This window comes from Nannobrachium achirus (genome assembly GCF_963921795.1).
Source record: "Nannobrachium achirus genome assembly, chromosome: 22".
Lineage (NCBI taxonomy): Eukaryota > Metazoa > Chordata > Actinopteri > Myctophiformes > Myctophidae > Nannobrachium > Nannobrachium achirus.
This window is the reverse complement of record NC_137829.1, coordinates 22,635,636-22,779,814: the sequence shown is the minus strand read 5'-3', so window position 1 is coordinate 22,779,814 and position 144,179 is coordinate 22,635,636. Positions and strand designations below refer to the sequence as shown.

At 41.1% G+C, this 144,179-nt stretch overlaps 9 protein-coding genes across 9 annotated transcripts in view; 2 read left to right on the top strand and 7 right to left on the bottom strand.

Annotated features, from left to right (window-relative positions):
• LOC308307337 (disco-interacting protein 2 homolog A-like) overlaps nt 1–1,512 on the top strand; it is a gene marked incomplete at its 5' end in the record, with an annotated part of 135,222 nt that extends 133,710 nt beyond the window's left edge. The window contains 2 exon segments of the mRNA XM_080752543.1: nt 567–690; nt 1,205–1,512. Of these exon segments, the coding sequence (XP_080608669.1) occupies nt 567–690; nt 1,205–1,457 (377 nt within the window). The 3' untranslated portion in view covers nt 1,458–1,512.
• Nucleotides 1,513–6,538: 5,026 nt separating this feature from the next.
• LOC308307499 (sacsin-like) lies at nt 6,539–17,572 on the bottom strand (the record flags this gene model as incomplete). The annotated part of the gene is made up of 3 exons (XM_080752765.1): nt 6,539–7,114; nt 7,241–9,607; nt 9,914–17,572. The coding sequence occupies 3 exons, from the start codon at nt 17,570–17,572 to the stop codon at nt 6,539–6,541; spliced, it is 10,602 nt and encodes a 3,533-aa protein (XP_080608891.1).
• A 432-nt stretch (nt 17,573–18,004) lies between these two features.
• On the bottom strand, nt 18,005–26,178 carry LOC308307498 (sacsin-like; the record flags this gene model as incomplete). Its single annotated transcript, XM_080752764.1, has 5 exons — nt 18,005–19,440; nt 22,748–22,894; nt 23,026–23,137; nt 23,556–23,643; nt 26,159–26,178. The coding sequence occupies 5 exons, from the start codon at nt 26,176–26,178 to the stop codon at nt 18,005–18,007; spliced, it is 1,803 nt and encodes a 600-aa protein (XP_080608890.1).
• A 5,184-nt stretch (nt 26,179–31,362) lies between these two features.
• On the bottom strand, nt 31,363–55,801 carry LOC308307497 (sacsin-like; the record flags this gene model as incomplete). The annotated part of the gene is made up of 8 exons (XM_080752763.1): nt 55,757–55,801; nt 51,998–52,022; nt 50,692–50,779; nt 50,027–50,138; nt 49,739–49,885; nt 43,410–44,838; nt 43,095–43,183; nt 31,363–42,326 (listed from the first exon to the last, which is right to left on the bottom strand). Exons 2-8 carry the CDS (start codon nt 52,015–52,017, stop codon nt 31,363–31,365), a joined length of 12,849 nt encoding a protein of 4,282 aa, XP_080608889.1. The 5' UTR covers nt 52,018–52,022; nt 55,757–55,801.
• Nucleotides 55,802–63,051: 7,250 nt separating this feature from the next.
• LOC308307496 (sacsin-like) lies at nt 63,052–73,962 on the bottom strand. The gene has a single exon (XM_080752762.1). The coding sequence runs from the start codon at nt 73,946–73,948 to the stop codon at nt 63,143–63,145; it is 10,806 nt and encodes a 3,601-aa protein (XP_080608888.1). The 5' UTR covers nt 73,949–73,962; the 3' UTR covers nt 63,052–63,142.
• Nucleotides 73,963–75,200: 1,238 nt separating this feature from the next.
• On the bottom strand, nt 75,201–88,810 carry LOC308307495 (sacsin-like; the record flags this gene model as incomplete). Its single annotated transcript, XM_080752761.1, has 8 exons — nt 88,764–88,810; nt 86,553–86,577; nt 85,234–85,321; nt 84,490–84,601; nt 84,202–84,348; nt 76,472–77,900; nt 76,157–76,245; nt 75,201–75,292 (listed from the first exon to the last, which is right to left on the bottom strand). The coding sequence occupies exons 2-8, from the start codon at nt 86,570–86,572 to the stop codon at nt 75,201–75,203; spliced, it is 1,977 nt and encodes a 658-aa protein (XP_080608887.1). The 5' UTR covers nt 86,573–86,577; nt 88,764–88,810.
• A 3,222-nt stretch (nt 88,811–92,032) lies between these two features.
• On the bottom strand, nt 92,033–96,849 carry prmt2 (protein arginine methyltransferase 2; the record flags this gene model as incomplete). Its single annotated transcript, XM_080752760.1, has 9 exons — nt 92,033–92,124; nt 92,506–92,675; nt 93,355–93,491; nt 93,609–93,738; nt 94,315–94,490; nt 94,974–95,138; nt 95,407–95,568; nt 95,948–96,139; nt 96,748–96,849. 9 exons carry the CDS (start codon nt 96,847–96,849, stop codon nt 92,033–92,035), a joined length of 1,326 nt encoding a protein of 441 aa, XP_080608886.1.
• Nucleotides 96,850–98,364: 1,515 nt separating this feature from the next.
• ercc1 (excision repair cross-complementation group 1) lies at nt 98,365–103,379 on the bottom strand. Its single transcript, XM_080752664.1, has 9 exons — nt 103,239–103,379; nt 102,284–102,694; nt 102,005–102,108; nt 101,343–101,442; nt 100,960–101,036; nt 100,467–100,566; nt 100,150–100,221; nt 99,929–99,997; nt 98,365–99,083 (listed from the first exon to the last, which is right to left on the bottom strand). Exons 1-9 carry the CDS (start codon nt 103,299–103,301, stop codon nt 99,021–99,023), a joined length of 1,059 nt encoding a protein of 352 aa, XP_080608790.1. The 5' UTR covers nt 103,302–103,379; the 3' UTR covers nt 98,365–99,020.
• Nucleotides 103,380–104,261: 882 nt separating this feature from the next.
• On the top strand, nt 104,262–114,875 carry sona (SON DNA and RNA binding protein a). Its single transcript, XM_080752547.1, has 9 exons — nt 104,262–104,374; nt 105,854–105,917; nt 106,327–106,534; nt 107,232–107,308; nt 107,392–109,311; nt 110,974–111,355; nt 112,915–113,429; nt 113,623–114,143; nt 114,504–114,875. The coding sequence occupies exons 2-9, from the start codon at nt 105,890–105,892 to the stop codon at nt 114,576–114,578; spliced, it is 3,726 nt and encodes a 1,241-aa protein (XP_080608673.1). The 5' UTR covers nt 104,262–104,374; nt 105,854–105,889; the 3' UTR covers nt 114,579–114,875.
• The last annotated feature ends 29,304 nt before the right edge of the window (nt 114,876–144,179 follow it).

Sequence of the window (144,179 nt, the reverse complement as noted above, 5' to 3'; positions counted from 1 at the left end):
TGGGCATGGTTCCAAAAACAAGAACTGTCAATCATAGCGACTTCTGGCCAATCACAGCGGGGTTTGCCTAGAACTGAGGTGGGATCCATAATAATGCGTCAAAGACCCCCAAATTAATGTTTTTTGGCCACGGATCCCTATCTGAAAATATTATTGCCAGAGACCCCCCGATTTGAGTTGTTAAAATGTTTCAGAAATATTCCAAAATCATCAAATGTTTTCATGAAAATAGATATTTATGGTTAATCCCCAGACCCCACTTTGAGAACCACTGTGCTTTAAGGGAAATATATCAGTATCATCACCAACCCGCAACATCTATATCGCACAGAATGACACAACACTTTTAGACCACATAAGATAACATCACACGTCTGTCAGATATCTGTTTGATTCCATAAAAATAACACAAAGCCAGTGTGGGTGTTTTTTTAATCCTTTATTTAACCATGCTAAGTTACGTGTGTGTGTGTGTGTGTGTGTGTGTGTGTGTGTGTGTGTGTGTGTGTGTGTGTGTGTGTGTGTGTGTGTGTGTGTGTGTGTGTGTGTGTGTGTGTGCGTTGCAGAACGTCATGATGCCTTGTATGTGGTGGGCTCCCTAGACGAGACCCTGGAGCTCAGAGGAATGAGGTATCATCCCATTGACATTGAGACCTCTGTCATCCGCTCCCACAAGAGCATAGCTGAATGGTAAGGTCTGAATTCATCTCATGTGCCATACCATTGCTCAGGTGTGCCACCTCTTTGGTAACTTTTGCCATACTGTACACCCTTTGCATATTCAACAACCATCAAAACATAGTGACTAATACTGAAATTGTAATTAAAAAAAGACAACCATGTAACATATGTTAATAATAAAAGCAGAATAAGCTAATCGTTTTAGTCCAAGTAATATTACCCTTAAATTATAGCTGAATGAAATAAATCCTAGAACCTGAACAAAAATAAGTTTTACTCTTATGTACCTGTATAAAAGACGTAACAATAAAGTACAACCTTGAACCCTGATAAGAATTGTATTTCAATGTCAGAGCTTGCTGCCACCTACAGTATTTAAATAAAGCTGCAAAATGTCAGACATGCATGCAGAGCATTGCCATGCTGTTCTAAAATTCCTCTTCTTTCTTTCTCCATCCCTTCCCCTTCTGTGTTCTACCTTGATACCCCCCCTTTCCTCTTTCCCATCTCCCCCTGGGTCCAGTGCTGTGTTCACGTGGACCAACCTGCTGGTGGTGGTGGTGGAGCTGGAGGGCTCAGAGCAGGAGGCTCTGGACCTGGTGTCCCTGGTCACCAACGTGGTGCTGGAGGAGCATTACCTCATCGTGGGGGTGGTGGTGGTGGTCGACCCCGGCGTCATCCCCATCAACTCGCGGGGCGAGAAGCAACGCATGCACCTGAGGGACGGCTTCTTGGCCGACCAGCTGGATCCCATCTACGTGGCTTATAACATGTGAGGGCTGGGGGCGGGGAATCTTGCATCGGCAGAAGATGGGACATGAATAATGGGGCTTATAGCTTATGATGACCTAAGTAGAGCCCAACGCCAGGCGTGTATCGGGAGAGGAGGATGCAAGCGTGAGGCTTGTGTGAGGCAGATAACCAGAGGCAATCATCCAGTATGTGACCCATAAAACATGAAAAGGTGAATCAGGACAATGACAAGAAAGCGGCACATGGATGGAAGGTTAAAGAGTGTCATCTCACCTATATCTGACTTTTGAAACAGACCATGCTTACAGTATGGTGGGTTTTGTATGAATAGCAGATTGTATGTTTAACTTTGATCCCAGGGCGGCTGTTGATAGCCAAGCAGATGGTTATAGTACAATAATACTCTGTGCCATTACCATTTCTTTTGTAAAACTATGAATGTCAGTTACGTTTGCCATACTGTACACTTGTGCCATTGCACACCGTTGCACACATTACAAATACCCAGGCTCAAATGGCCTCACATGTTTAACATTTCACGTTTGCATAGCCTTGTTGCTTTGCGTTCTGGTTAGTGTGCTATTCTGAATCTTGGAAATATATAACATGTTACAGTATATGACATACATATATGTCCGAAATGTTACCCACATTCTCGTTTTAACTCCAGAGTCATGTTCTTAAATAATCAGGAAATGTTACCCACATTCTTTGTGTTTTAACTACAGCCATGTTCTTAGATTTTCAGACGTTTTGGTGCTGCTGGTTGCAGCAAATCATTCCTGTGGTTGTACGTTGTAGTGTCATTTAGAAAGATGATTGTGGTTCCACCCATAACCCCTTAGTCTCTTCTTCTCATAGTATGTGACATGTGTCATGTAGCATTTTATCAGAACAAATACGCAATATGAGTGACATGACACGTTGCTTTGAGTGACCACTGACAGGCCATGTTCATGTGATCGTTTGAACACGAGACGGAGAGCCCAATCATTCATGCATTAACTTAGCCAAATGTCTTGAATTGAATTAAGCCTTAAGTATTTAACAGATGCCTGTTCCGCTCCCAGCTTACATCAACTTGATTTACCTAAAGTTCTCAGCTGTTTGGAAATGAATGGAGAGAGGAGAGTATTTTTTTTAACCAAGATGGCTATACTTGATATGAACAACCATAACAAACCCAAATAATTATTTAGTTATGTGAATGATTGTTAAAGGCCCACTTCACCTCTGGGACAACCCTATCTTATTTTATTCTTGTTTGGGACACGATCAACACAAGTTATTTTTTGTGTTCAATCTGTGTTTTTAGATATTTTAGTATTTCAGCATGTACTAGTGATGCATTTTGCATCATCAGTGATGCATCATATGATGCAAAATGCATCACTAGTACATGCTGAAATACTAAAATATCTCAAAAAGCAGATTGAACACAAAAAACAATTCAGGATTGTGTTGATCGTGTCCCAAACAACAATAAAATAAGATAGGGTTGTCTCAGAGGTGAAGTGGCCCTTTAAGAATGTTACATCTTCTTCACAAACTGACAGAAAAGGTGGGTTCCATGCAGATTAAATGAGTGTTTGCAAATGTCTTGAGTTGCATGTACTGTACAAGGCGCTTTGCTTAACCAGTAAAGTCTGGCACGTTAACCTGTTTAAATGAACACTCCAGATTTTACTGTGTACCCTCTCCCCCTTCCTCCTATGTTAAAGATCACAGTATGGTCCTTCCTTTTATATGTGCACACCACTTTGGAAACAGGCAGCTAGCCTGCTGTAAGTATGTACAGGTTTTGTGTAAGTTATTAATAGATGGTGGACACGTGACGGGTTCATCAGAAGATATAAAGTAGGACAAATGAACCCCTCCCCTTACTAACTAGAATTTGGAAGAGTTCCTCGTTCAAGGAGACGATGGAGGAACAAGAAACATGAGCCCTGTTAACATTTTGTATTGTACAAACACTGGGAACAGGCCACTTCCAAAATGAGACAAAGCACACAGACCCTTAACACAAGGAGAAGACTGTTCTATCCTGGTGACTGTTGAGATCTCACCTCCTTCACAGCATTCTTGTTTAACATAATATGGAAGGATACACTTGTCTGATATACAATTAGCGGTCATTATTTTCATAACATGATTTCTTAATAAATAAAAAAAGACAATGCTTTTAACTTGAACGTGTTGGTCTCCACTGCAGGTAGCCTATGGAGTAATGCTTATTAGTTATTGGCTGTGTTTTGGATCAATTAAACTGCAGTCTAAGACGGTTAAGCTGTGGGTATGGGAGTTAAGATAATGACCTTGTGTTTCACATCAGAGGCTATGATGTCTTAAGTGTCTAATACAGTCTATCCAAACAGAGCTCTTAAGTTCACGCTTAAGTTCATTTAATGATGTGTAATATAAAGGGGTTAAAGCACCAAAGAAATCCCAAGACTGAAATGTATTTTCAGACCAAGTCCCAATATAGTCCAGTCATTATATGAAAAAACCTAAAACAAATTGCAATAGTAGCAAACAACTGATTCTGTATCCTCATTATGTCCTTAGTGAGGGAAAAAAAGTCCCAAGGAATCCCATCGGGGCAAAGTTTTGAAAACGACCTACCTACCTTCACTTACTACTGTATACACTACACTATAAAGGAAAATATGACTCCCAAAAAATCTGCTCTAAGTGGGATGTGAGGGGTCAAACTAGGGGTTTTTAATTATTCTGAATCCATTGCAAGCATTTATTTTGCATGAAAAACATTCCTTGGGCTAAAAACGGACCCCAAAAGACTGAAAATTGATGACTCATCACTAAACCATCGTTTTGAGTGGCCATTTCTTGCCCAAGGAATGTTTTTCGTGCAAAACAAATGCTTGCAATGGATTCAGAATAATTAAAAACCCCTAGTTTGACCCCTCACATCCCACTTAAAGCAGATTTTTTGGGAGTCATTTTTTCCTTTATAGTGTAGTCGTGTATAGTAAGTGAAGGTAGGTAGGTCGTTTTCAAAACTTTGCCCTGATGGGATTCCTTGGGACTTTTTTTTCTCTCACTAAGGACATATTGAGGATACAAAATCAGTTGAGTTTGCTACTATTGCAATTTGTTTTAGGTTTAGTCTAATTTTGGCCTAAAATTACTGGACTAATATGTGATTTTGCAGCGCACACCAATATTTGGGGTCTTTCCCTGAAGTTCAGAACAGCCTTCACTGAATGTGAAGTTCTGTTGCATTTAGGGTTACCAACCGTCCCGTAAAATACGGGATCGTCCCTTTTTTGGAAACTAAAAGACGTGTCCCGTATTGAACTGAAACGGGACGCTCTTTGTCCCGTATTTTAAGGTTGGGGGATAAATATGAATGACGGGATGATTTAATTGAGAAATGACAGCGATTCTGCCTGTCAGAGAGCTTCCACTTCTCCTCTGAGACGACAAGTGCTGCATCCCATTGCTGTGAGAGGCGCTGCGCTGTTTGTAAGCAGCTGATTGGCTTATTAACACAGTGTTGCTAAGACACAGTCTCCGCCCCCTACACACTCCCTTCCCAAGCATGGGCTGTAGGTTCACTCCACAAGTTGCCTGCGAGAGACGATACGAGTGTGTGCGAGCGACCATACGACAGTGCTCGGCTCAGAACATTGTTTAATGTCTTAAAAAAAAACGTGTGCCAGAAGATTGTGTACAAACATATTAGACATGAATCTATGATAGGTGATAGGCTAAACAAAAAGGTGAAAAAGCAGGCAAGCAACAGAAAATAAGCCATGGATATTGTATTCCTGGGAACACTACAGTAATCTTGTCTGCCAACTAAAGCGACCCCAGACAGGCTGGTATGTGAAATAAGCATGCGTTGATTTTGTTTTTAAAACCTAATGGTTATTGCTGTATGCCAATATGATTAAACTAGTGTTGGGTAACCAGAGAGTGGGCACATTAGGACCAGGTAGACCTAGGCGATATGTTTTGGAAAATTGAGAGAAATACAATATAGGACTACACTACATGATTTTAAGGTAATAGGTTAGCTGGCCCAAAGACACCCGAATTAATATTGTGAGAGGAAAAATATGATTTAATAGAGGAAAATACCCGTTTTAGCCAATTTATAACCAAAAATATCCGATTTTTCGCCCCAAAGACACCCGAATTAATATTGTGAAAGGAAAAATATGATTTAATATAGGAAAATACCCGTTTTAGCCAACTTTATAAACGAAGATATCCGATTTTTCGGCGCCGCCTTCGGCGGCGCATGTCTCCTTAGAAAGTGTCCCGTATTTGAAACTCTGGGAGTTGGCAACCCTAGTTGCATTATATGCTAGTCTTGCCAATTCAAATATTCATATCTTGAAATTATAACTGCTTTTTAGTTTGGAGATCACTTGACTAGCGTTTTTACGACTTTCATTCACGCTGCGGCCATTGCTACACCTCCGCCTCATTTATCAATTTTTTGGCGGATCTGCACTGATCTCAGAAATAGCCCCTATGGAATCCTCAAGACTGAAATCAGTCCCCAGGACAGAGAACTTTAACCCCTGAATATACAGTAAAGGTTTGTGACAGTAGGTAAACAAAGACATGATTCCAGACAGGCACAGTATTCTATTCTACTATTATTCAGTGTAGGGGCCACTGAAAAGGGATTATACACAGCATCCTCCAGTCTCCACACCATGTAGTATTACTGAAGACAACTTAAATGAGTAGTTCACCCCCAAAATGACCTTTTCTGTTGATTACTCACGCCATGGAGACTTGAGTTAAATAATATTTTTTGTTTTATGTTCCTAATAAGACAAATGTATTAATTGTGACAAATACAAAACTTTTTTTAATTGAACTTTAGTCTCCATGGTGTGAGTAATAAATAGGAAAAAAAAGTCATTTTGGGGTGAACTACTCCTTTAAGTGCAACCTTCTGGCCTTACATTCTGATACTAAAGAAATCACAGCTCTGAAAATGAAAAAGACAAAGTATATGGGTGGTTTACATTTATTCTGTTAAATTCCAGTATTACCATCCCCAAATAACAAATTATCAAGCAGAAAATGTATGAACTTTAACAGTATCTTCATAAACACGTGCTTAATTGACATATGCCTCTATTTTGCAGAGAATATCTGATGCCAGCTCCAGTGCTCGAGTTTCATTCTCTGGTTTGAACTGCCCATTGGGAATGAGGGGAGGAGGGTGACAGTTTGGATACTGAGTCTTCTTGGCGTCGACTCCCAGTAACTGTAGTTCTTCTACAGCCCGGGGAAAATGAATGAACTGATCTCTGTAGCGGGATATTCTTTCTGCGAGTTGTGTAATGGAGCAGTTGTTGACCTGTTGACCTGTTCTTTTGTACTCTGCAGCAATGAGAGCCTTTTCCACAGCTTGATGGACCTTGAACAGACACCACTCCGTGCTCCCACCGCCAGTGTCTTTGTGAGCGGCTGTGAGGTCACAGCGAGCCTGTCTACACCAGCGCTGGGCCTCCTCTTGGTTTGGTCTTGGGACATTTTCATGATGTGTCCAAAAGTTATAACTGCATGAATGGCAGTCTCTAAAGAAACTCTCCCGACCACATCTGTGGCGCAAGGCTTCCTGATCCCACTGCTCATAGAAGTCTCTGTAATTAGTGTTCCACCTTTGAACAGAGTCTCCGTCATTTGTGTTCTGCCGTGGATGGAAGTCTCTGTCATTTGGGTTCTGCCATGGATGGGAGTCTCTGTAATTTGAGTTCTGCCGTGGATGAGTCTCTCTGTAATTTTTGTTCTGCCGTGTATGAGAAGAGTTTGACATTTTACCTGGTGTCAGCTCATCGATTCTGTTCAGCAAGTACTTGAATGCTTCATTGGTCAGCTGATCGTCTTTTGGGTTTTTGTCCGGATGCCATCTCAGGTACAGCCGTTTGATGGCCTTTCGCCTGTCCTCCTCAGAAAGAGTCCAGATCTTTGCCAAACATTCATCAATTTCCTTTTTGGCCTCCTCAATAGTTGTGGGTGACGACCTTGTGGATGATGCTTGAGAAGTATGTGGCACAGAGTGCGCCAATGGCTCTAGTTTCATGCAAGTTGGCTTCCTCTCCTCTTTTGGCTTCTTCTCTCGTTTAAACTGATATAGATCGAGGGAGCCGACTTCGATGACCTCATCTTTACCAATTAGTATTTTGTATCTGTGAGAATATAATTGTTGTCCAGCAGGCTCTGGCAGCATTTCAACAATAACTGCGTAAATGTATTCCTCGTCTGAAGCAGAGTCAGTATAGCCAACATATTCCCCTTCTTCAAAGTTATTGATGACGTTCATATCTAAGGAATCATGCCATTCCTCAGGAATAGCTGTCCCAGGGGCAGGTGGATCAAGAATGAAGTTCTGAGTTTCAACACTGTCATGAATTTCGTTCTTAGCCAATGTTTTCTGAACCTCCTGCAGTGTGTCACACATAAGTAGCTGTCCAAGAACTGGTAGGTGGACAGAGGCAATTTTATTATCCAAGAGAGCATTGATCTCTTTAGTCAGTGTCATGTTGACTTCATTTATCACTTTTAGATCCATGGTGTCACTGTGTTTCAAGTAGAAAATGCAACCTTGTTGTCCCTTTTCGACATTGACATCCGTTTCAGCCTTGGTGTCATTTAGTGGTTGTTGATCAAACCAAAGCTCTGTTTCGATGCTTTTGCAGCAGACCATCTGAATGCTGCCAAACATCTGCTTACACATGTTGGTTGCAACTTCTTGTGTAATTTCCCTTGATTTCCCTCTAATGAGGCAGATAAGTCCATGTCTGAAGTGTATTGAGGAGAGATGCCTCTCAAACCATCCACTAAAGTTGCAGTTGGCTCCATACTCACAAGCCTGCATGTGTGAATCCACCACCTTCTCCATAGTATACTGAGAGAGCATTTTGGGCTGACTATCCTTTGGTAGCAACTGCAGCAGTCGATGATGTTCATACATATCACTGCCCAAAGAGAGATTTTTGAGGAGGTGTATTTTTTTCTCCAGTGCTCTTTCTAATCTGTTTGCCTGGAACACGGTGTCATTGAAATAGAGTGTGTTTGATGGATACAACCTACCATCTTTAGAAGGAAGGTGTAAAACCTTTGGTAGTTTAAGGGCTGATGTGCTCCCTTGATTTTGGATTAGCTGAAACAGTTCCTTCACGGCATGTTCGGTAGTTATCCACTGATTTGCATTTAGAGTGCTTTTATCGCAGGTCTCAGAGTAAATTGCTCCAAGGACATTGCAATACTGCACTGCTGTTGGCTCCTCATTAACACCAATTTTTTTGAAGAACTTTGCATACATGATATCGTCCCCAGGAATTTTGTACAAATAGGGCCTGTACGCCAAGTCATTGGGGAGCCTTAGAGAGGTTTCTTCACTTTTCACCAATCTTTTGTCATTTTCAACCAGCACAACAGGGAGGCCAGTCAGTGAATGGGTATTAAAATTGTTTGTTTGCATATAGTCATATGAAATGCGAAACACTACAGCACGAGTTCTTATCAAGTCAGTAGTTTGACATGGTGCCTGACAGATGTTGCTGATGTTTGTGGCGACACACGGGCCAGGTGGCCATTCAAGGGCCCCAGCATGCTTCACCATTTGCAATATGTTATTCTTTGACCAGTAGCCTGGTAAAGCCATTATTGGCATTGAAGTCCAAATCAGACGTTGATCCCTGAATCCTTCACTTTCAATCAAAGATCCTCTGATCGCAACAGTAGTCCTCTCGGCTGCAAATGGTTTATGGTAGTCACATAGATCTTTCTTAATTGTTACAGGAAAGATGAATTTGATGTCAGCAATTCTCTCCATGAACCTTTGGTTTTCCTTTTGTTTTTCATCTTGTGTCCAGGCTGGTTCCAGCAGTTGTGTCACTGTTTCCAACAGTTTTGATGACTTCCGTTTCAGCTCCTTGAGTTCAAATTGTTCTTTTGCCTCTTGTTCTATCTGGTGTGCAAAATGTATCATCTCTTCCTTTGACACGACATGTTTCATTCCAAGTGCTTTGAGCAGATCTTTCACTTGTGACTGCTGGTTTGTGTCAAACTCTTTCCAAAAGCTCTCAGGTACAAATTTGTCTTGAGGCATCATCATCTTATACAGCTCAACACTGTCATCAAAGTAAGAGGATGCCTTCTCCAATGTCCCATGGGCACTCTGAATCAATTTCACATCCTTCAGTGAAGAGATTATTTTGTCCTCGTGTTCATTGTTATTGTACAAATTTTGTACTAACAACAATAATTTGACACAGTTAATAATCTGTCTTTCTGTGAGATTGTGTAGGATGGGCAAGATGAACTTCATGAAGAACTCCAAATCAGACAGTATTTCAATGTTCACGAGTTCGGATAGTGACGCATTCACAAAACTGTGCTTGAGAAAAATTGTGTTTCTGTGATACAGCGGTAAGAGATCTGAAAATCCTGGCACTGGGATTAAGGTCAAGTTGAGGATGGATACTTGCCCAAGATGACCTATCTGCACACGCTCCTCATGTATGGTTTCAAATAACGGCAAGGATGTGAGCTTTCTCTTATAATCCCGTTTGGTTTTGGATGTGGTTATTCCAGATTGTAAAAAACGTTGAAGTTCTGTTAACTCAACACTGGAAAGATGGCGAAACTCTGAATGATTGAGTTTGTAGACTTTATCTAATACAGCATGTCTGTCATGTGGATTCATGAGTTCAGGCTGAAAAAGTGACTGTAACTGTTTGCTCACCTCTGTGTAGAATGGCCAATTAAGCTCTGTGAAGCCAAGTTTAAACAGAATGCTTGATATGTCCTCTTCTCTGTCAAAATGAATCACACTTGGCATGTCTTTCATTGTTTGGAGAAAGGGTCTGTTGTTTAACCTTGGACATACAACATGCAAAATACAACAGTCATAAAACATCTCCTTGACAGAACGCAGTGTTATATGTTGCTCACTTCCATCTAGTGGTGATGATGTGATTTGGCTTGTGAAGAATCTCCAAAGTTCTTTCAGCCACTTCTGAATTGCCTCATTTGGGACATGGAGGTTACAGATTGGATCAATTTCACAATCTTGAAGGAGATGCTGAAGTAAAGGTTTTATATACTTCACTGATGTGGGAATTGTCAAACTGTGAAGAAAGCCACCATCTTCTAGAATCTTGTTCGTATTGATGTTATAATCTGCAAAATCTGCCTCGTATCCAAAGAACAGATCATCATAGCTTGATATCAGCTTGGGAGATGTACAATTGAACACCCTCAGAACTTTATCTTTTGTGAGAAGAAGCGGAAGTCCACCGATTGAAGTGCAATTCTCTTCGTTGACATCTGTCAAGCAGAAGTTTAACAGCTCGGAGCATCTTTTTTCATCTCTAATCAGAGTGTGGGAGATAGGTAAAGGTAAGCCACTGTTAGTTTGGTTTTCATCATTCAGTGGTTTCTCTCTAAGGAACCTTTGCACAGTTGAAGGACTGACTGAGTTCAATTCAATGTCAGCAGTATTGAAGCCTTGCCAAATTGCTGACATTTTTCTGGAATAAGGAACTAACTTCATTCCAAGATCCTCCAAAATGGAACTCATGTGGGTGCTCTTTGGGTTTATCAAGTAAGGTGCATCAGTCAGTTCTGTCTTTGTGACAGTACACCAGTCAAAAGTGAACTCTGTAATTGACTGAGATCCAACTTTACGTTTTGAGTGCCGCAACAATGGAATGACATCAAGCGCTTTCTCATGTATTGATCGATACACCTCTTGTACCATATCATGCCAATCCTGGGAAATGTCCTTAGAGACCGTTGGGAAAAAACACAAGTAAGACCTATCAAGCGCTGTTGATGAATACTCATCACATTTGGAAGAGACTTTCATATTAGCAATGCTACGACAGAGGTAGTGAATCAAATCTGCATACAACGGAGCTATAACGTCCTGTTTTAAAGACTCATTCCAATTAGTTTTCAGACTTTGGCCATCTACTTTCCAAAGGCCCCTCCTGGAGGCATCAACTTCAAAGTTTCCATTGACATGTATTGGAAGTCCAGTTTTGCCTGGCAGAGGAAGTGAACAAAAGACTCCTCCATCGAAGTCTCCCGTTCTGACTGGCTTAGAATGCACACATGCAGCTAGTGCTGCTTGGGGTATAATGTCTGAATGTTTCCTCTCTTCTCCAGTGCTGCTTTTGAAGGAGCCAAACTGCTCTGCAATGAACCATTTACTCCTCCTTTTGTCACTGGCTGAAATGTTGACGTCATAAAGAGTTTTGCATGGTGTTGCCGTTTCATCAGATTGCAGTGCCGTGCATAGATGCTTTTGAAAAGAACATCTTTCTTTATTGCTCTGCTCTGAGAGATGTTTTTCAACTGTGAAGGTTGTGCAGAGGTCTTGCGAGTGTTCGTTTATTTCATGGAATTGTATTTTGCGGATGTTTTTCAGAAACAGGATCAACCCTTCAGGATCTTCAGACAGGGCTTTGGACAACTCAATCATATCCTGATCAGTCACTCCCTGGTTCGATATTTTTGAGTTATTTGCCATGACACCTGTTCTAAGAGGCAGTCTGAACATAGTGCCATCTCCAAGTGGAAATTTGTCTGGAAGAAATGACTTGTAGACATCATCATACATCTCCTTAAAAACCTTTGCTAATTTGTAACCACATCCAGCAGATGGTTTTCCTGACGAGCCTTCAGTGTATTTTTGATTTGGATCAGAAATGCAGAGAACTTTATCCCCAGTCATGATTGAAGGGCAATCAGTCAAATGGTAAACAGAGTTGAATCCAAGACCATATTTTCCAGTTTTCCCGGGAATGTCATGTTTCCCACCTTCTCCTAGCTGTTGAATGCCTTTCAGATCTGCATCAGAAAACACCTTGTTGTTGTATACACATAGTGCCGGGCCCTGTAGCTGGTTCCATTTCTTCCCAAACGTTTTCTTTGTGCCATGCTGCCTTTTGTCCCAAACAAAATGGATTTCTGTTGCCTCTGCATCATCTGCATTTTGGATGAGCTCTTTCAGGATATCCTTCTTGGCTGGATACGCTGAAATGATGTTTTTAATTCGGACTGTCAGTTGCTCTTGCTGTTCAAACTCAAAAGCAAAGGGTGAGTTCTCCACTAAATGATCTTGCAGAGTTTGATGCCTGGTTGTCTTAATTCCAAAATAGCGAGCCATGACACGTGGGATATTCTCATGGCACAAAGTGACTGCTGAATTGACTGGCATCCATGGGCTGTCATTGAAATATAGTTTGCTTGCAGGTTGTAAAACACCATGTTTATTAGGCATGAAGCAGTCACTTAGATTCTTCTCCTTAGCTTCAAACAATCCAGTGTTTATTGTTAGGCAAATTTTGAGATCGGATTTTGGAAGGGGTTTGGATCCATGGAGAGTATGCAGTGTCTCGAGTACAGTGAGACACTGATCAACTGTGAATTTCTTTTCAACACCCACACATTCCCACAGTGTTGTGAAGCCACTGAAGACTGTTGGAAGCATATGGAGATAAGGTTTTGCCTCAAATTCTGCATTTTCAGCCACAGATTTGACATGCTCAAACTTGTCCCCAATAAGAATAAATGGGAAGGAATGTGCAGTCTCTGAAATGAGTTTGGAATCCCCCAAATTGTAGAGCCACTGATCCAGAAACCTGTAGCATTCATACGCTATTTTGTGAAGTGTAGACTTGGAATTGTCAAAGAATTTTGTTTTCTTACAAGCTTCTTGCAGCTGTTGAAGTACCGTCTCAGGTCTCATGTCACAACTTTGACGAATTCCCAGAAGTTTGAGGACGGGATCAGCACTGTGCAGGTTCAAATTTGTATGATCGACCACAGGATGTATCATGCTTACAAGGTAGTGGCATTGGTCACTAAAAACATCAACAGGCTTCCAAAGTTTCACCATTTGGTCTTTTTTACTGTTTGGAGGAAATGCTGGAATAAATGCTGTATTCCTTAGTAGATCCCAGATGGGAGAGCCTTCATCTTTATGGGAACTCCTCAGAACATCAAGGATGCACCTCAGATGTCCATAGGCATTGCTTTTGTCTTTGCCCCAAACACTGGTGATTTTGTCAGCTCTGTCTAGGATGTCTTCCAATGGGATTTGGTGATTAAGCATTCCCAATTCCAGGAGCCGCTGAATCCTTTTGGGGGAACAAAAGTCACTTTCATTTCCTCCAAGCAAGCGTCCTTCCTTATTATCAAACAGGCAGGCTACTTTCCCAGATGGATTCACTAGCTTCTTGATATACTGGAGTTGTCCACTCTGTGTAGGAATGCATGGGAAACACTTAAGTAGATTGTCAATTGGCTCACTGTTGAGGTCAATAGCATGTAGCACAAGTGCATTTCTACTCTCAGGGTCCATGGTACTCAGGTTGCTAAAAACCACTTCCTTGTAAAACGTTTCCCAGTTCCACATTCTGCTTTGTAGAGCCTTTTCCAAGCCAGCATGTCTGAAGCTGTTTCTCACCCAGAGTGGAAGAGGAACAACATGGTTAGGTGCCTTTACATAGCTCTGACATACCTTCATAGCAAGCCTGCCAATTCTTTTGTCCTCTTCAATGCTTTGGTGTAAAAATATAGCCTCGTCAATTGAGCACCAATGTTTACCATCATTGAAGAGCTGAAGGGGCTTGCTGGAGTACTGGATGATAGCAGAGTAAAGGGCATCTACCAGAGGCTTGAAAGTATCACTCACTTTCTCACTGTCAGGCCAAAAGGTGTGATAACGGTAACTTTGCAGCTCCTCATTTTCCGCCATACTCTTCAGGGTTAAAAGTACTGTGATATATGCCGTAGCTGTAGGATCCTTAAGAAGAGCTTGGTTCCAGTGATGTTTTACTCCAGTCTCCCATAAACCTTTGCGATTGGAAGTCACAGCAAATGCTCCATTTATATTCACTGGAAGGCCAGTATGAATGGAAAGAGGGAGGGAGCAAAATGCCTGTCCAACTAGATCAGTCTGTGATGGGATCCATTTCTTTGTTTTTGGATCATTGTGCAAGGGTACAGCGATTCCCCCGACAGGCAAAGAGAATTTGGCTTTCTTGTCATCTTTAAGGGCCATTTGTAAGGACTGCTCTGTCCCGAAGCAATTGTACAGAAGCCAGGCCTGGACATTAGAGCCATCACAATGTTGGGTTATTTCGTCAATGCTGACTGTGCAGCAATCAATTACTTCTTTACTTTTTTCATCAAGTTTCAGTTTGCTCTCAGCTTCATGCTGCTTTAATGTATGGGTTTCATCGGGAATTGGCATCTTATTCAAAACCTTTTTGGAAACCGTGAAAATTGTTTTGATATCATCCTCTGTTGGAGGGGTTGGAGCATTGTCTGCAATAGTTTGTAATGATATGGTGCTGAGGTTCTTCAGAAACAGCAGGTGATTTTGCGAGTCCCTGGCTAGGTGTTGCTGGAAGGTGACAATACTTTGTTTGTCATACACCTTTTTAGAGATATCAGAAGTGAGAGCCTCTTCAAGTGTGCGGAAAGGTAGTTTGATCAGAGTACCTGGGTATGGATTAGTAGTATTTTCTTTGGAGAAATTGCAATCGAAAACGCGTTCATACGGTCTGAACTGACCAGAAAACCAATGCAAGAGTCCCTGTTTAGAGAGGTCCAGCTTGATTCCAGGATTTGTTTTGTTTTTGATATGCTTCTTCAGGTGGTTGACATTTGGATCAAGCATGAGAAGATGGTTGCCACTAAGGATAGAGGGAACATCCGTCACGTGATATACAGTGTTAAATCCAAGTCCAAACTTCCCAATTTTCTCAACCATGTTGGCCTTTGAGGCTGCTCCTACCCTGACAATGTTTCCCCAGTCATCTTCTGAGAATAGCTCATTATTGTATGCCCAAAGACATGGTCCTTGGCAAACAGACATGCCAGGGTCGATCAGACTTTCGGGAGGAGCATTGTGCACTCTGAAATCCACCATGAACTTGCAGTCTTTTGCACGGGCATCCTCAGCATTTTGTATGAGCTCTTTGAAAATGTCACTTTCTTCATCATATTCATGAAGAATGTTCTTAATTCTTGTGGTTATGGGTTCATGCTGCCCACATTGTTCTATTCCCACTTGTTCTGGACCAAGAATGAGGGTACTCAGAAGTGGGACCTTCAGCCACTCAGCAGTTGCTTTTGGTATCTCCTCATGGATCACATAAAATTCTTCTTCATTCTTGTTAAGCGACTGCAATCCTTCTCTGCTTATGTCACAGAAGACTGTTTTTGACATTGGTTTGAGGGTAAATCGGTCACTCTCTGCCCCAACGGGCACTGGGATATCACCACTAACAAACGTCTTCTCTCTCCATGCCCAGTTAAGAATAGATATTGAGACGTTGAGCTCAGATTTACTTGCAAACTTATCTTTCCTTCCATCAATGCTTTGCTGGATATCATTAAGTATACCCATTATTTCCTCATCTGAAAGGCATGTCCTTAGTCCAAACTTGCTCAACAATCTCTTATATGGTAGAAATTCTTCTGGCACCTTCTTAATGTAAGAGCTCAGATCTAGATTAGATGGGTAGTCAAGAACAAGATCCTTAGGGGAAACAAACTTGTTGTGGGTCCATAGCCAACATTTGTCATCTTTCATCACTTTTTGGAATGCAGAAATGTGATCTTGCATGTGTTTATAAATGCTGTGCAGCTTCCTCTTGAAGTTGGTATCTGTGTCAGGAGTCTTCATTGTCTGTGTCATGGATCTCAATGCTGACAAATTAGCTTTCACCTTCTCTGGAGGGGGTACGCATTTGAGACCAAGTTTGGTTCCAACATTCTCACAGAGCTCTCCTGTCAGAGGCATTACATGACCAACAATGTCCTCATACATTGAATGCCTCACTTCATTTGGGCAGAAGAGGCCTTTTCCTTTGCCCTTACTTAATTTATTCTCATCACCTGGTTTAACACATGGGATCCATTTTAACACAGAGAGACGTTCAAGCTGCTCTTTTGAGAAACTGGCCAGCAAATCATTGGTATTCAGCAGTTTTAAAAGCGTCTCAGACTTTTGAACAGCCTCCTTTTCAGAGTGTGAATGCAATTTTTCAATCTGTGTGGCAGCTTGCAACAAGAGGTTTGGAGTGACATCAGTCATTTTAGTCAGCAATCCAAGATCTTTTAAGCTCCCAAGCATCTGTGGGGTCTGTGTATAAACAGAGGGAGGAAAGAAATCTGATCCAAAAAGAACTTTGAATTCTTTAATTCTTGGATCAAAGAAGCTTGAGGTGCTTTTCAGCTCTCCGTTCATTTCAATGAAGTTCAACACACTCAATCGCTTTTTCAAAGCATCATTCTGAGAGAAAAGAATGTTGCCATGTTTTAGAATCCAAGTCATGATTTTCACTAAGTCTTCTTTCCTCAGATTCCTCCTTTCAATTCCATCAATTAGGAGGCCAGTTGCTTCAGCTGTATCCAAGAGTACCGTGTTGAGCAGTTGAAGTAGTCTGCGATCAGCCTCAGTAGCACACTGCACAACTGTATCAGGCATAGGGAGTTCAGTTGGTATTTTTGGACTTGAACTTAAAAGTACAGCTTTCTTTGACTGGATGGCAACACATGTTCCATCCATGGTTTGGAAAAGAGGCAACTTTGACATGACATTTCTCTCGGTCTCTGAAAGAGAATCCAAACCAGAGAGATAATCTTTAAGTTCTTCCCTTTCTCTGTGTGAGAAGGTCTTGATTTTGTTGATGACATGCTGACAATCTAAGTTCACAAAAAGTCTCATGACACTCCTTGGAGATGGGTTCAACACATAAGTGTCAAGGTCCTCGTGCTTCAGCCAGTCATTGTCCTCCACAACTGTTCCGCCAACCTTTTTCACAATTTGAACAATTTGCTCTGGCAAGCTGGTTTGTTTGGTTTTCTGAAAAATTTGAGTTGAGTTCTGTTGTAATCCTGCAACTAGAACAGCATGCTGGCTGTCATCTCTGGATTTTATGGGTATTAATGGCATACCAGTGAAACGACTTAGATCACGGACATGAGTGTTGAGGAACATCCAGAATTCTTGGAGCCATCCTAAGGGTGGATGCTGGCTATTGCTAATCTCCCAGGTATCGTGCTTTGCGTCTGTCTGTACCCAATCCTTTGGCAAATACCTCTTTGCATATTCAGCCATATTATCTGCATTGATGTTGAATATCTTGAACAGATCTGGAAAAAGTAGATACATAAATACATTACTACTACATACTGTACAATATATTTATATAGTGCGTGAGTGTGTGTGTGTGTGTGTGTGTGTGTGTGTGTGTGTGTGTGTGTGTGTGTGTTGTGTGTTGTAAATATAAATATATGGAATAATATTTAATTGTACAAAATAACATCCTTACGTTTTGTGGCTAGGTCTCTAAGGTGAGCAAGGCAAGGTCTCCTCAGATCACTGGGAACAAAGAGATTTTTGCAGCCTGGCAGCAGGGTTCTGTAGAGCAAGAATTCATAATGATTTTAAAAAAGCGTTCTACTAACTGACTAATGTATTATATTGCATTTTTAAATTAACTTGGTGAATTGTTTATAGTCTAGCATTGTACATCATTTAAAAAATGACTTACCTTGGAAATTCATTGCCATCTATGAAAGCAATGTCCTCTTCGTTATCTGTGAAAGATCTGAAAGTCCCATCACTGAGTGGAAGGATCTGAAGGCCCTGAAGTTCTCTGTACTGTCCATCACTCAAAATGTATTCCAGAAGCAAGAGCTTGTCCTCTTTGGAGATTTGATCCATACTATTTCTGTGGAGAACCGCCCGTAGGAATGATGGTGTCACATGCCTCAAGGGAATATGGAGTTGATAGACATCTTTGATAGCTCTTGCAACACAGTCTGGTAATGTGACAAGATTTTCTCCGTAAGAAACCAGAATCCTCTTAATGGCGGACACTATTTCAGTGCTTGTTGAATGACTGCAGGGGAGCAAAGCTTCTGAAAAAGTGACAAACTTTCTTTCATCTGCTGCAAGAGAGAGGACAGCTACATTCTGCCTGAATAGATGTTGAAGGACATCCAATGCAATTTCGTGCCATTTGTCTTTGTGCTGCATCTGGCCGACGTCTGGCCAAAGATCATATACAGAGGACACAGCGAGTGCCTTGTCTTTGGATAGTTTGACAGCATCTTGGAGGATCCTGAGGTATGCATGTGGGAGAACATCTTTTACCAGCAATTCATTCCACTGAGCAGCTTCATCATACTTCTGGTCTTCCTCCTGCCACTTGATGTGCCTTCTGTTGTCTGTGAGGCCAAAGCATGCGTTCACATAAACTGGGAGTCCAGTCTTGTTGGCTTCATTGTTAGGTAGGGGCAGAAAGCAGCTCAGCCTACTGTCAGTAGAGGGGCTCTGCTGACCACAAAGAAATGCCAAGTCAACTTGAGGACGAAAGCACAACTTTTTTGCTAATGTATCAAGCTTGGCAATGTGGCCTTCTTTCATGCAACAAGACGTGATGAGCCACTTCTTTGTCTCTTTGCGGTCTTCTGAAGAAAAGCTTATGTATTTGAAGCTTGTTGAGCTCTGGATGGCTAAATCATCTGACTCCAAAACAACATCTGTGGCGTGCGAGCAGGTCACTCTAACTTTGATTTTAACAGAGTTGTCTGGCTTGACATGGATCAAGGACACAGATGTAACATTTCTCAGAAAGAGTGGGCTCAAGTCTGCATCTGAAAGGAAGCTGTCAAAAAGCTGAGCGACTCTATTGGTGTCGTACACATTATCAGAAATCTCTGATGATTCATTGCGCAAGGGGAATCTGAAAAGTGTCCCATTAAAGTGCTGGTCTGCTGTGATAATGTTTTCCCATGTCTGCTTGCTAACAAGAGGAATGATGTCTTGAAGGGGGTGGAATTGGTCACGTAAGGTCCTTAATGTTTCCTGGTCTTCTGCATCAGTCAAAGACCATCGAATGCCTCCACTTTCTTTTCCAAGTAGCTTCTCTTGGGGGTCTAGCAAGCCGATGTGTCCTGCACTGAATATACATGGAACATCTGGAAACACATAAATAAGGTATGCTAAATCTAAAAGATATTGACAAAGATATATATTTTGATATTGCATCATTTTAGCAGAATGTTGTAATAAAAGGTATCCGTCACCTTTTTTCATTTAAAAGGAAACTACAGATACAGTATATGAGTATCATGGCTGCAACATTATTGGGACCAAATTATTTTACTGCGCTGTTTTCAATCTTAACACTTATGTTGCAATGATTTTTTCTCTTCAATGTCTCGCGTTGCCATGGTTACCATAGACTTCCATGTAATTGTGCAATTGTGTAAAAAGTGCACGCCCATGCCTAGATGATGCACCACGTGTGTAGATGCCGTTCACAGCTTTCAAACAAAAAAATCCGCTTGGAAATCCGTTCAGGCATTCATGATTTATGGGCCATTATGTATTCTTCAGATATAAACAAACATGGCTGCCATGTTTGAAAGAATGGGTTGGTATGGGGGTTAAACATGCCATTTTGACAATTTTTGGAGGGACGCTACCCACACGTTTGGTTGTGTTGCACATTCCACGAATGCCAGATCCTTACAAGCTGTACCTTGTTGTAAAGGTGACAAATCAACGACAACAATGATATCAAACACAATACCATTTGGCATAATTAAGGATGAGCAACACAGCCAAACGTGTGGGTAGTGTACCTCCAAAAGAAAATGGCCTGGCAGGCCTGGAATACTAAAGCAATAAGCCACAAGCTGCGAGTGGTTACCGGGGTAGTATACACCGGCTGAGAGGCGTTGGGAAACACGAGGCGCAGCCGAGTGTTTCCAACCCTCTCAGCCGGTGTATACTCCCCCGGTAACCACAAGCCTCGCGTGGCTTATTGCTTTTCTAGACATGTACCAATTAAAACTGTTCTATTTCACTAATAATACACTATAAGCAGTGTTGGGAAAGTTCACTTTAAAAACGAACTAGTTCAAGTTCAAGTTCAGAACTTCTAAAAGGAACTAGTTCATTTCTAGTTCATGATTCTATATTTTGAACTAAAGTTCATGGTTCCCCAAAATGAACTAACTTAGTTCTTTTTCGTTCTTTTTTTAACCATAATTCTTCAAACAAAAAAATATATATATTTATGTATTTTTTTTATTTATGTTTTTTTTTTTTTTACCTTACCATTTATTGTGTAGCAATCTATACAATAGGCCTAAGGCTATGTCTAAAACACTGGCCTACACACGACGTCTTGAAGAAATATGAATTAAATAAAGTAAGACATGAACACAATAATATTAGGCTTGCCATTCAGGTTGACAAATAAAGTTGCCCCTTTGAGAAGTGGAACTTACAAGTCATTTAAAATAAGGTGGAGAGAATCTACTGAGTAGGCCCTACCTGCACTACTACAGTGGTTCTCAACCTTTTCAGGATGCAACCCCCAAAATAATCATATGAACTGGGGACCCCCCACCCTGACAAGCACTTGGAATTATAGGAGTTGGCATTACATTAGTTTGACTGTTTGATTGTGAAAATAGCCGATCTACATGCTTGTGAACATGTGCTTTAGAAATGTGCAGATGCCACACCTATACTGTATGTTGATCTGTTTATTGTTGAGTGAGAAAACAATGTTAACATTAAGCTTAACAACTGGGGAGTCAGGGACCCCCCAAAAAATAAAATTGGGGATCCCCCTAGGGGTCCCAACCCACAGGTTGAGAACCACTGCACTATAACACGGAATTATTTGACATCTTGGTTACAGATTTAACAGTTGACACACGTGCACAAGACAGAGAAAACGAGCGTTTGTAACAGCTGCTATTAATGTTGAGCTGTTAATTGCCTGTGGTCAAATCTGTGTCAAATGCGCATTTTCAATGAGGCGATCGAGTCGATCGTTATGCCTGGCAGTGTTACCGTGCGTGCAGTCTGTCATCTGATCCAAGAAAGTTGGAGCACCCAGCACCCTAACAACATCGCGGATTTCAGGAACAGAGGTAGAAGTAGGCTAGACTATATTATAAGATGTACTGTATGATGATCAGTTATTATTCCAGTGAGTGATCTAAATCCTGTTTTAACAGCTTCACTTAGAGACGGCAGATTCTCCCTCTCTCCCTCACTGCTCAGAGTGCAGACTGAACTGAAGTGTTGTGTGTAGAAAGGGGAGGGGGGATGGGGAGCTTAGGGGCAGCGCTATACTAGTCCGTAAGACAGTGTTCCACCGAGAGAATACACTTCAGCTCAGTGAATGGGCACACAGTGCGTGCTATTGGAGCATGTGAATGAAAAGAGAGAGGAGAGGACAGACGACCGCGGAGGCGCGGACCGCCGCATGAACGGCCGACGAACGCCGACGAACGTCGTTCACGGGCGTCAGAATGACCGCGTTCGACAAGATCTTTCATCAAGCGAAAACAATTACGTTCAGTTCACGTTCGCCCAAAATATGAACGTGTTCATGAACGATCGTTCTTTGAACGCGTTCGGGTACAACACTGACTATAAGGTCTGCTCTGCAAGAAAGTAATTCCCGGCCAGGCAGCAGAAACGACACAGGTGCAGATAATTGGTGCACTGTGGAACACTGTGGAAAGAAATAACGCACCTGGGTTTGATATAAACTGATTCAAGGTGTGTGAGCAACCAGCCAATCAGAATCAAGGAATGGAACTAGCCGTGTTCTTTTGGTGTTTGCCTGTGTTGCTCATTCCATGAATGCCAGATCCTTGGTCGGCGCTACCCAAACGTTTGGCTGTGTAGCTCATGCCTCGAATGCCCGATGCTTACAAGCTGTACCTCGTTGTAAAGGTGACAAATCAACGATAGAAATGATATAAAACACAATAAAATTTGGTATTATTAAAGGGGAGATACAATGGACCAAAGTCAAGTTTCCTTTCTTTTTGTGCTGAGTTATATATATAAATTACAACTTAAACCACCTTTAAAGTTGTTTTCAAACTAAATGGTAAATGGTGCATTTATATAGCACTTTTATCCAAGGCGCTTTACATAGATTGTGCATTACATTCACCCATTCACACTCACATTCATACACCGGTGGCGGAGGAAACCATGCAAGGCACCAACATACTCACCGGGGGCAATTAGGGGTTCAGAGTCTTGCTCAAGGACCCTTCGACATTAACTCAGGGGGAGCCCGGATTCGAACTGGGAACCCTTCGGCAACCCTTAGTGCTCTAATAACGGTTTCTCTACCCCTGAGCTATGCCGCCCCATACAGATGAGTCATGTTTTGCGACTATCTAGTTTTGAAGTGTGATTTGGAGGTTGCAGGGCCATGTACTCGGAGGAGCATTGTTTTACCTGTTATGTGATAAACAGAGTTGAAGCCGATCCCAAACCTCCCAACTTTGTTTGGATCGTTGCGCTTGACACTCCTTCCTGTATTCTGAATGCCTTCCCAGTCTTCAGCAGCGAATACAGCATTGTTGTAGGCATAGAGAGCAGGGCCTTCAAGAAATTTAGATAACAAGTTATCACTTATGGTTAATTTCTAGCTGATATTTTTTGGATAACTAACAAAAATGACAAAGCTTTGACATGTTTGACAATAAAAATAACTCTCAGAAAGCCACACATACCTTGGTATTTCCCCAGGTCATCAGTCCAAAGGGTCTCTGTACCGTAGCTCCTCTCATCATGGATGAAAATAACTTCAGATGCTTTAGCATCATCAGCATTTTGGATCAGCTCCTGTTCAGACCATTGCAAATGACATGATGTACCATTGAGTGACCATTCACAGTAAACACTGATATTTGGTACTTTCTGACGATGGGTAGTAGGGCAGTCAATATCTCAAACAATGTTATTTAATGTTTTGCTGTGTTGTACTGAGATGACCAATACTAAAACTTAGAATGGCCAGATAAAGATACAACACAAAATACACTAGTCATTTAAAAACATGTAATTCGTAAGTATTTTAGATCAGAGGTTCGGTCCGCTACGCAGCCATCACACCTACGTCACACCGCTGATCCGACTGTTATGTCTGACCGATTTCTTTATTATTGTGTCTAAGTCACAGTTTGTTTATGGTTATGTCTGAGTCAGAGTGACGTCATGGCAGCATAGTAATACAGCTGTAGCAGAATGTGACCGGTCCCACCTTCAAAATTTGTCCACCATCAGGATATCTGCGTAGAATATCTTTCAGGTAGTCAATGAATGGAGGAGCTGTTGCACCAAATGAATTTCTAAACAGAGAACAGATTACACATTAAAATGAAAAACAATGCAGTGTATATGTCACATCGTTACATTGAGCTTAATTTATTTCAAATAAACCAATCTAATGGAGCTTCAATGACAGATCTACAGTAAATTAGCATTCAGAATGATATAAATATATAGGCAAGACATTACTATTGCAAATGACTATTATTACTGCTAGAAATTACTGATAATTATTCAAATAACAACACTTTTGGAGTCATCTAACTATTAATTTAGCAAACAGCATGCTGACATCACTGATACTTAACAGTGTGGCCACCATGGTAACAGCCGCATGCTGAAACAATGCCAAAATTTGGAGATGTCCGCTGTCTGTGTGCATGCTGATTGCTCATTGATAATACAGTGTCGCCACCATGGCTCTGTCTGCAAGCTGACGTCATACTCTGACGTCATAGTACTGACATCACAGACTGATACAACGGGTATTGCACAACTGGACATCAACAGAGTCTGCGGAAAGAAACTCGCCTGGGCTGATGGTTTATGCCTTTTGATTGATTGATTGATTAGGTATTGGATAGGAAAAGTACAGTTTCATGATGACACTGATACAACGTCAACTAATGCTTATTTGTTATTTTCCATTGAGATCCTTAATATCCTTATATACCCCTGTAAACTATGCCTAAACGGTTAAAACAAATACCAAACGGTTAAAACCAAAACAAAATAAAAAAAATAAAAATCTCTGAGAGTTTCTTTCCGGCGACTTTACCGGTTACTCTTCCTACTACTACTTTCGGTGTGATCGTAAAATGCATGTTTGACCCCCAGAACAACTCCATCTTTCAAACATGGCAGCCATGTTTGTTTACATAATATGAAGAACACATTATGCCTTCCATCTCCTGAATGCCTGAACGGATTTCCAAGCAGATTTCTTTGTTTGAAAGCACCCTATTTCTTTTTATAAGCCTTTGGTGGCAGAGAAAAAGGTAAGATTTTTAAAGCTGGCACTGTATGGGTTAAATGGTTAATTTGTTTAGTGGATCATCTGCCTATTGCTTAATTATGCTTAAGACTCCAGACATGATGCAAAGTTTGTCAGCTGATGCTTAGATATAGCCGCAAATTGCAACACTAGATTTTATTTTAATCGGATGAATCTAGTTGCAAAACCTCCCATAGGCAGCCAATGCATCAAAACAGTTTTTTTGCTCCGATTGTATTAAACAACGTCAAAACGAATATTGCGGCTCTATGGAAAGCTTGCATAATCCTCTTTCTATCTGCAAAGTGTTTGTTTCAGAAAAATCCACCGTAAAACATGTTATGATTTATTTTCTGTCAAGAAATCCGAGCAGACATGGTTTATTTTGTGTTGAACTTCGGAAGCGCTCGTCTTCTATAACGCAACGTCCCGCTGCCTCCGGCATTATGTGACATTTAGAACCAGCTGGTACACAGGACCGCTGAATGACTTCCCACAAGCGCTTCCAAACTCCAGCACTTGAAAACATTTTTATTGGTCCCCTCATTGATTACGGAGTCCTTGTCTGGTATCGCGACGCCCCAGCTGCCTTAAAGTTAAAGCTCCAAACAGCCCAGAACAAACTAATTAGGGTTGTGCTTGGTCTTCCACCTCTGACCCACCTTACCGATCATCACCACGAAAGCGTGGGGTGGATCAAAGTAGCTGACAGAGTACAGCATCTTGCGATGGGCCTGGTGTACAAGATTCACTACACCTCCAAGATACCCATGTACCTGGCAAACTACTTCTTAAAGGTCAAGGATGTTCACGATCACAACACCAGAGGCAGCTCCACTAATCATCATCAACGTAGATTTAACACTAAACAAGGCGCTAACTCGTTCTCCTGCTATACCATCAACATGTGGAACGCCCTTCCACAAGCCTTAAAGGAGAGCAAATCCCTAGCCTCCTTCAAAATTGGTATGAAAAGTCACCTTCAGACAGCTGCTACCCGTGACTTGTAAATAGACTAAGCCCCCATGCCCTCCCCCCCCTTTTTTCTTTCTTTTCTGCCTTTGTATTTGATGTTATGCTTTTGAAACTGATATTATCCTAGATAAAGTATGTTCTATCCGTCTGTCTTTCAATGTTATATGAGATACTTAAAGTGTGGTTCCTGTGTAAATAAGCCTCGGCTTTCTAGGATCTCCTTTTAGTTGACCTTGTACCAGTGATTTGTACTGTCATGAAACTGTACTTTTTTTTTTCTATTGCAAACTTCTAATAAATTCTTCAATCAAAAAAACTCCAAGCTTTCCATACAGCCCCAATATTGGTGAGTTTGACGCCGTTTAATACAATCAGATAGCAAAAAACTGTTTTGATGCATTGGCTGCCTATGGGAGGTATTGCAACCCTAGATTCATCCGATTAAAATAAAATCTAGTGTTGCAATTTGCAGCTAGCTTAGATAGCATACACCTTACTTTATTTGCTGCTATATATCATCCATAAACACATGTAATGCTTCTGAAGATAAAAAGAACAATACTCACCGAGTTTTACTTCCGTTCATCCTTCCTGGATAGGATCATGAAACAAAAACACAACTTATTATTACCTATTCCTTGTAACTTAACTCAGCCTACATTACGCTAATAAACTTTCTTTCATTATTATTTTTATGAGATTTCATCTCAAGTTTCGTTTTTTTTTTATCAACTTGAACAGTAAAGGGGCAATGCCATAGTCACACAGAAATCGCCAATCCATTTGCAGGTTCTCAGCCGAACATCAACTCTTAATTCTAGTTTACAGCTCTCTGCCCAAACACTAAATTTACGCAGGCACATGTTGTGTTACAGGTACTCACATCATAACATAGTTTCAGACTGTCAAACATAACATGTGGCCAAAGAGAGAGGTCAGGGAACTAACTAGACGCAGCCTCACGCAGGTAGGCTCTGGGCTTGGGAAAACAGGTCACACAGCTGGTGACAAGGAGGTAACAATTACAAGGCGGGGACTAGAGAGACAGGACCAATAGCCTTGAGTTGGAAGCGCGGAAGTTCGATGGAATCAGAGTAGCTCTGGATGGAATGCATTGAAGTCAATTAAGCCAGCTGGACCAGCTATATGGTTTTGATTGTCTACCAAAAGCAGTGTAATTGAAAAAATAAAAGGTGAGGTGAAAAAAATAAGATTTGAACCTGAAAGTCTCGAATTTTGATGTTGAACTTTGAAAAATACCAAAATGAAGTCAAAAATAAATTCAGTTATGAACAAACAGTTGCCTATTTGAATGTTTGCGACCAGATACTTGGTGCAGGACAACATAAGTAGACATATCAAAAATGCAGTTTTTTTATGTGCACAAAATAATAATTGTTGTATGTCCTCCTCCTATCAAGTAGGCCTAAATAAATACATGTAAAGGCAGGCCTAGCCTATTCCAAATGTACCCCAAAAATGTATTACATTTTTTTATATAGGCTAGTACAGTCTCAAACTATTTTCATATTTCTGCTTAAACTGCTGACACAAGATTATCTCAAACAGATATTATCTAATCAAATAAGGGTACATTATGATCAGTCATGAGTCAGGTTGCAGTCATCATATCGCACTCTGTGTTTTAAAGAAAAGGAACATGTTTATAGTTAATCAAGAAACAGAACTTAACACGTGTTGCAACAGCACAATGAAACGAAACTTAAGTAGGCCTAATGTTGATTCATTGTGGTTTAGATGCATAATTTTAGGTATCTGTATCGTTTCTTATGAAATTCCCTAGATAAAGTGGTTCTTGTGCATTCGAACAGCATTCCATTATGCACGACTTGCTTGCACCGTTATTCCGCCACTAGATGATGCTGTATCCTTTAAAAAGACTGCTGCACGAATATATGTAGAGGGGCAGGTTTGCAGGGAAAGAACTGATGCTGTAGTAGCCATCCCTGAATCACTGTACCGTGATATTTATTTCTAGGCTACTTCTGTGAACATTCACATTCAAACTGCATGTTGTGAATGGTACAACCCTTATTATACAACCCGTATTTTCGTTTGGATTTACTAGGCCTAGCCTAGGCTGCTCAAATCGTAGCAGCATAATACAGACAAGACAATAGTTGGTCGTAAGTGTAACATAAGTAGAATATGCTAAAATGCATTTATTTTGAATAGCATATTGACTTTGATAAAGTGATTGAAGGGTACAATTTAATTGAACACTTATTTTAATTTAAACTGCATGAATTTGGTAGAAATGCCTACTGTATCACTCTGGGGTTACTCTGGTTATGAAATAAATGAGCCTAGACACATTCATACAGACAGTATCTTATCTGATATGCACCACTCCATAAGGTCACTGATAACACACATTACTTGATGTTATAAATATGGACTCATAGACTGTTTCACATTATAATCAAAACATTTGAGTACATATGGAGGAATGCAGGTATAGGACTCAAATGGTAAATATTAATTACTATGAATTGGAGTGAAAATAATTTGTCTCAAAACCACTAACACATGGCAGCTTTTTAGAATGTAGATTTTTTTAATATATATATTTTTTTTCTTTGGGTGGGGTGTGGTGGTGGTGGGGGGGGGGGGGGGGGAGTAGTAGACTACTACTTGGCAGGACGTAAAGAGATGGTCAAAGGGCCAGGTGTGGCCCCTGAGCCACATGTTGCCCATGTGTGGGCCCTGGAATCTGAACTTGACCCTGATAAAATCTATATTTTTCTATGTAAGAGCCTACTGCCACCTATTTGAATGAAGCTGCAAAATGTCAGACATGCATTGGTTTGATCAACCTACGGCAGACAGTGCAGAGCATCGCCATCCTGTTCTAAACTTCCTCTTCTTTCTCCATCCCTTCCCCTTCTGTGTTCTACCTTGATACCCCCCCTTTCCTCTTCCCCCTCCCCTCATGTGTCCCCCCATCTCCCCCTGGGTCCAGTGCTGTGTTCACGTGGACCAACCTGCTGGTGGTGGTGGTGGAGCTGGAGGGCTCAGAGCAGGAGGCTCTGGACCTGGTGTCCCTGGTCACCAACGTGGTGCTGGAGGAGCATTACCTCATCGTGGGGGTGGTCGTGGTGGTCATCCCCATCAACTCGCGGGGCGAGAATCAACGCATGCACCTGAGGGACGGCTTCCTGGCCGACCAGCTGGATCGTGGCTTATAACATTTGAGGACTGGGGCTTACACTACGGTGGGTTTTGTATGAAGAACAGATTGTATAACTTTGAAACCAGGAAGGCTGATAGCCAAGCTGATGGTTATAGTACAGGGGTAGGCAACCTTAGGCACGGGTGCCAACATTGGCACAGGGGATTGTGATCACTGGCACACTGGCAGAGGTGTGAGAGAGGATTTATATTTTAAAATCAAATATTGTTTTAAATGTGTTCAATTGAATGAAGTCGCCTAATTTGCAGTAAATTACATCCTTCACATAATTCTACATCCATTCAAATCTGAACTTTGACTGGGGAGGGAGTCAGGGAGATAGGTGGGTTTATGTGAAGGATGTAATTTACTGCAATTTAGGCGACTTCATTCAATTGAACACATTTAAAACATTATTTGATTTTAAAATATAAATCCTCTCTCTCACACCTCTGCCAGTGTGCCAGTGATCACCCTCCCCTGTGCCATAGCTCCTTTAAGTCTGGCACGTTAACCTGTTTAAATGAACACTCCATATTTTATGTGTACCTTCTCCCCCTCCTCATATGTTAAGTATGTTAAAGATCACAGTATGGTCCTTCCTTTTATATGTGCACACCACTTTGGAAACAGGCAGCTTTAGCCTACTCTAAGTGTGTACATGTTTTGTTTAAGTTGTTAATAGTGGACATGTGAGGCAGGTTCATCAGAAGATATACAGTAGGACAAAGACTGAATAAGGTTAATATGAACCCCTCCCCTTACTAACTAGACTTTGGAAGAGTTACTCATGGAGACGATGGAGGAGCAAGAAACATTATGAGCCCTGTAAACATTTTGTATTGTACAAACACTGGGAACAGGCCAGTTCCAAAATGAGACAAAGCTCACACACGCCCCTAAAACAAGAAGACTTATATTCTGGTGACTGTTGAGATCTCACCTTCTTCACAGCATTTTTGTTTAACACATGGAATGATACACTTGTCTGATACTGTATATGATTAGCTGTCTTTCTTAGATTAAATTATTTCTTAATGAATAAATAAAAAATACAATGCTTTTAACTTGGAACTGTTGGTCTCCACTGCAAGTCGTCTATGGAGTAGTTTATTAGTTAATGCCTGTGTTTTGCATGAATTGAACTTCACTGTCTACACATCAGTTAAGCTGTCTGTATGTGAGCTAAGATAATGACCTGACGCTAAGGTGGGGTGGGAAATGTGGTCTATTGTTTTCTATTGTTTTACTGGCCCAAAATATTGTCTATTCATTCATCAAACCACCTGCTGACCAGCTGTCAGGCAGGTGTATGTGAAAATGCTCAATGCTGACAGCTGGTCAGCAGGTGGTTTCATGGATTTATGCATACTAGACCGGTAATAGTTAGATGGACAATATTTTTGCGCAAAAAAAAAAAAAAACACATTTCACACTTCAGCCAACAAAGGTCCTTGCTGACAGACAATAATGTCTATTCAAACAGACCTCTAATTAATACACACTTATGTTTCTTTAATGACGTGTAATATACATTACATCAGATTTAGGTGTTTGTTTTTGATTGTTTGTTTTAATTCATAATATTTAACTCTATTTGTATTTGTTCTTTTGTGACTATAACAAATTGGAGACGTGATTTCAGGCAGGCACAGTATTCTATTCTACAGTAAGTATTCATAGTGGGTGCAGCCCTTGAAAGGTCATTCATATACTGCTTCCTCCATACTGTTCGTATTATACAAATTACTGAAGAAAGAACATTTTACATTTTTAAAGTGCAACTTTACTAATGACTAACCATGTCACCCTCTGCTCTTATGTTCTGATACACAAGAAATCAGAACTCATCACAACAAAATAAAACAGACAAAAGATATACGTAGATGGTTTAAATTTATTTAGTAAAATTCCATCAAAACTTGCATGCAAAGCATGCAATTTTATGTCATGTTCTCAATGGTAAATGTTTTCATATTCATCTTAAAGAAAAATCTAAATTATTTGTCCTTCTAAGTATTTATTTTGTTTACAAAGTGATCACAATATGTATGGTTGACAACTATTTTAACAGTATCTTCTTAAAGGGATCCCTGGCTAATATGACAAATATGCCTTAATACATTATAATTGTCCTCTATAACTAAAATGTAAAATTAAAAACACCTTAAATATTTTATTTCTTCTAGAAATAGCGAATCTTTCATCAATAGGGGAGATGCCCGTCGCAAGTTGATGATGTCATAAAACCAAGTGTGATCTTTCCCTATGTAATTTATAGAATGCATGTGCAAAAACAACAAAACGTAATACTTCCTATGGTTAATATGAGCATCAAATCAATATTTCAAATGTTTGTCTTTTTTTCTATTTGCACATGCATGCCATGAATTCCATAGGGATAGACAGATCACACATTTATGACATCATCAACTTGCGACAGGCATTTCCCCTATTGAGTGAAAGATTAGCTATTTCTAGAAGAAATAACATATTTAAGGTGTTAAGGCATATTTGTCATATTAGCCAGGGATCCTTTTAAACTCAACTAACACGTTAGCCTGCCACTTTGAATTCTTAATTGACATATGCCTCTATTTTGCAGAGAATATCTGATGCCAGCTCCAGTGCTCGAGTTTCATTCTCTGGTTTGAACTGCCCATTGGGAATGAGGGGAGGAGGGTGACAACTTGGATACTGAGTCTTCTTGGCATCGACTCCCAGTAACTGTAGTTCTTTTACAACCTGGGGAAATGTAATGAACTGAGCTCTGTAGCGGGATATTCTTTCCGCAAGTTGTGTAACGGAGGAGTTTTTGTTGACCTGTTGACCTGTTCTTTTGTACTCTGCAGCAATGAGAGCCTTTTCCACAGCTTGATGGACTTTGAACAGACACCACTCCGTGCTCCCACCGCCAGTGTCTTTGTGAGCGGCTGTGAGGTCACAGCGAGCCTGTCTACACCAGCGCTGAGCCTCCTCTCTGTTTGGTCTTGGGACATTGTCATGATGTGTCCAAAAGTTATAATTGAATGAATGGTAGTCTCTATTGAACCTCTCTCGACCACGTCTGTGGCGCCTGGCTTCCTGATTCCACTGCTCATAGAAGTCTCTGAAATTTGTGTTCTGCCGTGTATGAGAAGAGTTTGACGTTTTGCCTGTCATCAGCTCATCAATTCTGTTCTGCAAGTACTTGAATGCTTCAGTGGCAAGCTGTTCATAGTCTGGGTTTTTGTCCGGATGCCATTTCAGGTACATACGTTTAATGGCCTTTCCCCTGTCCTCCTCAGAAAGAGTCCAGATCTCTGCCAAACATTCATCAATTTCCTTTTTGGCTTCTTCAAGTGTTGTGGGCACCGGCCTTGTATATGAGCTACTTGAAGATGATGGTTGTGAAGTATGTGGCACGGAGTGCACTTGCCCTAATGGCTCTAGTTCCATGCAAGTTGACTGCTTCTCCTGTTTTGGCTTCTTCACTCGTTTAAACTGATATAAATCGAGGGAGCCGACTTCAATAACCTCATCTTTCCCAATCTGTATTTTGTATCTGCGTGAATATTGTCCATCAGCAGGCCCTGGCAGCTGTTTGACAATAACGGCATAAATGAACTCTGCAGCAGAGTCAGTATAGCCAACATATTCCCCTTCTTCAAAGTTATTGATGAAGCTCATATCTAGGGAATCCTTCCATTCGTCAGGGATAGCTGTCCCAGGGGTGGGTGGACAGAAAAGGCGGTTCTGAGTTTCAGCACTGTCACGAATTCCGTTCTCAGACAGTATTTTCTGAACCTCCTGCATTGAGTCACACATAAGTAGCTGTCCAAGAACTGGTAGGTGGAATGAGGGAAGGTTATTATCTAATAGAGCATTGATCTCTTTAGTCAGTGTCAGGTTGACTTTATTAATCACTTTATGAGCCATACTGTCACTGTGTTTCAAGTAGAAAATGCAACCTTGTTGTTTCTTTTCGACATTGACGTCTGTTTCAGCCTTGGTGTCATTTAGAGGTTGTTGATCAAACCAAAGCTCTGTTTCAAGGCTTTTGCAGCAGACCATCCAAATGCTGCCAAACATCTGCTGACACATGTTAGTTGCATCTTCTTGTGTAATTTTCCCCCCTGACTGCGCTCTGATGAGGCAGATAAGTCCATGTCTGAAGTGTATTGAGGAGAGATGCCTCTCAAACAATCCACTAAAATAACAGCTGGCTCCATACTCGCAAAGTGGCATGTGTGAATCCACCACCTTCTCTTCAGTATATCGAGAGAGCATTTTGGGCTGATTATCCCTTGGTAGCAACTGCAACAGTTGTTGAAGTTCATAAGTACCACATTGGTCAGTAATATTGAGGTTTTCGAGGAGGTGTATATGGTTCACCAATGCTCTTTCTAATCTGTTTGCCTGGAACACTGTGTCATTGAAATAGAGCATGTTTGAGGGGTACAACTTGCCATCTTTTGAAGGAAGGTGTAAAACCTTTGGTAGTTTAAGGACTGATTGGCTCCCTTGATTTTGAATTAGCTGAAACAGTCGCTTCACTGCATGTTTGGTAGCTATTAGCTGGTTTCCATTGAGAGTTTGTTTATCACAGGACTCAGTGTAAATTGCTTCAAGGACATTGCAATACTGCAGTGCTGTTGGCTCCTCATTAACACCAATCTTTTTGAAGAACTCTGCATAGCAGACGTCCTTCCCAGGAATTTTGTACAAATAGGGCCTGAATTCCAGTTCATTGAGGAGTCCAAGAGAGGTCTCTTCAGTTTTCACCAGTTTTGAGTCGTTTTCAACCAGCACAACAGGGAGGCCAGTCAGTGAATCGCTATCAAAATTATTTGTTTGTAGATAGGCATATGAAAGACGAAACACTTCAGCACGTGTTTTTATCAAGTCATTAGTTTGGCATGGTACTTGGCAGATGTTGCTGATGTTTGTGGTGACGAATGGGCCAGGTGGCTTTTCAAGGGCTCCATGAGTCACCATTAGCATTTTTTCCTTCTTTGACCAGTAGCCTGGTAAATCTATTATTGGCATTGAAGTCCAAATCAGATGTTGATCTCTGTTCACTTCATCACTTTCAATTAAAGATCCTCTGATTGCAACAGCAGTCCTCGCAGCTGCAAGTGGCTGATGATAGGCACACAGTTCTTTACCAGTTGCTTTAGGAAAAATGAATTTGATGTCAGCAATTTTCTCCATCAACTGCTTTTTTTGTTCCTCATTTTTGCTCTCTTGTGTCAAGGCTGTTTGCAACAGTTTTAATGACTTCCGTTTCAGCTCCTTAAGTTCAAATTGGCCCTTTGCCTCCCTTTCTATTTTGTATGCAAAATCGATTATCTCCTCCTTTGACACAACATGATTCATTCCCAGTGCTTTGAGCAGTGCTTTCACTTGTAACTGCTGGGTTTCATTGAACTCTTTCCAAAAGCTCTGAGGTACAAATTTGTCTTGAGGCAACATCAACTTGTACATCTCCACACTTTCATCAAAGTAGTAGGACGCTTTCTCAAAGTTCCCATGTGCACTCTGAATCAATTTCACATCCTTCATTGAAGAGATTATCTTGTCCTGATGCTCATTATATTTGTGATCATGTTGTACAGATAACAACATTTTGAAACAGTGAAGAATCTGTCTCTCTGTGAGCTTGTGTAGAACAGGCAAGATGAACTTCATAAAGAAGTCCAAGTCAGATAGGATTTGGATGTTCAACTCGTTAGACAGCGGCTTATTCTCAAGATTGTACTTGAGAAAAACAGTATTTCTGTGATGCTGCATGAGCAGAGCTGGGAATTCTTCTATTGAGATTAAGATCATGTTGAGGATGAATACCTGTCCAAGATTTTCAAGCGGCACTCGCTCACCATGTATGGTTTCAAATAACGGCAAGGATGTGAGCTTTCTCTGATAATCCTGTTTGTTTTTGGCCGATGATACTCCAGATTGTAAAAAACATTGAAGTTTTCTTAACTCGTTGTCAGAAAGGTGGCAAAACTCACAGTGATTGAGTTTGTAGACTTCATTTAATACAGCATTTGTGTCATTTGTATTCATGAGTTCAGGGTATAAAAGGGAACGTATCTGTGTGCCCATCTCAGAGTAGAATGACCAATTAAGTTTTGTGTAGCCAAGTTTAAAGAGAACACTTGATATGTCCCCTTCTGAGCCATAATTAATCACTCTTGGCATGTCTTTCATTGTTTGAAGAAAGGGTCTGTTGTTTAACCTTGGACACACAACAGGTATTATACAACAGTCACAGAACAGCTCCTTGACAGCACTCATTGTCATTTGTTGTTTAGTTCCCCCATCTTGTGATGTTGTTGATGTGAGTTGGCTTGTGAAGAATCTCCAAAGTTCTTTCAGCCACTTCTGTATTTCCTTATTTGGGACATGGAGGTTACAGCTTGGATCAACTGCAGAGTCTTGCAGGAACCTCTGAAGTAAAGGTTTTACATACCTCACTGACATGGGAATGGTCAGATCTTGGAGGAAGCTGCCATGTTGTAGAATCTTCTGGTGGTCCATATTAATACGATAATGTGCAAAATCTGGCTCAAACCCAGAGAACAAGCCATCATATCTTGTCATCAGCTTGGGAGAGTTATAGTTGAACACTCTTAGGACTTTATCTTTTGTGAGAAGAAGTGGAAGCCCGTTGATTGAACGACAGTTGTCTTTGTTGATATCTTTCAAGCAGAACTGTAACAGCATGGAGCATCTGATGTCATGTCTAATCAGAGTGTGTGAGATAGGTAAAGGTAAACCACTCTCAGTTTGGTTCGGGTCATTGAGTGGTTTTTCTCTAAGGAAATTCCGCACTGTTGAAGGACTGACTGCATTCAATTCAACTTCAGCAGTTTTGAAACATTCCCAAATTGCTGACATTTTTGTGGTAAAAGGCACTAACTTCATTCCAAGATCCTCTAAAATGGGATTCATATCGGTGCTATGTGGGTTTATCAAGTGAGGTGCATTAGTCAGTTCTGTCTTTCTGACAGTACACCAGTCAAAAGTAATCTCTGTAACTGGCCGATGTTCAATTTTCTTTACTGAGCTTCGTACCACTGGAATAACATCAAGTGCTTTCTCATTTATTGATCGATACACCTCTTGTACCATACCATGCCAATCTTGAGCGATGTCTTTTGAGACAGTTGGAAAAAAACACAAGTAGGAGCTATCAAGAACTGTCCATGGAAACGCATCAATTGCGGAACACACTTTCACTTTTTTAATGCAACCACGGAGGTAATGAATTAGTTCTGCATACAACGGAGCTATGACGTCTTGTTTTAAAGACTCGTTCCAATTTGTTTTCAGACTTTGGCCATCTGCTTTCCAAAGGTCCCTCCTGGAGGAATCAACTTCAAAGTTTCCATTGACATGTATTGGAAGTCCAGTTTTGCCTGGCAGAGGAAGTGAACAAAAGACTCCTCCATTTAAGTCTCCCATTGTGACTGGCTTAGGATGCAGACGTGCAGCTAGTGCTGCTTGGGGTATAATGTCTGAATGTTTCCTCTCTTTCCCAATGCTGCTTTTGAAGGAGCCAAACTGATCTGCAATTACCCATTTACTTTGTAGTTGATCATTGGTTGAAATGCTGACACCATATATTGCTTTGTATGGTGTTACTTGTTTAGCAGATTGCAGTGCCGTGCATAGATGCCTTTGAAAAGAACATCTTTCTTCATTGCTCTTCTCTGAGAGATGTTTTTCAATTGAGAAGGTTGTGCGGAGATCTTGCGAGCCTTCGTTAATTTCATGGAATTGTATTTTGCGGATGTTTTTCAGAAACAGGATCAACCCTTCAGGATCTTCAGACAGGGCTTTGGACAACTCAATCATATCCTGATCAGTCACTCCCTGGTTCGATATTTTGGAGTTGTTTGCCAAGACACCTGTTCTAAGAGGCAGTCTGAACATGGTGCCATCTCCAAGTGGAAATTTGTCTGGAAGAAATGACTTGTAGACATCATCATACATCTCCTTAAAAACCTTTGCTAGTTTGTAACCACATCCAGCAGGTTGTTTTCCTGACGCAACTTCAATGTATTTCTGATTTGGATCAGAAATGCAGAGAACTTCATCCCCAGTCATGATTGAAGGGCAATCAGTCAAATGGTAAACAGAGTTGAATCCAAGACCGTATTTTCCTGTTTTCCCTTGAATGTCATGTTTCCCACCTTCTCCTAGCTGTTGAATGCCTTTCAGATCTGCATCAGAAAACACCTTGTTGTTGTATACACATAGTGCCGGGCCCTGTAGCTGGTTCCATTTCTTCCCAAACGTTTTCTTTGTGCCATGCAGCCTTTTGTCCCAGACAAAATGGATTTCTGTTGCCTCTGCATCATCTGCATTTTGGATGAGCTCTTTCAGGATATCCTTCTTGGCTGGATACGCTGAAATTATGTTTTTAATTCGGACTGTCAGTTGCTCTTGCTGTTCAAACTGAAAAGCAAAGGGTGAGATGTTCTCCACTAAAGAGTTTTGCAGAGTTTGATGCCTGGTTGTCTCAATTCCAAAGTAACGAGCCATGACACGTGGGATATTCTCATGGCACAAAGTGACTGCTGCAGTGACTGGCATCCAGGGGCTGTCATTGAAATATAGTTTGCTTGCCGGTTGTAAAACACCATGTTCATTAGGTATGAGGCAGTCACTTAGATTTTTCTCTTTGGCTTCATACAATCCTCTGTTTAATATGGTTAGGCATATTTTGAGGTCAGATTTTGGAAGGGGGCTGGATCCATGGAGAGTATGCAGTGTCTTGAGTACAGTGAGACACTGATCAACTGTGAATTTCTTTTCAACACCCACACATTCCCACAGTGTTGTGAAGCCACGGAAGACTGTTGGAAGCACATGGAGGTATGGTTTTGCTTCAAATTCTGCATTTTCAACCACAGTTTTCACATGCTCAAACTTGTCCCCGAGAAGAATAAATGGGAAGGAATGTGCAGTCTCTGAAATGAGTTTGGAATCCCCCAAATTGTAGAGACACCGATCCAGAAACCTGTAGCATTCATAAGCTATTTTGTGAAGTGTAGACTTGGAATTGTTGAAGGATTTTGTTTCCTTAAAAGCTTCTTGCAGCTGTTGAAGTACCGTCTCAGGTCTCATGTCACAACTTTGACGAATTCCCAGAGTTTTGAGGACGGGATCAGCACTGTGCAGGTTCAGATTTGTATGATCAACCACAGGATGTATCATGCTTACAAGGTAGCGGCATTGGTCACTAAAAACATCAACAGGCTTCCAAAGTTTCACCATTTGGTCTTTTTCACTGTTTGGAGGAAATGCTGGAATAAATGCTGTATTCCTTATTCGATCCCAGTAGGGAGAGCCCTCCTCTTCATAGGAACTCCTCAGAACTTCAAGGATGCACCTCAGATGTCCATAGGCTTTGCTTTTGTCTTTGCTCCAAACACTGGTGATTCTGTCAGCTCTGTCTAAGATATCTTCCATTGGGAGTTGGTCATTAAGCATTCCCAATTCTAGGAGCCGCTGAATTCTTTTGGGGGAACAAAAGTCACTTTCAGTCCCTCCAAGCAAGCGTCCTTCGTTATTATCAAACAGGCAGGCTACTTTCCCTGATGGATTCACAAGCTTCCTGATATACTGGAGTTGTCCACTCTGTGTGGGAATGCATGGAAAACACTTAAGTAGATTGTCAATTGGCCCACTGTTGAGGTCAATAGCATGCAGTACAAGAGCATTTCTACTCTCAGGGTCCATGGTACTCAGGTTGCTAAACACCACTTCATTGTAAAACTTTTCCCAGTTCCACATTCTGCTCTGTAGAGCCTTTTCCAAGCCTGCATGTCTGAAGCTTTTTCTCACCCACAGTGGAAGAGGAACCACATGGTTAGGTGCCTTTACATACCTCTGACACACTTTCATTGCAAGCCCGCCAATCTGTTTGTCCTCTTCGATGCTTTGGTGTAAAAATATAGCCTTGTCGATTGAGCACCAATGTTTACCATCATTGAAGAGCTCAATGGGTTTGCTGGAGTACTGGATGATAGCAGAGTAAAAGGCATCTACCAGAGGCTTGAACGTTTCACTCACTTTCTCCATGTCAGGCCAAAAGGTGTGATAACAGTAACTTTCCAGCTCCTCTTTTTCAGCCATACTCTTCAGGGTTAAAAGTACTGTGATATATGCCGTGGCTGTAGGATCCTTAAGAAGAGCTTGGTTCCAGTCATGTTTTACTCCAGTCCCCCATAAACCTTTGCGATTTGAAGTCACAGCAAATGCTCCATTTATATTCACTGGAAGTCCAGTGTGAATGGAAAGAGGGAGGAAGCAAAATGCCTGTCCAACTAGATCAGTCTGTGATGTGACCCATTTCTTGGTTTTTGGGTCATTGTGCAAGGGTACTGCGATTCCCCCGACAGGCAAAGAGAATTTGGCTTTCTTGTCGTCTTTAAGGGCCAATTGTAAGGACTGCTCTGTCCCGAAGCAATTGTACAGAAGCCAAGACTGGACATTAGAGCCATTGCGAGTTTGCGTTATTTCGGAAATGCTGACTGTGCAGCAGTCAATTACTTCTTTACATTTTTCATCAAGTTTCATCAGTTTTGTCTCAGCTTCACGCTGTTTTAATGTATGGATTCCATCTGGAATTGCCATGTTTTTCAATACTTGTTTTGAAACTGTGAAAATGGTTTTGATATGGTCATCTGTTGGAGGAGTTGGAGCATTGTCTGCAATGTTTTGTAGAGATATGGTGCTGATGTTCTTCAGAAACAGCAGGTGAGTTTGTGAGTTGTTAGCTAAGTGCTGCTGGAAGGTGACAATATTGTGTTTGTCATACACCTTTGTACAGATTTCAGATGTGTGAGCCTCCTCACGTGTCCGGAAAGGTAATTTGATCAGAGTACCTGGATAGAGAGTAGGAGTATTTGCTTTGGAGAAATTGCAATCAAAAATGCATTCATATGGTCTGAATTGACCAGAAAACCAATGCAAGAGTCGCTGTTTAGAGAGGTCCAGCTTGATTCCAGGATTTGTTTTGCTTCTGATATGTTTCTTCAGGTGGTTGACATTTGGATCAAGCATGAGAAGATGGTTGCCACTAAGGATGGAGGGGACGTCCGTCACGTGATATACAGTGTTAAATCCAAGTCCAAACTTCCCAATTTTCTCAACCATGTTGGCCTTTGAGGCAGCTCCTACCCTGACAATGTTTCCCCAGTCACCTTCTGAGAATAGCTCATTATTGTATGCCCAAAGACATGGTCCTTGGCAAAGAGACATGCCAGGGTCAATCAGACTTTCAGGAGGGGCATTATGCACTCTGAAATCCACCATGAATTTGCAGTCTTTTGCACGAGCATCCTCAGCATTTTGTATAAGCTCTTTGAAAATGTCATTTTCTTCATCATATTCATTGAGAATGTTCTTAATCCTTGTGGTTATGGGTTCATGCTGCCCACATTGTTCTATTCCAACTTGTTCTGGACTGAGGATCCGGGTGCTCAGAAGTGGAACCTTCAGCCATTCCGCAATTGCTTTTGGTATCTGCTCATGGATCACATAGAATTCTTCTTCATCCTTGTTAAGTGCCTCCAATCCCTCTCTGCTTATGTCACAGAAGACTGTTGTTGACAGTGGTTTGAGGGTACATCGGTTAGCCTCTGCCCCAACGGGCACCGGGATATCACCACTAACACACTTCTTCTCTCTCCATGCCCAGTTAAGAATAGATATTGAGACATTCAGCTCAGATGCACTTGCAAACTTATCTTTCCTACCATCAATGCTTTGCTGGATATCATTAAGTATACGCATTATTTCCTCATCTGTAAGGCATGGCCTTAGTCCAAACTTGCTCAACAATCTCTCATATGGTAGAAATTCTTCTGGCACCTTCTTAATGTAAGAGCTCAGATTTAGACTAGATGGGTAGTCAAGAACAAGATCCTGAGGGGAAACAAACTGATTGTGGGTCCATAGCCAACATTCATCATATGTCATCACTTTCTGGAATGCAGAAATGTGATCTTGCATGTGTTTGTAAATGCTGTGCACTTTCCTCTTGAAGTTGGTATCTGTGTCAGGAGTCTTCATTGTCTGTGTCATGGATCTCAATGCTGACAAATTAGCTTTCACCTTCGCAGGAGGAGGTACGCATTTGAGACCAAGTTTGGTTCCAACATTCTCACAGAGCTCTCCTGTCAGAGGCATTACATGACCAACAATGTCCTCATACATTGAATGCCTCACTTCATTTGGGCAGAAGAGGCCTTTTCCTTTGCCCTTACTTAATGTATTCTCATCACCTGGTTTAACACATGGGATCCATTTTAACACAGAGAGACGCTGAAGCTGCTCTTTTGAGAAACTGGCCAACAAATCATTGGTATTCAGCAGTTTTAAAAGCGTCTCAGACTTTTGAACAGCCTCCTTTTCAGAGTGTGAATGCAATTTTTCAATCTGTGTTGCAGCTTGCAACAAGAGGTTTGGAGTGACATCAGTCGTTTTAGTCAGCAATCCAAGATCTTTTAAGCTCCCAAGCATCTGTGGGTTCTGTGTATAAACAGATGGAGGAAAGAAATCTGATCCAAAAAGAACTTTGAATTCTTTAATTCTTGGATCAAAGAAGCTTGAGGTACTTTTCAGCTCTCCGTTCATTTCAATGAAGTTCAACACTCTCAATCGCTTTTTCAAAGCATCATTCTGAGAGAAAAGGATGTTGCCATGTTTTAGAATCCAAGTCATGATTTTCATTACATTTTCTTTGCCAAAATTCCTCCTTTCAATTCCATCAATTAGGAGGCCAGCTGCTTCAGCTGTATCCAAAAGTACAATGTAAAGAAGTCGAAGTAGTCTGCGATCAGCCTCCGTAGCACACTGTACAACTGTATCAGGCATAGGGAGTTCAGTTGGTATTTTTGGACTTGAACTTAAAAGTAAGGCTTTCTTTGACTGGACAGCAACACATGTTCCATCCATGGTTTGGAAAAGAGGCAACTTTGACAGGACATTTTTCTCAGTCTCTGAAAGAGAATCCAAACCGGAGAGATAATCTTTAAGTTCTTCCCTTTCTCTGTGAGAGAGGTTCTTGATTTCATTGATGACATGCTGACAATCTAAGTTCACAAACAGTCTCATGACACTCCTTGGAGATGGGTTCAACACATAAGTGTCAAGGTCCTCGTGCTTCAGCCAGTCATTGTCCTCCACAACTGTTCCGCCAACCTTTTTCACAATTTGAACAATTTGGTCTGGCAAGCTGGTTTGTTTGGTCTTTTGGAAAATTAGGGTTGAGTTCTTTTGTAATCTTGCGAGTTGTACAGAATTCTTGACATCATCTATGTGTTTGATGGGAATTAATGGCATGCCATTGAAATGGCTTAGATCTCTGAAGTGAGCATTGAGAAACTTCCAGAATTCTTGGAACCACCCTGAGGGTGGATGCTCGCTATTGCCAAACTCCCAGGTAACATGCTTTGCCATTGTCTGTTTCCAATCCTTTGGCAAATACCTCTTTGCATATTCAGCCACATCACTTGCATTGATGTTGAATATCTTGAACAAACCTGGAATGAATGAATGAATGAATGAATCAATTGGTCAATTAGTGAGAGTGTGTGTGTGTGTGTGTGTGTGTGTGTGTGTGTGTGTGTGTGTGTGTGTGTGTGTGTGTGTGTGTGTGTGTGTGTGTGTGTGTGTGTGTGTGTGTGCGTGTGTGCGTGCGTGCGTGCGTGCGTGCGTGTACGGTATGTATGTGTGTTTTAGTTTTTCAACTATAATTATATTTAGGCCAGTCAATCTAAGCTAAAAAAGGGCCTGACCCAAAAGAAATTGCAATAGTAATCATTCAGTTTTTTTTTATGATCCTTAGGGTCATACAAAAAACACGTTAAAGGGTTCCCATTATATTCTTAGTGGATCAAGATAAATTCAGGTCAAGTTTGGGTCCCTTCACTTACTATACAGGAAACATTCCTCTGGCTAAAAACAGACCCACAAAACTATGGTTTAGTGATCATTACTTTTCTTGGTGCATCTCAGTTTTGTGTGGTACATTTTTTTGTACTACTTAGACCCCTCACATGCTACTTAAAGATGTGTTTATGTCTTTTTTAAGTGAAGGGACCCAAACTTGAACCCCCTAATTCACCTTGATCCACTAAGAATATAATGGAAAACCTTTAACATGTTTTTTGGATGACCATAAGGATTATAAAAAACCTTGAACCATTACTATTACAATTTCTTTTGGGTCAAACCTCAGATTGACTGGCCTAATTGTACAGTAATGGAATAATTATTATATCATTGCATTGTACAAAATACTTTCTTACGTTTTGTAGCTAGGTCTTTCAGGTGGGCTAGGCAAGGTGTACTCAGATCACTTGGAATGAAGAGATTTTTGCAGCCTGGCAGCAGGACTCTGTTGTGTAGAGCAAAAGACTTAATGAGAACAATGACAATACAAAGTGCTCTAATAGAGCTGGGAATGATATGCTGTATTATATTGCACTTTCAATTAATTCAGCAAGTAAAGTATGTGTAGTTTATAGTCTATATAGCAATACACCATGATTGTTTAATAATAATAACAATAACAATAATAAGAATAAGGGTAATAATAAGGGTAACAATAATACTGCACTTACCTTTGGAATTCATTGCTATCAATGAAAGCAATGTCCTCTTCTTTATCTGAGAAAGATCTGAATGTCCCATCACTGAGTGGAAGGAGCTGAAGGCCCTGAAGTTCTCTGTACTGTCCATCACTCAAAATGTATTCCAGAAGCAAGAGCTTGTCCTCTTTGGAGATTTGATGCAAACTATTTCTGCGGAGAACTGACCGTAGGAATGAAGGTGTCACATGCCTCAAGGGAATATGGTGTGGATTGGCATCCTTGATAGCTCTTGCAACACTGTCTGGTAATGTGACAAGATTTTCTCCGTAAGAAACCAGGATCCTCTTAATGGCGGTCACTATTTCAGTGCTGGTTGAATGATTGCAGGGAAGCAAAGCTTCTGAAAGAGTGACAAACCTTTCATCTGCTGCAAGAGAGAGAACAGCTACATTCTGCCTAAATAGGCGCTGAAGGACATCCAGTGCAATTTCGTGCCATTTGTCTTTGTGCTGCATCTGGCCGACGTCGGGCCAAAGATCATATACAGAGGACGCAGGGAGTTCCTTGTCTTCAGATAGTTTGACTGCATCTTGGAGGATCCTGAGGTATGCATGTGGGAGAACATCTTTTACCAGCAATTCATTCCACTGAGCAGCTTCATCATACTTCTGGTCTTCCTCCTGCCACTTGATATGTCTTCTGTTGTCTGTGAGGCCAAAGCATGCGTTCACATAAACTGGGAGTCCAGTCTTGTTGGCTTCGTTGTTAGGTAGGGGCAGAAAGCAGCTCAGCCTACTGTCAGTAGAGGGGCCCTGCTGCCCACAAAGAAATGCCAAGTCAACTTGAGGACGAAAGCACAACTTTTTTGCTAATGTATCAAGCTTTGCTATGTGACCTTCTTTCATGCAACAAGATGTGATGAGCCACTTCTTTGTCTCTTTGCGGTCTTCTGAAGAAAAGCTTATGGATTTGAAGCTTGTTGAGCCCTGGATGGCTAAATCATCTGACTCCAAAACAACATCTGTGGCGTGCGAGCAGGTGACTTGAACTTTGATGTTAACAGAGTTGTCTGGCTTGACATGGATCAAGGACACAGATGTAACATTTCTCAGAAAGAGTGGGCTCAAGTCTGCATCTGAAAGGAAGCTGTCAAAAAGCTGAGCGACTCTGTTGGTGTCGTACACATTATCAGAAATCTCTGATGCTTCATTGCGCAAAGGGAATCTGAAAAGTGTCCCATTAAAGTGCTGGTCTCCTGTGACAATGTTTTCCCATGTCTGCTTGCTAACAAGAGGAATGATGTCTTGAAGGGGGTGGAATTGGTCACGTAAGGTCATTAATGTTTCCTGGTCTTCTGTATCAGACAAAGACCATCGAATGCCTCCACTTTCTTTTCCAAGTAGCTTCTCTTGGGGGTCTAGCAAGCCGATGTGTCCTGCACTGAAAATACATGGTACATCTGGAAAGTGGAAACACATAAATAAGGTATGCTAAGTTATTTTGATATTGCATTGTTTTAGCTGAATGTTGCAATAAATGTATTCATCACAATATTTACCTATACACACATTTTGTCTTTGATTGATTTAATAACCTTAACATTTTAAGCATTTAAAAAGAAACTTGCAGATGTATGAACTGCAACATTATAGGAGCTATACATATAACTATAAATATATATATATATATATATATATATATATATATATTTAATTGTTTAATTTAACCTGAATAATTGAACTCCTTTACAGCGCATCAGCTCCTACTGTACTGTATGTCTTTGATCATTTTCTTCACTTCAATACTGAGTCATGGACTTCACCATTTGGATCATGTGAATGGGCCAACTCTCTCTTATATCACCAAAGCCGTTCTGCATTGACATAACTCAAATCCAATCATGGATATTATTTACTTTCGGACAATGTTATGGCTGACAAGTTAGCAAAGTTACCAAAGTAACTAATCAAACACACATTTGCTAACTTAAGCTATAAAAGCCAACTTTAACACTATGTTAAATTCTATTGGCAAATCTTATTTTTTTAATCTCCAGGTAATATTTGTGGATAACAAGTTTGATACATAGTGGTGATGTCATGATGATTTGGTCTACAAGAACAGAATTTGAATTACACATACTGAGTTTGAATTGTGAAAACGAAATACAGTTAAGAGCAAATTAATTTAACTTCATAATATTACATTCAGTTAAAAAATGTATGTCTTTAATATTGGCATGTAAATGAGTGGTTAAAGTTGATTTGATTGTTGCATAGGAAAATTTACAGGACATTACAGTTCACTGATACAAGATCAAATAAAAGGATAAAGACCACAAGAAAGTGAGTTGCCTCCTGTAAGTGATTTTTCAGAGAGGTTTTAAAGGAGTGTAGGGATTTACACTCCTTTAAGGCCGTCAGGCATTCCACATTTTTGCGGCACAGCAGGAACGAATTTAACTTTTTTGAGCGGTGGTCACACCGTCTCCATAGCATGGCCGTGTGTGTATCCGTGTATGTGTGTCTGTCTGTCTGTATGTAGCCTGATGTGTATGTAGCCTGAGTACCCCTGGGTGACCAGAGACGGTGCTGTTGAGTCTAGCCTGAGCATCAACTGATATACACACACACACACACACACACACACACACACACATACACACGGGCGCACACACACACGCGTGCATGTCACACATACGCACGTGCGTGCACACACACACGCGCGCGTGCGCAGTCTGTGCACACACCCTACACACACACACACACACACACACACACACACACACCTGGGTGAGCAACACACACACACACACACACACACACACACACACACACACACACACACACACACACACACACAAAGCCCTCATACACACACGCATGCACGCACACACACGCCAGGGGATGTGACGATATTGTTACCTCACGATACGATATCTGTCACGATATTAGGCTCAATATCAACAATAATATCACAATATTCTATATATTACGATATTCGATATATTGCAAGAATTTTCATCCACGATATATCACGATATCTGTAACTGAAAATGATAACCCTAACCCTAACCATAAAAGGCACAAATTTTTTATTCCATAGTCTTATAAGATTATTTTATAAATTGGCTAATAAGTAGATGAATCTTGCCTCCTCAAACAGTAAACAAACACTGCAACTTTGTAACCTGCCCACAATTTGTCTGTCCACAACATTGGGTAGGCCTACTAACTATAAATCTATCCATAACTAAAAAGCATCTGGTGAAAATGTAATTGACAAGAAACATAAAATAACATTGACACATGTAAAAAATGTGCATGCGCATAGTGCTTCCTCTTAACAGCAAAACACTGACTGGAACCTTTAAAATAACCTCTCTAAAATAGGCTATATTGTGCAAATTACATTTACAGGTGGAAAAATAATGTCTTAACAGTGACAGTGCTTAGCAATTTGTATCACCAATTTGTTTTATGTTCTTATTGCTTTGATAATACAATAAAATACAATGAAATTAAATCCATATCAGTGGTGAGGATGTATGAATAAATACAATAAAATGAGGGAGATCGAGCAACCGGCAAAGGGGGAACACGCACATAATAACTCCCTTCCAGAGTTTAATAAACAGGTGTTTCAATGAAACACCTGCGTGTGTGTGCGTGCGTGTGTGTGTGTGTGTGTGTGTGTGTGTGTGTGTGTGTGTGTGTGTGTGTGTGTGTGTGTGTGTGTGTGTGTGTGTGTGTGTGTGTGTGTGTGACTTCTAGGGGTACCACAATACTGAACCGAACTGGTATACCGAACCGAATGGCCCTGTACCGAACCGAACAGCCCATACCGAATGAAACGAATTTCTTTATTTTTTTGGGGTGTGGCCACATATAACAGAATTTTAACTCTTTCTGTACACTTTTTTGGAGAAAATCTTCCTCCTAGTATAATCATAATAACTGATTATCATGTTTTAGGGCGGAAACAAACGATTGCACCCCATCTTTAAAATCAACTGAACATTTTGGATTCTTTATTTTTTCATTTTAAATTTTTACTGTACCGAAACCATGAGCCAAAAACCGAGATACGAACCGAACCGTGGGCTGACTGAACCGTGGCACCCCAGTGACTTCCATTCATATTAATGTGGGTGTGTAAGCGTGCGTTTGTGTAACAGCATGTGTAGGCCTACAGTATGTGTGTATGCGATGTATTCTCCTCCACTCGTATTCTCCTCCACTCCTCTCCCCTCTCTGATGGTCAGAGAGAACAGCTGACAATCTTCTCTCTTCCTCACTGTGCAAAATCCTGCCAATTTACTCTCATTTATCTCACTAGCGCCCACACTACAAACAGACAGTGCAGGCGGCTGGCGGTATTGCACCTATGTTAACTGCATTCTATGTTAACCCTTTCCAAGCCACGGGGAGCCCCTTAATATTAAAACCGTACGATATCGGACTTCCTAGGGGGGGAGGGGCAGCCAATCGTCTTTTCCCGTACTTTCCCGTATTTACCGAAATAAATGATTTTCATCCGAAAATCGGCGATCGTCTAACCTTCCCTAGTCACCACTCGTGCATTGATAGCTCATGGCTGGTCTGACATGAAGCAGAAGTGATGTCATGGCCCTTTCCTTCTCCAAGGCACCTTCCCCCATTCGGTTACTGTCTGTACACGAGTGCTTCTACTGCAGCCGTGCTGGTGGCTATGCTAGCGATACTTTTCAGTTCTACTCTTGAGTCACACGTGGATTATTTGAGGGGACATTTACGTGAACGGATCGCGCACGCGAAACGCACGGGGACATGATGCGTCAGCCGAATCTCCCACTCTAAGCCAATGCAGATTGAGAATTTCACTGGGAACTGGGGTGAGTAAAACAACGGGGGATCGCGGAATGGTAATGGGGGATGAAGACCACGTGATATAGCGCTGGATGTCTGGTAAAATGAATGCGGTTCAGATCATAATATAATAATATAAATTTCACGGCTAATCTACCAACAACCATTCTATTTCGGACGGCAAAGTGTTAACTGGGAAATTTGCCGGCAATATTATCGATAATTATCGCGGGAGGTAATATCGCCATATCGATATTTCAGCACAAGCCTAACACATAGCATGCACGCACGCACGCACGTGCGCGCGCGCACGCACGCACGCACGCACGCACACACACACACACACACACACACACACACACACACACACACACACACACACACACACACACACACACACACACACACACACACAGTTGAGCAACCCCTGCTCCACTCACCCAGCGGTGCACAGCCTCCACCGCTCAGTTCACACAGGTGTGATTTTTATTGTGTACGAATATTAACAGTACTGATGCCATATAGTTTGAAGGCTGTCATCCAAATTTGCCATGGGTGATACCCTCAGGGATGATACTATACACTTTCATATACTTGTGCAACAGAAATTCAATCAATCAATCACCAAACTCATCTACTTTTACAAGAAATGGCAGTTCTGCCCAGCTCAGCTCTCTTCGGGCAACTGCAACGCAATTCACAGATGTTTTAGGAATTAGAAATTAATTTTTAACAGAATAAATAGTTTGTTTTACTCTTCATCATTCTGCAGATGTGCTGGTGATTTAAGTGATGTTTTCTTGTATTCTATTTTAAGTATTCCACAGGTCCTTCTTTTATTTATTTTTTATTTATATATTTTATTATTATTGTTTGGCTTTATATCAGCATCTTTATAGATCGGCTTTATATCGGCCTTTTTGTCAGCACTATCATCAGTGTTGTGTATATTAATTATGTTTCTGTTTGGTTTTAGTTTTTAATCATTGCTAATATTTTGGATTCATATTAATTAATTAATGGGGGTAGATCATATCACCCCCTAGGGGTCCTCGAACCCCTTTTGAGTGTTAAAGGCCCAGTTCACCTCTGGGTCCACCAGATCTTATTTTATTTTTGTTTGGGACACGATCAACACAATCCAGAGTTATTTTTTTAGTTCAATCTGTGTTTTGAGATATTTTAGATGCATTTTGCATCATATGATACAAAATGCATCACTAGTCATGCTGAAATACTAAAATATCTCAAAACACAGATTGAACACAAAAAATAACTCAGGATTGTGTTGATTGTGTCCCAAACAACAATAAAATAAGATCTGGTGGACCCAGAGGTGAACTGGGCCTTTAAGTAACAGAGGTCTATCCATCTCTTCAGCTGTTTAATGAACAGAAAATAACACCTTTTCAGGTTCAGCTTAAAATTGTGTTCCGAGTTTCAATTTAGTCTGCTCTGTTTTGTAGGGCCATTTACTTCTACAACAGATGTACTCAGAGAATCATTGTTTACCTGTTATGTGATAAACAGAGTTGAAGCCGATCCCAAACCTCCCAACTTTGTTTGGATCGTCGCGCTTGACACTCCTTCCTGTATTCTGAATGCCTTCCCAGTCTTCATCGGCGAATGCAGCATTGTTGTAGGCATAGAGAGCAGGGCCTTCAAAAATATTTTGTCAGTTAATTATCACATAGGGTTTATTTCTTTGTTTCTCAAAACTGGTTTAGCTGATATGTTTTGGATAACTGACAAATCAGATCAGTTTGACAATAAAAAGAACTCTCAGAAAGCCACACATACCTTGGTATTTCCCCAGGTCATCAGTCCAAAGGGTCTCTGTACCGTAGCTCCTCTCATCATGGATGAAAATAACTTCAGATGCTTCAGCATCATCAGCATTTTGGATCAGCTCCTGTTCAGACCATTGCAAATTACATGATGTACCATTGGGTGACCATTCACAGAAAAACACTGATACTTGGTACTACAAAACTGACATGACTAAGGCCCATTCCCACAGATTAAAAAAATCTTTTTCTCCAGATAAATAAAATCTCTTTCTCCATTCAAGTGGATGGTAAGATACAGATAAAAAGAATATCTGTCACAGATATATATATATATATATATATATATATATATATATATATATATATATATATATATATATATATATATATATATTTTATCTGTGACAGATGTTTTCTTTTATCTGTATCTTACCATCCACTTGAATGGAAGATGAGATTTTTTTATCTGGAGAAAGAGATTTCTTTTATCTGTTATCTGGCCCAGTGGGAATGAAACTTACATACTGTAGTGATACGGTATGTCATGTTTTGCTAGGTGGTTACTAAGCTAGACTAATAATATTTATAACAAAATAAATGACATCAAAAACATGCAAAATTACATTAACTGGCAGAATAGTAATACAGTTGTAGCAGAATGTGCACTGGTCACACCTTCAAAATTTGTCCACCATCAGGATATCTGCGTAGAATATCTTTCAGGTAGTCAATGAATGGAGGAGCTGTTGCACCAAATGAATTTCTAAACAGAAAAACATGATAAGGCATTACACATTACAATGAAAACAATACTCTATCTGTCAGAACATTCCATTGAGCTTCATTTAAATTATCACATTTCTATAGGGGCTTCAATGACAGACATACTGTACAGACATTAGCATTCAAAAGTTTGAAATCTCCCAGCAATGTTTTTGATAGAAATGTATACTTTTATTCACCATAATTGACATTATATAGACAAGATATGTTGCAATGTTGCAAATTGATATAAAATATACTAATAATATATATGATTAAAAAACATAAATGACTGATGATTGCGATGCAATGCAAGTGCGGTCTAGCCAATACCAACTCAGAAATCCTGAATCGCTGCCCTCCACACACTCCTCTCTCCCCACTCTCCTATCTAGCATAAGGGTCATCAGTGTTTTTAGCTAGCTGTCACGCCACAGTGCATGCACGTAGTTGGTGCGCTTCTTGCCTTTTCTGGCTTTGGGATTATATACAGTAGGAGGAAGTGTGTCTGATGAATACACACAAATGTCAGAGTAGATGTGAAAAATATCCCATAAGTGTTTTAATGTGAAATACTCATTTAAACATTAAATGGGAATAGGGAATTTGTTGACTTTTTAGGCTAATTATAGAGACATGCCCAAAGTTTTTCGAAGTCCTAAACAAAAACTACCCCTAAGCCTCAGCCCGCAAGTTTCAGCACCAAAATTGAAACACAAAAATGTAATAATCACAGACAATATTAAACTGGAATATGAATGTATCACACCATTTAAAAAAAGGAATCATATCTGGCAGGAGTAAAAAAAAGTTTCTGTGCACTGTTTATTTAGCAAAAAATTAAATAAAAAGCAAATGTTTTGTTTGTTTAGTGCGTTGGGTCAGACCATATTATTTCTAGAGGCCTGTCCATACTTTGACCAAAACCGAACTTTTCGGTCAAAAGTTCCGGTTCGACTAGTAAATCACTTCACTCGATTAGCCCTAACCCTAACCCTAACCCTCGATTTCTGAAAACCATTACACCGAATTAGAGTTCGTAAATCGCAAATCACCAAATATTTCGGAGATACTATGGACAGGCCTTTATAGTTCCATTTCTGAGAGACTTGCAAAGTTTGTCAGATGATGCTTAGATGCTTCCTTCATACATTATGTGCCACTGAAATTAATTTAAAGGTGATGCTTCAGAATAGCAAGATAAAGGAACACTACTCACCGAGTTTTCTTTCTGTTCATCCTTCCTGGATAGGATCATGTAAGAGAAAAAACAAATCAACTGATTATAAAGAACCAAGTTTATTATATTTCTTTGTATGAGATTTCATCTCAGCCTTGTTATTCTTTTATCAACTTAAACAGTAAGTTTAATGAAGTTGAATAATAGTCACACAGAAATAGACCATTTGGTAATCCTTAAAATACAGAAACTGATTCAATTACAATCATCATCATCTGACAGATGCTCCTGAAGGGAGAGAGTAGAGTTGGACCCAAAAGCAGGATGTGGCAGGCAATGTTCAAACTCAAAAAGGTAATTGAGGTTCCAACAATAGGCAAACATACCGGTAGTCATGTCTAATTTCAGACTTTACGTTAACCTTGTAAACCAGCCTACATTTCATTTGCAAATGGAAATTGATTTCCGGGAGAGGCTGGTTCACCAAGCTAACTTTACGTAGCCTCACAGCCAAACACTAAATAACAGGTTTTACAGAAGGCTCTCTGCCCCTAACACAAAACCGACACTGTTTTGCATACAGGTTACAGGTACTCACACCATAACATATTACTTTTACAGACAAACACACTGAAACAGAGAGGTATAGAATATAGAAGACCTATGGTAACTAACTAGAGGCAGGTGAACTCAAATGACATTCACATGGGTGTGCAGACAAATTAAGGAAGAGACATGTTCTGCACCAAGTGTATGCCATTGACGCAATAGGGAAGTAAACTGGAGGAGGAAGTTTGATGGAATATGCATTGAAGTCAATGAGAGCCAGCTGGACCAGTTCTCTCTCTCTCACACACACACACACACACACACACACACACACACACACACACACACACACACACACACACACACACACACACACACACACACACACACACACACACATATATATATATATATATATATGAGAAAGAGATAGGGGGAGTGTATTTGAAAAATATTGTCTGGGTTAGTTCTAGGTAGTATAGGAGTAATTGCAGATATATTGAGCAATCCCTGACCTCTTGTTTTGAACTCATGTGCAGCTAGGGTGACCAGATCCAAACTGTTCATTTGAGGGACAGAAGTACTGTTTGTGTGGGACAATGTGGGACAGGCGGGCAGGGGGGTTAATAGCAACTTAGGCTACTTAAGTTGCTATTCAATGCTTTGAGGTCATTTGATACTGCCTATCGTTTTGTTAGTAACCTGCTGTAGCCTAGGGGATATTTCTCATGTTATTTTAAAAGGCTTAACAAAACATCTTGGAGGAAAAGAGACAATGAGAGAGATTTACAATGGAAAGCCAATTATTAGGAGGATATCTTAGTACCCTAATGTATTCAAATGCTGCTAGAGCAATGCTGTTCGTGTCCAGTGTGGTCCAGTCTAGCTTGGTCACCTATCAACACCTGTGCATTGATTATTACCGGAGCCTGGCAGTCACAATGTGGGACAGGGTCTCAATTTGTGGGACGCCTGAAAAGTCATGGAAATGAGGGACTGTCCCACGCAAAGGGGGACATCTGGTCACCCTATGTGCAGCTGCTGACCAGTCAGGGACTCAGAGTAGCCTACCTTGTCCCAAAATATCATTGATTATAGTGATGTTAATTTGTAGAAAAACAACAACAATGCATAGTCAACATAACAGTGTAATGTGGGGGCATATTACCTCATATTACATTCCACTCCATGCATCATACACTAAGCAACTGACCAGACCAGAAGAACCACGTGACAGAGCACTTTAAGAATGACTTCACACATTTTCATCTTCATATAATTGGTCCTAATGTTCATGATAAATGGTACAATTCATTATCGATGATGTCACTGGTAGGCGCGTTTCTGAACTGTCCACAGCCATCCTCTGAGATGGAGACTTGGACAGGGTTGACACAAATGTAACCATAATATAATTATCATAAGTAAGGACCAGTTGAAGATAAAGATATGTTGAAAATGGGTTACAAGTCGTCCTTTAACTGGCAGGACTAGGGTTGCCACCTTTCAGAAATTGAAATAAGGAACACCTCTTCCGGGCACGCGGTGCGTGCGTTCTGTGCGTTCCGTGCGCGTGGCACAGCCGCCGGCCGGCGAAGAAATGCAGTCCCAAACCCATGAAATGCATAGAATAGTTATAACTATAACACACAACATGATATAACCTATATTGTATTTTTGCTATGTTTGATTTGTTCTTTTCTTATTTAAATAAAAAATGAGAACTTCCCCATAGGGGTGCTGTAACACCTGCAGCATCCCTAGTTCCCATGCTGTTCCCATGCTCCTGCACAGTGACCACTGTGCCAAAAAATCACATTCACTTTGTCTTTCAGCAGTGTGCTGTGGAGATGCGTGGAAGCAAAGAAAGTCATCACAGTTTGATTTGATCATTGCTTTAGTCAATTATGAAGGGATTTTAAAAATTAAAACGTCTCCATGTTGCTTGGGAAGACTACTTCGCAGAGAAACCGTGGCCTTTGCGATTCGCTAATCGCGGGATTTCACACCGCGATTTCGGTTTGAAAACGATTAACCATGGAGCACTAATTCTTTTCTGCTTTTAAAGCGTGCGGCGTGCATCTGCCTGGTGGAAGGAGGAAGTTCAGTGATCACTGCACTGTAACTAGGTAACGGTGATTGACAGCGACATGCAGCGCATTATGCAGACAGGGGCCGGGCAGCCCGGGCAGAGAGGAGAGGAGAGGACGAGGCAGAGCGCAGAGCGCATTGACTGCGAGCCTCTCTCTCCTTTTGCTGTCTTTTCCTGTGTTTTATTTCATTCATTATTGTTAAATGCTGTGTTGAGGTTTGTGTGACAGGCCTTTATGGGGCATTTGGTTAAATACGGAACAAACCGCGTTCCGTATTGGTTCAATACGGAACGCATCTTTTAATTGTCCAATACGGAACGATTCCGTATTATACGGTACGGGTGGCAACCTCAGGACCAATCTCAGACTTTTATATAGGCCTATAGATAGATAGATAGATAGATAGATAGATAGATAGATAGATAGATAGATAGATAGATAGATAGATAGATCGATCGATCGATAGATAGACTTTCTTAACTTGCTTCAGTTCGCCGATAAAGCAGCCTAATATTGAGATTTGTGGAGATGATTATGAAAAATCACATGCATACAGGACACCCTTAATTCCGTTCTGCCTTCACACCCACCACGCACGCAATCGCGTGAAGGGATTCGCAATCGCATTATGGGATTTCGGAAAATAGGCCTACCTCAAGTCATAAAGTTTAATAAAAAATAAAAAAAAATATCCATAAACAGAAAATAAATGTTGAGTTCGGGATACCAATTTCATCCAATCGGGAGATGTATCTGCTTCTTTGTCCCCCATCACTTCCAAGTTCCACTCCTGATTGGGTGATTTTTTTTATCCCGACCTGAATTTGTATTTTTTGTTTAAAGCTTAAGAAACTGGGAGAAACGTTACTGAACAATAGCCTACAGCAAATTAGGTGTAGGCTAGTCTACTTAAAAAAAAGAAGGAAAAAAATCATAAATGTATCTGCATCACGTTGATAAGAAAGTATTATAAAAGTCAAATGGCCTACTCTCCATCCCAACCACACCCCACATTATGAGATGAAAGTTACTTTAATAGGTTGCGTTTGTATTTTATTCTATTCCCATCAAATGTCCTTTCCTTTATGTCAAACCTGATGATAACAAAGATAATCATAATTCATAAATTATCCAATCAAATAATTAGGCTACTAACCTCAGTCATGGTCTTATGAGAAGTCAGGTTGCAGTCAGATCGCTCTCTGTCAGAATGGCACTATAGCGTAGTGGCGTTGGAATCTGTTCTTTTATAGGTCTGGCTGTTTTTTTCTTTGATCTGGGCAGAGAAATGCCAACTCAGTATCGTTTCACCATTTCCTCAGTGCGAAACTCAACATCAAGAAACGAAACTGAACACATTTCCTGGTATGTAAGAAGACAATGAAACGAAACTTATAGTAATAAGCTGATTCATTGTGGTTAATGATGACTATTAAAAGTATAGGCCTAACTAACCTGTTCTGTTTTCCCTAATGTGGACCATCAAACATATAATTTTCCGAATGTCTGTCTGAGTGAGTGAGTGAGTGAGTGAGTGAGTGTCTGTCTGTCACAGCGTTTCTCCTCAGTGGCTGGAGCAATTGATCTGAAATCGCATCACCATAAGCATATGAACACACCTGACATAACTGTGAAGCCCGTTTGTCACTTTCACAAATCGTATGCTGTATATTAGCATTTTTATGGTGTATCTACTATCTATTCTGCATCTAGCATGAGGCACATCTATTCTGCATCTAGATTGAGGCAAAAATGTTTAACCAACTCTGTGTGTGTGTGTGTGTGTGTGTGTGTGTGTGTGTGTGTGTGTGTGTGTGTGTGTGCAGGCAGGCGGGTGTGTGTGTGTGCAGGCGGGTGGGCGGGCGGGCTGGGGGGGGGGGGGGGGGGGGGGGGGGGGGACAGTATCTCTGTAGCCATTAAACGAAACGGGTTTCTTACATTGATGCTCCTACATCATGCAAGCACCAGTTAAAGTTACTTTCCATCCCTCATATACTGTGTGCACAGTGCACATCCCATAACCCACACACTGCACATCATTTTGGAGCTCATATCTTTGAACGGGTAAGAGCTAGTATAGGTGACACAACAAGTAGGCCTATAGGCCGGACGTGCCAAATGTAGTTCTAAGAGCGGCCATTTCTTGGGACAACACAGCCTTACACAGGTGTTCTGATTAGACTATAGCATTAGTTCTATGCAATCAAACAATTGAAACACCTGTGTTTTGTCACAAGAAATGGCCGCTAAGGACTACAATGACGTAGCCGCTGGCACACACTATAGGCCTATACTTGCTTTTACCTATGCATAATCGCTCAAGAAGACAAGAACAGAACTTTTCTTGGTTGCCAGATTGCCTATATTGATCCATAGGCTAGTATGCACAACTTGCACCGTTATTCCACTGGGGTACCAGTGTTATTCCGATTTCCGCCAATCACTAGGTGATGCCTGCATTTCCATCTAAAACACACAAAGCCAGCAGCAGGGGCTCTTAAGTCTGACATCATTTTGTAGGCAGAGGGAGAACTTTTGGGGCCAAAAGGCCCCAGCACCCGTGAATCTTTTTACTATTTTTCTATTTACTAATTTGTCTTCTCTTTCTTGTTGACAGGAAAGTATAATTATACTTCAGTCATTATTTTTGTCTGTGATCTGTTGAAATAATGAGGGACATATTGACAATAAATCTGCTTGGAGGTCTGACTACAAAATGATGTCACGGCTTAAAAGCCCCTAAAATAAAAGGTGAAGTGAAAAAAATAACAATTGAACCTGAAAGTCCCGAATTTTGATATTTTTTTGAACTTTGAAAAATACCAAAATGTAGTCAAAAATAAATTCAGTTTATGAACAAACAGTAGCCTATTTCAATGTTTGCGATACTTGGTGCAGGACAACATAAGTAGACATATCAAAAATGCTGTTTTTTGATGTGCACAAAACAATAATTGTTGTATGTCCTCCTCCTATCAAGTAGGCCTAAATAAATACATGTAAAGGTAGGCCTAGCCTATTCCAAATGTACCCCAAAAATGTATTACATTACATGATACAGGCTAGTCAACTTCAAACTATTTTCATATTTTTACTAACTGCTGACACAAGATTATCTCAAACAGATATTATCTATAAATCAAATAAGGCTATATGATCAGTCATGAGTCAGGTTGCAGTCATCATATCACACTCTGTGTTATATTAAAGAAAATGAATTAACACGTTTAGTTAATCAAGAAACGGAATTTAACATGTGTTCCAACAGCACAATGAAACGAGACTTAAGTAATGTTGATTCATTGTGGTTTAGATGCATAATTTTAGGTATCTGTATCGTTTCTTATGAAATTCCCTAGATAAAGTGGTTCTTGTTGATGTGTTACCATTACCAATGATGTGCATTATTCCACCACTAGATGATGCTGTATCCTTGTAAAAAGACTGCTGCACGATTATAGAGGGGCAGGTTTGCAGGGAAAGAACTGATGCTGTAGGCCTAGCCATCTCTGAATCACTGAAGGCCTACCGTGCTATTTATTTCTAAGCTACTTCTGTGAACATTCACATTCAAACTGCATGTTATGAATGGTACAACACTTATTGTAGCCTATAGTTTGGATTTAGTAGGCCTAGCCTATAGGCTACTCAAATCGTAGCAGCATAATATAGACATAAGACAATGGGTGTAACATAAGTTATACTAGTAGAATATGTTAAAATGCATTTATTTTGAATAGCATACATTATTTCCAGGGGGCCATACTGACTTTGATAAAGTGAGTGAAGGGTACAATTTAATTGAACACTTATTTTAATTTAAACTGCATGAATTTGGTAGAAATGTCTACTGTATCACTCTGGTGTACTCTGGTTATGAAATAAATGAGGCTAGACACATTCATACAGTAGGCTATCTTATCTGATATGCACCACTCCATAAGGTCACTGATGAAACACATTGCTTGATGTTATAAATATGGACTCATAGACTGTTTCACTGTTAAATTATAATCAAAACATTTGAGTACATATGGATGGAGGAATGCCGGTATAGTACTCAAATAGTAAATATTAATTGTCTCCACCAGCCAAAGGCAGGGGGAGAGTATGTTTTCGCCCCTGTCCGTCCGTCCGTCCGTCCGTCCGTCCGTCCGTCCGTCCGTGCGTCCGTCCGTCCGTCCTTCCTCCGAGTTTGTGTACAGCTTATCTCCGGCGCCGTTGGCCCGGTCGCTGCCAAAATGAGCACACACTCCCTGGATGGCAATTCAGAACCTCTGCCACACATTCTTCAAATGGCCCTGTTCTAAGCGCCACCATAAGGCTGATGTTTGCAAAACACATTTCTGTACACTACTCCTACAGATTTTGTCCAGAAATCACACAAATCGGTAGACAGTGTCTCTACAGTTATGTGATCGACACGGATCTGTTTGATTGTCCATATTCCATCCTGATTGGCTGATATTGGCTTTCAAAGTTAAGATTGGTCCATTTTGGACAAAATGCCTCAAATCACAAATGCAGAGTGCAATTAACATGAAATCGCGCACACACGTTCCCACTAGGCCGAGGAAGAAATGCCACCTCAAATTTTTGAAATCATCCTCATGGTGGCGCTATAACAGGCCGATTTGTGGTTTTACCTATAACTACACCGATCAGTTTCAAACTTTGTAAGCGCACTCCCTATAGGCCAAGGAAAAGCCCTTTCCTTGTAATCAGCCTTTTATAGCGCCACCAGGAGGCCGACTTATGTAAGACACATTTTTGGATATTACTCCTTCAGATTTTACCCAAAATGAACACAAATCAGTACACAAGACCTCTACAGTCATATGATCAAGACGGATCTGTATTAAATATTCAATCCTGATTGGCTAAGATTGGCCTCCAAACTTTGCAGGATTGATCCGTTTCGGACACAATGCCTCAAATCAAACACAGCGTGCAATTGTAATGAAATTGTGCACGCACATTCGCAAAAGGCCAAGGAAGAAATTACACTAGAAAATGTTCAAATCAGCCTCATGGTGGCGCCATGAAAGGTCTAAGATTGGTGAAGAACACATGCCACCCTTTTTACATTGGCCTATTATAGCACCACCAGGACGCGTGACTGGTGGAGACCTGTGCTCGGAAGAGCACTTCTTCTAGTTACTAGTATGAATTGGAGTTGAGTGAAAATAATTTGTCTCAAAATCACCAATACATAGCAGCTTTTTAGAATGTAGATTTCTTTTTTTAAATGTAGCCTATTTATATTTTTCTTTGGGGGGGCATAGTAGTAGGCTACTTGGCATGCCGGATTGAGATGGTCAAAAGGCCAGGTCTGGCCCTTGGGCCTCATGTTGCCCATGTGTGGGCCCTGGAATCTGAACTTGACCCTGATAATAATTGTATTTCCATGTCCGAGCCTACTGCCACATATTTGAATGAAGCTGCAAAATGACCTGTTCTAAACTTCCTCTTCTTTCCCCATCCCTTCTCTCTTCTTGACACCCTTTCCTCTTTCCCCTCCCCTCATGCGTCCCCCTGGGTCCAGTGCTGTGTTCACGTGGACCAACCTACTGGTGGTGGTGGTGGAGCTGGAGGGCTCAGAGCAGGAGGCTCTGGACCTGGTGTCCCTGGTCACCAACGTGGTGCTGGAGGAGCATTACCTCATCGTGGTGGTGGTGGTGGTGGTGGTGGTCGACCCCGGCGTCATCCCCATCAACTCGCGGGGCGAGAAGCAACGCACCATCTGGATCATGGCTCATCAGTACATGTGAGTACTGGGGCTTACATTACGGTGGGTTTTGTATGAATAACAGATTGTATAACTTTGATCCCAGGAAGGCCAAGCAGATGGTTATAGTACAATAATACTCTGTGCCATTACCTTTTTTCTTTTGTAAAACTATGAATGTCAATACTGTACAATTGTGCCTTAGCACACAGGACAGTTCTACAGTACACAATAAACGCACTATGAACGTGGGGTTCCGGATGGCGACCCCATCCGGAATCAATGGGGGTAAATTTACTCGAATCAAATTTTTGTCTTAGGAATGTGACAAAAAAACAAAACATATTATTGAACTCTAGTCTCCATGGCGTGACTAATCAATAGAAAAAAAGTCATTTTGGGGGTGAACTACTCCTTTTAAGTCTTCAGGGTGCGGCTGGTTGCAGCGAATCATTCCTGTGGTTGTACTTTGTAGTGTTGTTTATTAAGTCATTTAGAAAGTTTATTGTGGTTCCACCCTCAACTTCCTTAGTTTGTTCTTTTCAAAGTATGTGACATGTCATGTAGCATTTTATCAGAACAAATATGTTGCTTTGAGCGACCGCTTACAGGCCATGTTCATGTGATCATTTGAACACGAGAGATGGAGAGCCCAATGATTCATGCATTAACTTAGCCAAATGTAATGTCTTGATTTAAGATACCTGTTCCTCTCCCAGCTCATGTTCAACTTGATTTCATATTTAAATACCGGTATGTTAAAGATCACAGTATGGTCCTTCCTTTTATACTGTATCACACCACATTGGAAACAAGTATGTACAGGTTTTGTGTAAGTTGTTAATGGTGGACATGTGTGGAAGGTTCACCAGAAGATAATGTATACAGTAGGACAAAGACTGGATCTGGTTAATATAAACTCCTCCCCTTACTAACTAGAATTTGGAAGAGCTCCTCACTCATGGAGACAACGGAAGAACAAGAAACATGATGAGCCCTGTAAACATTTTGTATTGTACAAACACTGGGAACAGGCCACTTCCAAAATGAGACAAAGCCCACACACACCCCTAAAGACTGTTCTATTATGGTGACTGTTGAGATCTCACCTTCTTCACAGCATTCTTGTTTAACACGTGGAAGGGTACACTTGTCTGATATACGATTAGCTGTCCTTCTTAGATTAGATTATTTCTTAATGAATACATAAAAAATAAAATGTTTTAACATGGAAATGTTGGTCTCCACTGCCTGTGTTTTACATGTATTAAACTGCAGTGTCTACACATCAGTTAAGCTGTCGGTATGTGAGCTAAGATAATGACCTGACGTTGAGGTGGGTTGGGAAGTTTGGTCTATAGTTTTCTTTTTTTATTGGCACAAAATATTGTCTATATACATTCAGAATACTACCTGCTGACTAGCTGTCAGGGGGGTGTATGTAGAGAGGTATGGTCACATACCGTATACTGCCCTCTAAAATGCTAAATGCTGACAGCTGGTCAGCAGGTGGTTTCATGAATTTATGTATAGGCTATAGACAATATTTTGGGGAAAAGAAAAAAAAAAAGCAATAGACCACACTTGAGCCAAAGGTCCCTGCTGCCGGATAAGGTGGCAACTGGCAATACAGTCTATCCAAACAGACCTCTGGTAAACACTTGTTTCTTTTAATGATGTGTAATATACACATATTCATACTTAAAGGGATATTCCACTCTCAAAAAATGTTTTTGTCATCGTATGGTCTTATCAGGCTTGTATGAACACCCTGAACAATTTTTAATTTTCTTCATTCAATATTTAGATATTTGATGTAAATGATATCTGGCCCTCCAGGCTCAGGGCCTCTCCCCACACACACTCATTGTAACTTCAAACTCCATTTTAACCATGATAGATTATTTAAAAACACCCATAATATTTTCTGGTGTCTCATACTACCCTCCTAATACGTGAGCAGGCCATGTTTTTTCCATAACGTTTTTCATGTATTTTTAATAATTCTTTGGGAAAATTGAAAAAATGTAATACAATAAAAATATATAAAAAATAAATGAAAAACGTTATGGAAAAAACACGGCCTGCTCACGTATTAGGAGGGTAGTATGAGTCACCAGAAAAAAATAATGTTTTTTTTTAAATAATCTATCATGGTTAAAATGGAGTTTGAAGTTACAATGAGTGTGTGTGGGGAGAGGCCCTGAGCCTGGAGGGCCAGATAACATTTACATCAAATATCTAAATACTGAATGAAGAAAATTTAAAACTGTTCAGGGTGTTCATACAAGCCTGATAAGACCATACGATGACAAAAAGTTTTTTGAAAGTGGAATATCCCTTTAACTCTTTTTGTATTTGTTCTTTTGTGACAATAGGAAAACAAATTGGAGACATGATTCCAGGCAGGCACAGTATTCATAGTGGGTCCAGCCCTTGAAAGGTCATTAATATACTGCTTCCTCCATACCATGTACTGTATTATCAAATTACTAGTGCAACTTTACTAATGACTAACAATGACACCCTCTGCCCTTATATTCTGATACATAAGAAATCACAGCTCAAAAAATATAACAGACAAAATATATAGATGGATTACATTTATTTAGTAAAATTCAAAACTTGATGTACAAGCATGCAATTTTATGTCATGTTCTAAATGGTAAAATGTTTTCATATTCATCTCAAAGAAAATCAAAATTATTGGTCCCGCTAAGTATTTCTTTTTTTTCACAAAGTGTTCACAATATGTATGGTCGACAACAATTTTAACAGTATTCTTAAACACATTTAGCCTACCATCTTCAATGCTTAATTGACATATGCCTCCATTTGACTGAGAATATCTGATGCCAGCTCCAGTGCTCGAGTTTCATTCTCTGGTTTGAACCGCCCATTGGGAATGAGGGGATGAGGGTGAAAGCTTGGATACTGAGTCTTCTTGGCGTCGACTCCCAGTAACTGTAGTTCTTCAACAATCTGGGGCAAATGAATGAACTGATCTCTGTAGCGGGATATTCTTTCTGCAAGTTGTGTAATGGAGCAGTTGTTGACCTGTTGACCTGTTCTTTTGTACTCTGCAGCAATGAGAGCCTTTTCCACAGCTTGATGGACCTTGAACAGACACCACTCCGTGCTCCCACCGCCAGTGTCTTTGTGAGCGGCTGTGAGGTCACAGCGAGCCTGTCTACACCAGCGCTGGGCCTCCTCTCTGTTTGGTCTTGGGACATTTCCATGATGTGTCCAAAAGTTATAACTGAATGAATCGTAGTCTCTATTGAACCTCTCTCGACCACGTCTGTGGCACATGGCTTCCTGATCCCACTGCTCATAGAAGTCTCTGTAATTAACTCTATCATCTGTGTTCTGCCGTGGATGAAAGTCTCTGTCAATTGTGTTCTGCCGTGGATGGAAGTCTCCGTAATTTGTATTCTGCCGTGGATGGAAGTCTCCGTAATTTGTGTTCTGCTGTGGATGGAAGCCTCTGTAATTTGTGTTCTGACGTGGATGGAAGTCTCCGTAATTTGTGTTCTGCTGTGGATGGAAGCCTCTGTAATTTGTGTTCTGACGTGGATGGAAGTCTCCGTAATTTGTGTTCTGCCGTGGATGAGAAGATTTTGACTTTTTGCCTGTCATCAGCTCATCAATTCTGTTCAGCAAGTACTTGAATGCTTCAGTGCTGAGCTGATCGTCTTTTGGGTTTTTGTCTGGATGCCATCTCAGGTACAGCCGTTTGATGGCCTTTTGCCTGTCCTCCACAGAAAGAGTCCAGATCTCTGCCAAACATTCATCAATTTCCTTTTTGGCCTCGTCAATAGTTGTGGGTGATGGCCTTGTAGATGATGCATGCGAAGTATGTGGCACAGAGTGTGTTAATGGCTCTAGTTCCATGCAGGATGTCCTCTTCTCTCTTTTAAACTGATATAGATCGAGGAAGCCGACTTCGATGACCTCATCTTTACCAATTAGTATTTTGTATCTGTGTGAATATAATTGTCCAGCTGGCTCTGGCAGCTCTTCAAAAATAACTGCAAAAATGTACTCCTCGTCTGAAGCAGAGTCAGTATAGCCAACATATTCCCCTTCTTCAAAGTTATTGATGACGTTCATATCTAAGGAATCATGCCATTCCTCAGGAATAGCTGTCCCAGGGGCAGCTGTATCAAGAAGGAAGTCGGGAGTTTCAACACTGTCATGAATTTCGTTCTTAGCCAATGTTTTCTGAACCTCCTGCAGTGTGTCACACGTAAGTAGCTGTCCAAGAACTGGTAGGTGGTCTGAGGCAATTTTATTATCCAAGAGAGCATTGATCTCTTTAGTCAGTGTCATGTTGACTTCATTTATCACTTTTAGATCCATGGTGTCACTGTGTTTCAAGTAGAACATGCAACCTTGTGGTCCCTTTTTGACACTGACATCTGTTTCAGCCTTGGTGTCATTTAGTGGTTGTTGATCAAACCAAAGCTCTGTTTCAAGGCTTTTGCAGCAGACCATCTGAATGCTGCCAAACATCTGCTTACACATGTTGGTTGCGTCTTCTTCTGTAATTTCCTTTGAATGCGCTCTAATGAGGCAGATAAGTCCATGTCTGAAGTGTATTGAGGAGAGATGCTTCTCAAACCATCCACTAAAGTTGCAGCTGACTCCAGACTCACATGCCTGCATGTGTGAATCCACCACCTTCTCCATAGTATACTGAGAGAGCATTTTGGGCTGAATTTCCTTTGGTAGCAATTGCAGCAGTCGATAACGTTCCAACTTATCAAAGCCCAAAAAGAGGTTTTTGAGGAGGCATATTTTGTCCTCCAACGCTCTTTCTAACCTGCTTGCCTGGAACACTGTGTCATTGAAATAGAGTGTGTTTGATGGATACAACCTACCATCTCTTGAAGGAAGGTGCACAACCTTTGGCAGTTTAAGGGCTGATGTGCTCCCTTGATTTTTTATCAGCTGAAACAGTTCCTTCACCGCATGTTCGGTAGTTATCCGCTGATCTTTGTTTAGAGTTATTTTATCGCAGGTCTCAGAGTAAATTGCTCCAAGGACATTGCAGTACTGCACTGCTGTTGGCTCCTCATTAACACCAATTTGTTTGAAGAACCTTGCATACATGATATCGTCCCCAGGAATTTTGTACAAATAGGGCCTGAACGCCCAGTCATTGTGGAGGCTTAGAGATGTCTCTTCACTTTTCACCAGTTTTGTGTCGTTTTCAACCAGCACAACAGGGAGGCCAGTCAGTGAAAGACTGATACAATTATTTCTTTGTAGATAGTCATATGAAATGCGAAACACTTCAGCACGAGTTTTGATCAAGTCATTAGTTTGACATGGTACTTGACAGATGTTGCTGATGTTTGTGGTGACGCAAGGGCCAGGTGGACTTTCAAGGGCTCCAGCATGCTTCACCATTTGCATTATGTTATTCTTTGACCAGTAGCCTGGTAAAGATATTACTGGCATTGAGGTCCAAATCAGATGTTTATCCCTGAATAATTCACCACTTTGAATCAAAGATCCTCTGATTGCAACAGCAGACCTCTCGGCTGCAAATGGCTGATGGTAGTCCAACAGTTCTTTTCTAATCGGAACTGTAAAAAGGAATTTGATGTCAGCAATTCTCTCCATCAACATTTGGTTTTCCTCTTGTTTGTTATCATTGCCCTCTTTTGTCAATGCTGGTTCCAACAGATGTCTCACTGTTTGCAACAGTTCTGATGACTTCTGTTTGAGCTCCTCGAGTTCAAATTGTTCTTTAGCCTCTCGTTCTATTTGATGTGCAAAATCTATGATCTTCTCCTTTGACACAACATGTTTCATTCCAAGGTCTTTGAGCAATGCTTTCACTTGTTGGATTGTGTCAAACTGCTGGAATGTGCCAAGCTGCTGGAGTGTGCCAAACTCTTTCCAAAATCTTTCAGGTACAAATTTGTCTTGAGGCATCATCATCTTATACAGGTCAACACTCTCATCAAAGTAGTAGGATGCCTTCTCCATCTTCCCATGGGCACTCTGAATCAATTTCACATCCTTCAGTGAAGAGATTATGTTGTCCTTTTGTTCATGGTAATTGTAAGATTTTTGTACTAACAACAATATTTTGACACAGTCAATAATCTGTCTTTCTGTGAGCTTGTGTAGGATGGGCAAGATGAACTTCATGAAGAACTCCAAATCAGACACTATTTTGATGTTCAAGAGTTCAGATAGTGACGCATTCACAAAACTGTGCTTGAGAAAAATTGTGTTTCTGTGATGCCGCGATAAGAGATCTGAAAATCCTGGCACTGAGATTAAGGTCAAGTTGAGGATGGATACTTGTCCAGGATGATCAAGCGGCACTCGCCCCCCATGTATGGTTTCAAATAACGGCAAAGATGTGAGCTTTCTCTGATAATCCTGTTTGGTTTTGGATGTGGTTATTCCAGATTGTAAAAAATGTTGAAGTTCTGTTAACTCATAGTTGGAAAGGTGGTGAAATTCTGAATGATTGAGTTTGTAGATTTCATCTAATACAGCATGTCTCTCATGTGGATTCATGAGTTCAGGCTGAAAAAGTGAATGTATCTGTGTGCTCACCTCAGTGTAGAATATCCAATTAAGCTTTGTGAAGCCAAGTTTAAACAGAATGCTTGATATGTCATCTTCTCTGCCAATATGAATCACACTTGGCATGTCTTTCATTAGTTGGAGAAAGGGTCTGTTGTTTAACCTCGGACATACAACATGTAAAATACAACAGTCATAGAACAGCTCCTTGACAGAACTCAGTGTCATATGTAGCTCACTTCCTCCATCTAGTGGTGATGATGTTGTGATTTGGCTTTTGAAGAATCTCCAAAGTTCTTTCAGCCACTTCTGTATTGCCTCATTTGGGACATGGAGGTTACAGCTTGGATCAACTTCACAGTCTTTAAGGAGATGCTGAAGTAAAGGTTTTATATACTTCACTGATGTGGGAATTGTCAAACTGTGAAGAAAGCCACCGTCTTCTAGAATCGTGTTCGTATTAATGTTATGATCTGCAAAATCTGCCTCATATCCAAAGAACAGGTTATCATATCTTGATATTAGCTTGGGAGATGTACAATTGAACACTCTCAGAACTTTATCTTTTGTGAGAAGAAGCGGAAGTCCATCAATTGAAGTGCAATTCTCTGCTTTGACATCTCTCAAGCAGAAGTTTAACAGCACGGAGCATCTGTTTTCATCTCTAATGAGAGTGTGTGAGATAGGTAAAGGTAAACCCCCGTTGGTTTGGTTTGGATTATTCAGTGGTTTTTCTCGAAGGAAATTTCGCACAGTTGACGGACTGACGGAGTTCAATTCAATTTCAGCAGTATTGAAGCCTTGCCAAATTGCTGACATTTTTCTGGAATAAGGAACTAACTTCATTCCAAGATCCTCCAAAATGGAACTCATGTGGGTGCTCTTTGGGTTTATCAAGTAAGGTGCATCAGTCAGTTCTGTCTTTGTGACAGTACACCAGTCAAAAGTGAACTCTGTAATTGACTGAGATCCAACTTTACGTTTTGAGTGCTGCAACAATGGAATGACATCCAGTGCTTTGTCATTTATTGATCGATACACTTCTTGTACCATACCATGCCAATCCTGGGCAACGTCTTTTGAGACCGTTGGGAAAAAACTCAAGTAAGACCTATCAAGCTCTGATGATGAATACTCATTAGTTAAGGAACATACTTTCATATTGGCAATGCTACCACAGAGGTAGTGAATCAAATCTGCATACAACGGAGCTATGACGTCCTGTTTTAAAGACTCATTCCAAATAGTTTTCAGACTTTGACCATCTGCTTTCCAAAGGCCCCTCCTGGAGGAATCAACCTCAAAGTTTCCATTGACATGTATTGGAAGTCCAGTAGTTTTGCCTGGCAGAGGAAGTGAACAAAAGACTCCTCCATCGAAGTCTCCCGTTCTGACTGGCTTAGAATACACACATGCAGCTAGTGCTGCTTGGGGTATAATGTCTGAATGTTTCCTCTCTTTTCCATTGCTGCTTTTGAAGGAGCCAAACTGCTCTGCAATTATCCAATTACTCCTCCTTTCAGGTCTTTCATTGAATGAAATGTCACTGGCTGAAACGCTGATGTCATAAATGGCTTGGCGTGGTGTTGCTGCTTCGTCGGATTGCAGTGCAGTGCATAGATGCTTTTGAAAAGAACATCTTTCTTTATTGCTCTTCTCTGAAAGATGTTTTTCAACTGTGAAGGTTGTGCAGAGGTCTTGCGAGAGTTCGTTTATTTCATGGAATTGTATTTTGCGGATGTTTTTCAGAAACAGGATCAACCCTTCAGGATCTTCAGACAGGGCTTTGGACAACTCAATCATATCCTGATCAGTCACTCCCTGGTTCGATATTTCTGATTTGTTTGCCATATCACCTGTTCTAAGAGGCAGTCTGAACATGGTGCCATCTCTAAGTGGAAATTTGTCTGGAAGAAATGACTTGTAGACATCATCATACATCTCCTTAAAAACCTTTGGTAGTTTGTAACCACATCCAGCTTTTCCAGACGAGCCTTCAATGTATTTCCGATTTGGATCAGAAATGCAAAGATCTTTATCTCCGGTCATGATTGAAGGGCAATCAGTCAAATGGTAAACAGAGTTGAATCCAAGTCCATATTTTCCAGTTTTCCCTGGAATGTCATGTTTCCCACCTTCTCCTAGCAGTTGAATGCCTTTCAGATCGGCATCAGAAAACACCCGATTGTTGTATACACATAGTGCCGGGCCCTGTAGCTGGTTCCATTTCTCCCCAAATGTTTTCTCTGTGCCATGCTGCCTTTTGTCCCAAACAAAATGGATTTCTGTTGCCTCTGCATCATCTGCATTTTGGATGAGCTCTTTCAGGATATCCTTCTTGGCTGGATACGCTGAAATTATGTTTTTAATTCGGACAGTCAGTTGCTCTTGCTGTTCAAAATCAAACTGTTCAAAGGGTGAGTTCTCCACTAAATGATCTTCCAGAGTTTGACCCTTGGTTGTATTAATTCCAAAGTAGAGAGCCATGACACGTGGGATATTCTCATGGCACAAAGTGTCAGCTGAAGTGACTGGCATCCAGGGGCTGTCATTGAAATATAGTTTGCTTGCAGGCTGTAAAACACCATGTTCATTAGGTATGAGGCAGTCATTTATATTTTTCTCTTTAGCTTCATACAATCCTCTGTTTAGTATTGTTAGGCAAGTTTGGAGATCAGATTCTGGAAGGGGGTTGGATCCATGGAGAGTATGCAGTGTCTTGAGTACATTGAGACACTGATCAACTGTGAATTTCTTTTCAACACCCACACATTCCCACAGCTTTTTGAAGCCACTGAAGACTGTTGGAAGCACATGGAGATATGGTTTTGCTTCAAATTCTGCATTTTTGACCACAGTTGTCACATGCTCAAACTTGTCCCCAACAAGAATAAATGGGAAGGAATGTGCAGTCTCTGAAATGAGTTTGGAATCCCCCAAATTGTAGAGCCACTGATCCAGAAACTTGTAGCATTCATAGGCTATTGTGTGAAGTGTAGACTTGGAATTGTTGAAGGATTTTGTTTCCTTACAAGCTTCTTGCAGCTGTGGAAGTACCGTCTCAGGTCTCATGTCACAACTTTGACGAATTCCAAGCATTTTGAGGACGGGATCAGCACTGTGCAGGTTCAAATTTGCATGATCGACCACAGGATGTTTCATGCTTACAAGGTAGCGACATTCGTCACTAAAAACATCAACAGGCTTCCAAAGTTTCACCATTTGGTCTTTTTCACCGTTTGGAGGAAATGCTGGAATAAATGCTGTATTCCTTATTATATCCCAGTGAGGAGAGCCCTCCTCTTCATGAGAACTCCTCAGAACTTCAAGGATACATCTCAGATGTCCATAGGCTTTGCTTTTGTCTTTGTTCCAAACACTGGTGATTTTGTCAGCTCTGTCTAAGATGTCTTCCAATGGGAGATGGTGATCACGCATTCCCAATTCCAGGAGCCGCTGAATCCTTTTGGGGGAACAAAAGTCACTTTCAGTTCCTCCAAGCAAGCTTCCTTCATTATTATCAAACAGGCAGGCTACTTTCCCTGATGGATTCACAAGCTTCCTGATATACTGGAGTTGTCCACTCTTTGTAGGAATGCATGGAAAACACTTAAGTAGATTGTCAATTGGCTCACTGTTGAGGTCAATCGCATGCAGCACAAGAGCATTTCTACTCTCAGAGTCCATGCTACTCAGGTTGCTAAACACCACTTCCTTGTAAAACGTTTCCCAGTTCCACATTCTGCTCTGTAGAGCCTTTTCCAAACCAGCATGTCTGAAGCTGTTTCTCACCCACAGTGGAAGAGGAACAACATGGTTAGGTGCCTTTACATAGCTTTGACACACCTTCATTGCAAGCCCACCAATCCCTTTGTCCTCTTCAATGCTTTGATGTAAAAATATAGCCTTGTCGATTGAGCACCAATGTTTACCAACATTGAAGAGCTCAAGGGGCTTGCTGGAGTACTGGATGATAGCAGAGTAAAAGGCATCTACCAGAGGCTTGAACGTTTCAGTCGCTTTTTCCCTGTCAGGCCAAAAGGTGTGATAACAGTAACTTTCCAGCTCCTCTTTTTCAGCCATACTCTTCAGGGTTAAAAGTACTGTGATATATGCCGTGGCTGTAGGATCCTTAAGAAGAGCTTGGTTCCAGTCATGTTTTACTCCAGTCCCCCATAAACCTTTGCGATTTGAAGTCACAGCAAATGCTCCATTTATATTCACTGGAAGTCCAGTGTGAATGGAAAGAGGAAGAAAGCAAAATGCCTGTCCAACTAGATCAGTCTGTGATGTGACCCATTTCTTGGTTTTTGGGTCATTGTGCAAGGGTACAGCGATTCCCCCGACAGGCAAAGAGAATTTGGCTTTCTTGTCGTCTTTAAGGGCCATTTGTAAGGACTGCTCTGTCCCGAAGCAATTGTACAGAAGCCAAGACTGGACATTAGAGCCATCGCGATTTTGGGTTATTTCGGCGATGCTGACTGTGCAGCAGTCAATTACTTCTTTACATTTTTCATCAAGTTTCATCAGTTTTGTCTCAGCTTCATGCTGTTTTAATGTATGGATTTCATCTGGAATTACCATGTTTTTCAATACTTGTTTTGAAACCGTGAAAATGGTTTTGATATGGTCATCTGTTGGAGGAGTTGGAGCATTGTCTGCAATGTTTTGTAGAGATATGGTGCTGATGTTCTTCAGAAACAGCAGGTGAGTTTGTGAGTTGTTAGCTAAGTGCTGCTGGAAGGTGACAATATTGTGTTTGTCATACACCTTTGTACAGATTTCAGATGTGTGAGCCTCCTCACGTGTCCGGAAAGGTAATTTGATCAGAGTACCTGGATAGAGAGTAGGAGTATTTGCTTTGGAGAAATTGCAATCAAAAATGCATTCATATGGTCTGAATTGACCAGAAAACCAATGCAAGAGTCGTTGTTTAGAGAGGTCCAGCTTGATTCCAGGATTTGTTTTGCTTTTGATATGCTTCTTCAGGTGGTTGACATTTGGATCAAGCATGAGAAGATGGTTGCCACTAAGGATGGAGGGGACGTCCGTCACGTGATATACAGTGTTAAATCCAAGTCCAAACTTCCCAATTTTCTCAACCATGTTGGCCTTTGAGGCAGCTCCTACCCTGACAATGTTTCCCCAGTCACCTTCTGAGAATAGCTCATTATTGTATGCCCAAAGACATGGTCCTTGGCAAAGAGACATGCCAGGGTCAATCAGACTTTCAGGAGGGGCATTATGCACTCTGAAATCCACCATGAATTTGCAGTCTTTTGCACGAGCATCCTCAGCATTTTGTATAAGCTCTTTGAAAATGTCATTTTCTTCATCATATTCATTGAGAATGTTCTTAATCCTTGTGGTTATGGGTTCATGCTGCCCACATTGTTCTATTCCAACTTGTTCTGGACTGAGGATCCGGGTGCTCAGAAGTGGAACCTTCAGCCATTCCGCAATTGCTTTTGGTATCTGCTCATGGATCACATAAAATTCTTCTTCATCCTTGTTAAGTGCCTCCAATCCCTCTCTGCTTATGTCACAGAAGACTGTTGTTGACAGTGGTTTGAGGGTACATCGGTCAGCCTCTGCCCCAACGGGCACCGGGATATCACCACTAACACACTTCTTCTCTCTCCATGCCCAGTTAAGAATAGATATTGAGACATTCAGCTCAGATGCACTTGCAAACTTATCTTTCCTTCCATCAATGCTTTGCTGGATATTATTAAGTATACCCATTATTTCCTCATCTGTAAGGCATGGCCTTAGTCCAAACTTGCTCAACAATCTCTCATATGGTAGAAATTCTTCTGGCACCTTCTTAATGTAAGAGCTCAGATTTAGACTAGATGGGTAGTCAAGAACAAGATCCTGAGGGGAAACAAACTGGTTGTGGGTCCATAGCCAACATTCATCATATGTCATCACTTTCTGGAATGCAGAAATGTGATCTTGCATGTGTTTGTAAATGCTGTGCAGCTTCCTCTTGAAGTTGGTATCTGTGTCTGGAGTCTTCATTGTCTGTGTCATGGATCTCAATGATGACAAATTCGCTTTCACCTTCTCAGGAGGAGGTATGCGTTTGAGACCAAGTTTGGTACCAACATTCTCAAAGAGCTCTCCTGTCAGAGGCATTACATGACCAACAATGTCCACATACATTGAATGCCTCACTTCATTTGGGCAGAAGAGGCCTTTTCCTTTGCCCTTACTTAATGTATTCTCATCACCTGGTTTAACACATGGGATCCATTTTAACACAGAGAGACATTGAAGCTGCTCATTTGAGAAACTGGCCAGCAAATCATTGGTATTCAGCAGTTTTAAAAGCGTCTCAGACTTTTGAACAGCCTCCTTTTCAGAGTGTGAATGCAATTCTTCAATCTGAGTGGCAGCATGCAACAAGAGGTTTGGAGTGACATCAGTCATTTTAGTCAGCAATCCAAGATCCTTTAAGCTCCCAAGCATCTGTGGGGTCTGCGTATAAACAGATGGGGGAAAGAAATCTGATCCAAAAAGAACTTTGAATTCTTCAATTCTTGGATCTAAGAAGCTTGAAGTGCTTTTCATCTCTCCATTCATTTCAATGAAGTTCAAATCTTTCAATCGCTTTTTCAAAGCATCATTCTGAGAGAAAAGGATGTTGCCATGTTTTAGAATCCAAGTCATGATTTTCACTACATTTTCTTTGCCAAAATCCCTCTTTTCAATTCCATCAATTAGGAGGCCAGCTGCTTCAGTTGTATCCAAGAGTACAATTTTTAGCAGCTGAAGTAGTCTGCGATCAGCCTCAGTAGCACACTGTACAACTGTATCAGGCATGGGGAGTTCAGTTGGTATTTTTGGACTTGAACTTAAAAGTACAGCTTTTCTTGACTGGACAGCAACACATGTTCCATTCATGGTTTGGAAAAGAGGCAACTTTGACAGGACATTTTTCTCAGGCTCTGAAAGAGAATCCAAACTAGAAAGATAATCTTTAAGTTCTTCCCTTTCTCTGTGAGAGAGGGTCTTGATTTCGTTGATGACGTTCTGAGAGTCTAAGTTCACAAACAGTCTCATGACACTCCTTGGAGATGGGTTCAACACATAAGTGTCAAGGTCCTCGTGCTTCAGACAATCATTGTCCTCCACAACTGTTCCGCCAACCTTTTTCACAATTTGAACAATTTGGTCTGGCAAGCTGGTTTGTTTGGTCTTTTGGAAAATTAGGGTTGAGTTCTGTTGTAATCTTGCAAGTTGTACGGTATGCTTGACGTCATCTATGGTTTTGATGGGAATTAATGGCATGCCATTGAAATTACTTAGATCTCTGAAGTGAGCATTAAGAAACTTCCAGAATTCTTGGAGCCATCCTGAGGGTGGATGCTCGCTATTGCCAAACTCCCAGGTAACATGCTTTTCCTTTGTCTGTTTCCAATCCTTTGGCAAATACCTCTTTGCATATTCAGCCACATCACTTGCATTGATGTTGAATATCTTGAACAAACCTGGAATGAATCAATCAATCAATCAATCAATCTGTCAATTAGAGAGAGAGTGTGTGTGTGTGTGTGTGTGTGTGTGTGTGTGTGTGTGTGTGCGCGTGCGCGCGTGCGTGCGTGCGTGCGTGCGTGCGTGCGTGCGTGCGGGGGTTTTTCATGATTCTGAATCCATTGCAAGCATTTGCTTTGCACAGTAAACATTCCTCTGGCTAAAAACGGCCCCACACAACTATGGTTTAGTGATCATCACTTTTCTTGGGGCAGCTCAGTTTTGTGGGGTACATTTGTTGTGCAAAACAAAAGCTAGCAATCAATTCAGAATCATGAAAAAACCCTACTTAATATGGAAGTTTTTATTGGACTTTATTTTTTCGTAAGATTTTTCAATGAATTCGTAAGGTTTTTCAGTCTATCGTGCATATTTTGTCTTTCGTCTTTGAAAATGAAACACTTCGCAGAAAAAAAAAACGACCTCGCAAAAAGAAAAATAGCATTCGCAGAAAAAATTATAATCTTTGTACGTGTTTGCGTTTTTTCTACGAAGCATGCCATTTACGTGTTTGAGGATCATTTTTTACAACACCAAGCCATTTTTTTCCTACAAGTTATTTACACATATAGGCCTATACTCCCAAGTCCCAAATGTTGAATCTATAGGCATCCCCATTCAAATTAATTAATTAAATTAAACGGCGCGGCGGACTCCCGGTGGTGGGTCGGAGGCAAGGCAGGGACCCCCAGGAGCTCCCCTGAGAAGCGGGGGTCTGTGGAGCGCTCGGCTGCCCCGCAGCGCACGTTGTGCAGGAACGCGAGCTTGTATATCCGCTACATCAGTAGTTGCTGGTCCTTGAGGCTCCGGTGGGACTGGTTACCGGACCCCCTGAACGGCGGGGTGACAGGCGGAAGGCGCGGACCCCCCGGACTGATGAAACAGCATGTGCTTACACAACCTCCAAGCACTGGTGAAATGTTGCCACCTGCTGGACTGTGTAAATAACTGCAATATGACTAAACATCGTATTTTTCAGACTTCGTGTGCGCTGAATGCAATGCAAGCAGATTGGTTGTGCTTCGCAGACTGTTGCGGTCGTCTTTTTAGACGCAGGACTTTGAAAATACACGCCAAGTCTTGAAATTCCAGAGTACAGTTGTGAAAGTTTACACGGTATGGATATTATGCACGAAGTAGTAATTGTGAAGAGAGGAGAGGTAAAAATGGGACATTATTCGTCGCAGTCAAATGGCATGCTTTGTAGGAAAAAAATGGCTTGGTGTTGTAAAAAATGATCCTCAAACACGTAAATGGCATGCTTCGTAGAAAAAATGTGAACGCAAACACGTACAAAGATTATAATTCTTTCTGCAAATGATATTTTTCTTTTTGCGAGGTCGTTTTTTTCTGCGAAGTGTTTCATTTTCAAAGACGAAACACAAAATATGCACGATAGACTGAAAAACCTTACGAATTCATTGAAAAATCTTACGAAAAAATAAAGTCCAATAAAAACTTCCATACTTAGACCCCTCACATGCTACTTAAAGAAGATGTGTTTATGTCTTTTTTTAAGTGAAGGGACCCAAACTTGAACCCCCTGAATTCACCTTGATCCACTAAGAATATAATGGAAAACCTTTAACATGTTTTTTGGATGACCATAAGGATCATAAAAAACCTTGAACCATTACTATTGCAATTTATTTTGGGTCAAACCTCAGATTGACAGGCCTAATTGTACAGTAATGGAATAATTATTATATCATTGCATTGTACAAAATACTTTCTTACGTTTTGTAGCTAGGTCTTTCAGGTGGGCTAGGCAAGGTGTACTCAGATCACTTGGAATGAAGAGATTTTTGCAGCCTGGCAGCAGGACTCTGTTGTGTAGAGCAAAAGTTCTTAATGAGAACAATGACAATACAAAGTGCTCTACTAGAGCTGGGAATGAATATACAGCATTTTTTAAATTAATTCAGCTAGTAAATTATTTGTAGTTTATAGTCTATATAGCAATACACAATGATTGTTTACTAATAATAACAATAAGGGTAAAAATAATAATAATACGTGTAATAATAAGTGTAACAATGATACTGCACTTACCTTTGGAATTCATTGCTATCAATGAAAGCAATGTCCTCTTCTTTATCTGAGAAAGATCTGAATGTCCCATCACTGAGTGGAAGGAGCTGAAGGCCCTGAAGTTCTCTGTACTGTCCATCACTCAAAATGTATTCCAGAAGCAAGAGCTTTTCCTCTTTGGAGATTTGATGCAGACTATTTCTGTGGAGAACTGACCGTAGGAATGAAGGTGTCACATGCCTCAAGGGAATATGGTGTTGATTGGCATCCTTGATAGCTCTTGCAACACTGTCTGGTAATGTGACAAGATTTTCTCCGTGAGAAACCAGGATCCTCTTAATGGCGGTCATTATTTCAGTGCTGGTTGAATCATTGCAGGGAAGCAAAGCTTCTGAAAGAGTGACAAACCTTTCATCTGCTGCAAGAGAGAGGACAGCAACATTCTGCCTAAATAGGCGCTGAAGGACATCCAGTGCAATTTCGTGCCATTTGTCTTTGTGCTGCATCTGGCCGACGTCTGGCCAAAGATCATATACAGAGGACGCAGGGAGTTTCTTGTCTTCGGATAGTTTGACTGCATCTTGGAGGATCCTGAGGTATGCATGTGGGAGAACATCTTTTACCAGCAATTCATTCCACTGAGCAGCTTCATCATACTTCTGGTCTTCCTCCTGCCACTTGATGTGTCTTCTGTTGTCTGTGAGGCCAAAGCATGCGTTCACATAAACTGGGAGTCCAGTCTTATTGGATTCGTTGTTAGGTAGGGGCAGAAAGCAGCTCAGCCTACTGTCAGTAGAGGGGCTCTGCTGACCACAAAGAAATGCCAAGTCAACTTGAGGACGAAAGCACAACTTTTTTGCTAATGTATCAAGCTTTGCTATGTGACCTTCTTTCATGCAACAAGATGTGATGAGCCACTTCTTTGTCTCTTTGCGGTCTTCTGAAGAAAAGCTTATGGATTTGAAGCTTGTTGAGCCCTGGATGGCTAAATCATCTGACTCCAAAACAACATCTGTGGCGTGCGAGCAGGTGACTTGAACTTTGATGTTAACAGAGTTGTCTGGCTTGACATGGATCAAGGACACAGATGTAACATTTCTCAGAAAGAGTGGGCTCAAGTCTGCATCTGAAAGGAAGCTGTCAAAAAGCTGAGCGACTCTGTTGGTGTCGTACACATTATCAGAAATCTCTGATGCTTCATTGCGCAAAGGGAATCTGAAAAGTGTCCCATTAAAGTGCTGGTCTCCTGTGACAATGTTTTCCCATGTCTGCTTGCTAACAAGAGGAATGATGTCTTGAAAGGGGTGGAATTGGTCACGTAAGGTCATTAATGTTTCCTGGTCTTCTGTATCAGACAAAGACCATCGAATGCCTCCACTTTCTTTTCCAAGTAGCTTCTCTTGGGGGTCTAGCAAGCCGATGTGTCCTGCACTGAAAATACATGGTACATCTGGAAAGTGGAAACACATAATAAGGTATGCTAAGTTATTTTGATATTGCATTGTTTTAGCTGAATGTTGCAATAAATGTATTCATCACAATATTTACCTATACACACATTTTGTCTTTGATTGATTTAATAACCTTAACATTTTAAGCATTTTAAAAAGAAACTTGCAGATGTATGAACTGCAACATTATAGGAACTATTTTTACTGTAATGCTTTCAATCTTAATGTTTTTGTATGGGGGGGGATACTGATCTGAACATTTTTATTTCTGTATATTAAAGAGCTGAAGAGAGAAACACTGCAATGGAAATACTCTATAACTATATATATATACTGTATATATATATATATATATGTGGCGGAGAGAGTCGCAGCCCCAGCCTGAAGCCTCAAAAGTCTAGTATCTGCTCTCGTTCCATATGGATGTCCCTTTTGAGTGATGGTTAAGATATTGGACTTTCACGCGGGAGACCCGGGTTCGAAGCCGGGTGGGGAGGTTCGGATCACCTTCGTTACATTGGTGCCGTGACCCGGATCCGGGCTTCCCCGTAGGAGGAGGTCAAAGGGGGGTGAGTGTGGCGGAGAGAGTCTCAGCCCCAGCCTGAAGCCTCAAAAGTCTAGTATCTGCTCTCGTTCCATAGGGATGTCCCTTTGGAGTGATGGTTAAGATATTGGACTTTCACGCGGGTTTGAAGCCGGGTGGGGAGGTTCGGATCACCTCCGTTACACATATATCCACGAGTTTCCTACGCCCCATAGTGCATTGCGCAAACGTCTGCACCGAGGTTCCGCCGCCGATTTACAAGCTCACAACGGGTTGCATCTGCGACGCGACGTGAGCTTGTATGTCTGCTGTTAAACCCGGAAGTTTGGTCCTGATAGTCTCCAGTAAACTCCCGCGGAAACTTGTGGATATATATATATATATATATATATAATAAAAAATATTTAATTGTTTAATTTAACCTGAATAATTTAACTCCTTTACAGCCCATCAGCTCCTACTGTACTGTATGTCTTTGATCATTTTCTTCACTTAAATACTGAGTCATGGACTTCACCATTTGGATCATGAGAATGGGCCAACTCTCTCTTATATCACCAAAGCCGTTCTGCATTGACATAACTCAAATCCAATCATGGATATTATTTACTTTCGGACAATGTTATGGCTGACAAGTTAGCAAAGTTACCAAAGTAACTACCGGTAATCAAACACACATTTGCTAACTTAAGCTATAAAAGCCAACTTTAACACTATGTTAAATTCTATTGGCAAATCTTTTTTTTTTTTCTCCAGATAATATTTGTGGATAACAAGTTTGATATATAGTGGTGATGTCATGATGATTTGGTCTACAAGAACAGAATTTGAATTACACATACTGAGTTTGAATTATGAAAACGAAATACAGTTAAGAGCAAATTAATTCAACTTCATAACATTACATTCAGTTTAAAAATGTATGTCTTTAATATTGGCATGTAAATGAGTGGTTAAAGATACAGGACATTACAGTTCACTGATACAAGATCAAATAAAAGGATAAAGACCACATGAAAGTGAGTTGCCAAGTGATTTTTCAGAGCGGTTTTAAAGGAGTGTAGGGATTTACACTCCTTTAAGGCCGTCAGGCATTCCACATTTTTGCGGCACAGCAGGAACGAATTTAACTAGCAGTGGTCACACCGCCTCCATAGCATGGCCGTGTGTGTATCCGTGTATGTCTGTATGTAGCCTGATGTGTATGTAGCCTGAGTACCCCTGGGTGACCAGAGACGGTGCTGTTGAGTCTAGCCTGAGCATCAACTGATATATACACACACACACACACGGGCGCGCACACACACGCGTGCATGTCACACATACGCACGTGCGTGCACACACACACACCAGGGTTTCCGCTAGGCATTTTTGGGGCCGGCCACCTTGGCCGGCAGGATTATATTTGACCGGCCAATCAATTAATTTATCGGCCATATTATATTGAACGTCACATACGTGTTTGCAGATGAGATACTGTATCTGCATGGTGCACCGTGCACCCAACTGATAATTACACCATTTTATGTTTGCGCTGGGCTTCTTTCCTCTTTATCACAGATGCAATTGCAATATGTTCCAACAAAATAATATCCTAACTATCTACTTATGTAGAGGTATCGCTTGCCAAAAAAAAAAAGAAGTGAATAGGTTATAGTGGGCGCGCAACTCAAGTGAACCGTTTGCGCGCCCTGCCACACAGTGCCCTACAAATTAATAAGTTAATAGTATATGATTTTGGCTTCACGTCTCATTAAACCTTTTACACACATTTGTTTTATTTTGTTAATGTTATGTTATGATGGCACAAGGAAGGTTGACTTGCCTCTGTTGCTTTGACCACGATGGCATCACATCCATGCGATCATAAAGTCATGTGCGTGCTTGTATAATATCCATGATTCCACAGAGTTTGGGTCCCTTTTTTATTATGGTCTACTGGGTCCAGCTTGATTACCTCGGAAGAACCCCAGTTCTGTTCTGATTATAACACTAAACCCACGCTGATTGTTACAAGGTGCTGGAACTGTCAGCTGTGAAACGTGATGTGTGCTTCTCCGTAAGGCCGTGTGCGAGTCTAAAATAGCAGACATACAAGCTCACAGCGCAGCGCGTTTCGCCTTGTTGTGAGCTTGAAGCTCTGATATTTCCAATGCACAGCGCAGTAGAGATGGGATTTATGGCTCTTTGAAGTGAGCCGGATCTCTGGGATCCGTTCCTTTCAAAGAGCCGTTCAAAAGACTGGCTCAATCTAGCTCAAAATGCTATCGTTCATTTCAAAGAGCCGTTCAAAAGACTCGATTCGTTCGCGAACGTCCCACTTCTACAGCGCAGCATGAAGCAGCAGAAGTGGCGGTGAGCTCCGCTGTCGTCAGACAGACTCACAGAACATGATACAAATTTAAAATTATGATAGGTTTTAATGGTTGTAGCTTTACTACTTTAGACAAATAATTAGCCTATGTGTATAATAAGATTAAATGATAAAATAGCCTAAGAGGCATTTTCCCAGCTGGCCACGGTGGCCGGTGGACTTTATAATTACCGGCCAATTAAACATTTAACCGGCCAATGGCCGGTAAATACCGGCTAACGGAATCTCTGACACACACGCGCGCGCGTGCGCAGTCTGTGCACACACCACACACACACACACACACACACACACACACACACACACACACACACACACACACACACCTGGGTGAGCAACACACACACACACACACACACACACACACACACACACACACACACACACACACACACACACACACACACACACACACACACACACAAGCCCTCATACACACACGCATGCACGCACACACTCGCCAGGGGATGTGACGATATTGTTACCTCACGATACGATATCTGTCGCGATGTTAGGCTCATATTATTATCACAATATTCTATATATTACGATATTCGATATATTGCAAGAATTGTCATCCACGATATATCACGATATCTGTAACTGAAAATGATAACCCTAACCCTAACCATAAAAGGCACACATTCTTTTATTCCATAATCTTACAAGGTTATTTTATAAATTGGCTAATAAGTAGATGAATCTTGCCTCCTCAAACAGTAAACAAACACTGCAACTTTGTAACCTGCCCACAATTTGTCTGTCCACAACAATGGGTAGGCCTACTAACTATAAATCTATCCATAACTAAAAAGCATCTGGTGAAAATGTAATTGACAAGAAACATAAAATAACATTGACACAAGTAAAAAATGTGCATGCGCATAGTGCCTCCTCTTAACAGTAAAACACTGACTGGAACCTTTAAAATAACCTCTCTAAAATAGGCTATATTGTGCAAATTACATTTACAGGTGGAAAAATAATGTCTTAACAGTGACAGTGCTTAGCAATTTGTATCACCAATTTGTTTTAGGTTCTTATTGCTTTGATAATACAATAAAATACAATGAAATTAAATCCATATCAGTGGTGAGGATGTATGAATAAATACAATAAAATGAGCAACCGGCAAAGGGGGAACACGCACATAATAACTCCCTTCCAGAGTTTAATATGCGTGTGCGTGCGTGCGTGCGTGCGTGCGTGTGTGTGTGTGTGTGTGACTTCTAGGGGTACCACAATACTGAACCGAACTGGTATACCGAACCGAATGGCCCTGTACCGAACCGAACAGCCCATACCGAATGAACCGAATTTCTTTATTTTTTTGGGGTGTGGCCACATATAACATAATTTTAACTCTTTCTGTACACTTTTTTGGAGAAAATCTTCCTCCTAGTATAATCATAATAACTGATTATCATGTTTTAGGGCGGAAACAAACGATTGCACCCCATCTTTAAAATCAACTGAACATTTTGCATTCTTTATTTTTTCATTTTAAATTTTTACTGTACCGAAACCATGAGCCAAAAACCGAGATACGAACCGAACCGTGGGCTGACTGAACCGTGGCACCCCGTAAGCGTGCGTTTGTGTAACAGCATGTGTAGGCCTACAGTATGTGTGTATGCGATGTATTCTCCTCCACTCGTATTCTCCTCCACTCCTCTCCCCTCTCTGATGGTCAGAGAGAACAGCTGACAATCTTCTCTCTTCCTCACTGTGCAAAATCCTGTCAATTTACTCTCATTTATCTCACTAGCGCCCACACTACAAACAGACAGTGCAGGCGGCTGGCGGTATTGCACCTATGTTAACTGCATTCTATGTTAACTGGGAAAATCCCTGGTGTTATGAAAAATCTATATTTGCCGGCAATATTATCGATAATTATCGCGGGAGGTAATATCGCGATATATCGCCATATCGATATTTCAGCACAAGCCTAACACACGCATGCACGCACACACACACACACACACACACACACACTCTCACACACACACACACACACTCTCTCACACACACACACACACACACACACACACACACACACACACACACACACACACACACACACACACACACACACACACACAGGGGGAGGGGGTTTGGGGGGTCAGCAGGTCACCCTAACACACACACACACACACACACACACACACACACACACACACACATACATATATACACACACACACACACACACACACACACACACACACACACACACACACACACACACACACACACACACACACACACACACACACACACACACACAGTTGAGCAACCCCTGCTCCACTCACCCAGCGGTGCACAGCCTCCACCGCTCAGTTCACACAGGTGTGATTTTTATTGTGTACGAATATTAACAGTACTGATGCCATATAGTTTGAAGGCTGTCATCCAAATTTGCCATGGGTGATACCCTCAGGGATGATACTATATACTTTCATATACTTCATCAATCACCAAACTCATCTAATTTTACAAGAAATGGCAGTTCTGCCCAGCTCAGCTCTCTACGCAATTCACAGATGTTTTAGGAATTAGAAATTAATTTTTAACAGAATAAATAGTTTGTTTTACTCTTCATCATTCTGCAGATGTGCTGGTGATTTAAGTGATGTTTTTTTGTATTCTATTTGAAGTATTCCACAGGTCCTTTTATTTATTTTTTATTTATATATTTTATTATTATTGTTTGTCTCCAAGTGATGCTGAATCTATAAAGATGGCTTTATATCAGCATCTTTATAGATCGGCTTTATATCGGCCTTTTTGTCAGCACTATCATCAGTGTTGTATATATTAATTATTTTTCTGTTTGTTTTTAGTTTTTAATCATTTCTAATATTTTGGATTCATATTAATTAATTAATGGGGGTAGATCATATCACCCCCTAGGGGTCCTCGAACCCCTTTTGAGTGTTAAAGGCCCAGTTCACCTCTGGGTCCACCAGATCTTATTTTATTGTTGTTTGGGACACGATCAACACACTCCTGAGTTATTTTTTTAGTTCAATCTGTGTTTTGAGATATTTTAGATGCATTTTGCATCATATGATACAAAATGCATCACTAGTCATGCTAAAATACTAAAATATCTCAAAACACAGATTGAACACAAAAAATAACTCAGGATTGTGTTGATCGTGTCCCAAACAACAATAAAATAAGATCTGGTGGACCCAGAGGTGAACTGGGCCTTTAAGTAACAGAGGTTTATCCATCTCTTCAGCTGTTTAATGAACAGAAAATAACACCTTTTCAGGTTCAGCTTCAAATTGTGTTCCGAGTTTCAATTTAGTCTGCTCTGTTTTGTAGGGCCATTTACTTCTACAACAGATGTACTCAGAGAATCATTGTTTACCTGTTATGTGATAAACAGAGTTGAAGCCGATCCCAAACCTCCCAACTTTGTTTGGATCGTCACGCTTGACACTCCTTCCTGTATTCTGAATGCCTTCCCAGTCTTCATCGGCGAACGCAGCATTGTTGTAGGCATAGAGAGCAGGGCCTTCAAAAATATTTTGTCAGTTAATTATCACATAGGGTTTATTTCTTTGTTTCTCAAAACTGGTCTAGCTGATATGTTTTGGATAACTGACAAATCAGATCAGTTTGACAATAAATAGAACTCTCAGAAAGCCACACATACCTTGGTATTTCCCCAGGTCATCAGTCCAAAGGGTCTCTGTACCGTAGCTCCTCTCATCATGGATGAAAATAACTTCAGATGCTTCAGCATCATCAGCATTTTGGATCAGCTCCTGTTCAGATCATTGCAAATGACATGATGTACCATTGGGTGACCATTCACAGTAAAACACTGATACTTGGTACTACAAAACTGACATGACTAAGGCCCATTCCCACAGATTAAAAAAATCTTTTTCTCCAGATAAATAAAATCTCTTTCTCCATTCAAGTGGATGGTAAGATACAGATAAAAAGAATATCTGTCACAGATATATATATATATATATATATATATATATATATATATATATATATATATATATATATATATGTATATATATATATATATATATATATGTATATATATATATATATATATATATATATATATATTTATTTATTATTATTATTATTATTTTTATCTGTGACAGATGTTTTCTTTTATCTGTATCTTACCATCCACTTGAATTGAAGATGAGATTTTTTTATCTGGAGAAAGAGATTTCTTTTATCTGTTATCTGGCCCAGTGGGAATGAAACGTACATACTGTAGTGATACGGTATGTCATGTTTTGCTAGGTGGTTACTAAAGCTAGACTAATAATATTTTTACAAAACAAAATAAATTACATAAAAAACATGCAAAATTACATTAACTGGCAGAATAGTAATACAGTTGTAGCAGAATGTGCACTGGTCATACCTTCAAAATTTGTCCACCATCAGGATATCTGCGTAGAATATCTTTCAGGTAGTCAATGAATGGAGGAGCTGTTGCACCAAATGAATTTCTAAACAGAAAAACATGATAAGGCATTACACATTACAATGAAAACAATACTCTATCTGTCAGAACATTCCATTGAGCTTAATTTAAATTATCAAATTTCTATAGGGGCTTCAATGACAGACATACTGTACAGACATTAGCATTCAAAAGTTTGAAATCTCCCAGCAATGTTTTTGATAGAAATGTATACTTTTATTCACCATAATTGACATTATATAGACAAGATATGTTGCAATGTTGCAAATTGATATAAAATATACTAATAATAAATATGATTAAAAAACATAAATGACTGATGATTGCGATGCAATGCAAGTGCGGTCTAGCCAATACCAACTCAGAAATCCTGAATCGCTGCCCTCCACACACTCCTCTCTCCCCACTCTCCTATCTATCATAAGGGTCATCAGTGTTTTAGCTAGCTGTCACGCCACAGTGCATGGACGTAGTTGGTGCGCTTCTTGCCTTTTCTGGCTTTGGGATAATATACAGTAGGAGGAAGTGTGTCTGATGAATACACACAAATGTCAGAGTAGATGTGAAAAATATCCCATAAGTGTTTTAATGTGAAATACTCATTTAAACATTAAATGGGAATAGGGAATTTGTTGACTTTTTAGGCTAATTATAGAGACATGCCCAAAGTTTTTCGAAGTCCTAAACAAAAACTACCCCCTAAGCCTCAGCCCGCAAGTTTCAGCACCAAAATTGAAACACAAAAATGTAATAATCACAGACAGTATTAAACTGGAATATGAATGTATCACACTATTTAAAAAAAGGAATCATATCTGGCAGGAGTAAAAAAAAAGTTTCTGTGCACTGTTTATTTAGCAAAAAATTAAATAAAAAGCAAATGTTTTGTTTGTTTAGTGCGTTGGGTCAGACCATATTATTGCTAGAGGCCTGTCCATACTTTGACCAAAACCGAACTTTTCGGTCAAAAGTTCCGGTTCGACTAGTAAATGACTTCACTCGATTAGCCCTAACCCTAACCCTAACCCTAACCCTAACCCTCGATTTCTGAAAACCATTACACCGAATTAGAGTTCGTAAATCGCAACTCACCAAACATTTCAGAGATACTATGGACAGGCCTTTATAGTTCCATTTCCGAGAGACTTGCAAAGTTTGTCAGATGATGCTTAGATGCTTCCTTCATACATTATGTGCCACTGAAATTAATTTAAAGGTGATGCTTCTGAATAGCAAGATAAAGGAACACTACTCACCGAGTTTTCTTTCTGTTCATCCTTCCTGGATAGGATCATGTAAGAGAAAAAAACAAATCAACTGATTATAAAGAACCAAGTTTATTATATTTCTTTGTATGAGATTTCATCTCAGCCTTGTTTTTCTTTTATCAACTTAAACAGCAAGTTTAATGAAGTTGAATAATAGTCACACAGAAATAGACCATTTGGTAATCCTTAAAATACAGAAACTGATTCAATTACAATCATCATCATCTGACAGATGCTCCTGAAGGCAGAGAGTAGAGTTGGACCCAAAAGCAGGATGAGGCAGGCAATGTTCAAACTCAAAAAGGTAATTGAGGTTCCAACAATAGGCAAACATACCGGTAGGCATGTCTAATTTCAGACTTTACGTTAACCTTGTAAACCAGCCTACATTTCATTTGCAAATGGAAATTGATTTCCGGGAGAGGCTGGTTCACGAAGCTAACTTTACGTAGCCTCACAGCCAAACACTAAATAACAGGTTTTACGGAAGGCTCTCTGCCCCTAACACAAAACCGACACTGTTTTGCATACAGGTTACAGGTACTCACACCATAACATATTACTTTTACAGACAAACACACTGAAACAGAGAGGTATATGATATAGAAGACCTATGGTAACTAACTAGAGGCAGGTGAACTCAAATGACATTCACATGGGTGGGCAGACAAATTAAGGAAGAGACATGTTCTGCACCAGGTGTATGCCATTGACACAATAGGGAAGTAAACTGGAGGCGGAAGTTTGATGGAATATGCATTGAAGTCAATGAGAGCCAGCTGGACCAGTTCACACACACACACACACACACGCACACACACGCACACGCGCACGCACACACACACACACACACACACACACACACACACACACACACACACACACACACACACACACACATATATGAAAGAGATAGGGGGAGTGTATTTGAAAAATATTGTCTGGGTCAGTTCTAGGTAGTATAGGAGTAATTGCAGATAAATTGAGCAATCCCTGACCTCTTGTTTTGAACTCATGTGCAGCTGCTGACCAGTCAGGGACTCAGAGTAGCCTACCTTGTCCCAAAATATCATTGATTATAGTGATGTTAATTTGTAGAAAAACAACAACAATGCATACTTAGCCAACATAACAGTGTAATGTGGGGGCGTATTACCTCATATTACATTCAACTCAATGCATCATACCACTTAGACCAGAAGAACTGACCAGACTAGAAGAACCACGTGACAGACCACTTTAAGAATGATGTCACACATTTTCATCTTCATATAATTGGTCCTAATGTTCATGATAAATGGTACAATTCATTATCGATGATGTCACTGGTAGGCGCGTTTCTGAACTCCACAGCCATCCTCTGAGATGGAGACTTGGACAGGGTTGACACAAATGTAACCATAATATAATTATCATAAGTAAGGACCAGTTGAAGATAAAGATACGTTGAAAATGGGTTACAAGTCGTCCTTTAACTGGCAGGACCAATCTCAGACTTTTATATAGGCCTATAGATAGATAGATAGATAGAAAGAGTAGACTTTCTTAACTTGCTTCAGTTCGCCGATAAAGCAGCCTAATTATGAAAAATCACATGCATACATGACACCCTTAATTCCGTTGTGCCTTCTGCCACACCCACCACGCACGCAATCGCGTCATGGGATTCGCATTATGGGATTTCGGAAAATACCTCAAGTCATAAAGTTTAATAAAAAAAAAAAAAAAAATCCATAAACAGAAAATAAATGTTGAGGTCGGGATACCAATTTCATCCAATCGGGAGATGTATCTGCTTCTTTGTCCCCCATCACTCCCAAGTTCCACTCCTGATTGGGTGAATTTTTTTATCCCGACCTGAATTTGTATTTTTTGTTTAAAGCTTAAGAAACTGGGAGAAACGTTACTGAACAATTATAGCCTACAGCAAATTAAGTGTAGGCTAGTCTACTTTAAAAAAGAAGGAAAAAAAATCATAAATGTATCTGCATCACGTTGATAAGAAAGTATTATAAAAGTCAAATGGCCTACTCTCCATCCCAACCACACCCCACATTATGAGATGAAAGTTACTTTTCTTAGATCGCTTTTGTATTTTATTCTATTCCCATCAAATGTCCTTTCCTTTATGTCAAACCTGATGATAACAAAGCTAATCATAATTCATAAATTATCCAATCAAATAATTAGGCTACTAACCTCAGTCATGGTCTTATGAGAAGTCAGGTTGCAGTCAGATCGCTCTCTGTCAGAATGGCAACTAGCGTAGTGGCGTTGGAATCTGTTCTTTTATAGGTCTGGCTGTTTTTTTCGTTGATCTGGGCAGAGAAATGCCAACTCAGTATCGTTTCACCATTTCCTCAGTGCGAAACTCAACATCAAGAAACGAAACTGAACACATTTCCTGGTATGTAAGAAGACAATGAAACGAAACTTATAGTAATAAGCTGATTCATTGTGGTTATAATGATGACTATTAAAAGTAGGCCTAACTAACCTGTTCTGTTTTCCCTAATGTGGACCATATAGGTAACACAACAAGTAGGCCTATAGGCCTATACTTGCTTTTACCTATGCATAATCGCTCAAGAAGACAAGAACAGAACTTTTATTTGACAATGGTTGCCAGATTGCCTATATTGATCCATAGGCTAGTATGCACGACTTGCACCGTTATTCCACTGGGGTACCAGTGTTATTCCGCCAATCACTAGGTGATGCTATAGGCCTGCATTTCCTTCTAAAACACACGGACTGCTGCAGCTGCACAAAGACAGCGGGGCAGGTTTGCAGGGACTGGAGTGGGTGGGGGAGATGGAATAGCAACATACCGTGTTGTACTTGTTCCAGTGATTTTTCTAATCATATAGCCTGTATTTATATAATATGAGCTTGTTCTTTTGAGCAGTAGATAGGCCTGCAATCCGGTATGTACGCACGCGCATTTATTGTTTAATTAGTCGCTTTAGACAACATCCTTGTTTTCCTCGCTGAAGGCTGAGGCCTAAAGATGCTATCGTTGTTGATTCTGCGATGCGGTTTTCTTTTTAATCATGAACAATACAATTACATGTAGGCCTAATGTGATCGGTAGGCCACCACGCTGATTGTATTAGCTTTGATTTGGTCGTTTTAGTGGGTTTGAGAAACAATTTAATTCATAGTATAGCCTACTGCCAGGGTGTGCGCGTAGCCTACTACTTTGGCACTGAGCCAGTAGTTAGTATTTTATGCACATCTGTGAAAGGCATTCATCATTCATTCATTTTTGTCTGTGTTTGCTATAATTTGCAGATACCGATGTCCATGGTGCCATTGGTGTGTGAAGGAAAGGGCATTTCTAACCATGGTTGTAGAGAGCATCATGTTGGAAAGAATCAGTGATAAATCGGGTGAAAATGAGCAACACAAGTGCTCAGACTGCGGCTGTCATTTCAACCCACCAGAGACCGAAAAAACAATTTCCAAATCCCAGTCATCATCAGCAACCTCTAGACAGAGGCGTTTGCACAAAGCAGAGGGCCCTTCTAAATGCCCGTCCTGTGCACGTCTTGCTCTCTCCAGTGGCCGGCGGCCTCATAGGGGCTTCCGCCCAGACCCTCACAGCTGCCCACACTGCACCAAAACATTCATATCCTCTGCCCACCTGGCCCTTCACCTGACCTCTCACAAGGAGAGGAAGTACCGGTGTGGCATCTGTGGCAAGCTCTTCATCCAGGCCTCCCACATGATGGCGCACAAGAAGATCCACAGCGGGGACAGGCCGTACAAATGCCCGGAGTGTGGGAAGAGCTTCGGCCGCGCCTCGCACCTGAAGACCCACCGCCGGCTCCACACAGGAGAGAAGCCTTTCAAATGCAGCTACTGTGCCAAGGCCTTTGCTCAGAAGGCTGGGCTTGTGGCACACGTTCGCCTGCACACCGGGGACTGGCCGAATAAGTGCGAGCATTGTGGCGTGGGCTTCCGCTGCTTGTCAAGTCTGCTCTCTCATAAGGCCCAGGAATCGTGCAAGCAGAGCCTGTCACGGCAGGTGCCAGTGCCAGCGCCAGCACCAGATCCACCCACAGAAACACAAGCCAACACGGAGGACCTCAAGTGTGGCGTCTGCTGTCGTACCTTTGTGCGGTCATCGTATGTACGCCTGTACATGCGTCTTGACAGAGGGCAGCGCCCTTATCACTGCAAAGTGTGCAACAAGACCTTTGCAAAGATTAATACGTTTGTGAACCACTGTGAGAGACACTTGAAGCAGAGAAGGGCCAAGACTAAACCTGAGAAGGCTGAGGCGAAGGTTGTCAAACCTCCCTCGTTTGTCCCCCTCTCCAGGCCTTCCTCTCCTCAGTCCTCGTCTACGGTTTCCTCAGAGGTCAGCACACGCTCCAGGACAAGAGCTAGGGGGAAACTGGAAACGTGACCACTTGAATGGCCTACTTCATTAAAATACCAAGAACCAAAAACTCATACCAAGTAAATGTGTCCTCTGCTGCAGATGTGATTTATAAAGCACTAAATATCACTACTTCAATTTGAAAACAGTAATATTTAATACAGAGCAAAACTATTATAGTAGGTTAGTAAGGTTACCACTCAAAACCATTGCTGACCTGCAGCAAGAGAAATTGAAAATGAAACTTAAAGGAGTAGTTCACCCCCAAAATGACTTTTTTTCTATTGATTACTCATGCCATGGAGAGTAGAGTTCAATAATATGTTTAGTTTTTTGTCACATTCCTAAGACATAATTGTGATAACAATAAATTTACCCCCATTCATTCCGGATGGTGACCCGTTTCGAAACGGGTCACCATCCGGAATCAATGGGGGTAAATTTACTCAAATCAAATTTTTGTCTTAGGAATGTGACAAAAAACAAAACATATTATTGAACTCTACTCTCCATGGCATGAGTAATCAATAGAAAAAAAGTCATTTTGGGGGTGAACTACTCCTTTAAGTATAACAGAACAATAACACAAAACCAGTAGAGTCCATTATACTTCAGTAACTCTCCCAGAATAGTGTATAACGAAATGCTTTATTCATGGTGTGGCCCAGTCTTGTAATGTGTACCAGTCAACATAAATGTGTTTACAATCAGTACATTCTTTGTTAAAATATAAATACTGATATGCAGCATTGGTGCAAAAATCTTAATATAACATATTAGTCCTGTTGTTGTTGTTATTGATATTAAAATAAAACATGAAAAAAGTTTGTATAAATTTGTCACTGTATCTCTTTTTTTGAAATTATAAAATCAGTTATGCTTCTGATTCTGATGTGAATGTTAAAATCCTGGAAGATGTTGTCAGGTGTTGATCAATATGACCTGTGTGCAGATGGTTGTGGATTGCTGTGGGTGTGTGCTTGTCTACTGTATGTATGTACTCTGAACAATTAGCTGGTTATGCTATGTCCCATAGTAAGAGTATGAATTCTCTTCTCAAACTGATTGCACGCAATGTCGATCACGTGTCCCTCTGACTCTGAAGTCCACACAGAGACTGGATGTGACAGCAGTAGGATGTCATCTCCACATGGGGAAACTTTTTGTTTGAATCTGTGGACAGAGTGACACAAGTGATCCATGGACACATAAAGGAGTTAAAGGTCAAGTCACTTTAAGACAACCACTGAAATATTTTTAGGCAATTTCATAGGTAAAATAGTAAATGTTAACCACTTTCAACCTGGCATCCCTATTTTGTGAAAATTATAGGCAGACATTCTAAATCTTTATAACATTTTCAAATTTAACAGAGCGTCGCAAAGCATTGTGAGCCTGCAAATTAGCTCTTTGCATGTGACACTGTCACATGACAAAGCATACGTGGTTAAGTGGTTACGAAAAGAGTATGTTCATTACTATGATCTTCAAACCATACCACGGCACTCAATGCATACTTAATATGATGAAGTGAGGAAAGGACACTTGCCTGACAGTTGTCTTTTCCTTCACTAGTAGTGTTGATGCTCCACTCTATTGTAACAGTCATATGGCGCCTCCAGACTGGATTCCTTCGTAGAACAATAGCTCCACTGATTGAGTCTCCAATATGCACATCGACTGGGCTGTCTAGCATGAAGAGGGTCTGCTTCCAGTGAGTCGGCCTGGTGAGACAGAGTATTTTTCATAAGACTGATTTGCATTAATTCATTGACGAGTTCTGGTTGAAAATGCCTTGTTATGAAGTCATTGTTATGAAAATCTGAAATGAAAGTCTCTCATGTCTTAACCTTCACATTTCAAATACGGTAGGATGTTTTAATGTGTCCGAACACAATTTTGTGATAGCATTCTCTTCGCAACCCTTACCTCTGTGATGGGGGGGTCTGATAAGATGAATATCAAACATATAAATATTGAATCAAGTGACTTAAAAGCCAGAGTAAAAGTTATAATGACCCCAGAAGTGTTTTAAAGTGAAATAACCTCAAATCCATGTCAAGTCTATGTTGTTAGAGGTCAAGTCGGAAATCACCAAAATGTGATTCGAGTCAGACTCACAAATCTATTGTCTCAATATTCTAATATTGTGTAAGGGAAAGGTCACACCGAAGTTTAATTCTACCTATGAGGGCGGATTCTGCCACTGCTTTTCAAGAGAACGGAATGTAGTTTTGCCACTCCATTCCCAATGAAAAACATTGTCACAAACCACCCTCATAGGTAGAATTAAAGTTACAGTTTATAGTTAAATATGCAGTATACTATGTATATTTTTTGTATTTGGTGATACAAACACACAAGTAAATATGTATTGAGGGAAATACTTGTGAATTCTGTTACTCTGAGTTAGGTCCTGTGTTGAGCTCCACTGTTGCAGCCCCCTTCTCCAGGCTTTGAAAATGAACAGCAAACCAGGCGGTGAACCCATGGAAAGTACCCAACTTCATCACAGGAAACTCAAACTGGCCTTTCATTTCCTAGCAAAGGAGAACAATATTGAAACAACAACTGTGTGCGGATCTATGTCACTGGAGGTGGGGTGAGGTATAAATAAGGAAAGAGGATATTGTTGTGGTTTTAGTCATTCTCAATACCTCTAAATCTGTGACTTGCAGAGTGTGCATGTCCATTGAGATGACATCACAAGGAGTGGCCAAGCAGTCATCGGGCTGGGTAAGGTGGCTGAACTTTGGCTTGGTGAAGAACTCTTGCTGGGCCAGAGGCCTGCAAAGGTAGAGAAATCTTTCAGAATATACCATCATACAAAGCAGGAGGTCATAACATACATCTAGTTCCTTTCTTGTATGTAAGTCTGCTGGCTGGACAGTCTACTCATTTTCAGTGGAGGTGGCAGTGTCTCAGGGCTGGAGAAACCGTCATTAGAACACGGAGGGTTCCCGAAAAGTTCCCAGTTCGAAGAGTCCTTGTGCAAGACTTTGAACCCCTAGTTGCTCCCGGTGAGCAGGTATGGTGCCTTGCATGGTTTCCTCCGCCATCAGTGTATGAATGTGTGTGTGAATGGGTGAATGTAGAGATAGTTCAAAATAAATTGGACTCCAAATTTACATTCAGCCCGGCAGTGCATCTGGCTTTCACTATTACACATGCATAATATCCTGCTGACATACTACTTATGATAGAAACCTTTTAAAAACGATATCATCGTTCATTTCAGCATGAAATATTTTAGAATTCCACAACAAATGACTTGCTTTATTTCAATACCGTACAAAGCATAGAATAACCAATATTGTGCCAAAGTGGAGTGAGTGCACTGTGTGGTTGAATGATGGGCCTTACTTTAAAGCAGTGAAATCCAGACCATAGGGCCTCTCCCAAAATGCCATCTTCTCTGTGTAGTAGCCATGTGCCTGGCAGGGGACCAGCGTGAGCGAAGCAGAAGACGGCCACATAACCCCTCCTTCCCTCAGCCAGCGGTCCCTGGCCACCAGGACTGACTCCACCATGAATTCAAACTAGGCCAGAGGGAGTGGGAGAGGAGGAGACAGGAAGAGGCACATGACCTTTGTGGACAAAGTATGCATTAGGCTTTATATTCATGGCTAAATGGAGTGTAAATGATACATTTCTATACCACGCAATGGCAAGCATTAAGAGTGAAGTCCAATTACATTAGATTGAGCTTTCTTTACTTATTCTTCAGCTCTGTAATTTTATTTTTCTATTTAATTCTTACTTATTTTGTTTTGTTTCCCATTAAGGAGATAGGTGTTAAGCGTTTATTTTTACTGAATTCAAATGTCCTGTTATAAGTTTCTTTTTCTTAATGTTATGTAAAGCACTGAATTGTCTTGTTGAAATGTGCTATACAATTAATCTTGCCGTGCCTAGCAATCGATCCTCTTGTACCCTAATATTTCCTGCATTCCATACAACATTTATGGTATTCTTTTTTTTTAGTACCACATTCATTACATTCGTAGTAATAGTAATAGTACCAGCAGGCAGTTTCCCATCCATTCAGACACCAGGACGTCCACCTGCTTAGGTAGGTCTATTTCCTCAGCTCTGCCCTGAAGCACGGTCACCACCGCCTCACAGCCATTCTTCTTCACTAGCTGCCTGGTGTAATCCACCATAGAGCTGGCCTCCACAGCATACACCTACAAGACCACAGAAGACGGCATGCAGGGTTGCTCTGCAGCAGGCTACACTCAATAGTTGTTGTGATGCTCCTTGTCCACTAGATGGAGGTATAAGCACTGTGATGTTTCATGAACATGTCAACCAAATTACTTACAGTATATAGGCTTCATATATAGTCCCATATTGGAGCTTTATTCAAGATCCCTGTTGTTTAAAAACAAAAAATGTGCATGTGACAGAGAGTCGATATACCCCGTTAAGCCTTTTTTATTATTATTAAATTACCACGGATGGTTTTGCCAGCTGTGCACAGAACAGACTGATGATGCCAGTCCCACAGCCGAGGTCCATCAATGCCTTGCCTCTCAGAGAAGAACTGTTGTTGACGATCGTCTGGCGATAGGCTTCAGTGCGAGGCTTGTCCGAGAGCATCTCCAAGTGAAGCCTCTGTATAAGATATATGCATATATTAGTAAGTCACACTAACAATAAGGCAAGTTGTGTTATTATATAATAACATGTTAATGAGGTAATACTATAAATCAGTGTTTCTCAAATGTTTACATTTCAAGGTCTCCCTTTAACTCTGACAGTATACAAATGGAACCAAATGGACCTGTTAGGGTCCATTTGGTTCCATTTGTATACTGTTAGAGTTACAGACTTGTATGGGTCAATTAGACCCTAATAAAGGAACCCACAGAAGCCCTGGAATCCACTTTGAAAACCACTGCAAAAAAATATCAAATAGTAATAAGTAGGCCTAATGCTAGATACTACTGTAATACTACTACTGTCATGTGGCTGATTTTAAATGAAATCCAACCAATGTCCCATAGCTGCTGAAGTATTCTTCGTCCTGCCATGGGTCCTCTAAGGAGTTGTCTTCCTCCTCTAGGCCTTGGTGCAGCAGATAGCTGGTTGGAACATAGCCAAAGACACCATGCAGCTCTCCCCACCACCACTCAGATGATGTCTTGATGTGCACCAGGATCCTGTCACCGGCGCTGAAACTAAGCTAAACAATAATAATTATTACACTGGTAATTTAACTAATGTGGGGAAAAAAACAATACCTACCCGGTATGTTATAATTTGGCATCCTCATAGTGCATGTTGTGATGAACAACAGTTATCTGCCCCGCCCCCACCGTTTCCCATTATTCACACGAATCACACAGCTGTGATGTCATTGTCAAATAATAACTATATATTACCACCTTGCTGCTGCTATATATGACTGCACCACTTGACAAATACAGTCACGGACATTTGCAGTCTATCATATCATCATATCAATTTAATTGTATATAATTTGACAGTAGACAAAGCTTCCAAAGCCTCCTATATTTAGCAACGTTCTGCCCTTGTGGTGTCATTCATTACTCATTCAGTCATTCAGCTATACATTTTCAGAACTTTTCTTATTCATTTCAATATACCTCGTGTACAAATGTATCCAAATGACCATTATATACGGGCTGATTTGGTTAGATAGATTTCGTATACACTATCAGAGATTCAGAGTTAAATGGCTAAAGTAAAAGAGGCATTTACTGTGCAGCCTATTCACCCACAGCATGACAGGGATATAAATAATGTAGGATTGTTGTTCATCTATACTACCTGGTCACTGTCACTGGCCGTGAAGTCACAAAGTCCCACAAATTCCTCAGGACACGACTCATCTTCTTCATCCTCCTCTTTCTCTTTTTGTGCCTGCTGCATTATTCGTGATGGTTGACTTCACTTGCTTCCTATCTTTCCTTCCTATGAAAACTTAGTTTACAGGGACTATAGTTTAAGATTAGCTAAACTAAACTATAATGGTGTGGTTTTTAACACAAAGACAGTATGCTATGATCAACACGGCAGCAACACTTCTAGCGCAAAAAAAAGAAAAGAAACCGGCTTCCTGTTTTTTTACGTCATTCTAAACTTACTACATAGAATTGGAGCAGGTAGAAAGAATCCCATCAAAGTGTGCAGGCGGTCCAGGAATTAATCGTGTCATCATCGCCCTTGGCCGGTGCAAAACGGACACTGGGGAACTTTGTTCTGTCATTATGTGTGAGTGACTATCTAACCAGCTGACAAATGCTCTTCATCAAGAACATTTACTTTCTATCCATTTAAATTCTATGATTTAAATTCACATTCTTGTGTGTGTGAGATGTGTTTATATATATCTATATCTATATCTATATATCTATACCTATATATATCTATATATATATACTCTGTATATATATATATATATATATATATATATATATATATATATATATATATATATATATATATATACCACACACACACATACATACATATAGATTTTTGGAGCTGTGTGAAGCACAGGCTCCCTATACGTGGCCGTGTGGGTCTGTCTGTGTGTCTGTGTGTCTGTCTGTGTGTCTGTATGTAGCCTGAACTTCCTAAACTTCGGCACGCTACTAGTCCCACAGTTTTGCCACCACACACTCGCGCCATATGTCAAATCGACCGGCTTACTCGGGAATCGTGGGCTAGTAACTTGCTAAGAGAAAGGTTCAATAGTTTAATTGATATTAATTTATTAGTGAATTAATTTTCCCCATTGACTTATAATGGGAATCGCAAAAACTCACATTCAATTATTTGTCTCTCGCAAACCATAGGGGCTAGAGTTTCAAGACTTGGAGAGGAGGTTCATAATGATTTCAAGGATTAAATAAAAAATAATTGTGTCATTTGGCCGCATGGTGGCGCCATAACACCCCACTTTACGTTTTGGCCTGTAACTCTTGAACCGTAGGTCGGAAAATTAAAAATATTTTTTCCCTGGATTCCTTGGGTCATGACGCATCTCCCCATATAGGCCACGCCCATTTGCGCCATGATAGATTTTCCGCCATCTTGAATTTTCTCCAAAACACACTTTTTGCTCCTTTTCCTACATATTTTCTTCAAATGTCACAAAAATCGGTACACATGATCCACACACACACACACACACACACACACACACACACACACACACACACACACACACACACACAGCTCCACTTCACACGGGTGTGATTTTTTTAACACCATTGCTGCTTAATATAGGCTATTGTTTAATATAAAAGGTACTCCCATTTCACATAATGCACCAAAATTGATCTATATTTAAAATTGTGAAATAGCAGAGAGCGCTTTTTATTTATTTCAAGTTCAATACATTTGAAATGATCATTTACGCAGTAATTAACCTGAGTGTGATGTGTCACCACACTGACAATGTTATTACAGTGTATTCATTCACTGTAATAACCTACATTTATTGAAAACAAAAACATTTGAATGTACATAGGAAAATCATTATTTTAACTATTATCCGGTAAATACAATATTATCCATTGCATCAAAAACTGTCACATTTATAAAACATGAAATGAGTGCCCAGCACGACCTGGAAATACGGTCTGTGTTATAAATATAATATTTGCAGCTTTAAATAATTTGTCACTTTTCATGTCATTTTAATGCATTTAATATTTTCACCCCAGTGAGAGCAAAAATAAATCATTCCAGTGTATGGGCAAGCCAATGCACTGAATAACTTTAACCTTGTTTACTTATATACCTACACGTATATAATTCAAATTCACCGATACGTCTATTTACCTTGACCTATATACTTCGCTGACCGAGGTCTACAAGGTGTCTATGCCTAGGCACTCTTTTCCCCCTATACATTTGGCGAAAATAGCCAATCTACAAGCTCACAATGCATCACAGTGTGACATGTTGGTGGTTGGGAGCTTGTAAATCGTCTATTTTCGCAAAAATGTTTTCCAATTATGAGATGCCCAGAATATGGACGCTAGGGTTCATGTGGTAAAAACATTGTGAGCGCAAAAAGGTGCCAAATAAGTTCAGCTGTCTTTCTTCTTGGACTTGAGGAAGGGTTGGTGGAGCACATCATACAGACGTTTTGCCTGAAACACAAAATAGCAAAAAGATTAGTTTCAAAGAACACAACCTGACCGCTCTGTATCTTTACAATATTTGCATACGACTATATAGTGGAATTCTGGATCAATCAGTATTTGATAGGGCATAGCGGTGGCGGTCATTTTCTTGTTCCATTGTTCCAGACCCCATTCATTTTTCCCATAGAGATTTCCAAAAATATTTATATCAATTATTTTAAGCCTAGAATCAAGCCATCTAGTCGGAGGCACAAAACTGTGAAAAGTGATGACTCATCACTTTTCATCACTAAACCATCGTTTTCTGGTTTTGTAGCCCAAGGAATGTTTTTTGTGCAAAACAAATGCTTGCAATGGATTCAGCATCATGACAAACCCCTAGTTAGACCCCTCACATCCTACTTAAATACCCAGAAAAAAGAAAAGTATAGAAAGTCGATGGGAGCCCAACTTGATTTGGCCGCTGTGGCGACCCCGAAGGTCGCCGACTCAGGCGCCCTAGCTAAATCATTAGCGCATGCCCTGGGCTACATTTGTGCAAAATTTGGCGCTTTTAGACTGATTAGCACGATATATATTTTTTTTTCACAGAATCAAACGCTATGCCCCATGGGAGTCGGAGACGGAGACAATATTCTAGCTGCTACGAGGACATTCTGAACCATAACAAGGTAGGCTGTACCTAAAGAATAGCTACTGTATCAGTACTAGTGGACACATCTAGGCGCTTATAAGCTACCAAATATCATAAGTGATGGTAAAATATAAAGGTTAGTTATAAGCAACCATAATAACAATATAGTATAATGTAATGAATAATTCTTCTGCAATTATATGACTATTTCTCTCACCTTTTGTGGTCCTAAGCCTGGACAGAGGCCTAAGTCTTCTTTAGAAGCATTGATGATCCCCTCTACAGACTGAAAAACAGACATGTTCCTTTATCACTTTTATGTTCCTTTAAGACTATTGCGTCAAAACACGTGACCCTTTCAGACGAATGATAAAATCATACAATTTTGTGAATCCTAAAAAAAGAAATGCCATTCTTCTTAGTGAAGACTTTACTTACAGAGAAGGTAGACAAGAGGGTAATGGCATCAGTCTTGTTGACAGACTTCACAGTAGTCAGGCAGTCAGTCACCTGGAAGAAAAAGAGTTCAAAAGTGATAAAAACGAATTACATCATCTTGGCAACACATTGCATACAATATTTTCCAAGCCTGTTTTCAAGGGACTCAAGTGTAGTTAATTGTGTTCTCATTCTAGAACTAGGTTAGCTTATTACACATGTGCCTATATCATTGAAAACAAACAATCGTTGACCTCATAGTCTATATCAAAATATATACTATATGATTTAGGATAATGCTTTTTTTCGGTGCAAACCTTGGATAAGTAGTCTTTCTCAACATGCTCCTTCAGGAGATCAGCCGGCTTCTTCTCATAGGCCTTGTATGTCTCCAGGTATCGTCCTGCCTCCTCCGGGCTGTTGATATAGTTATCAATATGGTCACAAACCAATAATGTAAATTGTGCAACTGCAACTTCCCCAAGCAGCAGACATTTTGTTTTCTTTTTAAATATTATATTTTAGGCAGGTTTTTCAAGAATTTTGTGTCCAAGGCCATCTAATGGTACACACTTGTATTAATTCAATAGCTGACCTACAAGCTCAAAGATGTTAAATTCATTGCAACACGTTGTGAGCTTGTAGATTGGCTGTTTTTTTTTTTTTTTACAATTTATGAACAAATATTAAAATAATATATATAGATATTTAAATGTGAAATGTTCTTCTATAATGACATGCCCAAAATCGGGATGGGAGTGTAAATATGGGGAACGGGAGTGAGACTATACTCTTGCAGGGTTTGTTTACCTCCAAGCTAAGATGAGAGTGCAGTCAGCCATGATGCAGATGCGAGCTAGCTCCTTCAGTGAATGATGGGGGTCTTTCTGTAATGCAAATCAATACCGATGTTATGTAAATGACAGTGTATATACAATTATAAAAATAGCACCTCAGAAAAAGACAAACTCAAATCCTAGGTGGAAAAATGTGCTGCAGAGCACAGTGTGTAACAATAGAAAGTAAATGAAAGGACATCAAATACAAAATATTGAAAGAGAAAACTTCCATAGCATATCATTTTCATTCAGACATTTTATACTCTGATAATATTGAATTGGATTTTGTTGAATTGTTGAACCTAGCAGATAGTTGCCGACCACACAGTGATCTTTAAAACAAAAATCACTCACCACATCTACTTGGACCAGTAATACTCGGAGAGTGAAGGTTCGTCCCAGCTGTTTGAGGCGTTCATGGATATAATTGGGGTTGAGGTTGTGGTACCTAAGACTGTAAACCCCCCCAACAGAAGGGATAAGATAAGATACATAAGATGAGTCTATTATAGTTGTACTATAAGAGTCACACTAAAGCCCTTTTTTGTATAATAAAAAAGAATTACATTTTTGTTTTTTTATTCAAAAATAGCAGATATACAAGCTATTTTTGGAAGTGTGAGAACTACTGATTTAGAAGGCATTTGTAGAAATTAGAAACCTCAGATATTAATGGTTAGGGCAGTGATACTCAAACTTAACAATTTTGACTGTCCCACCAAACTTTAATGAAGTAATTACATTACTATTACATGAATTATCATCCAGGAAGTGTGTCGCTTTAACCCCAAATGGACGGATGATTTACCATCTCATTGCAAATTCAATACCACTAAGTTTAATTTGCCAGAAAACAGTGTCAGTTGATCGACAATATTAGGCACCAATAAAAGAGAAGTGGTTCAGCTATTTGAGTATCCCTGGGTTAGGGGAGGACAAAACTTTTAAAGGCAGTGTCTCTTTGTCTTCCTCTCTTACGCAAATACATTATATTATATATGACACAAAGTACAGACCTGAGGAAGAGAGCACAGGTCGTTTGTCCCAAGACGTAGTCTGGTACAACTTCACCAAACTCCCATGGGACACTCCTTACAAACTTCAGAATAGGATTTCCTCTCTGCAAAGGAGATGACAAAGCTGTAATGTTACACTTATGACAGACTAGACAACTATCAGGCCTTGGTTGGTGTTGGCGATTTCATGCACAACATTGTCCTTTTGTAATACAAGTGATTTAATATTATATGATTAATCGATTTCTATTACTACATCATTTTCAACTTCAAGATTACCTGTCGGGGGCTGACAATGATGCTATTTCCTGAGCCCACTGGTTTATTACCCAGGCTGATCCCTGGCTCGGATCTTTGACCTTCTACACATGTTTGACCGTTATCAGTCACCTGAGTGTCCTCTTTGTGCTTAACCTCTGATGATCCACTTCCCTCTCCATCAGCCTGTTTATCCTGGACCTGAGTCACTACAGAATCAGCCACACTATGGAGTTCTGTATTTGCACTATCATTCACAATGCATTGTTTATGAGGAGGAGCAGTGGCTCCCTGGGGTGCAGGTGGATGCTTTTTGCTCTGGATGATGAATTCGGCGTAGGACAAGGCAGGTCCGGCTGACTGAGGCGCAGGTGGTGCTAAAGATGTAGATGAAACACCTCCCTTGGATGAAGGTTCAAACTGTGGCTTTATCTGGAATTCAATGACATGAACATTTTGTATCAGAAGAATGATCGAGAGGGTAATCCAACTAGCAAGCACTTGTTTTGGCCATGATTGAGTCAGCTTGACCTATCCCTACAATGGCAAACATGAAATGTATAATATCACAGCTCAGGGTTATGGTTGACCATAGTTTGATATATTTTAACATTCAATCATAATGTGGCTAGAGCAGGGGTAGGCAATACTTGCCAACATTGGCAATGGGGAGGCTGAACACTGGCCCACAGGCAGAAGTGTATGAAAGAGGATTTATATTAAATCAAGATATTGTTTTATATTCTGAACTTTGACTGGGGAGGGAGTCGGGGGGATAGGTGGGTTAAGGGTTATTTATTGCTCTGTATCTAATGATGACTATAACAATGTCCTGACAATCAAAATATCTGAATTTTGATGGGGTGTCATTAAAATTCATGTTGACATGAGTCACAACATGACACACTGACTATCTAGAAAATGACTATCTAGAGTAGACAGTAAATAATACTAAGCCAAGCAAAGCTATACAAACCGGTGTTCTTTCTTTTGTGAAAGCTGAGTCGTCCAAGTTTATGTTAAACCTTTTCTTTTCCATATCTCAATGAACGAATGAGGATGTTTCGGTTAATGCATATTTTACTCTTATTAGTATTTTGTGTCTGTCTTTGTTCTCACGTTCCGAAAACCTAACTTCCTCAGAAACATGCTAGCCTAGCAGCAGCCAGTCAGGGATAGAAGATGACTGCAGAATCATCGATAGGCCTATATGTCTGGACTGAAGCACCAAAGTCTGTCAATAGAGGTCGCAAAGGTTTACTCAGAATCTGATTTAAACTAAATTATTTTGGTGGACTCTGGACTGTTTTATCAACCGTAAAAAAAGCACACAAACGTTGACTATTGTATTAACCACAGATAAAACGGGTACTGGCCATTTGTACAGGCAGTCAGGCACTTCATCTTAAAGTTCACATATTTTGTTGTGTCCATCCATAATCACAATCATTCATCATTATATTAAGGGTTTAAAGTACTTTACTTGTGGTACTTTAATTACATTTTGATACCGATACTTTTGTACTTTTACTCAAGTACATTTAGAATCCCATACTTTCACATGTAACAGAGACAGAGTATTTCTACTATTCTATTCTATAATATTTATTTTCCCTAATTAGATTTTTTAATGAATGCTTTTTTCTTTTCTACATTGTTACTGACAATTCCGTATGCAAAGTAGCCTACTGTGTTCTGTCTGTCTTTCAATGTTACATGAGATACATAAAGTGGTTCCTGTGTAAATAAGCCGAAAAGCTTACTATTATCTCCTTTTAGTTGACCTTGTACCAGTGATTTGTACTGTCATGAAACTGTACTTTTTCTTCAATCAATGAGTACTTTTTCTGACACCACAAATTTGCTTTGTATGTGTTTTGTAACGAAGGTTCCACTGTTTCATGCGGGCGGCCATGACGGTGTTGCCTTGGCGACGTGACGCTCCCATTCAAACGGCGCGCAGGCCGCATGGCATGCTGGGACGGCCATTCACCATCATGGCGGAGCAGGTAGTCGGCTAACGCTTTAGCAGAACAGCAACACTCAACACTTCTCCTCGGCTTTGTAATCCCACAGACTTCACGGACGGCAGCTTCGGGGTCTCTAAACCGGGTAAATATGCACCATGTAACCAGCCATAACATGTGAATGTGATGCGGCGGACCCCCTGAAGCGAACACCAATGTGTTTTTATAACAGAATGCTAACGTGTGGCTAACATTGAGTAGCTAGCCGTCGAGTTGTTGGATACGGACCACTGTTGAGGCCGCGGCGTGTGTGTGCTTTGCTTTGTTAATCTAGCAAGAATGTACCGAAACATTCTGAAATGTGTGTTGTTGCCGTTTTTGTTCGACTGTATGAAAGGTTTAAATGGTTGGGCGTTGTGTACCGCGTTTGCGCTGCAGTGCAGCCAGTCAGGCCCGGCGTCAGTTCAGTTCCTCTGTTCGGCTTCAGTTCAGGCTTGTTGCGCCGAAACTCATCGATCTGCAAGTTCACAGCGCGCTGGCGCTGCAACGCGCCGTGAACTTGCAGATCAGATGTTTTGAAGTACAGCAACCCCTTTTTGACCCAACTGTGCGTAATATCGTTTCCCTTTCGTGTAATGGTGTGTTCACTTGTAGTTGTTGAGTACTGTATGCTACTCGCCGTGCATGCAATCGTACAATGACGAATTCCAAAACAACTGGGGATTAAATTATTATTATTACTGATGAAAAGTAATGCATTACACCTACAATTGTATCCACAATACTTTTGGTATTGTGGATATAATTGTAGGTGTAATGTATTATTTTAATTTATACTTGTGAGCTGCTTTGTTTGTTAATGTTGTTGGTTCAACATTTTTTACATGTTGACATTGAATGACATAATATATCATGCATATCCCTAGGGTATGACATCAAGAAATGAAGTATGCTAGAGTCTAGCATACTTAATTTCTGATGCAATAAGATTTTTATCAATAACATCACATACAGAACCATTAGCTGCAAATTACAACTCTAGATTAGATGTTGAATCTAGGGTTGCAATAACTCCCATAGGCAGCCAATGCATCAAAACAGTTTTTGCTATCCGATTGTATTAAACAAAGTCAAACTCACCAATATTGGGGCTGTATGGAAAGCTTGGAGTATCCTCTTTCTATCTGCAAAGTGTTTGTTTCATAAAAACCTAGCATATACATGTTATGAGTTACTATCTGTCAATAAATCCGAGCAGACATTTTTTTTTTTCTTCCAAGTGTTGAACTTTGGAAGCAATCGTCCTCTATAACGCAGCACCCCGCTTCCTCCTACATTGTGATATTTAGAACCAGCTGGTACACAGGACCATTAATGCGTGATTTCCCACAAAGCGCTTCCAAACTCCAGCACTTAGAAAAAATAATCACCTGAACTGAATTTCTTGATTGAATCATTCATCGTGAAAATCCTGGTGTAGATACAGTTTTTCTCATCTTCAAGCTCAGAACGCACATTGTGTGCTTGTTGTACAGTAGATGGCTATTATTACTATAATGGCTATTACAACAAAGTATATAAGGTTTAAGTGGTTGATGTCCCTCTCTCCTTGTTTTGAATCCAGTGTGATCGAGTGAAGGGCTGGCACACCAGTGGCATAATGGAGTGTGCAGTGGACATTCCCTCAGGTGAGTGTGTTAGTTTCAGATGTCAGAATATGAGGCACTTTAGAAAAATACAGATAATTCAATTTAGTTCACATCCCAGATATGTTGGATGGATAAATAAACTAGAACAGGAACAAACTAGTTAAACTAAACAAACGTTTTTCCCACAACTAGTGTGGATCTCGGACTTGAGCTGGGGTGGAGTTAAGAAGCCATTGTTCACACCCCTGTGACTGTGGGGCGGGGCACTTCTGTGGCAGCATGCAGCAAGTCTAGCGCTGATTGTTTGCGAGATTAGTCGGGTACACACAAACAGAAATACAGACCCTGTCATAGATGGCTAACCTCTTGCAGAGCCATGCAGTAAAAAGGCACTCTCAATCTAGAATGATCGATTTCATGATGGTTGGGATTTCTGGTGTTGCTGCAGGTGAGGATGAGGCACCCGATAGAGATGAGATCAATTCCAAGGAAGGGAATGAGACGCCACACAAGAAGAACAAGAAGCACAGAAAACACAAGAGCAAGAAGAAGAAGAGGAAGAGGAAGGGAGAGAAGGAGAGCAGCTCAGAGTCTGGCCCAGAGTCGGATGGAGAGCCGCCTCTTCCAGCTAGACCCGTTAGGACCACCAGAGCCAGGTAAGAATACACAGTACACACACTGACAAAGCCAACATGTGCTGTGCAATTCATGTGTGTTGTCCTTTGTGGAATAGACATGTCAGTCACAGAGAAAAGGTCCTCATGTAGGTAATTGTGAAGTCCTGCAAATTGACAAAATGGTTGATTTTCTTTTTTTTTTCTTTTCGTGTGTGTATTTCCTTACACCCTTCTAGAGGGTGGAGAAAGACATTACCATGTCAAAAGCCAACACTTACAGTACATCTACAGTTTCTGTGGCCATTGTTCTCAAGTTTCATCTTCAGATCACCACCAATAGGGTAGGGGTGGAGTTAAAAAGCCATTGTTCACAGACCTCTTACCTGACGGAAAAACATCACCAACTTTGAGAGCATTTTTCTCATATTCATGACACCATTTGAAAGCTTGCATTCTGCACTTTCATAATCTGTAAAAAGCTGTAAAGTGGCCCTATTATGGCAAGTTGCAAAGCCTCTCTACACATTGTGATCTTCTAGATTGCTATTTGTCATATGACAGTATTTAGGGCTTAAGTCAGGGTTCTAGACGGCGTTATCTTCATCTTTTCCTCTTATCTATCATGCATTTTTAATTCCAGCCTGGTATATGCGAGGTCAGTGCTGCTGTGTATAATGTGGTCTTGTGTCAACTAAATTAGTATTGTTAATTGAAGGTATTCTCAATCTCTTTATAGTGCCAGACTTGCAGCAGCTTCAGGGGTTGCAGACCAACCCACACCCAAGGATGAGGGTAAAAAAGATGGACTCACAGGTATATGAACAGACATGCATCTTTCTTGGGATTCCCCTTTTATTTGAATTTTGTAACATTACTTGCGTTACGTTCCTCCTCAGATCGTGTGGAGATAGATGGAGACACGAAAACCAAAAAGCATAAAAGGCATGCTGCAAAAAAGAAGAAAAAGAAGAGGAAGAAGGATGAAAAGCAAGACAAAAAATCTCCTTCACACACCCCATCTGAAAGCAGCTCCGCTTCGGGATCGGACTCTGATGGGGAGGGTGGGAAAGGAGATGGCAAATACTCTCCTGCAACAGCCCCAGACCTCCAAGAACCAGTGTCCAAACTGGGGACCAGAGGCAGACGAGGAGAGGAGAAGGGGGCTCCTGCCCAGAAACCTGAACCAATGGCTGTAAAAAAAGAAGAGTCGCCAGATAACAATGTGTCCCCATCTGCGGGGATGGAAAGTAATAACGGTTCTGTGAAAGATATGAGGTCACCCTCTTCAGGCAGGGAGGAAAAGGTGCAGACGGCAGGTAATGTCAAGACAGAGGGTAACCATGGAGATGGTGGATTTAGCCATGCCCAAGAACTCCCTGACATTATTCCCAAGCAGGAGGGAACTACTCCCCGAGACGAAGCCGGCCTGAAGGATCAGGCCAATGCAGACCAGAGGGTAAAGGTCAAGGAGCGAGAGTCATCAAGGTCCAAGTCTCGTTCTCCTTCGAGAGGCCCAGACATCAGGAGGTCCAGCTCCAGCCGATCACCGACACCGAGTCCTGGTAGACCTCAAACAGCAGGTAAAGAACAGTCAAGATCTCGTTCAAGGTCCGCTTCAAAGGGAAAACGGTCCGCATCGCCCCTGAAAACCAGGCAGTTGTCACGTTCTCGGTCCCATTCTGCGTCCTGTTCTCCCTCTCCCAATCCCGGACGGAGGTCCTTGTCGAAGTCACCAGAATCCCCCAAAAGACCCAGCCGCCTGTCGCGGTCCCCCAAAAGAGGTAGGCGGCCGTCTCGCTCCACTTCTCGCTCCCTCTCGCCGAAGATAAAGAAGGCCAAGTCCCCCGGGAGGCCTAAACGACATTCTCCATCTCCTAGACGGCGAAGGAGCCCCCTATCTGTTTCACCGAAGCGTCGCCGCAGCTCTCCCTCCCCTAAGAGAAAACTGTCCCGATCACCCAAACGCGGCGGCCGCAGGTCCCCCTCCCCTTCTCCTAGGAAACGCAGGTCCCCCTCACCTTCTCCTAGGAAACGCAGGTCCCCCTCCCCTTCTCCTAGGAAAGGTCGAAGGTCTGTGTCACGACCTCGTGCTAGGCGCTCCAGGACCCGCTCCCCTAGACGGGGAGGTGTTTCTGGCAGGCGTTCATTGTCCCGCTCAGTCACTCGGGTCCGCCGCTCCCGGTCCAGGTCTAGACGCCCTCTTCGCCGCTCCTGGACACGCTCCCCAGTACGTCGCAGGCGCTCCAGAACGCCCTCTCCGCCTCGTCGGAGGCGGTCCCCACCCCCCAGATCCCGTCGCTCCCGTTCCATACGCAGGGCCAGGCAGAGGACCAGATCACGGTCCGTTGTGATTCTCAGACGTAACCGCCGCTCCAAATCAAAGAGCGCTCACAAATCCAGAACCCCACCCGCCCGCCGGCACTCGAAATCCAGCTCACCGGTTAGAAGGCGCACGCGGTCTCCCATCAAGAGGAATCGATCACCACCACGGTCCACCAAGCGCTCAAAATCACGCTCTGTCTCTCGGCGGTACAGATCAAAATCTCACTCCCCAGCACCGGCTAAGAGGAGATCGAAAACCCCCAGAAAGAGCAACAGGAGGTCTCTGTCAAAATCGGCCTCCCCTGACTTAAACCGATCTAGGTCCAGGTCTGCGTCCAGTGATGGAGGGTCTGACAGCGCTTCCCCAGCCCGCTCCACATCCTCTTCTCCTGTCAAAAGCTTGAAACCTACATCTTCCAAAATGGACAAAGTCAGCACAGAGCCAGTGGGCAGCGGAATGGCAGCTGGAGAGAGTGGAGCATCTCCGGCAGCAAGTGAGTATCCCTAGCACATCATGTGTTTTTAGATTAAGATTGTTATTACACGACCCTTACTCTGACTGTTAAATTATTATTAATCTTTAGTACATTACTGTTATTGTGCAGAGGGGTTCTTTATCAGATGTGAACCCATATTCTCAATTGTGGTGTGCTTTTGGGACATGTTTGATAATCTGTTCAGTCCTTGGTGCATGCATCTAGTAAAACATAAAGAACAGCAGTTATTGTTACTTCCACCAAGTGTGACATTTGGAGCAAATGCTCTTATTAGCCTCAGTCTGAGGAAGAGCCTTTGCGTTTAACAAATGCACTTTTATGTTTTATTGTATACAGTGTTTCCCAAATTCCCACTGGTTTTTGTGAGATAATTTGCACATTATAAACCTCAACTTGGTGGGGGATTTCAGGACATTGTTCTTGAAAAGTACTGTATATTTGTGGTAATACAGAAAGTATTTACGGTTATACAGATGTATTATCTGTTAGGGCTGCACCTAACTATTATTTTGTTTTATCAATTAATCAAACTAAATTATTTGATGTAACGGTTAAACCTCCACAAAGGATGTGTTGTCAACATGTTTATATAAACTGTTATTTAGGCTGAGGGGGATGGTTTCAGAATTAGATTCTAAACAAAAGATTTCAGAATTGGATTCTAAACAAAAGATTTCAATAGAAGACTAAGTGTTAGTTCTAGGAGGTATTAATAATAGTGTGTGTGTAGTTCTAGGAGGTATTAATAATAGTGTGTGTGTGTGTGTGTGTGTGTGTGAGTCACTCCACGCCCACTCCGTTTAAAGTGTCTGTATTGCGTGCCATCTCAACGATGGCAGGTGAATTTAAAATGGAAATATTTCTCCATGTAATCAGTAAAAACAGTAAAAAATAACTTATTGCTCAACTACAAGGAATAAGCCGTTATTGTTATCAATCAATTCATTTCAATTAGGCATTCAACAAAACATAAACAATTCATGATTTTTTTTCCCTTCAAAGAAAGTGTATTGCTCGAACATAGAGAAAATGATCAATTTCAAAAGGAAAGGCACAGCAAAGTAATCCCACAGGTCAATAAACAAAAAACTCCACTAAGGATTTTACTCCATACTCGGTAACACAAAATGTAAACGTAACATTAATCCACAGTTTAACACTGAGTCAATGAAACTCTTGGATTTTTACCCATAGGTCCACAGTAAAACAAGAAAGTAGGCTGCTGGTGAATCCACCATTCTAATCCCAGACAAATACAAAACAGCTAAAACAGTCAATCCAGTCTTCACCTTCTCCCTGATAAGTTTCCCACTCCCAGTAGTATTTTAAAATAATTGTATCAATGCCATTAGTAGGACTGGACTGGAGAAGTATATAGCTCTCACCCTCTGAATTAAACTGATGCAGAAAATATATAATATGCTAATTTGCCAAATTTCCCTTACTATGAAGGAAAGAACTTGCCATCATATCACTGTCCACGGCATTACCAGGCTAAGAACAACTAAATCCACGTTGAAATGTAAATCTTTGTATTATGAGAGGCGTGACTCCATTGAAACCTATTCCAAAAACAATAGGTGTATGTATTATCACTCCCAAAGCCGCAAATGAGATGGACATTTTTCTCATCATTAAATATTGACATGTACCCTACAGGCCCATGGAAACCAGTACCACTAGCCGGCGCCACTGCCCCACAGCCTGCAGCTTCTAATACAACCTCAGCTCAGCCACAGCCCACGGCCTCCAACAACCACCAGAAAGATGGCACTGGCAGCCCGGCCAGCTCGTCCGATGAACCTGATGGGTCCAGGTCTGGTTCCCCGGAGCCTGCTTCCGATGGTTCCGGTGGCTCTGATGAGGAAGAAGAAACCGCATCCAAACGCCAGCGAAGCTCCTCGCGCTCTGCATCCCCAGTAGCGCAGAAGAAGAATCTCTCCAAGTCCCGCTCACCTGCTGTCCGCAGGAAGCCTTCACGTTCCACTTCCTCTCCTAGACGATCAGTGTCAAAGTCACCGCCCAGGAGGAAGCATTCCAGGTTTGTGGCTTTCTGGTGTCTTGTGTGGCCCACCAGCTCGTTATGTATGTGTGTGTAGTTCTGATTCTGAAAGGTACCCTGTAAAAGTGTTTAACTCTGAAAGTGTACAAATGTCTGAAACATAGACATAGACGCCTCCGCCAGCCTTGGAGCGTCTGTATCGCGGGCACCATTTTGCCGGAGGGCAAGCTTCTGCGTGCGTCACACAAAAGTACGTTCGATAGGCCCAGCTTGATCTAGGTAGGCCAATCAGAGGGAGGTGGGGGCGGGTCTTTTCGTAACCTAGGGTGTGTTCGAATATATAGAAACTGAGGGCTCTGATGTGCCCTCTGGTCGTTGTTTATTTGAAGGACAAGTCTTTAAACGTGGAGTAAGTTATTTGTTTTGGCTCAAGTAAATGTTAAATGGCTCTATATTATGATATTAGTCATTGAGTGTTTGTTCTGTAACAGGGGTCTCCCCGTCCAACTCTTGGTAAACAGAAAATACACTTTCAAATCAAGATACCAATGACTCTGGAAACTCGGGCCTGGCACGCAAAGACATCGGGAATAACTCAAGGAAACTCTGGCTTTGGCAGTAAATTAGTTAAAAAATCACACCTGTGTGTGTGTGTGTGTGTGTGTGTGTGTGTGTGTGTGTGTGTGTGTGTGTGTGTGTGTGTGTGTGTGTGGGGGCCTGGCCTGAACAACAGCGCCCCTCCCTTAACATGTGTGGTCAGAAAAGGTACTACACCACAGGCTTGCGGCTACATACAGACCCACATACAAACAAACAAACATACCTACACACACGGCCACGCTATGGAGACGGTGTGACCACCGCTCAAAAAGCTGGAGAGACAGGGTTATTGAACAAACGCTAGCAATGATTGCTATCGGAATAAAGAGCTTCAACGTTTTAACCAAAAAAGAACATTTTTAATCTTCTATTTGTAGTAACAACTCTAAACTAGTACTTGTTGAATAGTGTCAGCTTATAACAGGATTCAACTGGGGAGAGTCAGATTAAGAAGTCGAATAAATGGCAGCGGATTCAGAAATAAACGGCTTCACAGATGTCAAATGATGGAGATGCGGAATTCAGACTCATTCTAAGAAGCCAAGAAAAAGACTGAAAACACAACGGTGAGAATGGAGAGACATGGAAAGGAGCGGGTAAACTCCACCCTCCATTTGCATAGCACGATTATAAAAACAAACAAACATAGATGCGTATCTCAAACACTTAACAATATATTAAGTATAACTTAAAATTATGATAAACCGTTTGAGCTGGCTTAAAATGTAATACACCCGTAATCTTGGATGAAACCACCCTATCTGGTACACGTACAGTATATATATACCGGTATATATGGTCAAACCACCTTCCAACAAGTCCCTAAAATGTAGCAATATTATATTGTTATAGCTGTAAGGACTTCTGAAGACATTTAAGTATGACATCTGTGAAATTTGACCTAATATTTAAGAGGGACATTTAAGTACTGATATCCAGAAAAAGTATTTAGAGGAGGAAATTGTTTATTCATTCATCACCATTTAACTTTTTTCCAGGTCAAAGTCTCCAGTGAGGAAGAGATCAGATTCTCCTACAGAGAAGAAGAAGAAGAGGCGGTCCAAATCTCGAAGCCCCATCCGCCGCCGCCGCTCCAGTCGCTCACGCTCAGCCACGCGGCGAAGGCGATCACACTCAAAGTCTCGCGCCAGGCCTCGGCGGTCCAAATCCCGCTCGCCGGTACGCAAGAGGCGCTCGCGTTCGCCTGCCCGGGGGAGGAAGAGGTCCAAGTCCCCAGACAGAAGCAAGCGATCAAAGAGCCGCTCCGTGGCCAGGCGGAAGAGATCCAGGTCAGGAGACAGGAGCAAGCGATCCAGATCTCGTTCCAGGCGTCGGTCGAGGTCAAGGGGCAGAGGGAGGCGGCCAGTATTCCGCAGTCGTTCGTTTGACCGGCGGGACAGGTGGAAAAGAGAACCCAGTCACTCTCCGGTTCTTATCCTCCGTAAGCAGAGACGTTCTGGGTCTCGAACACGACGCAGCACTAGCAAGTCGCCTCCACGGCTCACTGACCTGGGTACGAGTGTGATACACACGGGAACATAATGTTTTACTGTGTAATTTTCTGACATCACCAAATACTTTCAGCAGTTGTACTTTCAGTGCACTTTGTTAGATTCAGATGGAGATGTACTATTGTTATTTATGCCTCTGTCCCTCTAACCATTCTCCTTGTGTTGCTCCCTTTTTCCTCCCTTCCTTATTTTCAGACAAGGAGCAGTTGCTGGAGATAGCGAAGGCAAATGCTGCTGCCATGTGCGCCAAGGCCGGGGTGCCCATCCCTGAGAGCCTTCGCCCCAAAGCCATCCTCCAGCTCCCCTTACCCACCCCGTCCCCTACCCCCCTCAATCTGCCCTTACCTCTACCCCTTCCAATGGGCATGGGGATGCCCAACATGCCCAATATGCCCAACATGCAAAATATGCCCAATATGCCCAACTTGTCCAACATGGGGCCAATGGGGATGCACAATATGGGAATGGGGAACATGGGCAACATGACCATGAGCGCTGCTATGGCGAGTATGACGGCAGCCACCATGACGGCTGCGCTCAGTAACATGGGTGCCCTGGCGTCCATGCCACCCCTGGCTCCGCTCCCCACCATCACCAACAAGCCCCCTCCATGCCTCGCTCCCCCGACCCCAACCCTTAACATGGATAACATAGTGGAAGCCAAGAGGAAGGTTACTCAACAGGCTAACATACATACTATCAAGGAGCTCACTGAGGTAAGGGCTCATGATTGGGACACTGGTGTGTGTGTGTGTGTGTGTGTGTGTGTGTGTGTGTGAGAGAGACGGAGAGTGAAAATGTGTTCATATTTGCGTGTGTGTTGTTGTTAAAAGTAGGGCTGGGCAATAATTTACAAAATTGATTTTTCTGATTAATCCCATAACCCTGTTAAAATGGTGCCGTACACATTTTTTGAAAAGCCAATCTACAACGCCTCTTGACAAATTTATTGTTTTACATAATCGAGGCAAAATGTTGAAATAATAGTGCTATTGATTTGAAGTCTTATCTCCCAGCACTGGTTGAACGGTAGTGGATCTATTTGTTATAATCAATGATGTGTCCTGTGTTTGCAGAAGTGCAAGTTGATCGCCAACAGCAAGGAAGAGATGGCCATTGCAAAACCCCACGTCTCAGATGATGAGAGCTAGAACCTCTGCTCCTCAGGGTAAAACCACTAGTTTCAAACAGTTGTGACTAGAGAACCTTCATGTTATGGCAATAATTTTCAGACTTTTAAATACTTGTTATTTTCTATGCATTTTGAATATACTGCTTTGACCCCCATCCCTTTCTTTTAGATTAGGTAGCCACTTTCTTATCAACCACGTCAAGCTATAATCAACCTGTTAATTTTCTTCTAGTTGTTCATTGGCTGTTTACTCTTTAGTTTGTTGCATCTATAAACGAACTGTTCTTGCATGTAAAGAGACATTGTCAAGGAAGTAGTAAAAATTGTGGGCATGTTTCCATACTTTATTTTTCCTTTGGCTTACTATTCACTCATCCCTTTGTGTGTGTGTCAAGCCGTCAATCATTCAGTCTTGTTCTTGCTTGAATTAACCACCTTCAATTAGAATCTGTCCCAGACTATTTCAGTATTTTATCCAAGTAGTCATCTCATCCAACATCAAGACATCATGATAATATAATGTACAAATAATCCAGCAAAGTGGGGAAAAAAGCAAGTTAAAGCATTTTTGTTTTTAATTGAAAAAAGAAACACAATAGATGACACATACATAACAAGCGTGAACAAAGCCAAATGTTTTTTGGTCTTTTGGTATACAGCAACTACCCCAACTGGACCGGATGGGGTGGGGGAAAAAGAACTGCTTGACTGGAGGACTGACCCTTCCCACAGTTCCCTGTTGCAGCCAGGTCACCTGACTGAACCTCTCTAAACTCCAACAGGAAGGATTCCCTAGTTGTCATGGTTACAACAACACAGGAGCCCCGGCAACAGCCACTGCCCCATTTAGGTGTGTGTGCGAGCGAGCGTGCGTTTGTATGAGTGAGTGAGCATCTGGATTTTGAGGCCTGTGATTACCACTGAGGGAACGGAACACACCGACTGTGTGTACAGAGCAGTTTGGACTGTATTGTGTATGAGTGTGTACATAGACATGACAAGTGACGACACTCCAGTGTATGCCGCTTACACAGGTGGCCACACTGGGTAAACGACTGAAGATAAACTAGTGGCACAGTTCTTTTTCTTTTTTCTTATTTTTTTTTGTAAAGATTCGCTTCTCTAAAGGCATTTTACATTCATTTGTTTTCTTATGGGTTGTTATGGAGCAGCGACTGGCCTCTCATGTCCCTCTAATAATACCATGAGGTTGTCCCTCACCCCTGGTTGATGAAACTGGGTTTGGACGTACACTGATTCACAGACCTGTTGTTTGCAGACATGAACAGAGCAGTAATAGGTTTTCTCCAGCCTAGTAGTCACTTGGACAACAAAATCAAGTTTGCTTTTGGCTTGTGTGCTGAAACTGTTGGAAGAGCTCATGGTTGGTCTGACATTGAAGGAAGGGAATGGCTGATTCGATTGGTTGCAAGGAGGAGAGGGTGTTATAGGTTTGGAGTTTGGACAAAAAACTTGCCTCTCTTCACAAAACATGGCTGTACAGATGTACTGTCCTAGGTGTTTTTTCAGCAACTTTTTAAAATGGTATGAAGATGATCTCTTATTCTAGTATTTGAGTCAGGTTTTATTGTTACTTTATAGTTTTGATTCTCCTTATATCTACATTTTGTTAGTAATTCATGGGCAATTTTCCATTTCAGTAAAGATAAAACTTTTGCTTTATGGAAAAAGCTTTTTCCATAGTGCTAAAATGTAAATCCAATATGTTTTCAAATAGACTTTTGTCCAAATTCAAAAGTACAATACTTGGGTAGCAACAGAAAGAAGTTAATACGTTTTTGCGGCTGGAATTCATTCTGTTCAATTCCTTGTCAGTTTAGAGTTGCCATAGTTTTTACCTCAATCAGACATGTATGAGTCGATGCTCAGTGCAATTCAGCAGGTCACATGTATTATGTGCAGTCTGGAAACTTGCCATTTAGTATGCGAACTGTTCATTACAATTTAATTTACAATGTTTCTTTGTGTTTGAAAGGTAGCTAAGACAAAGGGGAACACTTTCCATTGTGATGGCTTTATATTTGCAAGTGGCAGTTGAGATGATTATAGGACAGTAAATATCCTGTAGAAATAGTCATCTTCTTGGAAGGGTAGTTTCAGTTTTGCAATGTATTGAACAAACCCAGATCTTGGCGCCAAGATGCTGTGTGCGAAACCTGCCCTCAGCTATGAATAGGACGTATGGTCTTGAGACTCTAGTCTTATGGCCATCGAGGTCTCGCCGACATTCAAGTAGTTCACTACGCCCACTAGTGTCAGATAAGTACTCGGATTTGAAGACACATTGTCAATAACATTGTTTGATTTGGCTTGCTTTTGTAGTGTGGAAGAACATATACTGTATATTATGAACTGTATTGTACATTTTCTCATTTCACTGACCTTGAATATGGATTCCGTTATCTAGGGTTTCAGAGTAGCAAGTTAATCTGTCTAATTGAATAGAACTGGCACTATTATTGAGAATACTATTTAAATCGGAGCAGATGGTCAATATTCGGCGTATGCAACAGCTGGCAAATTTGAGATTTGGCGAACATTGTGTGATGATGTCCAAATTGTCACAAGATTCCTCTAGCTAAAGAATGCCAAGAAGCTTTTGGATGCCATGCTCTGAATTGGCAGTGCTTTCTTTTACTCTGCTTTCTATAGCACAGCACATCCAACGTATGGTGCTTTTCCACTGCATGGTACCAGTCCAGCTCAACTTAAAGTACTTGATCTAAAGTTTTCCACCACCGATGGGATCGGATCTTGCGAAGTTGAACCATCTGCATAGGAGTGTGCTAAACAGTGCTACAGTTACAATATTATAATGCTGTCTGGAAATTATCTCTCTATACAGTACAACAACAAAATGTTTTTGATAACCTTTTTAGGCAAGAAATGGGTCATGCAGTTGCTGCAGCCGTACTCTGCAGCAGTTCCACACAGCCTGACCACCGACACCACCACAGGATCAGCCTGAAAACACTGCAGTACATTTGGACATTTTAAACCAGAATACGGAACTTAAAATCATCCTAAAAAATACAAATTGTTTTGTAAGATGCTCATACTGCATTGTTAAACTGATGCTCACTGGGTTGTAGTGTACGTAGGATGTTATGTACATTATTTATATTGTAGTTTGCTGCAACAATGGCCATCATGTACTGTATACCCGCTCCACACATGTCACCTGGTAAAGCCTCAGCTTTCTAATAACCTCGAGTGGTGACAAAGTACTAGGTATCTTTGCCCAGTGGAAAACCAAAAAGTTGAGTTGAGCTTGTTACCACGCTGGTGGAAAACTGCCCTTCAGCTCAGCCTAGTCAGGCCCAGCATTGGTCTCCAATGTGAACACTATCATTTCAGCTTAATTTCAGCAACTACGATTTCTAATAAGATTTGGTTTCTATTGGCTTTTAGTAGAACAAAGACAACCTCGGTGCTTTTGAGAAATGTGGCAGGAATGTGATTTTGCTTTTTTTTTTTTTTTATATCCTATGATTCTTGGACACTTGCTTCCCATTCATTTCCAGTGGAAACCTTTCCTTGTTTCTCCCTTTCCCATTAATTCACACTTCTCTGTGTTGTCGCAATCACACCCCTGCCTTGCCCAGGGCTATATAACTGTGGAAGATTATCTGTGAAGGTTTTGTCAAACTCTAGTGATTCTGTACCTAATAGTGTTTAACTGTTGAATTCCTGGTGTAATCTTAGCTATTTTAATGACAGAAAAAAAAAAAGATGCATTTTAGGATTTCCCTTTTTCTTTGGTCAATTGGGTATGACATGGCTTGCTTTGTACATAAATGTGTTGATGATTATTAAACCCTTTAAAATGATCTACTCTGTCATTTTTTCTTCTAAGATGTAATAACGTAACATTAATATAAATTAATTTAAAAAAGTGATAAACTGAGTTTTGATTTAGATTACCTGTGAAATCAATACCACCTGGGATTTATATTAAGCTTTTCTGAAAATAGTACCCAAAGTATCTTTATTAGAGGGGGGGAACTAAGATAGAAAAGTACTTGTATGTTAGTTCCCTTGACTGATTGATTGATCAGTAAAATATATATGCCATATAAATGTGAAGGCTCACCTAGTGGGTGAATGGGTGGGCTGTGAACACTTGATTTTCCAATGGACCCTGATCCAGAAAAGGTGGGTCAAAAGCAGTGTTCATTTTGTCGACTAAGACTAAAGGTCTAAAAGACTACAAGATTTTGATATTTGTCGATTATAACGACTAGACTAACACATTAAGAAGACTAAGACTATTATTTGTGTTATTCATAAGAAAATCTAAGTCTAAAGACTAATGGCTAAAAAAAGAATTCACTGGTATGTAACTGGTATGTAATTAAAGACAAACACATCTTTTTTTCTTTAGATTTGAGAATGGCACTCGTCTGTTTTCAAATCTTGTTGGTTTTGAACAGAGTAGCAGACAGTGTCAGATGACTATTATTTGCAGAGCAGAGATTTTGTACCTTGCAGTGGCACTGTGGCCTAACAGATGAAGACTAATTAGACTAATCCCAAAAGACAAATATTTTGATATTTAGTCGACTTAAGACTAAACTAAAACAATTTCGGAAGACTAAGACTAAATGGTGTTATTCAAAAGACTAAGACTAAATCAAAATTAGCTGAAAAAATTAACACTTGTCAAAAGGGGGGGGAAAAAACATTTTTTGTGTTTAGTGTCCTTGAAGCTTACCCATGAAAATCCTGGTGTGTGTTTTTAGTAAATAGATTTGGATTCTCTAGAATAAAGCATCAATAACCAGCTCCGTATCCTAGTGGTTAGAGTTTCAGCCCTGAGACGGGAGGTCGGTGTTCGATCCCTGGTCGGGTCATACCAAAGACTGAGAGAAAAATGTGACCCCAGTGCTTCCCTACTTGGCATCAAGGGTTGGCAGTTGGCACTCAGCATAAGTCGCTGCGACATACTAGCTTCATGTCCAGGGGGTGTACTTGTACATCAACCTTCCTCACACTACAGAAACAGGAGATGGGCTCCTGCCCTATGGGCCTCATGGCTCAGCAAGGCTTACTTAATACTGAAAACTGTTGTGACATGACATAATGGGACTTTCATTTACCCAAGTTCTAACAAAATGTCTGGGAGATTCGGCTCTTCATATACCTTTCTCTTGGTCTGGACTCATTTACCAAAATGGTGTCCATAACTATACCACATTTCAATGGATTATAAATATTCATCCTACAGTTAAAAAGATTACCACTGTAAATATCAAGTAAACAGCTCATTTTTCAAGTTTCTTCTTTTTCAATGAAGCATCTAAAGAAGTACTCAACTCCAGACTTGCGTCAATGTATAGATACTCCTTGTCAAACATTCAACTACAAGTGAAAGTTAGCTCAGTCAAATGCGTATTGAGTTAAAGTATTGGAGTTTTGCTTAAAGAAAATACATAAGTATGCAAAAGTACGTGCTTAAAAGAATTATAAGTATTCAAAAGTACAAATTACAAAGTATTTTCTTTTTATTTCTGTTTTAATATGTTATGTTGTATTCAAATGTAGAATGTAGAAATTCAAACATTTTCTCATTTTTTGTAAAATATCTATAGTGAAAATACACGATCTAGCATTGTGCGCTTGTAAACATGCTATTTTCACAAAATTTGATACAGGGCTTCCTTGAAACGGATTGTAGTCCAAAGTACAATATTTGTATATTTGAGGAATATACAATATTAAGTATTAAAAAAATACTTGTACTCATACTAAAGTAAAGTACAGATACTCAAACTCTACTTAAGTAACAGTGCTCAAGTAAATACATTTTCCACTACTGGTAAATGTATAGTTGTATAAAGGAGTGAACACACACAGCTGGTGGCAGTTCACAATAAAGCCCAGAAGATGTCAGTGTGTCTCTGTTTAACATCTTGATCATTATAGGCCTGTCTAATGCCTTTTCTTTTTCATCATCCACTTTAAAAAAAAAAGAGTAATTTATGCTAAGTTGGTCATATAAACCCAGTACAAATTCCTGACTTCATCTTTGTGGCTTTATTGTCCATAATATAATGTCGGGGTGCAACTCAATAACAGCCAGGAGAATGAGACTTGCAGGACACTGCCGAAGACACCAGGAGCTGCCAGCCAGCGAACTGGTCCTGTGGGAACCAACACATGGGCACCGGTCACGAGGACGTCCCACACTAACATATATGTGGATGTACTCAAGAAAGATGCAGGAGCGCAAGGCACCAACGAGCTGGCCAGATGTATGGAGAACTGGGATGCCTGGAAGCGACGATGGAAGGCTTGTCTGAAGACGACGAGAGAGAGGTAAACTCAGTCGGGGTGAGCTTGTAGAATTAAACAAAAGTCTGACATGAAATGAGGTTGGGAGGCAAAGTCCAGTTTCTCTAAGGCCATCATCTCATCATGATCAATTTGATCTAGTATTGGATTTGCATTCATCAGGGACATTGCCATGGTGATGGGGAAAATGCTTTCGAGTGTGGCTGTTTGGGGAGTTGCAGATGGCTGTAAATGTGATTACTGAAATGAGATTAGAATGAGCACCTGCTCCTAACAATATGGCCATCTTTGTTTTCTTGGAGCCTCTATTTCAAAGTAATTTTGTTCTCCTGATGCTACCTGAGTTTTAGTTTTGGGGATCTAATGCATCATGTCACGTGGTATCATGTTGATGCAGATTGGAATATCAAGATGTGTGCTGAGAGCATCAAACTTAAGCTAAAATCATCCCTTTCTCTGTGTCATGTTTGCAAGATTTTGATGGGTAGATTTGATAGGCTAGGTGCATCAATGAGTCTCAACCATAGACTAAAACATTTTTTTTGCACAGGGTCTCAACTAATACACTTATGCTGTGTTTCACTTTGAGCTTCCAGTCTATGAAATGAATGAATTATGTATGCTCTGAAGGAGGTCTGATAGAACGAAGGTGCAAATAAAGTGAATCAATGCATATGTCCAAGTTTGCAGAAATCACTTCTATCAAATAGGATTTGGAATGAAACTGTGAACTTGATTGGATCTTGTCCAGTGGAGGTTATCGATTGTCAATGGTTTGTGCTCCAGTGGATGCTTTCATATTTGGCACACTACACAGAATGTGTAATGATGTAAGTACACATGTGCAGGTCAGCCAGGACAATATGCCCCTACTAAACCAGGCATCACGTTTCTAGTGCTTAGCTGAACCCCCCCCGCAAGCCATCGCTCAGCAAGTGCTGACCGATGGCTATTATGGCTTGCTATAGGATCTATGATAAAAGCTTTCACTGTGATATGGACCCCAATTGTATGACCTGGACTTCCGCTTATTCGATCAACAAGATTGTGTTTGTGCTCGTCTCTGGCCGATACCCAATAATATAGAATATTGCAATATTGGTCACCATAGGCAATATTCTTCACAGTATTGAATGTAGATATACATGCCTGTGGCTAATTTTGTATGTTTCCCAAGTGTGTGTGTGTGTGTGTGTGTGTGTGTGTGTGTGTGTGTGTGTGTGTGTGTGTGTGTGTACTTGTACGCGTGTCATGGGCTACAGGCCACAGAGCTGTTAATAAGCCTGGGGGCAGGGAGGTAGTTACACTCTGATCTTGTGCTCTCCTTGCTGTTAAATACAGATTATGAAAGGGAATGTATAATTGTTAGAGAAAAACTGAAGTCTCTGCGGATTCCCATGGAAGCCAAATGTATACAGCTAAAGACAGAAAGTGTAAATATTCTATCAAAGTAAACTATGGATTTCACGTATTATTAATCTGGTAGAACGTTGGACCAACATTCTCCCCTTTGGCACGCGTTTAAAAAGGTTAGAAGTCATGAAAATCACTAAGACAAGTGAAAATAGCAGCTCGTAGATCTGCTTAAAAAAAGACTTTCTTATTCTATTTGACAATTTGGCCAATGTTTGACAAATTTTTATAGATGATTACTTTTGATGCAGTAATAGTATTTTCTTTCTTTCTTTTTTAGGTATGCCTATTAAAAAGGTCTTAAAAGTCCTTAAATTGTCACTTCACTGTCATCTGGGGACCTGCACAAAATCATGGTCCCGACCCAGAGGTTGAGAACCACCGAAGTAGAGATCAGATGCAGCTCAAATGTAACTGATAACAAGGAAGGATGTGCCACACCCTGTAACCCTCTAACGTTTGGTGAATATGGGCGAACATTTGGCGGATTTAATAATCTATTTTTAGCAAAGAGATTTGGTGTAGAGCGGAGGGGACACATGCATTGCCAATATTGTTCAGCCACTTTGTTCAAGTGGTTAAACAAAATGTTTATTCACATGCCACACTGAGTGGCAGGTCCCATTTGTTTTAAGATTAGTATGCATCTTCTGCAGACCTGTTGCAATAACAGACTATAAAGGTATTATGTCTGAGCGTGTGAATCCAATTTACCTGCTGTGTGTGCAATTGCGTGTGTGTGTGTGTGTGTGTGTGTGTGTGTGTGTGTGTGTGTGTGTGTGTGTGTGTGTGTGTGTGTGTGTGTGTGTGTGTGTGTGTGTGTGTGTGTGTGCCTGCAGGGATGTATCCTGGACAGATCATTTAAAATGTGAAATCTGGTGACCTGTTGTCAACACTTCCTTACAAATTAATTTCCTTTATATATCTTAGATACATACATATATATATACATACATGCACGCACGCACGCACATACATACATACATACATACATACATACATACATACATACATACATACATACATACATACACACACACACACACACACACACAAACTATACAATTTTACCTCCAATGTATAACTTGTGCAACTGTTCAGTTTACATATTCTACCTAGACTGACTGATTCCAGTCAATTAACTTTTGCAATCTGATCACCAAGAATTAGCTGTGTGTGTGTGTGTGTGTGTGTGTGTGTGTGTGTGTGTGTGTGTGTGTGTGTGTGTGTGTGTGTGTGTGTGTGTGTGTGTGTGTGTGTGTGTGTGTGTGTGTGTGTGTGTGTGTGTGTGTGTGTGTGTGTGTGTGTTGCATACTGAGCAGCCATCCAGGGTCATGGGAGTTAGCAGATCAATGTCTATGGGTCGATGGATGGCTGAGTGCTTTGCAATAGCCACTCAATCCAGCCACTCTAACCAATGTGCCATGCAGCCATGCAGGAATGGAGGTCACAAGCACAGGTTTCCACAGCCTCTCCTCAACTTTCCATTAAAAATAAACAAACACTCTTCTTGTCCCAGATCCCCTTGCAGTGAAACTAGCCTAACAGTAGGATGTTAGGCTGACTAACGAAGAATAACAGAAAAGAGGATTTCAGACAAAAGCCAAAGAGAGGAATTAGAGAGAAAGGAAGAAAGGACCGGCAAACAAAGACAAGACTGGAAGATGCCTGGTATTACTGAGGAGGATTTGGACCATTATCCTTCGAACAAGGTGTGTGTGTGTGTGTGTGTGTGTGTGTGTGTGTGTGTGTGTGTGTGTGTGTGTGTGTGTGTGCGTGCGTGCGTGCGTGCGTGCGTGCGTGCGTGCGTGCGTGCGTGCGTGCGTGCGTGCGTGCGTGCGTGTGTGTGTGTTACTAAAAAGTATGCTGTTTTTGTACAGTATAGGCTATGTGAGTCCATGCATGGATGTGTTAAAGCGGTATTTTCCCCGGTGTACTCAAACAAATTGTCTGTATTCCAGGCACATCTACTATCATTCCTTTAAAGGGATCAGAGAGAATCACTTAACCTTAACCATCCCTATATCCCTATTTTTGAGCGGTGGTCCATAGCATGGCCGTGTGTGTATGTGGATCTGTAGCCGGTGTATCCGTGTATGTATGTATGTATGTGTGTGGGTCTGTAGCCTGAGTACAACTGAGTGACCAAAGAGGGTGCTGTTGAGTAAGTCTAGCCTGAGCATCAACTCAAAGCTGAAAGAAATGTTGGCCCGGTTGCTGCGAAACTGCACACACACTATCTGGATGCCAGAGCTGAACCTATGCCCCAATTCTTTCTGATAAGCCTGTTACAGCACCACCATGAGGCCGATCTTTGCTAAACAAATGTTTTTGCGACCGTAACGCAAGTTTGTGCCGTATTTAGAAGCTCTGACCTGACGGTCGCCACTCGCCATTGGCGTGTTACTTGTTATATTTGATATTACTCCTACAGATTTGTGCCGAAGAATGGAAATACTCAAGTCAAAGTACCTCAAAGTTAAGTCCAGCACTTATTGGAATTGTCCTTATAGTTACTTTCCATCACTGGTGTTCAGAATGTATGGCTGGCTGTGCTGGTGGATGTGCGGCAGCATTGTGTATTGAGGAGAGTGGAGGAGGAGTTGGATGTGGTCAAAGAGCATGACTGCTGAGGTCAGCCGGAAAGATGGTCCTTTCCAATCTATAGCACATCAAGGTAGTGTACCATGTGCGTGTGTTTGTGCACACCTTTTTATCTGTGTATGTTGGTGCACATGCACGCTAGCCACATGGAGGCAACGTTCCAGTCTGTTGCCCTCGACAAGGGTGTGCATGTGAAAGAGACATTGAGTGTGTGTGTATATGTACGTGCACTCATGTCAGTCGCAGGGGCCGTTCCAGTCCATTGCTCACAACACAGCAGCAGTGGTAAGTAACTAAGTACATTTACTCAAGTAATGTACTTGAGTACAATTTTGAGTTTTTTTTTACTTTCCTACTACTCCACTACATCTCAGAGGCAAATATTATACTTTTACACCACTACCATTATCAAACATATAATTTTCCAAACTCACTCACGCTCTAACGCTCTAACGCTCACGCTTATCTACGTTTATCTATTCACTCGCTTCAGCAACTGATCCCAAAGTTCACATGGTATTGGCCATTAGCATTATACCAACGCTGACGGAGCCCGAATTTCATTTCTCCCAAATTAAAGCTGTTTCTTCCAACGGGTATGAAACTCTCTCTCTCTCTCTCTCTCTCTCATCTTCCAACGGGTATGAAAAAACTATGCGGAGCGCGCATACATTATGCCTTACATTATGATGCTACCACATATGCTCCCACATATTCTCACGCACGCACCAGTTACAGTAACTTTCCCCACAACCCACACTCTGCACATATTTTGGAGCACATATCTTCGAACGGGTAAGGTCTAGTTAGAATTATTATTACAAAACATACATTAACCACTTCAGCCCTACATTATACATTTCCATCCATTTAGCCGATCTGGAGGCTCATAATGCGACGTGGTGTCTATGACATCTGACATCATATCATAGACATGGACGGATTAACCCCCGCGAGGGCCCCTGGCCGATAATTTTTTAGGGCCCCCCCACCCCCCACCAGAAGCATCTGTAGACAACAGAGTAGGGGCCCACACATTTGATTTTTGATTAAAATATACATTTAATTTTGGTAAATTGTCAATGACCACGCGGGCCAGTTCCCCCAAGGGCCCCTGAGAGCCAAGGGCCCCTGGCAACGGCCCCACCAGCCCAATGGTTAATACAGCCCTGATCATAGATACAATCCATAGACTGTAGAAAAATATGGACGAAGCGAAGCCATTGGTTTCTATGCAGCGCAAATGGCCATTTCTACCCCTTGGAATGGGTGTCGCCATCATAGAATTGTAAAGGCATCAGAGATGCTATTGGCTGCCAACGGTCACGTGCAACGCAGGGATACATGGGAGAATGTGGTCGGAGCCTCCCGAAATACAGCACACGAAGAAGAACACAGCCGGCTGGTATCAGTTTAGTTGGCCACGCCCCCCGCAACTTTATCATTTATTTTAAAATACATTGTTCCACATTTCGACAAAACAAATATGATGGTGATTGAAAGGCAATTTTTAACTAGCGATAGGAACCATACAGTATTCATGAAAATGTTAATTAAGGTTAGAAAACGAAAGGGGAAAATGAATGGGATCCAATGGAGGGCAATTCTTTTTGCGATCGGCCGGGGGGGAAAACAGCGCAACTAGCGGCCAATCATAGGAAAATTTAGTTCCGTATTGGAGTCATTTTAAATCGGCAGAACTATGCCCCTGATACAATCCCTTTTATGCCCATGAGATCCCTGTCTGTAGAACCAGCCACACAGATATGGGCTGTCTTGGCCATATATGGATTCTATTTCTCTCATGGCCCTCTTCTAGCACCACCATGAGGTGAAAACACATTTTTGGACACTGCTCCTACAGACTTTGCCCTAAAATCACGCAAAGTGGTACACAGTATATCTAAAGTCATGTCATCAACATGGATCTGTCCCATTTCGCATATTCCCTCCTGATTGGCTACCATTGCCTTCTAAAGTTTGTGTAGACCGTAAAAAAGCGGAAAGACAGACGGCCAGAGACATGATGTGCCATTTCTCATACTAAACTGCGACCTTTGGTCGCAACAAAGTTTAGTTGTTTTTCCACCACTGCTCACACCACCGCAGCTCCACAGTGACAACAGAAACACAGTGTGAGGTTGAGTGTGTTTGTGTGTCCCTCCCTCACAAAGACACAACACATCAGCTCATCCCCTGTTTCCAAGTTCAACAAATGGATCAAACAAGGTTGGTGTGTGTGTATTTATCTACCAGTGTGTCTGTTGTGCCCATGGATGGGTAGACCAAACCACGACCAAATATTTAAGGACCGGCCGGAGGGATTTGTGTATCATTTCCAGTCCATCGCTCATGTCAGAATCCAGAACGGGAGCAACAAAGTAGTGTGTGTGTGGTGTACTGGTGTGTATATGACTCTCCAGAGACCACCACTGACAACCAAGAACATCAAGTAGGTTAGAGTGTGTGTGTGTGTGTGTGTGTGTGTGTGTGTGTGTGTGTGTGTGTGTGTGTGTGTGTGTGTGTGTGTGTGTGTGTGTGTGTGTGTGTGTGTGTGTGTGTGTGTGTGTGTGTGTGCACGCGTGCGCGCGTGCGTGTGTGTGTGTGTGTGTGTGTGTGTGTGTGTGCACATACTGTACCAGCCTCGGGGAGGGGAAAGTCCCAGTTACCTCCCATACTGATCGATGTGACGTGTGTTTGGACATTTTAAAGTCTGGCCACGACATCAGCATTGGGCCCAGTGGACACTTCTTGTACAGATTTAACAATGGGGGCACTTGCAAGGGACAGCCCTACAGCAGTGGTTCCCAAACCTTTCAGGTCGAGAGACCCAAAAGAGAAATTAATTAGACATTTCCCGGGGAGCCAAACTGGTGAAAACAGCAGATCTACAGGCTCACAACGCGGCGTGAAGCTAGTTTCACTACTATATATTTGTATAAATATTTTTCTAATTTATGGAATTTCTTTTATTTTTATTTTATTTATTAATGACATTACTTAGAAAAATCATTGCCTTTTTCTTTTATTTGTGAAAATCTTAGCTTTTTAGGAAAATGTGTTGGACAAAATATATAGGGAACAAAGCATTAAGGGACCCATATGTGTCTGTGACCCACAAATGGGTCCCAAGTTAACCTGCAGTGTTAGGGAACCAGTGGCCTACACTATACCTAGCTCTCTCATTTACTTAAATCTGTGGTTAGGAAGAGACAATTCATGGGTTGCATTTGTAGTTCTACACCAGCCATGTTGAGGACTAACACAAGTGTTCTGATTGGCATAGAACAGGGTTCCCCAATTAGTTTTCCTCAAGGGCCGAATTATGTCTTGGGTACCAAGCCGAGGGCCACAACATTGCAGGGGGCGGCGGTTGCGTTCCCGCTACTCCAGCGACAGTTCAGATATCGTCTTTGTCAGGTGAAAATCTTGTATGTCAAAAACTGTTCGTTTTGTATTTATCATTTTAAAAAATATTTTAACTAGTGAAAACAGCCGATCTACAAGCACGAGGCGTTGTGTGCTTGAAGATCTGCTGTTTTCACTACTTTTGTGCGACGACCTTGTATGATTTGCGAAAGAACGTAGAAATTTGGAGTTACGAGATTTCCACCTGACAACGACGATATACTAGTGTTGTTGCTGCTCTTATACCACCATTATTACTGGGGTTGGTGTGGGCCAGACAGTAGCCCGCGGCCCGCGGGCCGCCTATTGGGGAACCCTGGCATAGAACATTAGTTATATGCCAATCAGACACAATGAAAAACCTGTGTTGGTCCTCAACATGGCTGTTTAGGACTACACATGCAACCCATACTACCGGGCGGCTGTGGCTCTGGAGGTAGAGCAGGTTGTCCAGTGATCCGTGGGTCGTCCTTGGGCAAGACACTGAACCCCACATTGCCTCCAATGAGTCGTTCTGTGTCAGCTTGCCACCTTTGCTGTGTGAACATGGGAAGCGAGGACGCTGGCACCGTCGACTGTTCACCTTCCAATGTACCGGTATGAATGAATGAGCCATTGCCAAGCGCTTTGAGCACTTGGAAAAACACTATAAAATGCAATTCATTACTCTAATAGCACTTTTTAAAACAACGCGCTTCATACAACATCAAAGTGATAACAAAGAAAAATGGTGCAAGAAACATAACAAAAGTTTGCAATAATGGTTGTGAGAGAGGGACATGTTCCACTCTGTTGCAGTTCTTAAAGAAGCATGTCACAGGGGCTGGAGTATAGAGAGTCACAGACGTAAGGTTACTGGCAAGTTAGGAGGTGTGTGTGTGCGTGTGCGTGCATGTCTGAGGTTGCGCTTGTCTCCTGCAAGGACATGAAGTGGGGTTCAAGTCCAATGCCCATGCTAGAGTCAAAAGCAAAATATCATGCCAACATTGTGTGTGTGTGTGTGTGTGTGTGTGTGTGTGTGTGTGTGTGTGTGTGTGTGTGTGTGTGTGTGTGTGTGTGTGTGTGTGTGTGTGTGTGTGTGCGTGCGCGTGTGTGCGCGCACACTCCTGCTGAAAAGTGTATGTGCCTCACCCAAGCTAAATCCAGGTAGAACCACCTACACAGAAGCAAATAAAGCATAACATCTGAATGTGACACTTTCGGTTGGTGTTCTGGTTCGGTTGGTGTTCTGGCAGTTTACTGTACTGTAGTATATATAGCGTATGTCGCTCCCGCAACTAAAATATTCAGGAAGCAGTGCCCACACATCTGCAACGGACTAATAATGTATTCAGATGTGCTCTGAGGCTCATAAAAAACATATGAATCGAATAATACCAATTATTCAATATGCATGATCTATCCTCGTAAAGAAAATCATGTTTTTCACGTTTTGATCTTTGGGTCTTATATAACTGATCTGGACTGTTCATTTAAATAAGGAAGCCAGTAAAATGGTAAATGGTGCATTTATATAGCGCCTTTATCCAAGAAGCTTTACATAGATTGTGCATTACATTCACCAATTCACACACACATTCATACGCTGATGGTGGAGGAAACCATGCAAGGCACCAACCTGCTGTCGGGGAGCAACTAGGGGTTCAGAGTCTTGCTCAAGGACACTTAGACAATAACTCTGGGGGAGCCCAGGATCAAACTGGGAACCCTTCGGGAACCCTCCGTGTTCTAACGACGGTTTCTCTACCCCTGCGCCACTGCCGCCCCAGTAACACAAATGTAAGGGGAATTATCATTTGGCTGTATTTAATATCTTGCACCTATGCTGCTCTTGAGTAGGCTATACTGTACATAACACCCATTTGAAACCAGTAAAATTAGCAAAATAAATAAATACATTTTGTAAAATGTTGATATTGTAGTATTTATTTTATTTTATTTGTATTTCTTTTTGCAGGTGTGGGGGTGAAATCATCCCAAAAAGGGTTGGCTTTTGAATGTACAGTTAATGTTAGTCAAAGTAAAAGACATGGTTCGTGTTAAACAATGCTCCGTCACACTGACTTTGATGTTTCCTTTATTTTGTCAGGTGTCAGTCTGCATCTCCCTCCTGCTGCATGGAACATCCAGGTATAGCGCCTCTCACACATGTTCAACAGGGTAATGAAACATTTATATTTGCAACAGGCTAATACAATATTCATGTTTGCCACAGGGTAGCAATGTAGCCATAACGATCTGGGTTCTGGTGGCGGAGTGGAGTGGTCTCATTGCTGTACTCCAGGTCACTTGGTTTGATCCCCTGCATATAACCTTGCCTGAAGTGTCCTAGGAAGCAAGATAACATCCTCTTGTATTCTGGGCCATGTTCCTGACCTTTCATTTCTCAACTGAGTCACACTTCTTTCTAATGAATAATAGTTGAGTGCAAGTTTTGTATTTCTTTATTTCTTTTAGGAGAAAGGGGGTTGCGGCCTGAAAAGGTTGAGAACCTCTAGTTTAGTGGAGACTGGGATTGGTTGGCACACTTTTTAGAAAGTTTGGTAGCCTGGGATCAGTACCATTTCGGGTTTATGATCCGGTCGGGAGCGGAAATAACCAAGGTCATATTGTAGTCATCAGGTCGGACTACAGGTTTGCCGGAAACACCAAACCGGAAACAGAACTCCAAAATGTTTAAAATGGTATAATCATTTTGTTTCTTTCGGTATAACTATCATTTGGTATGTTTATCTTTTATTCTAGCTCGTACCGCGACTAGCGAGAATAAACAAATTGATTACTACAATAACGTTACGTCATGTTGTAGTTTGTTGTAGTCATCAGGCTAAAAACGAATACCAGGTTTTCCTCGGAAGTGGAAAGTGGTGACATGAGGTTAGAAAAATACTTTTTAAGGTTGGGTCTATAATGCATTATAACCACTTTTATAATGTACTTTTAAGGCATTAAGTAAGTAAGTGTAACACTTGTTATAAATGTTTATAATTATGCATAACAGCTTATAAAAAGGTTTGTGAAGAATTATAATTGATAATTAATTATATAATTTACGAGTGCTGGTCATACTGCAAAATAAACTCAGTGGATCAGCACATTATAACACTTTAGGTCTGGTCTAAACATTAATATATGTTGAACTGAAGAAACATTCATAACGAGTGTTATAATGCCTTATAAGCGTATTATAATGCATTACATACGTAACTATAATGGATTATATACCCGACCGAATACAAGCAGAGGAGAGTTTAAGGTCTCACCTATTTATAAATATGTTTTTAATGTACACAAACTATTTCAAAACCAACCAACCGTATGACATGGTTGGTTGTTGTCTAACAATAACTTTGTAATTATTGTTAGACAGCTACTGTCACATAGTCCTGTGCCTGGGGGTGTGTGATGAGGGATTGAATGTAGGAGTCTCAGAAGTAATGTTGGAGAACCCAGACCGGTGCCCGATGGGCAGAATAGTCACCATCGATGTCCAGTTGTGCTATCACCCGTTGTATCCGTCTGTCTGGCTGGCACTCTTTTATGCCCATATATGGTGTTCCGTGTCCAGGCCAGTCTGTGATGTCATCTCCAAATTTGGGCACTGTAGTGATGTGTTGATGTGAGTTGGTCATTGTTACCATGGTGGCGACACTGTTTAGTATCAGTGATGTCAGCATGCAGACAGACGGTCAGACGGACGGCGGACGGACAGGCAGACATTCAGTAAATTAATAGTTAGATGTAGCTGATTCATGTCTATTAACTAGCAATTTAGAAAAAATATAAAAACGTTTTATAATATGTTTCTTTTTACTTTCGATACTATAGACCTTTTCACTCAACCAACATTCTAAATGGGTCCTGTTCTATCCTGCTGCAGTGTTTCTGAATATCAATCGCTGACAGGAAATAAACTTGGACCTAAGCTGTTCCCTACAACTGACAAGGTCTAGAAACCAGAACCATGTCACCCAAAAAAGTTAGTGACTTTCAGATGTTTTAACATAGTAGATGTGCAGGTCAAGAAACCAAACATTTCGATGTTACGTATTTGTTTCTGTGGCCTTCAAAGGACCAGCAAAATAGCTGTGTTACAATTCCAACCCCCGGTCACCCCTATGATTTGTGATGAGTGACAGAAGAAGATTGACACTGAGATTGTACTGTAGGGCCGGCTAGATGATTATTTCTTGGCATTTCTGCTTTCTGGGGTATGAAACGGGGGACTAGAAAGCCAAGGAGGGAACAGCGTAAAGGTCACACGCTTGTTTAGGAGACAGTGTTATGTTTTGTAGCATTTGACTTCACTTCCTGAAGTACCTGCACAGGCGCTTTCATGTGACCTTTACATCACATCACACAGGACTCTCCTAAATTACTTATTTCTACTCGTTATTTATTTTTCTGCCAAGTTGTTGAAGGAGGCTTGCTGATATAATGGCTATATAGTCTTTAAAACTTGAACCCTAGCATATGCCGATTGTATTCTGGGGGGCAATGTTTGCTGAAAATAGCAGCTCTACAACATTACGTCCCTATTCGGGGGTGAATGTTTGTGAAACGTGTCGCAACACAACGTGTTGTAGCATGTTGGCCGAGATGTTTCAACTAGGATTTAAGTGGTTAACTGCCACCTACAACAATACAATAAGTGGTGAAAAGCAGTCACATGCAGACGCAAGCATGTATAGCCTACAGTAAAAAGAACCAATTTCACACCAGCACACGTGTGCTTTTGACACGGACGGTAACCTGACACATTATTCATGCCAGGTGTTAAATGTGAATTCGCTGACAGCAGCGACGGTGAACATTTTCACTCTGCTGTCCCAGGGCGTTTGTTCCCGGCCGCACTTCACACACATTTCTATCCATGCCAACCATTTTGAACATTAGCATGCTGGGCCCTGACGCAGCATGGACAGTTCTTCAGCTCCAGAAAACGTATGTTTTTGGCCCGCTGCTGCATGCATTAGTAATGGGATCCATGCAAAATACATTAGATTTTCAGCTCGCCGGGTAGCAACGGTGCTTTTTGAAGTTCATCACGGTCTCAGGTTAGTCATAGCCTGTTATCCCTCTATCACCTCATTAAATGCCCCCCCAAATGATAGTGGCAGGCTTCAATTTGCTAAGGGGGGAGGGATCGATGCCTCCACTTTTGATGTCCCCCACCCTCTGACCTTTTATTTTTAATGGAAGGCCAGACTTCTGGTCAGACTGAATAAAGTAAAATATGGGAAATATAGAATGTCTGATATGTTTGATTGCGACTGTACGTCGCAGTTTACCATCAGAACAGTCCGTCACATATTGACCGTATCTGTCCATATGGGTAACGCTTGTCTTTTTTGTTGATTGACTCTCCCGCTCTGACATCACTGTGATGTCAGGGGAACCAAATCCCTTTTATTGACATATATTGAGATCCCTGTGATGCCAGGGAAACCAAATCCTGTTTATGCCCATGTATGGAGATATGGAGATCCCTGTGATGCCAGGGGAACCAAATCCCTTGTATGTCCAAATATATGGAGATCCATGATGTCATCAATATTACGCCCATGTCTGTGAATGCCAATATATAATCACTGTGATGTCTCGGGAACCAAATTCCTTTTATTGCCATATATGGAGATCCCTGTGATGCCAGGGGAACCAAATCTCTTTGGCCAGATGGCCAAGACAAGGCACGGCGAGGTCGCTTTTCGCCCTTAGGTGTCTTACTGGTAAATGTTTGATAATGTGACATTTTAGCATGCATGTTAACCACATTAACCCTTGGTCCCTATCTTGGGCAAAAAAGTTTTTTTTTTTCAATAATTTTTTAAATACTGAAAATAGACGTTCTACAGATCTACAAGCTCACAACTCGTCGCAATGTGACGCGTTAATTGTGAGTTTGTAGATCTGCTATTTTCGTTATTTTTTGTATGAAGAAGTTAAGGATTCAGGAAATATATCCGCTATGTCTGTTTGTTTTTCTACAGAAATCATACCTCATATTACTGCAAGAACTCGTTCCAGTATTTATGGCAGCAGGTTAGTGAAATATCTGTCGTCAGAGTGTGGAGGGAAAATATCCCTGTGCCAAGTTGTTAAACGAGAAAAAAGTAAAAGTGAATGATAGAAGATAATGTGTGACTGTCTTGGGACAGTTGGGAGGAACTGTAAAGATGTGATAGATGTTCTGTTTTGATATTATTACCACTTAAACCATACTGTATATCACCAGAGTTAACTGGGCTGGGGCTCTATATACTTATACATCCTTTCCCCCTTCTACACTAAATCTCTTCGCCGAAAATAGCCAATCTAGATGTTCACCTATTTTCGTCAAATGGTCGCCTATTATGAGATGCTCACAATAGGGTAGGCTATTTTTAAGTTAACAACATGAAATACAATCTGTGCATTCAAGGAGCAAAACACATCAACCATGAGCAGGTAGACATATACAGATTGCAACATATTTTATGGTTATGATGAATTCGTGTACTGCATGTGTTCCAGTGGGGGCATTAGCAGGATGGGGATTGGGAATTTGAGCAAAATCTGTGTAACTTAAAAAAAACAAGTGGAAAATAGGTTTTAAAAATCACTATGATAGAATACTGTTGGCAAAGTTCTCTGTCTACTTTTCTGTAAAATGGTATCCATGCATCATAGACTTAGAGTGTGTCACAGTCACAGCTGGTGGGTCTATTTTCACCATCATTCTCTATTTCATCGTTTTCCTGGATGTGAATTGAATCATGCCGCAGAGACAGAACCATATTCATCAACCGTATATAGCTCCCAGTCTTCACTACTGGAAAATGTAACACCCCTGTCTGGAAACCAAGGAGATATATTCATCAGAAGTTCATCATTTGACCTTATTGCTATCCCAAGACAAAGACGTCACAATAATTAAAGTCAAGTCATTATTTATCGTGATATATTTGGGGCGGTCCTATAGCTGAGTGGGTAGAGATGCCGTCTGGGAATCGAAAGGTTGCCTGTTCGACCCTCGACTCGCCCAGCATGTGTTGAAGTGTCCCTGAGCAAAGCTATTACTGTACCTGTGTGCCAGGCATGTGCACACATAGACATCAAAGGGGGCTTGAGTCCCTGCTCTTTTATCTGTATGTAAAAAGTGCCCTCTCCAGACCATGAATGCAGTTTATCTATGGTGAAAGAAATGCAAACAGCCTCTTTCCATGCCATACCTGAATGCAGTATCATGTACTTGAATGCAGTATCTTATGTTGAAAGAATTGCCCTCTCTGTGTAGAAATCCATGCCATTACGCCACATCTCCTGTATTCACTTGATTAATGCTTAGTTCAGTGTGATATCAAGCACCGAAAATAGCCGACCTCCAAGCTCACAACGTTGTGAGCTTGGAGGTCGGCTATATTCGATATTTTCACCAAAAGGCCCTTTTAGAAATTTTAGCCCATGCCTATCTAACATTCTCTTCACATCCCTGGGGCAGCCATTAGCTGGGTGAGGCAGGCTGTACATGCATTATCATCTCCCCTGGGCACCAGAAAATACACCCATTTTTAAACTGAAACGGTTACAGTATAGGGCTAACCTACTGCATTTGGCATGTTCCTTGCCTCCTTTACAAAGTGTATGTCTGCGTTTGCCAGAAATGTTTCGGAAGCACTGCATTCATATTTTATAATATTCATTTATTATACAGACTAAAATGCCTTTAGTCTCCTCTGCAGTCCAACAAAGCATCACTCTGGTGACCCAAGTTAGAAAAGGGAGATGGTTTTTCGTATTCACACCATTCTTTGTCTCTCCCTGGCAACAAATGTACCAGCGTCATGTCCAGTGGGTGTACTTGTACACCATGGCCGAGGGATGTACTTGTCAAGACACCTCGCACAGAAACCTATCTGTTTCTGTGCCCTATAGGTCACATGGCTCGAGAGCCTTTGGTTCCCAAGGCTACTTACATTTACTTGACCAGAGGACGTCTGTAAAGTGATTATTATGGTAGGTAAAACGGCCTGTAATCTTTACCCCATGTCATCCGTGATTATTACAGACATGGACGATTCACACGGGATTAAAAAAACAGAGGACCTCAGTGATCTTTCCACTTTACCTGGGGTCCTCAGGTAATGTTAATCCCGTCCGAATTGAGCTAGTCGTCTCTCCTTGTCTATTTTTCCCCCCTACATTTTTGGGTGAACATTTTTTGTCCACAGGTAAAGATGTGAATCCAAGGCCTTTAATCTGTGTCCTTTTATCTGAGTATCGGTAGAAAGAGTATTTTGTTTTCGAGGCTGTTATCGACCTTCTTCGCTCTTAAAGTGTTTGTGCTGATTAGCCAACTGACAAACAATCTATGACAAATGGAGTCTGTAGGCTACAGTGGAGGGCAGCACATGCAGGAAGACACCCAGGTTAGTTATTGATTCCTCACCGACAACCAAATGGATGAACCAAAGACAAAGAGGTCTATAATGTGTCTGTAATAACTATAGCCACATCCCATCTTTTTATATCTTCAGAGGATTATAAATGTTTTTCCCCCCTTCATGTTTCACCTCTTCGTTCAATCCGTTTCCTCCACCGCTTCGTAAAGCTCTTGTTTTCACCTGTTTCATATTTCTTTTCCCATTTCTCCCTTTTTGTTAGTCTTTCTCCGTATGTAAGACCAACCTGCCATGATGACAAAGTGGCTAGCTCTACTCAGAGGCACATATAAGGTGCATAAGCCTGCATGCAATACAGGCATGTCTCTCCCTGTGTGTAGTGCTTACTGTGCTCATGTCAGTTCACAGAACCCTTTCCGATGGGACGTGTGTGTGGGTGGGTAGGCAATTTGTGCTTGGATGCATGTAGTATGCATAGTGCATGCTCGCATTCATTTGCAAGTGTGCGTGCACGGTTGTGTGCCTGTGCGTGCGTGTGAGTGATAGTGTGACACTATCTTTCTCTTCCCACCAGTACTGACCCCAGCTCTGCTGCTGGTCAGCCAGTGTTCCACTGCGGATGTTGCTAGGTTACAGGAGCATATGACAGGTTAGTGGAGGTATTCCCTGTAGGACAGAATCTTTTGTTTTATTCCTTTGGGGCGCCGATGACCGAGTGCTTAAGATGCACAGTTGCACACCCATGCGTTTTGATTCCTGAAAGCGAGTCCCGGGTTCGATTCCCAAGACCCGGCAGACCTTTGCTGGCTGTCACACCCGACTCTCTCCCCCTCCTGATTCCTGTGTCTCTACAAAAGTGGGTTCCTTTGTTTCCTGTGTCTCTACCAGTGGTTCCTAACTAAACCTTTTCTGGGTTGAAAAGCCAAATGGCTGCCGTGTTAAGTGGTCGGAACTGGTTGGCCGCATGCATTTTCAGAGCATGTTTAATTTAATAATTAATCAATCAATCAATCGATTGTGTTACCCCCAAATTATTTGGGGGCCTACTTGCAATATATAGACTGGTGAGGAAAGCTGGCTCTGTTGTTGGGTCCTCTCTGCAGGGGGTGGAGGAAGTTGCCAAAGTGCGAACGGCTAAGAAGTTGGACTCCATCTTGAACAACTCCTCCCACCCCCTCCATCTTGAGATCTTCAGTTACTGGAGTAAGAGAGGAAATGACCGTTTTGTCTACCCAGGGCGGAGATGCGAGAGACTAGGAAAGTCTTTTGTACCGGCTTCTCTCAAGCTGTACAACGAGACACACAACGGTCGATTGACAAGGACTACCTTCCTAACGTAGGACGACGGTAGCCTTTTTTTTCCTTACTGGAACTATATCTGCACTGACTTTGACTTTGACCTCTAAGGATCTTCCAGGGAGGGTGTTTTTTTGTGCGTCTTGCCGCATCACCCTTTCTTGTTTATTTTTTATTTTTTATTATTTTTTTGCTAGTTGTTTTTATCGCTCTGACCTTTGGACACTGCACTATTAGGTTGTGTTAGTAGTTTTCTTTTAGTATTTCTGCTTGTGTTTGACATGATGTAGAGATACTTGTTGCACTAACTAGCATTGACTGTTATGGTCACTTTGATTTGGGCACTGTATTATTTTTTGATAGTCGTGCTTTAAGACACTTTATGTATATATATTATTCGTTCCCTTTCCTGTTGTACCTTGCTCTTACTGTACTTACTGTACTCTGTACTCTGTTCTTGTTTTTTCTTTTTATCTTTTTCATACTTCTCTGTAACTTTGTAAATAACCTTATACTGCTGTGCTGCCTCTGGGCAACAAATCTTCCCCTTGGGATAATAAAGGTATCTATCTAATATCGACCCTCACCAGCGGGCCCAGAGTCCCTGACCCACAGGTTGAGAATCAGTGCTTATACACTGTGGACTATCAATAATAATACACAATCAATAATACTAACAAGACAAAGTGAATGTATAATATAATGTTTTAAGCCCCCCGTCACTATGACTCAGACATATGGGTCGGATCGGTGGTGCGCCGTAGGATTGAGGGACGCATAGCGGCCAAACTTTGGGTTTAATTGTCTCTGCCAGGCCGAAAGGCATGGCCGAGACTATGATTTCGCCACTGACCATCCGTCCGGCGTCCGCGTGCGTGTGTCCTTGTGTGTGTCCTTCCATATGTTTGTGGACATGGGCCTGTTATAGCGCCACCAGGAGGCGGATTTGTGCAAAACACATTTTTGAACAGTACTCCTACAGATTTTGTCCAAAAATCACGCAAATCGGTACACAGCATTACACGAAACGGGTCTTTCAGATTTTTCATATTCCATCCTTGATTGGCTATGATTGGCTTCCAAAGTTTGCAAGAGTGCTCCCTTTTGAACAAAATGCCTGGCTCAAATCATGAACACAGAGTGTGATTTCCGTGACATTTTGCACGCACACCCTTTTCACATTGGCCTGTTATAGTGCCACCAGCAGCTCAATTTTTGAAAACACATTTTTTTGGAACGAAATGCCTCAAATCATGACAGGCCGCAGATGATATGTCATCCTTTTAACATTTGCCTATTTTAGTGCCACCAGGGGGCCACAATAACCTACCTGACCTGGCGGAGACCTAAGAGCACTGCTTCTAGTTAAAAGGATACTTTTGCATTTACTTCATTGGAATAATGGTAGCGTGCACTAGATATTTGTTTTTATCAGTCCAGCAGTTTGCTCTTCTACACTTTCCTATCTAAGCAATAAGAAAGAGTTACAGCCGACCAAGGGCAGACAGAGGAGAGACATGCGAGACAAGACCAAGAGTCGGATTCAAACTCGAGTCCTCATGGCTCCCAAGGAGCACATAACCAGCAGGCACCCAAGTTGTGAACAGTGGTGGAAAAAGTACTGACATTTATTACTTAAGTAAAAGTATCCAATACTGCAATATAGAAACACTAACAGTCCGGAATTCAAAATGTACTTGAGTAAAAGTATGAAAGTGTTGGCATCAAAATGTAGGCTACTTAAAGTACCAAAATTAAAGTACAAAATGTTTGAATATAGCACATCTACAAGCTCACGTGTCGGCTATTTTCAAATAGCCACGGTAAATAGGACTAAAGGGCTTTATGTATGTTTTATAATATTATCCTTTATATCTGCAAAGTAACTAGTAACTAAAGTTTTCAAATAAATGTAGTGGAGAAAAAGTCCAATATTTGTATCCAAGATGTAGTGGAGCAGAAGTAATAATATTGGAAATTGGAAATACTTGAGTAAAGTACAAAGTACAAATACCGCAAAATTATACATTACTTGTACTTAGTTACTTTACACCACTGGTTGTGAACCCCCTCCTCTGCTTTCATTGTTTGAGACCTTTTATTGACTGAAATGCTAAAGTGTCTGGAGCCGGAGAGCAACACTGGCAGGACTCCACGGTTTTCCCTCTACACCAAGGGTCTTTAACAGGGTGTCTGGGACCCCTAGCTCAGAGTTACTACAGGGGGTCCTCCAAATCATTGTGTGATAGAAACTTTTTTTCTCCTTTTTTATATTAACCACTTGAACCATATCCTTGAACCGTGTCCATATTCTGAGAACATCAGCCGAAAATAGCAGATCTACAAGCTCAGCCTGCATATCGGCTTTTTTCGGCAAAGAGGTTTGGTGTAGAGGGGAAAAGAGTAGACTTAGTACAGAGTAGACAGAGCAGACAGCCAGGCAAAGTGGAGTCAAGTTTTTTAAGTATTGATGGTTCACGTGGTTAAATATCTGAAAACACAAATTGATATGATTGTGCTGTCCAACAATGAAACTATAAGGAATCTATGAAAAGGTTGTGGGGGTCCCTGCTTCATCTCTCTCTTCATCTCACCTCAAGGGGTCCTTGGCCTGAAAACATAGAAGACCCCTTCTCTACACCAAATCTCTGTCCCGAAAACATGACAAGCTCATAACACGAGTAACAAATAATATCATAATTAATTACATGAGAAACAAAAGGATTGTAGTCTGTAGATGCTGAGTTGTCTAACTGTAGCGCTTTGGCTCTCAACCGACGACGAGTCAAACTTCATTTGTTCCTGTGACATTTAAATGCTTTCACAGAGATTGCACACAAGCACCATTCAGTTTTAGTTATTTGAAAGTGTTCAGTGGTTCAAGCTGCAATCCATCACTTTTATGTCCATTGTAGAGGTAATTGCAGCAGTGTCCAATAGAGATGGCGGTGCAAGAAGGTGGTACTACCCGTATAATGACTGGCACCTGTCAATCTCTCGTCCATGTAGATTGGACTCGTTATGCTACACTAGTTTGGTAAATTTGTGCTTGTACTTTTTCAACCAGGGTTTTGAGCAAAATATTTATTACAAAATTATACAGAAATTATACATCACTTTAATATTCCATTAACAGCATTTCACACGTATAAATATTTCATTTTTTCAATATTGGTTTCTTTGTTTGTGTGTGTGTGTGTGTGTGTGTGTGTGTGTGTGTGTGTGTGTGTGTGTGTGTGTGTGTGTGTGTGTGTGTGTGTGTGTGTGTGTGTGTGTGTGTGTGTGGCAGGCGCATCCTTTTGGTAGCCATTTAGTGCTTTACACATGTATAAATATTGCATATTTCAAAATTGCTTTTTGTGTAGATGCATGTGTTTGTGTTTCTGTACCCTAGATGTGTGTGTCCTTGAGTCAACCACCTTGGTTCAAGGTCACGTGTTTGTCAGGATGGTGGTGTGGTGAGGACCCAAATGCAGACAGCCAGGCAAAGTGGAGTGCAAACATACAGGTACATGAAGATCTTGTCAGCCAGGTGACACTAGACAATGACTCAAGGACTGACTGGGGAACAAGACTAATATACACATGACTGATTACACATGAGATACAGCTGGGTGGACAACATAGAACCATGACAACAAGACCAGGGAACATAAATAGAAATACAAGACCTAGACAAACAAAAATCTGTGACCGTGACAGTGTCAGCAACAGCCATCGCTCAGTTTACCGGTACCTCTGGCACCCATAAACATAAAGCTTGTGTCCAGAATCACACATTTTGAAATACTGAACAGTGACTTTTGATTCAACGATTATTCTGTCAATAGTTCTTGTTCATTTCTTTTGCTAAGCAGTTTACGCCAGTTTTTTCTTTTTTTTTTTTAAATACAATTTCATTTTATAATGATACGAATTCATTCATGTTAGATGAAAAGTACTCCAAGCACTATGTTCCTACGGTATGTATAATTGATATCCCTTGTACAGTTTTGAATCCATCACTCAGCATCCCATAATATTCTCATGAACAACAAGGCGCACCATCCCTTCATATTGAGATGCCCTGCACTGAATGAAGTTCTCAAGCTATTTAAAAGCTATTCTCCCTCGATACATAATCAGCACTATGATGCTAATTATCTGGCTGTTCTCATGCAGGTATCGCAGGAATTGTACATCTTCCACTAGACATTAAAACAGCTTTGACAAATAGGGATTGATGAACTAAACACGCACAAGCTGCCATGCACAGTGGCATGCGGAAAGCAGCTGAGAGCAAAGGAAGACAAAATTGGAAGGAATGGTGGAAGCTTTAGCAATCGGGGGCGTCACAAGGGGGGGAAAAGTGGGTGAGTTACTAGGGCCCAAGGTGGAGGGGCCTTAATTATGTTATACTTTAGCTATTGAAAAATAGGAGATATACAAGTCGCGCTGCGAGCTTGTAGATCTGCTATTTTTCAATAGTTAAAGCAGACCCTAATGTGTAATAATGCGTTTCCAGTCTAAATGGGTTAAACCCCCTCCCCCTATGAAGAACATTCATGGGGGGCCCGCCGTGAATCCTTGTACCCAGGGCCCAGAATTTGGTGCGACACCCCTGTTAGCAATAATATTTTACCCGTATTCCTAGAGCCTTTGTCTTCTAGCAATGTCTGTAGGGCAGTGGTGGAAATGGTAGGCTGTGCAGATTTAAATTAAACATTTATTCTGATACCATAATGCAGAAATACTCCTTTATGAAATATTACAATTTTAATAACATAACTACTTTAACTCAATAAACTTTTTCCCCCCTTGGCTCTATACTTGGCCAGTTCCCCCCCCCCCCCCCCCCCCTCTACACCAAATCTCTCTCTGAAAATAGCCAATCTACAAGCTCACAATACGTTGCAATATGACACATTATGAGCTTAGTAGTATCTTCTAATTTTGGCAAATGTTCACGCCACAAAAGGATGCTAGGGTTCTATGGCCTATACTGTAGGACCCTACAAGATTGGAAAAACGACAGAATAAATTAAAGGGGATCAAAGTTTTTCATGTGTGGCTACTTTGGAAATTATTCCTATAACATCTAATACACATGTAGACACACACATGCATACAAAGAAACACGACACTGTGGGTTATCACTCCACTCCACTCGGTGTTGGGTGATGTATCTCTGGATTAAGAGCTTCTGCTAAATGCCTAAATTGTAAATTGGGTGGAAGGGTTGCAATCCACCTATCAATCAACCAATCAGTTAATGAGTTAATCACAGAGTTTGTCCTTAAAACAAAGGCGCAGCTGGGGACAACCCAGCAGATGGATCCCAGCCGGCCTTTAGACGCTCAAATCACACTTGCAACGGCTCTTCTGAGTGAGTGACATGTTCAATTATTGTATTTATGTGTCTCTTTCCGTAATGTTAGAAAAATGACAAGTTCAGTAAAAGCTTTCTGGTCCACTGTTAATCCCATTACCCAGGGTATATCCACCATGTAATAACATCATCTTCTAGTCCTCTTGATTATTGGCTTTTGCCTGCGCAGCACACGCTTGTGTGTGGATTTTATTTCCACAAACTCTAGTACAGTTCAAAAGATCTCAGAGTTTGACCACTGCTATAGGGATACTTATATATCAATCGATACTCATCCTCGCTGGTGTGAGATCCATATTCTCGTCTCCGACTTCCTCGCCTTTATGCCTGTTAACCTCTAGTCTGGCATGTCCCCATTTCCTCCCTTTCAGGGATTTCTTTAATTCCTTTCCTTGCATTATCGCCTTATCCCCCTTCTTCCCACGTTCCTCTGTCCTCAGACAGTTTTGTTCTAGTGTGTTACGCAAGATAAATTCACTTGAGACTGGTGGAGCGTACAGGAGTGCAAGCAGGGTCTGGCCTGGGAAACTCCACGAGTTGAGCAAGATCAGCCAGCTGTACTATGTGTGCTCCCACAACCTGCTCAAATACACCAACAGCAACGAGCTGGACCATGGCCGCACAGAGAATCAGCAACACCAGCATCTGCATAAGTAGTGTGAGGGTGAGGGCACACATGGGTTGCTTAATATTCCTGTCATTATGTAGTCTTTGCATAGCCAGACATTCAGAGATCTCCACCTAATGATGATATGTCCGGTGACTTTTAAATTCAGTGAATGGGATAAAACAAAACAAAATAACATCAGAACCAGTGCAGGGGTGGTCTTTCATA

Excerpts from the sequence above, each read along its gene's own strand:
- sona (XM_080752547.1), top strand. The coding sequence starts at position 105,890 with ATGGAGTGTGCAGTGGACATTCCCTCAG. Across the intron at positions 109,312-110,973 it reads TGGAGCATCTCCGGCAGCAA|GCCCATGGAAACCAGTACCA; the intron begins GTGAGTATCCCT and ends TGTACCCTACAG. Across the intron at positions 113,430-113,622 it reads TCCACGGCTCACTGACCTGG|ACAAGGAGCAGTTGCTGGAG; the intron begins GTACGAGTGTGA and ends CCTTATTTTCAG.
- LOC308307496 (XM_080752762.1), bottom strand. The coding sequence starts at position 73,948 with ATGAGACTGTTTGTGAACTTAGACTCTCAGAACGTCATCAACGAAATC.
- ercc1 (XM_080752664.1), bottom strand. The coding sequence starts at position 103,301 with ATGGAAAAGAAAAGGTTTAACATAAACTTGGACGACTCAGCTTTCACA. Across the intron at positions 101,443-102,004 it reads ACCTGTGCTCTCTTCCTCAG|TCTTAGGTACCACAACCTCA; the intron begins GTCTGTACTTTG and ends GGGGGTTTACAG. Across the intron at positions 101,037-101,342 it reads TACTGGTCCAAGTAGATGTG|AAAGACCCCCATCATTCACT; the intron begins GTGAGTGATTTT and ends TTTGCATTACAG.